Source organism: Aythya fuligula, chromosome 5 (genome assembly GCF_009819795.1).
Source record: "Aythya fuligula isolate bAytFul2 chromosome 5, bAytFul2.pri, whole genome shotgun sequence".
Classification (NCBI taxonomy): domain Eukaryota; kingdom Metazoa; phylum Chordata; class Aves; order Anseriformes; family Anatidae; genus Aythya; species Aythya fuligula.
Window position 1 is genome coordinate 55,138,287 of NC_045563.1, and position 144,179 is coordinate 55,282,465.

Below are 144,179 nucleotides of genomic sequence, written 5' to 3' on the forward strand. Positions count from 1 at the left end.
GAGCCATAAACCAGTTGCTGCTCCCCAAGGGTAACTGCCGAACGCCAAGAGATCATTGTGAGGGCACCTAACCCTGAAACCAAAAACCTTTGTTTCAGACAGAAGGGAATCTAGTTTTGCTAGGCAGGAAAAGGGAGAATATGTGGCTGTGCGGGAAAAGAAGACCTCCCGTGGAAGCAGCAGAAATGCTGTACTGTTGCCAGTACCTTCACTTCCTTCTAAGGGAAAACACTGAAAGACTGAGAAGAGGTAAGGATGTTCAGAGCTGGCTGGGAAGAGAATGATAAACAAACCTGAGTGCTGGAGGGAAGACTGATTAAAGCAGGAATTAAAGAAAGAGGGATATCAGAATCAAGTGGAAGGGGAAGAGATCTGGAGGTGGGAAAGAAGAGCTAGGTAGTACCAGAGGGACAAGATGAGAGAAGAGAGGTAGAGAATGAAACGGCACTGTGAAGCTTAGTTACTTGCCAGAGGAATCTTTGTTAAAAGAAAAAAAGAAAAAAAAAAAAAAAAGGAAAAAAAATAAGCTATGGCTTCACTGATATAAAACACTGTACACATGATACAGCAGTAAATCTGCATGAATTACTATTCAAATTACACATAATTTTCACTCTGTGTAGAAGTGTGAGATGTAACAGGAAAAGAACAAAATAAGAGCTGTGAAGTGTGAAACAAAGTAGAGAGGGGAGGACTTGTTTTCTCAGGTTATATTTTGTATATACAGAGCAAAACATTTTCACTCTGAAAAAATAAGAAAAGCAATTAAAAACAAAACAAAACAACAACAACACAAAGTACTCATTAAAAAGAGTACCTCAGTATTACCCTTGTCCATGTAGGAGCTGTAGAGTTTAATGGAGACTGAATACAGACTATAAACTACATTATACATGTGTGTCTCTCTCTACTTGTTAAATTTCTATTAGGAAGTACTTACACTGTTTGTAAGTGTTCACAAATGAGGTATGAATACTTCTTTTTAAATTGTATTTAGTTTTGATTTTGTAGAAAGAAGAGTATGTACTATACTTCCCACACAATTACAGAAGCCTGAGAAAAATGGGGGTGGGGGAACACATTGTGAAATATATTTTTGTGTATTTATGCTATGGAAAGGGAGTTTTATATTCCTTGAATTTGATGGGGAATTACAAACTGTGTCATAGGTTTGCTAGTGTTGTTGTTTTACCTAGGAACTGTTAGACTGAATGTGAAGTAATTCAGGTTTTTGGATAACCTAGATAGGTATGAGCTGGGAGAGATCAATACATGAACTTCAGTAGGAGTAAAGAACTAAGCTATAGTTAGGTTACTCTGGCAGGAGTTAAATACAACACCAGTATGGACCATAATGCCAAGGTAATTGTGAATCCCCTACCTCTTCACAATTCCTGCTGGTTACTTTGCATTTTGAAACAGCAAAATGGGGCTCCAGCCAAGCCATTTGTTTGGATTTGGCTCAGATATGTTTACGCCCCGCTGAACCAACTGATTTCACTGGCAAATTGATAGTAGCTTGAAACATATCACTGGGAATTATTTGTTGCACAAAGCTGAGCGCAGTTGGCCGAGTTCACAATAGGTGTAATAAAGCTAAAGAAAATCTATCATGTTTTTCATACAGCTCACACAGGACCCTATTTCCTGACATACCCCTTAACAGCTAGCTAAGCAACTTCTGAGATGTATAGTATAAAAACAAGAAACAGTGCTCCTGTTGTTAATAATTTTATCAATCAAACTGCAGTTGATAATCAACGGACTGTTTCTATAAAAGTAATGATCAGTAGTGACAAGGGGAACTGTTCTGGAACAGCAGCTGATGATATTGCTTATCCCATCACCGTCTAAGCCCATTTTTTTGTCCAAATTAAAACCAGCAGTGGAATGGTCAGCAATACCAATCCACACAGGGAAAATTTTAAATCTAGTTTCTCATATAGTATATAGTCACGGCGATCACATTCAATGTACCACGTAATCATGGTGGAGAACATGACTGTGTTTCAGTTTCTCATGAGAGAAAAGCAATAGAAAAAGTCACAGCCCACAGTCACAGTCCATGCCCCAGCTCTAAAAACATCAAATGACACCAACAAGAAAAAAAAAACAGGGAATATTTATGGAAGATATGCAAAATGGGTTTCTCAAAACAGAAAAGAAGGGCATGGAATAATGACAGTATTGAAGACTGCAATAAATTTTGGGAAAGAACTGTGCAAAAGTTGCTGGTCTTTGGAAAAGGAAGCTCGCTTGTATGAATTAGTAAACGTGCCGTAGTAAAGCAATATGAATAATCACTTCTCTACTATCAGATAACACTGCTAAAGAGATTAGTGTTCATAAGGCTTAATTAAAGCAAGTGCTATAGCTGATGTTGACCCTGACAACGTATGCAATTGTGCTGAATTAGAGAATATGATCACCAGTCTAGTGACAAAGCATGATCTTGAAAATGAATTCAAAACAAAGGTTACAAGATGTTTGGATAAAAATATTATAACAGAATAACAAGAGATTTTAAACATGTATCCTGGAGTATGCAGACAGAAAAATAATAATAGACTCTTATTCCATTAGCATTTCTTTAGGGCTATGGTATGGAGATACTAAATCATAAGTGGACAGACAGATTTTCTTAAAATTATTTTTAAATAGCACATATGCTCATAAGTGCAAGAAAAAAAATGCTTTGCCTGTTTCAGTTTTCATTTGAGTATGACAAGAAGAATGTGAGGAGGATATCAATTTTACAAACAGAAATGGAGGGATGAAGCTTAATAACATCATTACCTTGTGAAAGTACAAAGGAAATGAAGAAAAAAGCTGCTGCAGACCAAGGCAAAGTTAGCTAATACGCATAGAGCTTCATTGGATAATGATTGATAAGAGCAGTGATTACTGACAGTTTTTGAAATTGTCATTCTATTTTAATTCTTGAGATGTCAGACTCAGAAAAATTAAATCACATCAGAAACCACAGACTTATTACTAAAAGGCTGATTTTTATGAAACACAAGAATTTTAACAGATTAACTGAAGTCCACTCTATTAACTCAAGGCAGACAAGTTTTAGCAGAATGCCATGCAAAAATGGACCGAGAACAGTTGTATTTACAGTTACTGCACAAGGTCTTGATTCTAGTACTCAAGATCACTGAAAATTAAAGAGTAAATGACCTTGGCATTCATATTAGTATTACTATTCAAAACTTTTATCAAAACATGCAGAAGTGCTCTGAACTGAAAAATGAAGTAGCATCATTGACTTACTTAATGTAGGAGTGGATCAGGACAAGCCAGTGCTACCTCTCCTATTTAAAGTCACATTCATTTCTCTAATGCACGTTCTAATGCTCTAATTCTCTAATGAGGCAAGGCATGCGGCTTTCCACTATGGTATTTTCTTGCCTCTTTTCACATTTGAAGTATGAAACACAAGACCTTTTAAAATGAGGAGAAAAAGAAATGATAAATGAAATTCTTCCATATGTACTAAGTACTTGGAATGATTATCCAAGAGGACAGACTTAGAAGTCACAACTAGTTTGTCTTCTGATAAACAATATAATTCACAAGAACTGTATTACAGACAATAGCAGTAATCTCAAGAAAACAGATTTGACTTTTATTAGAGATGACAGAGCTCTTCTTATGAATTCAACACTTTAATAGGAAAGTAGAATTAACATTCTAAGAGACAGCGATAGAAAAAGTGTTCAAATATCAGATTTGCTGTACCGAAATTACTGAACTCTGCACTGGCCTATTTGTGTTACACTTCAGTATTCCCACTTGAAGCCAGAGCTAAACAGCATTAAAATATTTTATGGTTGGCCCTCATAGGCCTATTAGAAGCCAGAGGAAACACAGTAGCATCTTGCATTTTGAGAGCTTTCCTCCATTCCCCCGAAATTTAAAATACATTGTCTTCCCAGACAATGAAAGTTTCAATTTGATATCTTTCTTATTTATTGCTTTGACTTTTTTTTTTTTTTTCACTTTTCATCAGTCTCTGCTACTTCCTGCTTAGAACGTGTACATAAATTTTTAATTATATTGATTTCATCTTACTATTTATACTTCAAAGTAATGATTTTTAGATACATCTTCTCTACTTCACTTTGTCACTTTTCTTTTTGCCTGATCCTTCCTGTTACGTTTGAGGTGGCTGGGAGTACCCGTGTGTTGCGCCACTCCTGCTGCTCCTGGATGCTTATCATGTTCATGGAGTGCGTGTAACTCATCTATATGCTCAGCCTGTGCTGTGACTAGGATGGACAGGACAACTGGGGCAGCTCTGACAACTTTGCACAAGGGTTCCCCTGGGTGGGGAGATAAGTATTACATTTTTCAGACAGGATCTGGTGTAGAAATCAGCTAGGGCTAGAGACTGGGGAAAGGCTGGAAACATTTTACTGTGTATCTCACATAGTTGCACAGAAAAACTGTGAAAATGAGTACAAAAGAAAACTGAAAGGTTACAACAAACAAGAACTAGCAGCTCACTGCACAACTTTATTAGGGTGGAAATCTTCAGCCAAGTGACTAGAACTAAACTGTGGAGCATATCCAAGGAGATGGGCTGAAAAGAGAAGATGTAGTTTGATCCTTTGATGTAAGAGATTGTTCAAGTTGTTTTTAGGGTGTAAATCTGCCAAATATGCAGAATTTAAATATAATTTATAACAGCAAAAGTGAAACATTTTTTTAAAGCTTACACTGGAGCCTCTAATGTTCTTCACAAAGAATTTTGTAAACAGCAGAGAAGAACACATTCATTCAATACTGTCCATAGGATTAGACAATCACTTGTAGCATTATTTCTATTATTCTCAGCAGCCTGACAGCTAATAAGTTGTGCTTGAATATCCTGCCTTATTAATAAGCATATAGAAGGACTTATATTTTCCTAGTTTTTTGTTTTTGTTTTTGTTTTTTTTTTTTTCATGTAGCTGATAATCTCTTTATACATTTCTGTAAATTTGCAATAAAATAGGTAACTAAGAACAGTTAAAAATGGGCACATACGAGAGATGTACAAGTCATTAGAAGGTATGTTGAAAATTTTGTGTGAGACTACATTTTATCTCATACAAAACTGCAATGTTTTGCTCTCTTAATTTTATGGTACCTTTATAATTCAGTTCTGCTTTACTGTCTAATCTGATTAACGCACACTGAATTGAACTAAAGTTTCCAATATTTTTGCTAGAGCTACTTAGCTCCCTGCAACATTTCAATGCTTTGGTTTTCATACATCAGCCTCCTCATTTACTCCATCCACAACCCTCCGTGTTTAAAAAAAAAATATACATATACATAATTTCACCTAATTTTATCCATTTATCACCAAAGGGTAATCAACTGATGCAGAGAAAACTAAAAGGAAAAAGAAACAAAAACAAACCGAGGTGCCAGCATACCTAGTTTCACAGGAGAAAACACTATAACACTATTACCACGAGAGGGCACTAAACCCTGAGAAACTATCTATAATAGCGAGAGAGAAAATGGATGATTTCGCTAGAAAGCACGCAGGAACTTACTAAAATGTCCTTAAATTAACATTGTCATTTAAGTGCCAGAACTGATCAAGTAGCCTTATCCCAACTCTACTACATTCAATAATCCTTTCTACAAACGCACCTATCAGTGCACAACCGATCAGAATGAAATACTGATCTCCGCTCATCTATTTAGGAGCAGTTTAGTAAAATCAATGGAAGTATATCCTCAGAGACGCAACAAGAGCGAAGAATCACACCTCACACATACTTAATGAATAGATTTTTTGCATATTAGGGTATCCTTATAAAGTCTCTAGCAGCATGAAAGAGATGGATTCTCTCTACTCCCCGGTACCTAACAATGTAATTTTTTCCTTGTGGTCTTTTTTGTGGTTTCTTTGTGTTATTTCAAGAAGGCTTTGATAGCAGCTGTAAACCGGGGAATCCAGTTATTGGAATGCAACTGCAAAATGACAGAACTACATGTGCTTGTGTGTGAAATGGGATACGGGCTTCTGTTAAAACACCAAAATACAGCTTTCTGTTAAGATTACCTTGGTCTCTTGCAGCTCTTTCAAAACATCTGTTACTCATGCAAAGGACACAGAACTGTTGTTCCTGTTTCATGCTTTCCTCCTCCCGGAGCAGTCAGCACCCTGCAGAGATGTGGCTGGGCTTAGCTGGGACCACACCCATGTAGTTTCCTTGCCCTAGGGTAGAGAACAAACCAGGCAGTTGATTTTAGCTCTGCTATTGTAAGTTTGCAGTAAATCAGCTCAAGGAAAAAGTAGATTGTAGTCTGCAGAGATATCTGTTTGTTTAAGTATTATAGGTGTTATCCTTACCTGCGCCACTTAATACAAACAGCTGACTAACTGAAAAGTGTGAAGTTAGAGAAAATGCAGTGAGTAACTAAGTACATTTGCATACTATGTTAAACTTTCTTTGAGAACTGCTTACATTCTGCCACCTAATACCGGAACTGTTTAGAGCAGCCTCTTATCATTATCATTTCCTGATGATTTTTAGGGTTGCAAGGCAGCATGCAAATAAAATTAGCTGTCTTCGTATACAAATTCAAATGCCTGTTCCATCAGCAAGCATTGCTGTATTTCCTAGGTGCCTGACCCTGGGGTTTTCAGACAGCTGTGTTTAGCCTGAAGAACTGCATATGGTGCAAGGAGAGTCAGATATCAAACAGCCTCTGAGTAAAATGCAGGAAAAGTTTAGGGAACCCAGACTGAATCTCCAGACAGCAAAAATCTCCCTCAGGCTTTCTCTGAGATCAGGGGCTACTACATTCCTTTCTTTACTGTGGCAACTGTAAAAGAAGGGTGTGAGGTACTTCCCTCATCATCTCTAACACAGCCTACAGGTTGGTGGTGTGGCACTGCATTAGGAGAGGTCAAAATCCCCTTCAGTCACAGTAACTGGTCTGTGAGCTCCAGCATTCCAGGCAAGTGTTGAAGCTTTAACTGATGTTATCGCCTGAAAAAGAGATATCGTGCTTCCTTTCTGGCAGCATTAAAAAAAAAAAAAAAAAAAAAAAAAAGCCATGAAAGTTACAAGACTAAGTGGTAACCGGGTAACCGAATAGGAGTTTTGATTATTGTCATGTTGTGTTTGAGCATCTAACTTCCATCTGAGTTCAACTTTATCTTTCTAAACCTCTTTGATATCTAGTTCTACTGGTCTCTAGAGGATTAATTTATTTCCAAATTACACTATTATCTATATTCTCAAGGGCTAATTTAAAGACAGGGAAAGAAACTGGTTGGCTCTTGTAAAGCCTCAAAGACATTTAATTGCTTGAAGAAGTGGAGGGAGGTGGTAACATCGGCTTCTGGGATGCATTCTGTGTGAACTGAAACCTTACAGCAAAGCAATCCGCCATGGGTTGCAGACTGAAGAGACTGGCAAGGAGATACGATGCTTTACCTTTTCTTACTGTATCTGTTTCAAACTTGGGTTTTCTTACTCTATCTGTTTCAGATTTATGCTCACAGTCTGATGTGGGAACTTACTAAAACTGAATATATACAAAACTTTCCTAAAGAAAAGAAGTATGCACAATACACATTTTCAGTGGCAGAAAGTTATTGCACCTTCTGAGACTGTGACAGGGATATGTAAGTGGCAATCACCAACAATATGAAGTTTGACAAGAGCAAGTACTAGATTCTGTACCTGGAATGGGGCAGCCGTGGATATATGTACAGACTGGAGGATGAGAAGCTGGAGAGCAGCCCCGCAGAAAGGGATCTGGGGGTTCTGGTAGATGGCAAGCTGAATCTAAGTCACCAGTGTGCCAAAAGGGCTGACTATATCCTGAGGGACATCAGGCACAGCATGGCCAGCTGGTCGAGGGAAATGATGGTCCTTCTCTGCTCAGTGCTGGTGCAGCCTCATCTTGAGTACTGTGTGCACTTTTGGGCACCACAGTATAAAAAGAATATAAAAATATTGGAGAGTGTTCAAAGGAGGGCTACAAAGATGGTGAAGGGTCTAGAAAGTATGATGTATGAGGAGCAGCTTGGTTTGTTCAGCCTAGAAAAGAGGAGACTGAGAGGAAGCCTAGCTAGGCCTACAGGTCTAGGTCTCTGCAAAGGGAAGGCCTGCTTGGTCTTCACAAAGAGAGCAGAGGGGCAGGAGCTGATCTCTTCTCTCTGGTAACCAGTGGTAAGAACTGAGGGAATGGCATGAAGCTGTGAAAGGGGACGTTCAGGTTAGATATTAGGAAAAGTTCTTCACTGGGAGGGTGGTCAGGCACTGGAACAGGCTCCCTGGCGAAGTAGTCACTGCAGAAAGCCTGTTGGGAGTTCAAAAAGTGTTTGGACAATGCTCTCAGACATATGGTTTGATTTTGGGGTTGTCCTGTGAGAAACCAGAAGTTGGACTTGATGATCCTTGTGGGTCCCTTCCAACTCGGGATATACAGTCTTTCTATGATTTACAGATATAGAATCCTGAAAGCACATGGCATCTTAACAGCTTATAGATCCCCAAGTGGTTAAAACAAACAAACAAAATTGTTTATATTATATTCCTTCATGGTGGGTAAATAATAGAGAACATTTTTTTTTCAAAGCATCTAACTGCTATACATAAAAGCTTTATTTTCAACATGATTTAGGACCATATGTTTCAAAGATACTTCGGTGCCAAAACATTTAGTCCTCTAACATGACTTTTAAAAGCTAGGATCTCAGAATGAAAATTGTGCTTTTGAACAGATTATGGGGTACTTATCTAAGACAATGATGGAAGCAGGGATATCTTTGAAATCTGGCCCTCCAATCCTCCCAATGTTCTGCACTTAAATAAGTTAGAAAATATGATGGCTCCTAAACCAGTTTCATGCTTTTGAAAAAGCCTTTATAAGGGGTAAGAAAAAAAAAAAAGGCTACAGATTATCTGCTCTCCTTTAGTGCACATAGTTAAAGATTACATTTTGCTGCTGAACATCCCAAACGTAATCACTACTAGCAATTTCTGGCAATGCATACTAACTACATCTCAAGTCTACTATTTTTATTTTTTGTTTTATATATACACAGTATTAGAAACAGTGTTTGAATCCCAGACCACCAAAAGCAGAAATACGATGGCATTCCTGGTCGTCTTGATATTTAAGGAATAAAATAGTTCTGAAACTGAAAATAAAATAGTTCTGTGTGGTGCCCCATTTCTGTCTCTGTGTTAGCAGTACCTGTTGCTTGCAATGAGTCACAGAACTGAAAACCCACAAGGGAAAAAAAAAAAAAAAAAAAAAAAAAGATCAGCTTAACAGGTTAACCTGACTCACTGCCATACGAACAGCAGTGAAAATGTAAGGTAAGAGTGAAAAAGGCCTATGCCTTTGTAGGAAGTTTGGTCCTAGATCACTTTGGCATACTCTGAAGCCCCTGAGTAAGACAATGGCTGTTTAAACTCAGAATATCCAAGAAAGCTAAATGCTTTCATGTATTGCATGTACCTCCTGTGTGCCTGCCATGGACACAAGGCCTTTTGTACCTCCTGGGAGAGCAGATTTCTGTCCTGTCTCTGACATAAACCGCTGTGTAATTTACATAAATTCAGTGCTTCAAGAAACCATGTACCCGACCAATTACAGAGATCTGCAAAATCATCTCTGGAGTACTTACACAGCTTTAGATATGGTCAGCTTCACATGCACATGCTGGGTGGAGCTGGGAAGAGAAAGCATACAATTAGAAGGCAAAACCTAGCCATGGCCACTGAAATTGTTGCTGTTTCTGGCTCTTGTTAAATGGTGGAACTCTAATTGCATCTTCTACAGGCATAAAAGCATTTATCCTATATTTAAAGTTCTGATAAAATTAAGGGCTTAGAAAACACAGCCTTTAAACTGAACATTCTGGCCTAGTGAATTGTATGCTGTTACAAGTTGTTTAAATGCTTCTCACTTAGCAGGCCATTTCTGTAGGCTTTGTTCCCAGTACCCTGCATCTTGAGATTAAAAAAACAACTAAATGTTTCAGACTTTGGAAAGCAACCAGATATGTTTTTAGGTCTTGCCCCTGACTAAAAATATACTTCTTGAAGCAGTAATGCCATACAATAAAATAAAGGCCTAGTACCGGACGTAGACTGGAGTGCAGGCCCAGCACCTTAACTGAGGGACTTGCTTGACTTGATTAACTTCAGGATTGAGAAATTCTCCATGAAACTGATGTTGCATGCTAGTTGCTCAAGTAACAAAACCTGGTATGTTTGTTGCATACAATTGTTACATTGTCAATACACGCCAAATAAACAAAAAGGTTAATCGGTAAAAAGGCCTCAAGATCTGCCTTGAGGGAGTGCGAATTAATAAAAACTATGTGAAAACAGTGTACTGGACAAACAGTGGAGGACAAACTACTGAAGGAAGGAGAAGACTGGGCTCTTAGGGACATAAAAACGACAGCAGCCCCAGGGCAGCGTGCAGCAGCCGCCATCGGAGCCTTCTCTGAGGGCGCGGGGAGAGGCCTGGTTCCGAGCCCCTGAGGGAGGCCAAAGCAGGCTGGGCCAGACCAAGGGACCCGGACCAAGCTGGCGTTGCTTTTATCTCTTGATCCAACACCCAGAAGGAAAGGCTTGAGTTTCGTCTGCCACTTTCCATGCCCCGTTTTCCCTTCCTCAGGCTTTGTTCTTATTTCTGTCAGTTTCTCACCTACGACTTTGAAGACCCAAGGGCAGCTAGCCAAAACAATGCTTTATTAGCATTGCTGTGAATCTGCAGTCAGGACGGCTGACAGGGATAGCCTTTAGTGCCTGATCCAGCAGAGGCAGGACCAGGAGAGCCAGCCCATCTATCCCCAAGGAGGAAAAAAGAGAACCCCCTGAAGTGCACGCTACTCTATCGCACTTCCTTCAACTTCCCTCATAAAAGATCCGTTGTGATAAAAGACCCAGAAACAAAGACAGCCCCATCGCTGTATCTAAACCAGCAGGTCACTATCTGTCTCTTCAACCGTGAGGGGAAGGCGCTGGGCTGGTGACACCCTCAGCTACCACCCCCCCGTTCCCCGTCAGGGAGCCCCCGCCATGGAGCCCCGGCTTCCCGGGGCGGTGGCCGCCCCCCCCGTCCCGCCCCGCGGGCAGTGCGCATGCATGGCCGCCCGCCCGCCCCCTGACTCACCCCGTTCCCCACCGCCCCGCTGCGCTCCGGGAGGCGGCCAAGCGGCCGGGTGCGGGCGAGCAGGGGCCGGGAGGAGCGCGGGGAAGGCGTAGGCGCCATGAACCGCCTGGGCAGGAAGGCGAGCGAGACCCTCATCGAGATGGCCCCGTCTGCTGACGGTAGGTGCCCGCCGGGCTGGGCAGGGCTGGGTCGGGCCGGGCGGGACGCAGCCGCCTGCCCCGTTCCGCTGCTGCCGGGCGCTGAGGGGCCCCCCGGCTGGGGCTGGGAGCTGGCGGTGCGGTAATGCAGGAACAGCCCGAAAACCCACACGCCCCGAATAAACCCCGCGACCCTTTGGCCTAGGAGAAGTCGGTGGGAGCCGTGCTGTGGCAGCAGCCGCGGAGGTGCGGCCCCCTGCAGGAGGGAACCACCGCCTTGGGATCCGTGACGGGCTTGGCAGCTGCCTCCTCTCCTTCTTGTGCGTTTGTTTTAGGAAAAAATAAAACGTAATGCTGTTTTAAACAGCTTAAGCAACAGTGTATGCTCGCAGGTTTCAAAATACTTGACTGATCTGTTTCAGACAGCTGGCAGCAATGGATAAGTGCGAAACTCGCCCAGTTGTGGTGGCAGCAGCGGTGATGCCCCAGCTGTGCCAGCCCAGCCCAGACTTGGCCTTCCTCGAGGAAGGCTCCCGAGCTGGCAGTCTGGCTGCAGAGCTGGGGCAGGCGGGGTATGGCAGCCTCCCGGCCTGCCAGCTGCTCTCCCAGCCCTGCACCAAGGCCAGAGTCACGGCCCAGGAGTGCTCGACCTGGGCTGCGGTGCTGACCGGGGGCTGCTCGGCTGGCAGAGCTTGGGATGGAAAAAGAGTTACAGAATGTGTGGTAACCGTGTAGGGAGTGATGTTGGAAGTCTGGTATGTAAACTGAACGCTGTAGTGCTCATTTTTCCCATGAGCATCCTGTGGGGCTTTTTTTGGTTTGTGTTTAGTCATAAACACTGAATGTAAGGGGTTTCAGTGAACAAGGATGACTTATTAGCTTATACTTTACAGTAGCACATAACTGTGCATCCAGAATCATGTCCCAGTTTAATTCGCTTTTTAATCAAACGTTTTCCTAAAACAGAAAAAAGAATTTCATACGGGCTAAGAGAGTAGACTTCTACAAGTTTGTTAATTGGTTGTGCAAATAAAAATCTGGTTTAGAATAAATGAGGTCTTCTTTCAGTTATGGCCTACAAAAGCTAACAACATGTATATATCACCACTGGGACATCTCAAAGATCTAAACATATGCTTTGTGCTCTGAAGGAGAAGGTGGTCTCTTACAGAGGCTTCAAGCCATAGCTGCCTGATGTCCACTCACACACAGTAGGGTCTGTGTACATAAATAGGAACAAGGCAGAAGAAAAAAAAAGTGCTGTGTCTTTTCCTTAAAGACACATTAATATCTGTAATGCACGTGTGCATTTAGTTCTGGTTTACTACAGCGTTTCATTAAACTTGAATGCTGAAAAACAAGTCAGGGGAATGAAAAGCTACTTACCAACAGCAGTAAGTTGAGCATGCAATCTGTGTCTGGAGTTCACATGCCAAATCCTCTACCTTGAAGGAAGTTTTCTGGCTTCCTGTTGAATTACACCAGTATGAGGTAATAACTTCCACTTTCAAGTGCGTGATTTTGCTTTTTGTTGAAGCTGTGTGGAACCTACCTAAATATATAAAAACAAAAAAAAAAGTAAATAAGCAAATTGAACTTGGAACAATCACATACAAGTATCAAAGACCAGTCTGTTCTTAGGAATATTTCTTTGTCTATGCTGTTGTTCAGCATTGTTTTTTCTGCATGAGATGCTCATGCTACTGCATTTGTGTTGGGGAATACACCCCAAGACCACAGATGTTCTGGAAGCCCGCATTTGGCTCGGTGCCGTGTTTTGAGCTGTACTGCCTTCACTTGTGTGGTTCTACAAGAACGTGGAGCCTGTGTGGGGAGGCCAAACCAGGCTTGTCCTCTGCGAGGCAGAAGGATCATTCATGTCTCCCTTCAGTAGCAGGGGCGTGCACTGAAGCCATAGCTCATCTTTCTAAGATTTACCTGACTGTTCTAAATTGTAATGTGCTCTAAATTGTAATGCCCACTGAGGTGGTTGGTCATCTTGCCTGTGTTCCCTCTGAGAAAGGTACCGAAACACCAGGAGAAGCTGATGGCATGACTTCCAAAAAGTGCTTGTGACAGTGTTGACTTCTAGTAATGCATTGCTATTTGGGATCAAGTGTTACTATTGTTTAAGAGCACATTGCTTATTTAATTGAAGTTATGATTTATACTAGTAATTTAGAATCAAAACATAGGCTTATGTTCAAAACTACATCTGTCTTTAATTACTGAGGAAATGTGTGTAATAATTTCCACTCCATTTGTAGAAACAAAGATGGGTTATCATGCTCCCACGGGACTAAAATGGAAGATGTATTAATACAAAAAACTGTTTGAAAATGTATTTGCAGATAATGAAATAAAAGCTCCAAGAAATTTGGGCATAATTCAGAATGTAACAGGCAGGTGAGGCAATACTCCATTAGCCCCACCAACCAATGGGTAGCTCCGAAGTGGAATTTCTTTCCTGCCTGGGATGTGTCCCTGCAGTGGCACAGTTTAAGTATGTACTGGATATCCAAAAGGTAAACTTCGTTTTAGAAGAAAACTACAGTTTGTGGTAGGCAAGTTTCCTTTTTGGAACAGATCCCCATAGTTTGCACAATATTGCCTTATACCTGAGTGCACGCAAAAAGATAGTTTGCTGTGTTGCTTTTAATTAAAAGCTGAAAACTTTAACCACTGTAGAGGAGTGGGGTTGAAAAGGAATTTTACCCAGAGATTGTCAACTGGAAAAACAAAAAAAACAAGTTAGAATGATTTGCTCTTGGACTGGTGAATGAGACCTAAACGCTTTTCTTTTAGTTCATGACCCTGCGTATGAGAGTAAAGTCACTTCTGTCAACTTTTTCTGACTGGCAAAGTGGAGTAGCTCCAAAGGGAGCATTAAGTGCTCTCGCCTGCCTTCCTAACCCACTGGCAATTATGTGGGATGTTCAGGCCGCTTTTCTGAGAGCTGGGGAATACAGCTGAACTCTGTCAGCTAGAGGAGAAAACTGAGCTGGTTTTGCCATCTCAGGCCAATGCTTTTTAGCCTTTATATAAAGCAGGGTTACTGCTTCACCTTTGCAGGACTCATTGAAAAGCAGGTTTCCAATGCATAGGATTTTGCTTTGTGTCTGTCTTTTTTTAATAATAAAAAATAGGCTTTAGATTTGACTAAAATTCAAAATTATGAAAGTACATCTACAACTGGAGACTTAGTCTCTGCTGCTGGTCCATGAAATTTTATGACCTAAGTATGATATTGCATGCTGGAAAGTTTTTGTAGGTAGTTCTTTTCAAGTTATTAAACAAAATTCAAAGTTAGTTTGCTTTTCCAACTCCTATTGTACAGATAAATGTAATCTGCCTGGCATTACCAGCACCTGTACGAACAGAGAGCTTAGTTGAAATGCAAGGTTTTGTTGTTTGTGCTTGAGAGAAGTCTGTACTCCAGAGAAATGAGATAGCTGTCCTAAATTGGGCAAACACCTCAACAGCTATGTGCAAGTCATTAATAATTACTGAGACTCAAGGAAGAAACTAAGATAAGATGTAAGAGTTCTGCTGAAAATGGACACTTAAAATTAGGCTCAGAAAACTGTTGGCAGATATATCATCAAAATAAATTGTTCTGGCTTACTGTCTGTATATTAATTAGTGAGTTGTGCATGTATGCACATGGAGGAGATGTACAGGTCACCTAATACAAACATATTCCAAAAGTATTGGAAACATGATCTGGCACACAACACCTCTTGGCACCTTTTCATGTTACGTGGCAAGGTAGTAATGCAGTGAACTTTCCTGTGTGTTGTTTTATTGTTATCTGGAGGTGGAACTGAAGAGCAATATGATTGCAGGGGTTGTGCTTTGCTATCTAGCAGTACCTCTGTACTAGCAGTAGTTATGTTTGGGGGTAGTTTTTCCACGGGTGCACGTGTATAAATGCACCAAGGGGAAGAATGATCTTCGTGTCATATTGCTAGGGGTGCTTCTTGCCATTACAGTTCTGTAAAGAGTTTTGAGGTGTTAGCAATCTGCAGAAAGATGAATAACATGTCAGGAGTTGTTTTTGAGGACTAATACTTCTTGGAGGGGTGGGGTTGACTCCAGTCTGGGACGTGGCTACTTGGATTATACTGTAGACACAGACATTTTTCAATGATGAACCTCCTGTATGGACCTATGGCTGTTAACACGTGCTCCTTGCTTTAGCCAGATGCGTGCCAAGAAGAGGTGTGCTAGCAGACAAGTTGCTGCTGTAGGCCTGGAATAAGGCAGGTATTTGGAACCAGAGCTGAGAACTGGGTGCCCTGTGCAGCTGTGCTGAGCAGCGTGGTAATCTGTAATTACCTGTGCTAACGTAACCTAATACCATTCTGAATTCACCAATCTGGGCAGGGCGAGGGATGCAACATAAATATCTGCTTAAGGGTATTTCTCCAGAACGGCTGAGAAAATAGCTTAATTCTGTACCTAAGTTAATTCAGCATTGTGGTAATCCAGTAGAGGATTCAGAATCTATTTATATGTAGTTTGAATACGTCCGAGGGTGAGCTGGGATTACTCTTTTCACACTGCATCAGGAGGGAACTGTGGAGGATGGTTCTGACTGTATCAGAAGATCGAGGTGAAACAAACAGGATGATGACCAGGAGAGCTAATGAAGTTCCAAATGCATTTTTTGGGGAAGTGAGAGTATCTTAAGGTGAAGTGCAGTTTTCTAACTGGAAATCCCACGTGACCTTACTTAGCTGGCTCCCAAGGGTAAATATGAAATCTGAGGCCTTTGGCAAGGCAGCAGAATGCCAGCAAGCCATGTGGGTAGGGCTCACGATGCAGACCTTTAATTTTCTGCACTAACCCTGTATTAGAAAAGGCCCTGGGGTTTGTTATTCCAAAGGCTTTTCTTAATTATCAGGTAGGAAATCAGAGAGCCTATATTTGCCCAATTTACAGTGTGCTAGAAATATACCATGTGGAGAAGTAATGTCAAACAGATGTGGTTTTGAGGCTGCTGGCAAGTTAGTTGTCTTGGCTTATTTGGGTCCTGTTCATTAGCTGGTGCTTACATCAGAAAGTGCCAGCTAAGTGCCGGCAGCCCTGGTCTATTGCCCTGCACATTTTGTTGGTTGGTGGGAAATGGGATGGGGGAGCTGCCCAGTGAAATGAGACACTGAAATGAGGTGTCCAGGTCACAAGCAGCTGAGGAATCCTGCCAGCGGACAGCAAGGCCTGGTTTACCGTGGAGTGCTTTTTACTTGCTTAGTAAATACTGACTGAGTAAATACAAGTCATACATGTTCCTCACTTTTGCAAATCCAATCCCCACTCTGGTTTCCCACTATTGCCCCATTTTGAGCTCCCTGTTGACGTGTTGCTTTTCTCTTACAGTCTCTACAGAAGATTTCTCGTGCAAGGATGGGAACGTAATGCCCATCCATAGAGCAAGCAGTGTGTTGAGCCCCCTGCTGCTTCTAGTGCATGGCAAATGCTGGAAGAAATCAGAGATCGTGTTGCTTCTCTATTAAATCAATGATTTCAGTGAAAGTCGGAGCAGTGCATTAATGAATAATGCCGTGAGATTTTAAAGGGGCCTCTGGGAACAGTAGGAAAGCAAGTCTGTACATAGCACCTTTTGAAGTGCTTGCCACTCTTGGGCTGTGATGAAAAGCAATAGCGCAGTTCCCCTCTCTTCCTCTTCTCTGGAGCGAGAGGGGCACGCACCTGGCATTTCCATGTATGCGCACAGCAGTTGCTCGAGCTGTTTGTCCGCTTCTGCAGTCAATGAAAAATGGCCCTCGACATATAAATAGTCCAAGTGCAAACAGGCACGGCTGTAGTCCCTCTCAAGTTGCCAGGACTTCTGCAGGCTGGCATTTTTCTACCCTGCTTTTCTAAGGTTTAATTGCCATCCTATTCACCATCACTTCTATGCACCTAAATGTAACCCAATGTAAAAACACCTCACTTTATCCAACTATCGCTCGTCTGGGCTTTCTCTTTCAATTACATTTGAACCCATTAATCACTCGGCATGTGCCATTCTGCAAAATGATGGGTCCCAAAAGGTATAAATGCTACCTTGGGTGCTCAGAGCACATTTGATGAACTTACACAGACAGTACTTGCAATACAGTAGTGGTTATTGCCCTAACCACATGAAAGTGTCATTCAAGTTCTGTGTTACAACACTATGCTTGTGGTTTTTTGCTAAAACTGATTTACACAACTTTTAGTTTTTTAACCCAGTCCCTTCTAAGCAAAAGGGAAGGTTTTATGGTCTTTATAAAAGGAAGGCAGCTAGGAGTTAACCTGATGTTCTGATTTAAAATACACATTTACTGTACTAGAGATTAGAGGTAAGGACTGCATCTTTTCCAAATTGTTATTGTTAGCATAGATTTTTCTTCCATATATTCATCTGTTTAAAATGCTGCTGTTTTTTATTTTACTACCGATGTGTTGATAAATACTCGTTCTGTGCAATCACTCATTAATAATAAAACAAATATTGTAAATTAATATGGCCATGAAGCAGGTTATAATTGAACACATTTTTTTCTTCCAAGGGGATCATGAAGTTCTTTTAATATGTTCCTAGTAAATGATCGTGGGTTTATGGAAAATCGAACGTGTTCATTGTTAAGGAATAGTTTTAAATTTGAAGGAGCAGCCCTGAGTGGGCATAAAGTACTTGAAGCATAACCTTGAGATTGAATCTTTGGCTCAGGAGTGCAGTTGTTAATCTTCGGATGATGCCAGGTGAAGTAACAGTGTTTATTTAACTTGCTCAGGAGCCAGCAGACTAGGTGGGACCTCAGTTCCCCCAGGCAACGCAGTCATCGAGCTGGGGAGTCTAGTTGGGTCGTGCTGTGATTCCCCTCCAGCGTGTGATCCCAGGCGAGCAGGGTGCAGCGAGTCTTGCTTCACTGCACAGCTGGGCTGTGTCGTGTCAATAGGGTGGATTTGGTCAATATACGCATAAATTTAGTTAATAAGTTATTTTAAAGCCATGCTTTTCTGAGATATAGAATTTCTGAGAGATAGACTTAGAATAATCATTATAAAGCTTATGTGGAATAGATGATGTTACTTCAGAGCAGTATTCTTCAGTATGCATTTTTGTTAGTGATTCATTGCTGAATCAGACTCCCTGAGAGCAGAAATCAGTCAGAGTACGTCCTAGTCGACCATTACAGCACTAATCCCACAGCGATCTTGTGGGAGCACAGGACATGGTGCCATAAATAAGGTATTGATTTAGCAATATGTAATCATGTTTTTAAATTGATTCCTCTTGTCCCATCAGACAGGCAGACATATTGAATAATGGCAGGGCTTTATTAAGATGGTATCTTCAGGATATCCAGAAATAAAGTTTTCTTTCACTATTTGGTAAGGGTAAATAACTGTTTATTTTCCTTGGGGTCACATTAATTTTTAGTTTTATAAAATCGATATTAGCAGTATAATCAAAGAGAACTTCCCACATCCTATCATACGGTCGCAGAAGGTTAGGTCAGTTGAGCATCCAGTCTTTCATCCATTTGTCTGGTCTTAGACTTGCAGTTGTACTTGAACAGATTGCTTGCTTCCCTAATTTGTGGATACAGTGGTACCTTTGAGAAATTGTAAGCATGTCAGTGTCCAGACCATTAAGGCTTTTTTGTCCTTCATCACAGAATGAACAGACAAGTTTTGAAGGACAGCTTTTTGATTCCTAAATACTAATCATATTAAACTACTTTGTTTAACCGATAGGTTCAAATGCAGAATTAAATGGCTTTAATTATTTTCCCTAAAGTGCTGGGTTTGCTGTGTAGAGAAAAGGAAGTGATTCAGGCGCTGTGGACAAACTCGGACTATTCCAGAATGACTCACCCGTTCACTACACCCCGAGCCATTTTTTTCATGCTTGTGGAAATAATAAGATTGCATTAGTAAAAGTACTTTTCTGTGTGTGTGGAGCAGACTACAGTTATCCTAACAGGCCAAATCAGTCATGGTTGGATTCTCTGGTCTGTTCTCCAGTCTCCAGTTCAGAACGTTGACTTCTGTGAACTGTTTTGGATTACTGTTGATTATGCAGGTCTGTAATTGACGTAGACGTGGTCTATAATTGTTCAGGGTGGCATACTGAAAGTTTATAAGTAGATTCCCTTGTGGTCGGGTATAGTTCAGGATAGCATATGTTAATAATACTGCGAAATTACAGGCATAGGAAGCTCACTCATTTCCAGCCATGTCCAACTCCCAGGATGCATATGTTTAAGGAATTAGAAATAGCTGTGCGCGGAATTGTAGGGCTGCTGGAGACCAAAAATAACATAGGGAAGGCAGCATTTCCTTCAGATATGACGTGCACGCCCATGAAGGGCCAGTAATCTGAGTGAACATTGAAACTATTTTAATAGATCTTGATAATCATCGCGTGGTTCTCTGATAAATTTTGAACAAAAAAAAAAAATATGTGGGTCCTGACCACAATTCGTACGAGTAAATTTTGAAGGGCTGTGTATTTAGCAGATGTCATTCCTCTTGGTGTGCTGATGGCTTTCGATCTTTTTACATAAAGTAGAGCGTGGAGTGTCGAAGAACAAGGCAGTTCCCTTAAAGATGCTGGTTTTATTGGGGTTTTATCAGTATGTATCTTTATACTTCACCTTTAGATAGGAGGATGCAATTTTTTGATTGTGTTTTAAAGGCCTTTTCTTGGCTAGGGGAAGCTATTAATGCCCTCCCTGCTGACGATATGGGGAATTGACATCCTTGCTTCTGTTGCCCAATGAAGGGCCTGGACAAAAGGGCAGATGCAGAGGTTTCAAGAGGAGCCTGCTGTGTGCTTTCTGCCTAGGTCACAGGCCTTCTTCACTGCTTGGTTGGTTATTGGGCCCTTACTGTAAAGGGTGGAGGAGATATATTAAATGGATTCATGTTAGAAGTGGATTGTTCTTAAAAAGGCTTTTGGTTCTTACTGAAGTGTTTTTTCCTTTTAAAGATGACATTGCGGTTCTCACCAAGTTCAAGCTGTTGCAGTCAGAAGGTATTGTACTAGCCAGCGTCCCGCCTTCCTTCCTTTTGTTTGTGCCCTCTGTTGCTTTTTTTTGTTTTTAAAATTCCAAGAACCTCTTGGAAATCAGACTTCAGTTTGAGTCGCTGATATCATACACAGGCCATTTTAATTTTTTTTTGCAGTGGGATTTACAAGTCGGTTTTTACTTATCCTCTTGGCTAAGCGCTAGCCTGGCATCTGCATTCGTAGTGCTTGTTGCAGTTCTGGGTTGCGGCTCCCTTACACCTTCCTACATGACATGGACATGCATTTTCTTGTACTGCTGTCTAGGAACCTGCTTATATGTTGTTCAAGGAGCAAACATTTAAGTATGTTGTATTTCTTGGCTTATGTTTTGCATTCTCTTTCTGCCTTCTTGTGTGCTGCACCTGCATTAATTCAGTTTTATTCCCCTGGATTAGAGCTACCAAGAGGATTTCTTCTCACACCTTTATTAGCTATGCTACTAGAAGAGCATTTCCCAGGAAAGCTCATAATCGTGCTTGTTCCCATGGTTCAATTTTCACAGCTACAGAAATCATAATCCAGAAAATACAACTGCCAAAGCTGTTGTAGGCTGCAGAGTCAGTTCAAGCCCTCTCAGCATCACTGGCAAATTGAACGCCACTGCTCTGGGGATGAGGTGCCAGGCTCCTGCTGCCACAGAAAGTTGGGTGCTAAAACCCTTGGGCTGTCTGCCTCCGGGCCCTGGGCTTGCTACCTTCAGCCAAAGCTGCAGCAGGCAACCTGCTTTCCTGTGTGATGGGCAAAGCAGCCATCGGAGTGCCGTGGTGGTGCTGCTTTTCTCTTGTTTCAGCAGTTCTAGGCAGCTGCCAAGTTTGCATATGCTTACAGCCAGTCCTGTATCAAGGTAGAGCCTCTCTCCAGGGATATCCTTGCAGAAACAGTTTCTCAAGCAGCCTGTTCTGGATATTTTGACAGTGGCTGTCCTTTGAGTAAAGACTTTGGTATTCTTATTATGATATTCTCCCATTTTGTGCCTTGTGTTTCTCTTGTATTGAATGTATGTGCTGTTCGGGAGGTAACCTGAATTCAGTTCTGTGCTGAAGCTGTTTCTCAATGCCTTTTCTGCGTTTGGTGTTCCATCTTGGAGCATAGTCCCTTTAGCATTTATGATAAATTTGAGTAAGAAAAATGAGCCTAAATTAGTTAGTTCCACATGCTTAATGTTGGTCTCCACACTTCTGTCAGTATATACAAACACCTTTCTCCATTTGTCTAAATAAGATTTATATTTTCAAACTACAAGATACCTACAAACACAGATTGTGCAGGCATGTTTTCTATTAATGAAATAGCATGCAACAGCTGTAGGTTTAGTATAACTGAGATATTTCTGCTGTTATGTATCATTATACTCCATTGCCCAGTTTCTCATTGCATCAGATGTACGTGAAGTTATGAAGACCATTATTTCTAAGCAAGCTTCCATACAGCTTGAGAGCATTTTTTTTCCCTTTATCTCTGTAGTTTATTAAAAACTTTTGAAGAACTGATTTTTATTCTGCATAGATGTGATTTTTGACAGGAAGTATTTGCAGCCTCTTTTTTGTTGTTTTTAAATAAATAAAAAAAATGGGCTCCTGTTATCTGTAGGAGTAAAGTAACTGTAGTTGTCTGGAAGTGCTCTGGTGTAAGCTGTGGCATTCTGTCCAGTCCAAGCTATGCCCATTGATGGTTCCTTGCTCTTTGATGGAGAGAGGAGCATGATAAATCCTTTTCTGGAAGAAAGAGGCACCTTTATTAGATTCCTGCTGTAGGCTGTGATGAGCTGTTTACAAAACCACTTATCCTTTTCCATTGGCGGGGGAGTTATTTAAATGACTGCTCTGTCTGACCAGCAAAAAGATGGTTGTGTACAGAATCTGCTTAGAGCAGGAGCTGAGCTTATGGGCTCGGAATTGCTCTCCAGAGGAAACTGTTGACAGAGGAGGTTCAGAGCCACAAACCCAGCCAACCTCTCAATGTGATTTAGGTATTTAAAGATGCTCAGTGTAATTTCCCCTATCATGTTAACATTAAGTAGTAGTCTCCTTGGCAGACTGACTTTTCTGTGGGAAAGGCAGGGCTCAATGCTGCTGTTAAAATTAAGGAACTTTTTTAAGAAGGTTTGGTAACTTAAGTTGATATTCTTGATTCTATCATCATTATCTCCATTACGTGAGCATCTTTAATCATGAGCTTTACCATCATACCATTAATCCCTTAGAAGCAAAAAACAGTTTCTAGCAAACAACCCCAGAGATAACAGAACTTTGAGAAACAAAGCAGCAAAGCTCCAAGTGTTGGATCCTCTTTAGACAGTAACTCATAAGACATTTGAGGCGAGAAAGAATTTTATCCTCTCAAATACGTGATTCAGCTGGATGTCGCTTGTCACAGTTAGAACTGTTTGTGTGACTGTGAGGTTACAGCCAGTTGGTACAGGCTGAGTGTCTTGTGTCTCAGGGTGTTCTTTTTTCCTTCAAAAATCATTTGTGAAGGTTTTATGCAGCTGAATATCACTTTCCAACTGTTGCTTTTGCTTGTTCATAGCTCCGTGCCTTCAAGTTTCTCTTCGCTTTGAAATACAAGGTATTTTAAAAGGCATATACTTATGTGGATGTTTCTTTGAATATTTTTTAGGGGAAGAAAGCAATGGGCCGTTATGTGAAACACTTTCAACTGCAGGATCAGAGGTCCCAAGCAGCACAGAGGTAAGGTACAGTACAGGTAGCATTAACACTGCTGGTAAAAAGAGAGAGGAATAGTACTGTGAAAGATGAAATTAGTTGTGGAAAATAATACTGCTGTTAGATTCTCTCATATGTACATTTTTATCCGTGTACATGTTTTTTTTTTCCCTTTCTCCAGTGTTTTGAAGGAGCAAAAGCAAACAAGTAATGCTGCTACTCACTGAGTCTTGTAAGAGACTGCAACACAATACGACTAGCAGTAGTGGAACAGTCTGGGGCTTAACAGTGCTCCCAGTGTCAATCTTGAAAGAAGAATCACAAATTGCAGTGTTCTGATAATTGGAAAAACATAATACCTTTCCACAACCCCAACGCTTGGTTTTACATTATGTGCTATGCTTCTAGGAAATCAAGGCACTCTTACACTCCTGTGCTCTAGGTACTTCTTAAATAATGCAGTTGTTTATGAGACAGCCAATTAGAAGGGTTATAAGAATACCTCTTCCTTGCAAGATATGCAACCCAAAAGTTGGGTAATCCAAAAAGCATCAGCTGCTTGTTTTTCACAGTACCTCATTGCTTAATACATAAAGTATGCAGCATCTTACATACAGGTGTACGGATACTCTTCAGTTAAGAAATGGATCTAAAAAGAATAGTGAAAATACACGATCTTGAAATTAGTGTTTTAATTTCTGTTGTCTGATTTCTTCTTTATTATTGTATGTTTAAGGAACATATGAAGACTTTTAGTTAAGAATAGAAATAGCTGCTCTGTTGAAATGTGGTGTCTTATGTTTGCTAAAAGCATCCCCCAGAAATTATACTGTTGAATCAAGTGTTGACAAAACATAGTTCTGTTGAACAGCGAAAGCATAAAACATTTCCTCATATGCTTTTAAGAGGCAAATTTAGAGACAATCCTGTCAAGACAAAACTCTAAGTTCTTACATTACACGGATGTTTAGGTCTGCTAGCGCATGCAGCCCGATCATCCAGATGCTTTTATAAATCTACCAAGTACCATCTTAAAGGACTGTTAGAGTGTTCAGCCTGGTACCTCTCCATCTACTGTGTGATGGACATCTTTTTCTCCTGGAGAAGTTTTGAGCAGACAACATCAATTACTTTACTGAACCCAGGCTGACACTATCTCAGGTTACAGTGTATGAATCATCTTACTATGATAGGCAGCAGTTTGGGGCTGATTCTGGGTTCGTGTTGAGTGTCACTGTTTAGGTGAGGATGACGTATTTCACCAGGGCCTGAAAGAATTCACTTCATGACTTAGGATGTGGGAAAAGACAGGAAACATGGGAGGAAGGGTGTGAGAAGCATTATGTGTAGGGGCATGGGATTTGAACCTTTATGAAAGGTGGAACATTCATGATTCATAGGAAAGGAGGCTCTGGTCTTCAGGGTTTTCTTGTTCAGGAGGTAGTCTCCTTATGAAAAATGGGTCTGGTTATTGACTCAGAATCTCCTGTTGGTAAAATCATGACGCGTTTTTCTCTTTTTTTAGTTCCTTACACAATTACTTTTTCTTAATTTGTTCTTAAGTATCACAGAGAAGTGTCCTAGCATCTCAGCAGTTGACTTTAATTTTCTTCCACACTCCCCTTCTAAGAGGAGACAGCATACTTGGCTTTAGGTAGTTTGTTTCTTCAGGTCAGTTGGCCATCTGATGCTTGCTTACATTTAAGTTAGCGCTTTCTCTGTGTTTCACATCATCCTACCCGACGTCCCTTAACACGGTCTCATTTACCAAACTTTTGCTTTCTATGCACTGATGTGGCATAAAGTTACACAGTTGCTTTTAATCTTCTTGCCCAGTTTTATGCTCTTATCTGCCATGACAAGCTTAGTTCCTGATGATTTATGTCCTACATATCCAGGTGAAGTCTATCCTTAAAGTGTTTCCATGAATTGATTCCAACAGTAAGATAGCCTTGTTTTTTTTTTTTTTTTTTTTTTTTTCTTTTAATGCTAATCCTTTATCTTGATATGTCATCTCAACTTCACTTTTCTTCTCTACAGACTGGAAGAATTTCCTTTCCATCAGTTTGTTAATAGCCTGTCTTTGTCATCCTTAATGCATTCCAGTAGGAGTTGAGTAGGGTCATCAATCCTGGCCTGTGAGAAAACCCATGCTGTCTCCTCTTTCCACAAGGACCCCTTAGAGCTCAGGTGGATGTGCTCTGTTTTTGTTTCGGCCAATAGTGCATTTCTCTATTTTATAAATTTACTCTGGTGACAGATGAGTAAATGTCTTGTTACTTAACCATAGACTTCAATTTATATTCCTTTCAACTGGGAAGTATTAACACTTGAAGTCTTAAAATCACTGGAATTAAATCCTTTTAAAACGGAAACGGAATTGATTCATAAAAAGATTAATGGAGAAGATTTACCTGACATTACATTCTGGTCACAGCTAGAGTATGCTTGCATTGTCTTTTCTTTTGGAAGAGCAAAAATGTAACTTGAAATAACAGTATACTTCTGCTCAGCAGTTGGAAGAAAAAGCTAAGGCCTTGATGTTGGTTTAGCAGTGGAGAGGGCAAAAAGATACCTAGCTTCAAATATGGAAAAGAGAAAACATTCATAGTTCAGTGGCATATTTTTATCTGTTGCAGTTTGTACAGTAAAGTAATCTGTACATAAGGAATTATGCAAGTAAAACTTAAAAAGGGGAAAAACAGTCTGTTGTGAAACCTGCCAACGCATATAGAAAAGTCAGAAGAAGTTTAGGACTCAAAAAGCAGTCATGTCTCCAGTCAGCAATGCTTTTGGTCCTTCCTCATACCTTGGCATTTGTGCTTTAATCTGCTTTCCTAATTTTACTGCATGGTTGTGATTTTTTTTTTTCTTCATCTGCTTCTTGAGTCTCTTTTTTTCTGCTCTGCTCAATCTCCCACGAGGCCAAAAGAAGCAGGAGCACTTAAAGTTCAACAGTCTTCCATATTAGAAGTTTCACAGCATGAATCATTTCTAGATGCTTGGTCATGATGGGAGGCAAGGAGATTTCAGCAGACTGCAGAGGGGGAAAAAAGGGACATGATAGGGATGTTTTCATGTAGGCACTGCAAAGGAGACTGCTTCCAATTATGTCATTGTGAAATCAGTAACTCAGACAACCACTCCTGTTAGGGATAGATGACTGTCCTAATTTAATCTCTAAGTAGAATTTACTGAATTAGTCTTTATAGAGTTCCTGTTCAAGACATAAATGTCTCTTATAGTCCTTTCAGGCAAATTGGAAAATGAATGAAATCAAAACTGAGAATCTGTTTTTCCTCTGTACTTTATGAAGAGAGAGAGTATACTATGGGACAGTTCTGTTTAATAGCATGTTTTGTGGGAGATTGAATCACAAGATAGTTTGTAGTTTATTGAGATCTGTAAGAGGCGTTCACTGAAGATGATTTGTCTGCTGTTCCAACTCCCTAGTGTAAAGTCACTTAAAATATGTGCAGTGTATGCACGTGGACCTTGAGTTCCTCACCCTCACAGTTGGTTGCACTACTTTGCATGAAGCTGTAGGGCTGTGCCCCAGTCTGGCTGTAAGAAGTTAAAGTCCTTTGTTCACAGCTATATATTAAGTTTTCACCTTTTCTGTTAATTTCACACCAACAAAATGCTCACTAAAAATTCTGTTACTCAGTATTTTCTATATTGTAAGTTGATCATGAGAAGACCTGAGAACAAGCAGCTGTTATTCAAACCAGGTAGTTAGCAGAAGTAAATTGGCATAACTCCATCAAATGTATTAAAGGAATGTATTTTACCAAGATAAGTGGTATGACTCATGGATTATTTTTTTTTTTTTTTTCTTGAGAGCAGCAGGTACTACTGTACCTTCTCTAGTCTATTCAAAATGAGTTGATTTTTGTTCTGGAAAAATCCCACCATCTATGTACATTTCTGTCATTCTTGTTCAGTTTTCAATGCAGACCAGTGGATTTTTGAGTAGAGAGAAAAAAGAAGCACTATTATTAATATTGTGGAAACAGAACAAATTGGTTTCCAAGTCTAGTTGGATGTATGAAAAGGCTTCTTTCAAGTGTAACTACAAAACATATTCAGAGGAATATCTGAGAGAGAATATGCTAAAGCCTTCTGAGAGAGGATTGCGAAGTACGAAGGACCGGCTGAACACTGCTACCACTAGTGCCAAAGTGTTTTACTTATTGGCTTTCATCTGAACAAAGTTGGACTATGAGAGTTTCTGAAAGCACTGCTTAGCTCTCGTTCTGAGGGCTATATTTTATCAAGGTAGAAGCCCTGTTGTACAGTACATAAATGTTGGCATTTAACAGAAAAATGGTCTCTCTACACCAACTTGAATGCGTAAGAAAAGGTATGCTGACTGGCAGCAGTTTTCAAACACTTAACCCCCATGACTCCAGTTAATTCATTTCAGACAATTGTATTGACAGCGAGATGAGTTCCCTGGTTTAACAGAAAAGCAGTTGACAAAATGCACAGGAACATACAGAGGGTTTTTAGCTAGACTCTTCCAGCTCTGTTGGCACTTCAGTTTACCAAGACTTATCCTTGAGTAAAGCAGCATGGGCAGCTTAGGGCCAGTGGGTGGCTAAACCCTGAGCCTGCATCTGATCACACACAAGCTGGGAAGCTGTGAGTGGAGGGTGTGCAGGAAGGAGAAGTGAAAGAAAAGCAGAGGATGGGTGCTGGCTTGGACAGGGGCAGGTCGGGAGTCTCAGGGAGTCTCTCACTTTCACAACACAGTCCTTCTTTCCCTTTGCACCATTTACACCGGTCTGTTGTGATTTTTTTTTCAGAAGCAAATCAAAAGATCAGTGTGAGAACTTACTAACAGAATTAGACACTACAAACCATTATTCTTTCCAGTAGTGAAGCCTGATCTCAAAATCCCTTGCTCGAGCATTTATATAGCGGTGGGCCAGGAGCGCAGATAGCTCATGGCCATCTCTTTGTAGGATAATTGCTTTGTCAAGTCCTCTGTGGTGCTGGCAGTCCCATCATCCAACCCACGTGTGGAGCGTGGCCAGGGGACGTGGCAGCACCCGCAGGCCCCCAGGCAGGGAAAAAAGGAGCACACGGGTCTGGTACAGTGCAAGGCGGGGGGGGCTCGCCTGGCTGTGTATCAAAAGGAAGCTGGAAGTCCTCCCAGGTATAACTAGGGATAACCAGAACGGTTACTGATAGATGTTTGCCTTATCTACACTATGAGATTCATTATTTGTCTATTTGAATCCATTTTTGTTCAGTGTGTGCATGGTGTACAGTTTGTGTTGAAAGAATAAGTAGGCATCATATTTGTTCTGAATGCAATTGCAGAAGTCTGTTGTGTACATTTGGTCTGATGTTCAAATAAGTATTGCTAGAAGTTTTTGTTTATCAGTTTGTGAACTGCAGTCTGTGCCAAATTGTTTATGGACTTGAATTTTTATGATGGACATGATGAGGAATACTGTATAGCTTTTATTAAAAGTAATTCTTAATGTTTTAAAATCAATACTGGCCATGTAAAAGTCAATGGCAGTAGGCTAGAGGCCCTGTTGATCTGAGGAAGTAGAGATCTGCTTAAACTTTGAACAACTGGACTGAAAATCCAGCAGTCACACAGAACAGCTTTGCAGCAACCCAAAGCTACACAGTTTTTCCTGAAATAGCCTTTTATTTTAAAGCATCCTTTGCATCATTGCTAACAACGTTATGTTTTTCCCGTGATGCCACTGGCAGCAGGGTCTAAGCAGCACTGAGACTACTTTACTCATCCCTGATCGTCAAGTGGTAAGCAGTAAGAAACATTCATGCTTCCTTGCATGAATTTGTGTGGCGTCCTCTATTACCATATGCCAAGAAGTCCCTCACTAAAAAATTTTCCAGTTTCCAGGAAGCCATCCTTTGAAAAAGAATTGCTTTCCTAGCATGTGAAAATGAATGGGGCTTTTGAGCCTATTCCTAGGCAATGGCTCCATGAGCGCGTAATGTGATGGCTTAATTGAGAAATTCAAGGTAATTAAAAGGGTTCAAATGGTGAATAAGAAACAAAATTGAAAAGTTAATTATTGGTGGAGAAAACTGGAAAGTTTGCTTTTTTTTACTATTGTTTTGGGTTTATGGGATATAGGGTTTTCTGACTATGGTGTGACTAACAATGGGAGATCCCTTTTTATGATGATAATCTGCAGGGCTTTGAGTCAGCATGATACTTGAATGTGTTTTAACCAACACTGGCATCATTTGAAATGTTGAATATTTTTCTTATTGTAGTAAAAATAATAAGGAAAGGCCCATAATATCCTTTTATTGAAATTCTCAGAGATGATAATTGTAGAGATTATCAAATATGTCGGAAAACTTGAAATCTCCGCTATTTTATGGAGAAAAAAATTAACTCATTTAACATAACTGGAGAAGTACATGCTGAGGTGTATTCAGATTGCTTGCTTACATTGGGTTCTGGTGTCTTACATTAACACATGCTCTCTTGGCATACTTTTTATTTTTCTTCGTTCTATTCTTGTTTCATTTGTTCTTTTGTGCAGAAAGGCTTTTACTGCATATTCAGATTTCAGTGTAAACATCTCAAGTGTCTTAAACTGCTTTGAAATGCATGTTTTTGAGCCTTCAGGTTTTATTGTAGCTCAAAATTGAGAGACAAATGTGCCAAAGGTGCAAAAATAGCTCCCCGAAGTAGGCGGGGCTTTTTTGGCTTCTTTTGGTGGCAAAGGTTATGGTTTTGAATGAAGCTGTGTAGCCTGCACCAAGCATAACTGGAAATGGTGTTGAGCATGTTGTTAAGGCACTCCTTGGAAGTGGTGAGTGCTGCAGCTACCTCGATTCCTCCAAAGAAGAAGATGGAAGAGAACTTCATGCCGAGTGCCTCTCTGGTCTGACAGCAGCTGAGTTCACTGTGCACGAACTGCAGTGGAATTTGCTTTTTTTTTTTTTTTTTTTGATTTTCGCTAGAGTGCCTGTGTATTTGCATATGTCATGTAAATGCATTTACAGGAGCTTTTTTGCTCTTCAAAATGGACTTCTATCGAACAGGTATGTTTTGAACAGCAGGACGTTACTCAGGATGTTTCTCCTGGAGCTGTCAGCATGTTTGCTGCCATGGAAAGGGCTGTGGTACACGAATATTCAGCTTGCAGTAGGAATGAGCGTGTTAATTTTGTTTTTAAGCCACAGATTGTTGCTTGCCCTTCCAGGTCTAGAGCTTTTTATTGTATTTTGGTTCACATTTCATTCCCTTATGTTTTTGTGATTTTTTTTTCAGTATTCTGAATTTTTTTTCCTGCAGTGGGTTGTTAATTTATGAATTGCCTAATTGCTATATAATATAGTCATACTGGTTTGTTACGATGTCTGCAATAAAAACTGATTGTGTGCATGATTATATGAGGTTAAATATACATTTACTTTGTAAACTGAAGCTTGTAAGCAAGCAAAATATTGCTTGTTTTGGTTTTCCTTGTAATCTCAGGAAGCTTTCTTTGATAAAGTACAGTTATACAACTGCTAGCTGTGCTGATGGGGATATTATTGACATAATTGCTTAGAATGCCCATTACTCATAGCCAGAGATAGTTCATTGTGCTGCATGTCTTGGATTAATGCTGGTTACCACTTTATTACTGAAATGACTGCTCTAAATGATCTTTCAACTCTGAGATACAAAAAGCAGAAGGTGATGAAAGATGCTGACCCCTGAACCTCCAGCCCCAATGCTGCAGGGTTGGACCTTTATGAAATAGGAAACAGGAGATTGTTTGGGAAGTGCATTTCTCAGTGTACATGTAGGCCCCAAAGAAAGCTGCAGTTTTCTGACAGGTTAATCTCAACAGCATCGCTCTAAGCAGAGTTCCTCCATCTTTGAAGTACAGACAACAAGAGGGCTGGGATATTTAGTAGTGGGGCGTATTTGGAGGAAACTCCATAAAAGCAGAGAGTAAGCCTAGCAGTGTGTAAGGACATACATTTCTTATGTGGATGACCAGAAATAGAAATCCTTCCGAATCCTGTGTAAATACGTGGGATGAAATCATTCATGCCTGGTATAAAGGCACCTGAAAATACATTTGCTTTTCCAGCTACTATAAAAACATGAGAGTATTGAAGGAAAGATGACTGTATTAACCAAGGTCAGGTACCTATGTGTTTGGGTAGGTGAGTAAGGCTAAGGAAATATTTACTACAGTCTCTCACTCAGTTTCAATCCCAAGTTGTTTCTCTGAAGCACTTTCTGTTAAGGTTTCAGTGGCTGACGCCGCATCCAGCAGCTTGCTTCCCCCTCTGCTGTTAGTGGTGGCTGCCTTGTTTGCTTTGGACCTGCAGAAGACTATTTGAACCACCTGTGGGAGGGAGGTGGCCAAGGCTTATTCGTGAAGTATTTGGACAGTATTTAATATGTGCAGAAGTTTTAATGGATTTAAGTTCAGAGCATGACCACCTGCTGGCATTTATACACTCTACCCAAATCCATTTGGGCAGAAGTCAATGTGATATTTTTGTCTTGAGCTATGCTTTCTTTGTTTCCCTGCTGACGTTTTAATCTTTCCGGCAACCTCTCCTGTCTGAGTCAGGAGTTCCTGCTGCGGGGCTGCAGTTTGCCTAATGCCAGGACTGCAGTCCGGTTACGTGGGTGGTTGGTTGGTTAAACATGGTCCAACGCACCAACCGCGGACAGATGTCTAGATGGAAGTTAACAATTCTGGGAACAACTATTAATATTAATGTAATTCCATGTGTATCCAGTTAATTTGTACTTATGTAGTTATGTGAAAAGAAAATTAAGCTCTTCGTGCTAGACTGTTACAGTGTTCAATTAGTTGATCTCTCCAGATGCTCTGGAGACACTTAGCTCTTACAGAGATTATTAGACTATTAAAATTGAAAAGTTCCTACAGGAAAATGAGTAGTTCTTGTAAATCTGCTTTATTAATCTGGTTTTATTCATCTTCTGGAAGTACTGGTAAATGCTGGACACTGTCAGTAACGATTTCTAGAGTCAATGACTTAGGTTGGAAGGGAGCTCTGGAGGTCTCCTTGGCCAACCTCCCACTCAAGGCAAGGACTTGAAATTTGGATCGGGTTGCTCAGCTGGGGCCTTGCTTGGTCACGGTGTGCTATCGCTGAGGATGGAGATGACGCAGTCTCTTTGGGCAACCTGTTGTACTTGTTCCTGCTCAGCCACTCCCTCAAATCCAGTGGGAATTTTCCTTGTTGCAACTTGCGGCTGTTGCCTCTTGTGTTTTTCACCATATGCCTCTGAGAGGAGACTAGCTTCATTTTTTTTTTTTTCTGCAATTCCTCATTGGGTATTATTCAATTATTCAGAAGCTTCTGCTTGCTGTCTGTATTGCGCTGAGAACCATTCATTTTGCTACTGGTATTACAGAAGATGCACATCACAGACTATCAGCTATGATGAGGTATAACTTAATAACTGGAGGTTGTCCAAGATGACTTAGTTTGAACACAGCTCTGAAAAGAGCTGCTCAGAAGTAAGATGTAGTCATTCATAATGTTTTATGATTCACAAATACCTGAAATGCTGATAATATGCATTGGTTGTACTTCAGCCCTATAAGTGCACATTTATGCCCAGCATAGCACGAGCATATAAGACTGATCTTTTTTTCCTTGTGAAATCCAAATGTAGCAAAATGGAAAGGAATAATTTATGGGCTTAATAGGTAGGCTTGTCATTATCCATGATAAATAATTCTGTGTAAAGAAGGAGAGAACTGCTTAGTTGCTGTTCTCAAAGCAGATCCAAGGCTGACTACTGCACCTTCTGAAATGGCTAATGACCGAGCTGGGCTCTGATACATCTTGGAAAATAAGCAACATTTGAAGGCACTAAAGATAAAATATAACTCCAGTTTTGTGGAATGACCTAATTATAACTATGCTCCCCAAAGAATTTGAGACATTTATTTGGCAGGAGCTTTTTTGAAGCATATTATTTTTATTGATTTTATTTTAGCATATATGGCTTTGTTGTTTGCTAGGACAAAGTCTGTGTGAGCATCCCTCTGCCTTTATACATTGGTGGTTGAGGTAGCCTGATTATTATGATGATTCCCTTATACATCACTAGAATGTAGTTTAGGGTTCAGTAATATTGAATAATGGAAGTACTGGTAATACTGTTTAGGTTTCAGTGTGGCTTTATGCACTAATCAGGTTAATCTAAACAGCTGCAAGTTATAGTCACTTATTTTTTACAGACAAAAGTGTAAGCACACAACAGAAAATGCTGTTCTTTTATTGGATTCCGTGATTTTTGTGAGCATCTTAGTCTTGCATCATTGTGTGCTGCATTTGGAAGCAAAAGCATTTTCAGAGGTAGCTGTCCTGATTTCAGTTCTTAGGAAGTAGCCTGTCTTAATTGGTCTGCTGTAAATATTTCTCAAGGGGAAAAAAAAAAAAAAAAAGAGAAACAAACAAAAAACAACAGAAGAATTGCTAAAGAGAGAAAGTAGAGGATTGTGGCGTTTTCAAGAAATAATTTATTTTAGCTGTCTGTGTTACTCTGACTTGCAGTGAAGAGCTTCGTAGCTCCCAAAAGACTGGTATAGCGTCAGAAATACGTGAATTCTCCAGAATGCATTTTTGCTCCCAAATGCATCGTTGTAATAGCAACATGTGTGCTCCATTCATTAGCCGGAGCTTTTACCTTTGCATTACATTCAAATAAACTTTCTTACTGGTCTTTTAAAATATGCTTAAATGTCCAAATAATGGCAATTAGGATTTTCAGAATTACTACTTTGAAGCACTTGAGTTTGTTTTTGAAATGAATGCCAGCACAGTTCTCCCTTTAATAAAAATAAATAAATAAATAAATCCATGGCCATCCTGTTTGTGGGTGGTTGTGCTTTTTCTAGTACCTGGAGGCTTCTTCTGGCTTGCTCAAGGCCACAGCCTTCTCGCTAACTTGAGGCAGGGGGTACCGCTGGAAGCAGCTCCAGTTGGGGTCTTAGAGAGGAGTGATGTGCTTACTAACTACTTGTTGGTTATTCCAGCAGAGTGGAAGGAGATATAATCTGTTCCTGAAGCGACGTCTCAGGGTAAAACAGTGATGAATGATACTGCAAGTGGCTTGGATGGCTGCAGTAATAACATGCTTCACTGTGTGATGTCTTCTGTTAACTGGGAGTTCACAGTCGCAAATATTTTGTGCTTTTTCAGAGAACTTTTTCACATGCATCTTGATATGATTTAAGAAGGAGCAGACAGAGACATATTTCCCTGAATTACTCTTTTTGGCTCCTACTCAAATAAAATGAAAACCCAATTTGGTCCTTTATTACTAAATGTCGATTTGCTGATGGATGTGGTCTAACAACAAAAAAACAAAGCTTCTTTAGCATGAAGTCAAATTTAGTCCAGCATACTAGCTTCTAGAGCTTTGCTATATGAACCTCTAGAGAGAGACAATAGTCTTTATTTGCTTAATATTAATTGTTTTAGCTTACTCATCAGAAAAGATCATCTTCAGCCTGGAGAAGAGGAGGCTGAGGGGAGACCTCATCGCAGTCTACAACTTCCTCGTAAGGGGGTGTCAAGAGGCAGGAGACCTTTTCTCCATTAACACTAGTGACAGGACCCGCGGGAACGGGGTTAAGCTGAGGCAGGGGAAATTTAGGCTGGACGTCAGGAGGGGGTTCTTCACAGAGAGGGTGGTTGCACACTGGAACAGGCTCCCCAGGGAAGTGGTCACTGCACCGAGCCTGTCTGAATTTAAGAAGAGATTGGACTGTGAACTTAGGCACATGGTCTGAACTTTTGGGTAGACCTGTGCGGTGTCGAGAGTTGGACTTGATGATCCTTAAGGGTCCCTTCCAACTCAGGATATTCTATGATTCTATGATTCTATGATCTTATTAAACCAATATTCTGGCATGCTGATATGAATGAAAACATGAAGTTTAATTGATCTGTTAGAATATTAATTTTCCTGTTGCATTGATGCATTTTATTATCTTATTTTTTCCTCAGTTTTGAAATGTAACCCCTGTATTGTTTGTGTGCTAGTTTTGTATGTGATCCTTGCTGGGACATATTTCTCTGTGGCGGTTGACTTTTTGAATTGTGTTATGTAGAAGAAAATGCATGGAGCTTACTTTTTGCCACCTGCTTCAAGTTGATGAACTGTGCCCTAGGACACCCTGAACTAGGTTGCTTTGGTGTAGAGTGGTGTTCCTACTAACAGCAGAAGCAATTACTTGTCGTGATCATTTGTGACACTTCCTAAAAACTGTGAAAGAATAAACGATAGCAGCTCACTGGCTACACTAACATATACAATATTTATCCTTCAGACCAGTCATATACGTGCGGTATTTGTGGATACAGGCAGTTAATTTGGAAATGATTTTAGCTGCATATAGGCCTTGTTAAAACTTGACCGAGTGTACCTTGAGCTATGAAGAAACGGAAAAATGGAGGCAATTTGAGAAAACTACTTTGTCCTCTGTTATTTTAGAGCAACAGCAATACTTGATTTTTAATTATATACCTATATCTTCCACAGATTGATAAAAGACATCAAAGCAAAGATTCAATTTTCTTCAGGGATGGAGTCAGGAGAATTGATTTTGTTCTCTCCTATGTGGATGATCTTAATAAAGAATGGGAAAAAAAGCTGGTAAGTTTGCTTTTCTGAGATGTTCCTGATTCTTATCTATCCTAACCTGAGTATCACATTGCAAAGTTTTTCACATTAGTACACTCAGCTGGAATTGAACTTTGTAAAAACATTTTACAGAGGCCGAAAAAGCTGTTCTGTGTATAGAAATTTGTGCAAGTTACTGTTGTGCATTGAGACTCAACTTTACTAGATTTTTGGAGGCCTTATTTCCTGAATTGATCACTCACCATTGATTAAGGCTGCTCAGTATATCAAACAATCAGCTTAATGCCAAGTAACGCAAATGATTTTGCTTTCTTCATTTAAGTCTAATAAAAACTGAGGCTTTGGTGGAACTGTATCTGTAAACAATGTTAAATGAAGGGAAGTTTCTTCTTAATAAAGCATTATCCAAACGAGAAGTAATGATAACATTGTTTATATATTTTATACAAATGGGCTGTGTTTTGATTATTCACCCTTGCCTTCAGTTAACAGAAAACTAGGTCCATGTAAGTATCCGTGTAATTTTCCTTTTAAGAACTGAAATTTTTTTTTTTTGTTACTCTGTGTAAAACAAGTGCAGGATCTCCTCTTTGAGCTTTTGCCTGTGTTTGGTTTGTCTCTACATATATCCTCATTGCTTTAGTAAAATATTTGAAATGTCTTTCACAAGAGAGCTCCTGTGGAACAAAGCACAGCATAACCACCTTCTAAGTAACAAGCAAGTTTAGGCTCCCCTCTGAAGTTCCAATTAGTGATCATCCTTGAACTTGTCAGCAAGACCCAGTTGCCTGAATGGTAACAATTGCGTGGACGGAATCAATAAATGACGTGTTGGTTCCTTGCTCTCACTGACATTTGAGCAATACTTGAATTCAAGCTATTTAAAAATCCAGTACTACAAGATGCGGTCAGGACGAATAATAAACTTACATACAGCATAACATTAAAAAAAAAAAAAAAAAAGGCAGGGTTTTTAATGAGTTTGTTTCCTTGTTATTTGCTGCGGGTTTTCTGAGCCAGAAAGGGTTATGTTTGCACACTACTCTCTAATAGATGTTTCCAAAGTTTGCTCTAGAAAAGAAAGGGGGAGGGAAGCAAACCACAACCAAAAAGCCATTCTCACGTAATCGCATTATTCTGAAAGATAGGGCTTTCTGAAGAAAATAAATTATAGTAAAGCTTAGGACAGAATCAGAAGCAAAACTGAAGGTCTGTGAAGTAAAGAATGTTTTTCATCTATATCTTGTCATATTAAAGTGTTTCATAATTAAAAATGATAATTTCCTTTGAACAAAACGTGCAAGATTGGGCTGGTAATAAATAAATAAATAAATGCTTACTGCTTCCTTTATGGAGGAAATACTGCTTTCGTTCAAGACTTAGGCTGCCTGTACTTGTATGCAAATATGATCTAGTGTAGAACACAGCCCCTGCCTCTTACTCCTGTTACCGTGAAAAATCAAGAATCTCTGTCATCAGCTGTTTGATGCCTTTCCCTGCTTGGGCATCTCTGTCTGCCACCTTCAGTTACTTGTGTTGGGAGACTTGCCTGGGAGACCAGTGTTACATTATAGCTGTGGCATCCTAGGTTTATACAAAGGCGTGCTTTTTTTAAACTCACCCTGCTGCTTTATCAGGCTTTGTCGGGCTGTAATCCTAGCTAATTTATTTTTCTACCATAAAACAAAATGCATTTTAAAAAGAAGGGAGAGGAGGCCAGTCAGTGTAGAGAGGAAAAAGATATCCATGCAAAATATGTGAAAGCAATTCTTAAAATAAACATTTTCCATTAGTCATACTCCAATAAAACATGGGAAGAAATGGAGGCTATTTAGGTAATATTTCAAGTTGGAAGGAAAATGGAATCATAGCCAGACGAGAGACCATGTACCTGGGTGTCATTATTTACTGAAGGATTGACGTGGAGGGGGGAAAACCAAGATAACGTTGTGGTTCCTCTTGGACATAAAAATGCTTTTAGTTATGAAGAAGCATCTGTCTTGGAGGAGAGTAGAACACCTACATGAAGTTTTGTGAGATTTCATTCTGCATACATCTCTTACCAGCAGGAGTCGACAGCACCATGAAAGAAGGCCTTGGTTTTGTGGCTCTGCAGGTTAGCTCTGTGCTCCCAGACTGGGCAGGTGTGGAGACGTCGGTGTTACGGTATATCAGTTCTCATGTAGTTCTTGAGAATCTGCAGAGAAAGTGAAATTTACTCTATTTTTATGCTCAGCATAGGCCTTGATACAACGAATATGCCAGTAACTTAATACAGACATGTCAGCTCAGAAGTACTGTGCTGTTGTATTTGTTGGAACAAAATCCAAATATTGACGCAGTGCAGCCTTTGGAATTTGCTTGATACTGGACTTGTGGTTGTATGGTTGTTGCTGGAAAGAAACGTGCTTTTCTTCTACTGTAGTACAATGATACAGCAAAATCTAAGAGCTTAGAATAGAAATGTTTACAGGAAGAGAATAACAGTTGTGACAAAGGGTTTTGTTTCCTTGTCTCGAGGAAACAGCTTTATTCTGCGTTTCTAAGAGAGGAATGAAAAACTTCTTTGTGTGCTTCCCCATGGCTCTGATACAGATGTAAGAGGCGGTCTGTTCATCTTCTCCCTTAGCTTCATGCAGAACAAATGCATTAACTTATTTGATGTTCCCCAGAACCTCTCCAGCTTAAACTCTGTTTTGAATTTGCCTTCTGTAAGCTACAGGAATAAATCCTAAACGCAAGGTCTCTGTAAACAAAAATGAAGATTACATTTTTGTGAGACAGAAGTTGTATTTTCCTTAAAACCTCTAGGAGACAGCAGTATTGTATTTTATCTGTATATGAAATATATGAGAATATGGAAAAATGAATAATTTTTTAAAAACATGTTTAAGAAACTATTCAGGTAGGGCTAGGCGTGATCTTTATTGCCTATACGTGCATTTCTTCACACACACACACACAGACACACACACAAAAAAAAAAACAAAAAACAAACAAACAAACAAAAAAAAAAACCAAAAAACAAAGCACTGAGACTTTGGGATCTCTGGGCAGAGTAATTGTTGCTTTCTGTGTTTACTGGAAGCAAACTCCACCTGTCCCTATGGGACACGGAGACACAAAGAGACATTATCTAGACCTCTCCAGCTTTTCAGCATCTCTGGGAGAAAGCAGGAGCTGCTCTGACACCAGGTAGCCCAAAGCCAGGGAGCCAGCAGCTGCAGCAGGCTGAGGTGCGGGCTGCTCCCTATGCAGCCCGTTTGGGTGCGAGCTGGCAAAAGCCCGGTGGAACTGGGTGCAGAATTCGTGGGTGCTTTGCAGCATGTGGCTGTTCCTGCAGGTGGTAGTTGTTTCCCAGTGCCCTACGTGAGGCTGTGGTCAGAAGGCCGAGCATCCTGACATGCTTTTGTAAGGCTGGCGTTGCCTGCCTGAAGGGAGGGGAAGAGTAAGGAGGGAGGCAGGGGTTTGACTAAGTTGACTAAGCAATGTGTTGAATACTTTAAAAGGGTTATTTTTCTGTTTAGTGATTTATTTATTTTTTTTACTTGCAATAGCGGCATTGTTACCAAGGAACAGATCTGGAACAGTTGTCTACATATCTTGAGTAGCTAATTATCCAGTGATGCATCTGCACTGGGCATATTAATGCTGGTGGACTTCGGATCTTGCTTTGTTAATGTTATCAGGAGGGTTCATTCTGCTGAAGCATGCATTAAGGCAAAGTCATCCTGTAGCAGCCTGGGGGTTAGCCACAGTGCTGGGAGAGGTGAAGGCTGTATCCCCCACTATCCTTTGTGGGCCACAGTGGTCTCAGAAAATGTGGTTTCTGCCTTTTGCAGATGCTTCTGGGAGGTTTAAGAACTGTATTTAAACAAAACGTGGGGAGGGGAATGAGCCCACTATCAGTGGCCTAATCATGGGATTATCTTCCATCAACCCCCTGTGACAGCAGGGCAGGGTCTGTAGTGGAATCCCAAGAATGTGTCCCGAGTGTGGCTTTTTAGGGTTGAGGGAGCGGGCTTACGATTGTTTTGTGTATATATTAAAAACACAAAGTGGCACAGGGCCAAGAGTACATTTTGTCCAATGTAAGCCTTTCATAGCAATATGAAGAAACACAGCATTTGACAGGAAAGGGGAGTAATGTTTTAGTTTTGTTTGTTTTTCTAGCAGATTGATTTGCTTTTAAAGATGGCTGTTTCAAGTGGCTGCAAAGTACAGTATATTCACGTCTTTCAGAGAAGGTGGCTTATGAGAAGAGAGCAAGGTGGTAAAAAGCGTAATTTCTTTTGGAGCAGTTCAGTTTATCATCCTAAATAAATAGTAAGAAGAATTCAGTAATCAGGGCCGTACCCTTTGGCTCTGTCTATTGCTGGGCTGCACAGATCAAGGAGGAGCTGACTGGTGAGCATCTGGTAGCACAGAACCCCTGGGCTGACTTGCTTGGATCTCTCTCCTCCAACATATACCAGGGCAAGAATGCATGGCAGTGTGCTTTGTTTGGAGAAAATGTAAGCCAGGACAGCACATAGCTTTGGATACGAGGCTTGAATGTCAGCTTTTATATACCACTTCTGAATGTAATTATAAATCACTTGCTAGTTGTATTGTTTTCTCTTAGATCAGCAGGTCAGCAAACACGTTCTTTGGTGTTAATACAGGTACACATAGGCAGGTTTGTGGGATAGATTAATTAAAAGAAATACACGGAATTGTGTTTGCCTCAGTACGCCTCAGGATTCACCATGATTCCGGAGTTCATCTAGGTTAGTGTCTGATTTAATAACTAATGATATTTGGCAAAATCGGATGTTAGAGGTTAAAATGCAATGCCAGTAACACAGTAGATACAGCAACACATTTTAGCATAGATCTGAGGGCCATTAAACCTGTTCTTCAGTCTGTATTCATTAATCTGAATAGTTCATGCAAACTCTGATGTAACTAGGTCAGCTTGCTTCTCACAGAAACACAGCAACATAAAACGGCCTGAAGACTTTGTTTTTTTTCCTTCTTGGTGTGTGTTGTATAAGGCTATGGTAGAGAACGTGTCACACATCACTGCAGGTTTTAGCTAGAAATCAATTGGTTGTCTAGCTAGTGCTTTCTAATGAGGCTACAGCTCAATATTTAGTATGACTTGTGGTTGTTCTGGCAGTTCTTCAGCAAATGTTATGTAATTAAAAGGAAATTAATTCAGTCTCCCAATAGGAGCAAAAGTTCTGCAGAGAAGGAGGGGAAAGAGATCTTGCCTAAAGACGCTGCCTAGGGATTACTTGGCAAAGAAGCAGAGCTGAAGCAGGATACCTCGGCATCAGACTCACAGAGGTCATGCACCTATCACACACTGCCACAGGCAGGTTTCCTTATCTCTGCTTCAAGTCCATGCTGATTTTATACAGACTAAGCACATGTGGGCTTACACGTGGTGATTTTGTACTCTTATCTAGTTTTACAGCTAAATAGTTCATGAGGCATACTGCTTGAATGGTCTGCAATGGGTACCCGAACATCTGCACCGGGTAGGGTCATTAAACTGGTGACGAGATGTCACTGTAAACAATAATAGAGCAGTCTTCTCAAACACTTCGCAGATTTTTCTTTTTATCCAGTTTTTCCCATTCTCTTAGAAGTACTGCTGAATTGTCATAATAACCCTCCTAACAACTCAGAAATGCTCAGTGCTCCAGAATTGAATTGTCAGCTTTCCAGGGTGGCACAGCTTACGAGCCTATTCCTAACTAACACGTAAGTTTGGTGTAGTGGGTCAGCACAATTCCCCTTGTGCTGCTGAGAGTCTACTGGTGTGCTGCAGCTGGCTTGTGTCTGCTGGGCTGGTTGCTTTTACAGAGGTTGTGTAGAGTAAAGGGGTCTTTATCAGGATCCCTGGAAGGAGCTGAAGCCCGCAGTCACTGATCAGTTATGTTACAGACTTCATGGGTGAGTAATGTGCGTTTATTTCTCTGCAGGAAAGAAGAAAAGAATTTGAGAGCAATCTGCAGAAGGCTGGTTTAGAACTAGAAACAGAAGACAAGAAGGTAACAAATAAAAAGGCATCTCAAGAAAAATTTGTACTAAAGAAACCTGTAAATGACTAAACATAAAGCACTTTGCCTTGTTAGAAAAATGATGAGATTCTAGCAGATTTCATGGAGCGTGACTAGCTTAAGTGAAAAAAAGTACATGTGTCTATTGGAGTTATTTTTCCAGGCAGGCTCTTAAGTATTGTCTAAAGAAAGGTATTTTGTTTCAGGAAGAACTAAATGCTTTCGGTTTTATAACAAAAAGAAAGCAGTTTGAAAATAGCTGTGAATTCGCTTAAACCACGTAAATAGGAAGTATGTTCATAGCTAGGTTTAATCTCAGCTAACAACTTGGAATTCGGTGACTAGATTAACACATGCTCACTGGCTGTTGTAATTACACTGAGGATGCACCCTGGTTTAACAACATCAGGATGGTTGATTAGTGTCATTGTTTACTTTGTCAGTGGAGAACTGAGGGTGCTGACAGTCAGCACCTTTTTTTTTTCCTGCCAGAGACTGAGTGGAGCAAAATAACTTTTTGATGAAGTTTAGGCTCTGTGACATCCACAGATGGAGATTCATTGAGCAATATGTTAAAATATGATTGCTGTTATCTCCTCTGTGTGTGTGTGTGACATGCTGAGCAATGCTACAAGGACATGCGCTGTGGGGTGAGGCCCGCAATAAGATTATTCCTTATCATAGGTGTAAGGCTGTAACAGATACTGCAGCTCTTGATAGGATGTTGTTGCAAGTAGTCTTGTGTGATCTACTCTGCTCTATGAAAACTGCCCCCTCCAGGAAACAGAGCAGCTTTAAAATCTACCACGGTGGCCTGAAGGACAGCTGGATTGCCAAGTGGCCAGCCCTGCGCAGCAAACCCTTGCATTTTGTATGCACTCAGAATGTAATGAGTGTGTTCAAGCCTCAGAGTACAAGATAAATGTAGTCTGAAAAGCCTTTGTGAGCATTTAGGAGTGCACAGATTATTTGTGTCTTCAGTCAACCACCCAGATAGGCTATTCAGTGTTTAAAAAAAGAAAGTCCTAAAAAAGAAAATCTTTTTTTGAAAGCTTAGAAAAATATTTAAAAGGAAATAAATTGTGTATAACAAGTGTTCTGATAAATCTTTCAATAAAGCACAGTGTAGTCTGATGTCAGATTTAACTCTTCCGGGGCAGGAATCTGAAGATGGCAAGATTTATTTTGTTAAGATCCATGCCCCATGGGAGGTTCTGATCACATACGCAGAAGTGCTGAACATTAAAGTTCCCATCAAGGAAAATGATATTCCCTCGATGGTGGAGAACCCCTTGGACTGTATGCTTACACCATTCAGACTTCCCGAGAAGGTGATGCACCCTGAGCCGGATTATTTCACTGCACCATTCAGCAAGGAGAAGCAGGAGCTGTACCTCATTAACGATGAGAGCACTTTCTTCTCACCATCCATGAGAAACAGAATAGTACGTACATGAATTTGTCTACTTCCATTTACAAGTTGATTTGCACTGACCGTAGGAATATACATGCAAGGAAGGAGTATATAAAGTGTTATCTCTGTGGGTAAATACGAGGAAGCCACAATATCTGCTCATTTTTCTTAGAATGCTGAAATAATATTTGTGAGAGTGGATCTTCTAGACTTTACTGAGCAGGTTTGCCCTTCGCAGTCTCACAGGGTCAGGCCTTGTGAAGAAATACTTCTTCCTTCGTATATTCTTGCAGAGTATACACAGTGCACAGCCACTGTAGGGTTTTGTTAAGTAGCCTTAAAGCAGGAAAGGATTGAATTTAATGTGTTTAAATCTCAGGTTAATTATATTCTTACACGTTGTCCATATGGAACAGAAGAAGGAAAGAAAAAGTTTGGAATTAAAAGACTGCTAAATAATGGCACATATTCAGCTGCATATCCTCTTCATGATGTAAGTATTTTAGCTTTCAGCTCCCTCGAGCATTTCCCAATGTTTTAATCTTTTACCTACTGTGACATTGCCGTTTCCAGCAGAAATGAAAATGTACTCAAACCCTTCAGTTTGTCCTGGTAATTGATTCTGTTTTACAATTCACAAGAAATATCTGCCAGCCTCACCGTTTGGCTTTTATGTGCTGAAATGTTTCTACCTACAGATGAGTTTCTGGGGTGTAACTGAAAGTCAGTCACATAATTTGTAGCAAACTTAATGCACAGGAATATACTATAATGTTTATGATACAGATTATGCAGTAAAATGTTAGGAAGATCCCTTTTTAAAAAAGAAAAAAAGGATAAATGGACATTCTGTAGGTTTACAGGGGATAAGTTCAGCTGATGAGAGTGTAGGCTGTACTGCTGCTGGAAAGTACGTCATAGTGTTGGGAGTACCAAAAAGCAGGTAATAAAGAGTAGTTGTACAATTATCTTTTCTATATTCATACAATTAACCTTAAATTGTAAGACAAACTTCCTAAATCATGAGATAGCCTTACAAATCATTGACAAATTATTTAATACTTTAAAATAGTTTGAGAACGCAAAATTTGTGTTACTTATACTTCTTGATTTCTACTTAAAAACCAATTTGCATGCTTTTCTTGGTGATTAAGAAGCATTCAGAAAAAAAGGAAAAATAAGATCACAAACTGAACTGTCAAATGTTTCTAAACAGCTGAGTTCTACGGCATAAAATTAAAAGAGCTATGAGAAACTGTGGTAATTTTATGCCATTTAATTTCTAGGAAACTGACCAAGATCCTATGTTTCCTTGGTATTTGGCGGGTAGATACATGATAGTGATGACCACTACTGAAGTCAATTAGTGTCAGAATTTCATTTTGCTCCTCCTTGCATTACAACTTCAAAAAACACAGCAGTGAGTGCATTATAGTGCAATGTCTAGAGGCTGGAACCAGCTTTGATGTGTATCCCCCTAGGTTACAGCCCTCCGTGAAATGCTACTGCCAGTGGAATTTATATTGAAAGCCTGATTCTGAACTACAGAAAACAGGATTTAAATTTACATCATTTTTAGTGAAGCAGGAGTTAAACAGTGGTTTTCTATTTCAGAGAAATTTGAATTTCTGCAGCTCCATATGCTACGCCAATGTAAAGGAACGAACCATTTATTGCAGTAATCTACTGGAGCAAATGAGTCCACAGTGCCAGTGTTGTACTAGCGCAACATTGGTGTAAGAAAACATGAAGTGGCTACATAGTACAGGTCGACTTCATGTCAAAAATGCATATTATCTTAAAACATTACATATATGAAGAGGTTGCTATTTCAAGTACTGAAGCGATGTGTGATTGAGTGAATATTAGATTATCTTAACTGGCACAAAATTAAGAGGTTTACATCATTATTAATGCTCGCTTCTTTCAATTTAGTGTTTGAATCTGTCGATGAGCTGTTTTGCCTTTCCTCTGATTTGCTCACAGTGTCAGTACTGGAAAAAGGCAAGTGATCCAAACTGTGACAATGAGAGGTACACACTGTATATGGAGTGGGCCCGTTTCTTACGGTTCTACAAAGAGCAGCCTTTGGATCTCATCAGGTAAAATATCATATGGGTTTTATCATATTTATTTGGTGTTCACTGTAATACAAGCTCATACTGATTTGTAGATGTTTCCAGCTGGGAAATTCTTACCACTTGTAAGATGAAGATCTGATGAGAATTGGACACGTAATTGGGTTGTAGGACTTTGGAGGACGCAGCATATTTTTTTTTACTAGCAAATGGAAATGTGCTGTGCTGCATATTAAGCCTCATACAACCTAGCCAGCACTCCTGATAGATACCTTATAGATAGTTAGATGTAGATGAAGACATATAAAGAATATCTTGAATTTCATCATAAATATCTGCCACAATTTTTTAAAATGGGTTTGAAATTTGGAAATTTCAACATAGTTCTGAAAACATATAGATAAAATCAGTTTCTGAAGCTTGACTCTTAATTCAGCATTAAACCACAATTGAAACTAACCTTACCCAACATTTCTTGAATTCAACTCACATTTATATAACAACTGCATTGCTTTATTCATGGGTTACAGTTAGCACTTCCATTACACAACCAGTTTTGTCTCTGTGATAAATTACTCTTTAATTCTAACCATGTGATCAGTATAAAAAAAAAAAAAGTAAATCTTGCTTGCTTTATCCTATGGAAAGGATTTAAAGATAGTTTCCTGCTGGAGTGGGGTTTCAAAGGAGACCATGTTTTGTTCTTTCAACCTATATGACTTGCAACAGCTGGCTTTCAGTATAATATTTATGAGCGTATGTCCATGGATTTTCTTATTTTACCTGAGAATTTTGCCAACTGTTTCATATTGATTCTGGATAGTTTGTTCTACTGCAGTTTTAAACTGTGCTTTGTATCCCCTACTCAGTTGTGATGGTTGTGGTTTTGTTTCTTTGTTGTATTCAGGAAATACTACGGTGAGAAGATAGGAATCTATTTTGCCTGGCTCGGATTTTACACTGAGATGCTATTCCTTGCAGCAGTTGTCGGCGTAATCTGCTTTCTTTATGGCTTGTTTACAATGGATGAAAATATGAGCAGGTAAGTTTAATGTTGAAATCTCCTAGCCTTATAATGGTAAAAGTTAAGCAGTATGAAAATATCGTTCATGTAGAAAAATAACAAATTTTTATACTCAAAGCAGACAAATTTATTCTTCGGCTATCTGTATTGACCTAAACAGTGGTGGACGGCCTGTGTAGAACTGGTAACTATTAACTAGCAAGACTTGGCTTGCAGGTGAAAAGCAAAATTTTATTGCAGTTTGGCAACAACTTCTTATATAGGATTCCATGCAACACATAAGATCTACAGAATACCACTGACGTATCTCAATTTTTTTTTCCAAGTGTTAATTGTTGCCTTATGCTTTTATATTTGAATCTATCTTGCAGAGTAGTATATTGGCCTTTCTACGTAGGTTATCGTTTTTACTGACTACCAAAAGCATGAGTGTGGTACAGATCAGCAGTATTGTACTGTCAGAGATGGCTCAATGATCTCAGAAGCCAGAGTTTGCTTGTTTTAAAATAAATATTGTATTTGTTTCTTCAAGGATCCCAAGATTTACTACATTCAGGGATGTGGTGTGATATTTCATAGCTTACTGTTTTTTATAAGGATTTGAGAAAATGTTGAGTTTTAAGAGATTTAAAGAGATTTAAAACTATCTTTTACAGATAGTTTTATAAATTAAAATTCAGCAACAGGCATTTAACCTACATTTCTACACAGAATATCACTGCACCCATTCTATTGTATCATGCCATTTTGAGACTTACGTGTCTCAAGCATAACTTATGTTCAGAATTGACCTGTGAATACTGCTATACATGTTCAAGTATACGCAGGATCGTAAAATTCACTCAGTGTAGTCATTAAATTGAAATAACAAGTCACACTAAAGATATCCAAGTTGAGTTAACACCTCTCCTTTTAGAAAAGGTGTTACGAGCACATTACTAATTCGATGGAAAATAACGTGGCTTGTATGTCACCTGAAAGCAGTGCAAGTGCTGTACAGCTCCTTACACACCTGATTTTTTTTCAGTAACAAATCAGAAAGCCCATACCAAGCAAAGAGCTCGTTCTTTTTCTTGCAGCAGCTGCTTCAATGTGGCTTGCCCTGAATGACTACAAGTTAACACCACTGATAATGACGAGTCTTAGCATATTCTCTGTGAAGCTGCAAATACTGAACTTTGAACAAATCCAACTTGGACGCTTTTCTTTTTTGGGGAGTGACTTTTATGTAACAGCTCTTAAGATGCTACAAAAACACTGTGCAACTTTTTTGTCCTCAGCAAAGAAATCTGTGACCCAGCAATTGGAGGAGAAATCATTATGTGTCCTCTTTGTGACCGAGAGTGTGAGTACTGGAGACTAAACACCACCTGTGAGTCCTCAGAGGTTTGTATTGGGTTCTTCAGCCACTTCTCGGTTTTGATCATTTTTGATCAGCATTGTTTTGTTACTGAACTGTTCCTATGTGTTCTGTTGCAGTATTCCCATTTGTTTGACAACGTGGCGACTCTATTTTTTGCAATTTTCATGGGCATATGGGGTGAGTACATTTGCTAACAAGTTTTAAGTTAAGTAATAAATAGGTCTTGGCCAAACTGCTTGGGTACACTGGAGGTGTGAAGAAGAGAGGGTGAATGGCTTCGTTTTAACATTCTGCCTCCCATGCAAAAGTGGAAAAAAAAAAAAAAAAGACAAATACATATATGTGTGTGTGTATATATGCACATACACACACAAATAGATGAATATGAAATATACTTAAATGTTCAGTTGGGATACAGTGCTTTCAGTAATGCACACAGACACTTGTGCGAATGGAAGGTCAGTTCTTGTATGTGTTATCAAAGGATGGAACTACAAACCTTTTTCAAAGATATCTCAAAACAATTTTGAATAAGCTGATTTTGTATGGCTGTTTTCCTCAGCTTTTCTTGGTTTTAAGCATGGATTACTCATTCAGGAAGTACCATCAAAAGACTTTAGAATTGCACAAGATAAGGTTTCCTGTGATTGTATGAACCATAAAGTCTCTCCAGCTCAAATAAGAGCCGTCAGATTACCAAAGGTTTATATTTTGAAGTAGTTTATAAAAGGCCTTTTGAGCATCATATAATAGTATAAATTTTGTAGTTGTTTATATACGAAATCAGTTCTCTCTGATATTTAAAAACAAACTTAAGCTAAACTAATTCTTGACCATGAAAAGCATAAGACATTCCCTGTCTCTATAATGATCACAATATCAAACAATCATCAAAAAGCAAAACAAATCCTTCAAATGTACAGCTTGAAAACAATTCTGCTGATTTGTAGTAATTGTTCATGTGTTATACATCTATGTGCAAGCAGTTAGTTGAATTATCACAGTTCCTCTGTTAGTTGTGTATTGCTATTTGCATATGAGAATTAAAACTACTTGAACATGGTTGTCATAACCATGGAAATAGCCTTTTTCTGTCTTGGCACCTTCCTTTTCATCCATTTCTGGAATTAAATTAATCAACATAATTAATCTGTGTTATGGTCTTAGCTTTGAAATGCAATAGTCATTAAAAATAGATGGGTCACATCGTGAGAGTAAATAATAGACTGCAGAATAGGAGTCAATGTAGAACCAGGTTTAACTTGGTTCATAAAATTGTTTGCTTTTCTATTAAAACTATACTTTAACACTTCCAAATTGCAGTTACTCTTTTCTTGGAGTTTTGGAAGAGGCGGCAAGCTAGACTGAAATATGAGTGGGATTTGGTTGATTTTGAAGAGGAACAGCAACAACTCCAGCTGAGGCCAGAGTACGAGGCAAAATGCACCCAAAAGAAGAAGAATCCTGTGACTCAGGTAATGTAGCTTACTGGTAGTGTACATTGCCTGAGTGGACATGAATGCAAATTCAGTTATGTACCGAAAGATAATTTTGATAGTGCTTGAGTTCTGTATCTAATTGCTAGGTAAAAATTTGTGTGATATGTAAGCAGCCCTACTTCCTTACTGGAGTAGGGCAGGCCCTCAGCTACTAGATCTCCACACAACATTTGTCATGGCAATCAGCATGGCATACATTTGTAGAACATGATCCCAGCTACACCCTCTACAGCCTCACTGAACGCACTGAATACCAAAGCAGCATTTGGTAACACACTGTTTTCTCACTGAAGGCATTTGCTTGGTGACTACTGAGCTTTGCTGAAAGCAGCATAGCCTTGTTATCGTCAGTGAGTCCTGCAGCTGACAGCCCTGTGTTTCAGGGCACAGCACCATCGTAGTGTAGCTGCACTGCTTTCCTGTCTGAGGTTACCAGTAACTGCGGGTTCTCAGTACATCAGCCTCTTGCATGTGACAGGCACGTCCCGTTAGACCGTGGTTGTCTTCCTGCAGATGTCTTTGTTGTCTAGGTTTTTGACAGAGAGTAAATTAGAACTTTTTTTTTTTTGCTTCTGGGGTGTGTTTATAATCTTCATTAATTATTCTCTAATGATTTTAATTTCCACAGGAAATAGATATATTAAATCGGGAATACAGAGGTGGAGTTTACATCTTTCACCATCTGTATGGTGTTCTTCACACTTCAAGATATCAGGCTGAAATCTTCACACATTTAAAAGCATCCTTTCTCACTCCTTTGCAAGAGCAGTCTTATTAATCTAAAGATTTGCAAGCGTGGCTAGTTGTGTTTTTTTTCTTTTGGCACACAAACACGTTATTTGGCAAACACTAGAGAAATGAAAGTTGCTGAAGACTTTTGTCTGAAATCTAATAGAGATACAATTAACCGCATTATTGAACTCTTCTTAATTTACATTTAATTTAGGTAAGGAGATATTTGACAAATTTAGGGATTGGTTGCATTCCAATACAACATCTACCACCTTAATTTGAAGTATTTTGAAATCAACCTTGCTTTTCCTTGAGCTGTCTATAAATAATTTGCTTTCACTAGTCGTGAGTATAATAAGGTGACCCAGTCTTCAGAAAAGAAACAGAATCTTAGCCAGAGCATTGTTCTATAAGCAGTAGGCCTGTCTTTCAAGGCTGTCTACTTAATTATTAGGAGATACGAGAAGTAAAATTAGCATATACAAGTTTTTTTTCCTGTCTCTCCTTCTCCTTCTGCACATACAGTATTAATGCTGGTGTTCTTATACTAGCAACTCGTATGCTGTAGTCACGCAGATCTTAGAGGAGAAGCACTATGATTTTGAGCGCATCTCTGCCAAGGTGTTGTTTTCTGCAAACTCAGGAAAATTCCTTCAGGCAAACCCTAATTTTTGATGAGCTAGTTCAACTAATTGCAAACAGATAACTACCTGCTAGTTTGCAGATACTACTTGTTAGTTTGCCTCCCTGTGTATGCTTAGGTTGAAAACCTCCACTTTCTTACGTAACTGCACAGTAACAAAAACCAACTGAACCACAGTGGTTCAGCTGCAGTGGAAGGAAAGAGCAGAGGGAATCACAGAGGCAGTTCAGGGCCCTCGTGCTCTGAGATAACGTACTGCAGCGGTTGTGTGAGGACAAGGAAGTGATAGACTGTCTCGTGAGCAGTGGTTACATGTGGCAGGGTCCAAAACCTGTAATCTGATGAGGTGAATTGGCCGCAGCCGATGGCAGCCCAAGATGGCATGGGTTAGGTGCATTTGTGTAACTGTCTTGAGGGAAGAAACCATTTTCTCTATAAATTCATGCAGATCTTGCAGATGGCTTATTTGGAATTGATTTAGGAAAGAAATAGAAATTGGACCTTGATATATTTTTCTTATCTAAGACTGAGATAGTGCACTGTTCTGTTCTTTATAACTATGCATTAACAGCTGCCATAAAAATTCAGTGACTGCATAATCCTCTATTTTATGACATACACATTTATTACCTTGGTAGATTTTCAGAAGCTTTTGTGCAGCAGGGTTTAGCAATGATCTTTTATCAGTGCCCAGTTACAGCAGATCATACAGCTTAGCCACACCTTAGCATAATTCCGTTTCATTAGATAATAGGTAATACTGAACAGTAATTGAAAAAAAATTAATTCTGCAGACTGGGTAAGATGATATGGATACAGGTCACTGAGTTTCTTGCGTTCCAAGGCTAGCTTTGCTTCTACCAGAAAACTATTTCTAAATTACTCCTGGCCATGATTCAAGGTTCAAGGTGCACAGAAATAGAAATTTGCCATCTTCAGGATGGAATTAATATCTCGTTTGCTATTAAAATTGTATTGGTATCATCCTTACAGTGATGATGCCATCCTGAACTATTTAACTAGATCATAACTAAAATCTGCCTTTGCTGATTACAGTTGAATCTCTATTTAAATAAATAACATTCCATTCAAAATTCCTCAGTCATTGCATATTATTGCCTGTATTGTGTTCCAAAGCAGAAAACTGTTCAAGTAGCCTAGAATGCAAGATATTTGTTCCCTAGTATAGAACATAAATATTTATTAATGCATAATAGGTATAAGACATTATGAGCCTATTTAAAGTCACCTGATAGCTATGTTCATAACTTCTCTTCAGCTGTTTTTGTGGTTCTATTGATATAGCCTCAAACTTTTGCCATAATAAAAAAAAAAATTATATGTAATAATCAGAGGCTAAAGTATTTATTGATAAATGTGCTTAATAAGTATACTCTAGGCAGATACAGGCAGTATATTTTACTTTCTCATGAGAGTACAGCAAATTACACCTGTAACAGTCACATCTGTATCAACCTGATAATTAGCTAAAGAATATTGCCATCAAAAAGCAACAGTAGAACGATTGATATTGTGCTGGCCTGTAGCAATCCAAGTTCCTTCCTCCAAGAGGAAGAGGAAAAGTATGCTACAGTACCCTGGCCCAAAGATTTATCAAATTCAGATTACTTGCCGCTAATTTTTTTCTATTGGCATGGATTTTGAAATAATCATTTCTTAACATGTGATCTGGTATTTTAGGAATTAGAATTGGTTGCGAAAGAGAAAACTTTTCACGAACATGGCAAACTGTTCTTGTGCTATGTGGGAATACTCTTTTGGGTAAGACCTAGCTGCCTGATGCTGCAGCAACGATTGGCAATTAATGAATGCAGCCATTTCTTCAATACAAAAATAAGTATATTGAAGGAGTGGAAGAAAATGCTTTCTGGCTGTGTGGAAAAGCATGGTACATCCACTTAAATGATCATTAAGAAACCCTGACACAAATGATTTGTTAAAAACCAGTCCAGTTTTGAACTCAGTGCTGTATGGTAGCTGACCTAGCATTACAGTTCTGCCCTCTTCATGCAATGAAGCAGTTGGTCTTCTTCCTTCAGCTACTGACTGATTTTTGCAAAGGTTTAACCATTCTTTCCAGGTACTGTCTTGACTTCTAGCATTGTTACAGCCACTTTCGTCCTGATCTTTTTGGAATTTTTTTTGTTCAGCACATTCAAAATGATGTCATACCTGCCTTTGTAGAGAGAGGGGTTGTGAGTGGTTTTCCTTGGATGTGGTCACTTTCCCACAGCTATTGAGAGCTCTGTGTGCTGCTTGATGTTGGAATAAGTTTATGGATTTGTGAACTATGCTGTGCTTGCTTGACTGTTTCAGGAGATGGAGCCTTACTTGCCTCTAACTAGCCAGGCTGTGCGGTTCTGCATCTCAGGAACTACAGTGTTGTTCTGGGTGAGCATCTTCTTTAAATTATCCCATTAACACTTACCACAGTTACTGATCATCACTAATTATGGCATTAACACGTGCACTAATGTGTTAGCTTCCCTTGGATTATTGTCCTGCTGATTTCCCATGGTCATGCAAAATGCAGTTCACTTCAGTGGACAAAGATAAGAAACCTTGAAAATCTGTCATTAACTAGTAAATTGATGTGATGTTTTATCATAGGGCTTACTTGTTCTCTGGCTTATATGCCATTACCAAGCAACAGTGGAAAAAATGTGCAGTAAAGGTGAAAAAAATATATTATTCACTACAATGAAGTTACAACATATTTCTTTATAGAAATAACTGTAGAGTGAATTTCAGGGTGGACAATACAATCTAACCTGTCTGTTCCATCTCCATTTTTGAGTTTGTATCCTTCTGCACAATTTTTTTGAATGTCTGCTTTACTTCTGTTAACAAAAGAATTATCGTGGCCTTAATGTGTGTAATATAACCAAGTGTTTTACCTGTGATGTATTTTGCTTTCCAGTGCTGCTAAACTCATACCCTTAAGAATAAAATCTAGAGTATAAAGCATGTTGATGGACTTAATTCAAAAGGTGCATGAGTTATAGCTGTGCTGAGGTGTGTGTCTGACATCTCTGTCCTTTCCTTAGGTGTCTCTGATCATAGCTAGCATGATAGCTGTGATTGTGTATCGTCTTGCAGTGTATGCTGCCTTTGCCAGCCTCATGGAAAACGCTCAAACTCTGCAGCCCATCAGTGGATTACTGACCCCTCAGCTGGCAACTTCGGTCACAGCCTCTTGCCTGAACTTTGTCATCATCATGATACTGAATTTCATATATGAGAGAATAGCTATCTGGATTACTGATATGGGTAAGCAGTGTAAATGAAGACAGAACTCTGAAGGAGTGGCTAGACGTTGGAGCTATCTAGAAGAGAATTGCTTTGGTTGGAAGGGACCTGCAAAGACCATCGTGTCCAACTGTCTACGGGTTCTCAGTAATTTTGGACATGAATTTGTGGTTAGCAACAATGACTCAGTTGTATCCATGGCCATGCTAAACATTTTCCTTGCATTTGAATAGTTACCATAAACTTCTTTATCGTATTACAATGTTTGCATATATTAAAACTAGTCAGGCAGAGGTGATCACAGTTCAGAATATAATTAAAAATTCATTGTGCATTACATTAGAGTCACCAAACAGAGTTAAAAATGTCCTGACTTCCCAGTATTTCAATGAGAAATCCTGAGGATGTATTCTTAAGAAGAGATTGCAGCTTTTCAACAGACATTGTTTCTAGACAAAAGATGAAATAATCATGTTTGTTACTTTGGGGGAAGAAAGGAGAGTAGAAGAATGGGGGATAGGGCAGTGTAGATATTTCACTTTTTTTCTTTTTTTTAATACACCTCTTAGGTATGGGTTTACAATTTGGAATTAGATTCATGGCAGAGATGAAGTAGGTTGAGAAGCAGTTGGGCCGAGGATGTGTCATTGTGGATACAGCCATTGGCAACATTATTTTCAGAAGACTTGCTCCAGAGCTGGAGAAGCCTACTGGAAGGCAGATGCAGAAAGATCTCTTAGTTTTGTGGCAGGTTTTGTTCGACTGCTGCTTGCTTGGTGGATATGTCCTTCCCTAGGGACTTCACTATGTATTTTTTTGTTTGCCCTGAACGATTTATACATCCAAGGCCTTTTAGGTGCTTCACAAGAAGAAGCCATGCTCACAGAATATTCAGCAGGAATGGGGCATGTAGGGAGCTGAAAATTATTGGATATTTGCGGTATGTACCGCTGTCATAAAAACAGTTGGGTGATCTCTTCTAATGACATTTTACAAGTGGAATTAAGAATTGGAAAGTGTGTGTTGCAGAAACTTACTGGGATGTTATATTGGCTTCATTTTGATTAATTCTGGCCTATCTCATTTCAGATGTGTATTGCTTACCTCACTTGGCCTAATTAGACCAAGGAAAAACAGAACAAGTAATAAGTAAAATTGCCCCTAGCAAAAATAACAAATTTTTAGTAGTGTTTTTTTTTTTTTTTTTTTTCTTGAAAGGCACGATTTATGAGCATGAAGGCTGTTATGTTGTTTTCCTGCTTCGAAGCGTGGAGGATTGATTTCCCTACTGTCAGCCCTGTCAGCAGTTAGCCGATGCAGAGGGAAAGTCATTTATTTACTTCTGTGGAACTGCTGCCCTCCTACGGCAGCTTTAGGAGCCTGCAGTTAAGGTTTAGAGAAGTGGCAGAGGATAGGAATATGAAATGTTGACTACCTCCGTCAGGAATGTCTGTTCTAGCTCCCTTAACTCGTAAATTCTTGAAAAAAAGACTAGGCCAGATAATGCTTCTGGACAAACATGTACAACCTATCTCTTCTGTTCCGGACATTGAGTATCTGATGTAAGCATTTGAACAACCCACTGACAAGGAAAACATCTTCATGAGCTGCATCCTAGGAAGACCTCCTTACCTTTCTGACTACTGCATCCTCTACAGTGCCCTGCTTTTAGGATCCTAGTAAATACTGCCTGTTCTTCAGTCATGCAAACTTATGCCAAACTTGAAAACATTACTCAGATGTGAAATAACTGTACCATATGGCAGGTGAGGTCAACGTGTCTGCCAGATCCTGACCAATTCATAGGAATTTCAATTTTTGTGGTTTATTTTCTTCCCCTTTCTTCCAGCTTAAACTGGTTGCATGTTACCATTTTATAAATACTGTATTTAGGGCTCTCTGATACCTTAAAAAGATAAATGGAAAATGGAAAATGTGATTATGGAAGCAGCCAAATTTCAAGCCAAGTCTTAATGATGTTAACTGCTGCCAAGATGGCAGAATCATTTAGGTTTGAAAAGACGTTCAAGAACACAAAGTCCAACCATCAGCCTGACCTACTGAGTCCCATCAACTAAACCACATCCTCGCTTATTGCCACCTCCACACATCTCTTAAATACCTCTAAGGAAAGGGACTCTACTGTTTTCCTGGGCAGCCTGTATCCTCACCCCCACTATGAGCTTCATAATTTGGAGGCCTGATGTCAATTTAAGTTGCATACATACTACACATTGAAGAAGCAGTACTGTAACATACTCTTCTGCCACAATGCAAAAATATTCCTTATCTTGTGCATTGCCAACATTAGAATTATCATACTCTAGGAGCCCCTGCTAGTTGATGTTTGAGATGCAGCATCCCCAAATAGTTCATCTCAGAAACAGGCACAAGTGATAGCAGATAGTATCAAGAAGCCAATAAACATTTCAAGAAGGAATTCCGCCTGCCTGCCCACTCAGAACATTGCATTGTCATTAAGGGTAGGGTGTCTGAGGACAGATGCTTCATCTGCTGAACTACGTTTGGAGGGCTGTTTTTGTTTTACGTTTCTTCTGGGATGTAAAGGCACTGTGGGTGATAAGTATTTATGAAACTTTACCCTTTTAAGGGCATAAAGGAAAACAAAGTTACTGTTTTCTGGTTTCACAGAGATTCCCAGAACTCATATGGAGTATGAAAACAGGCTCACTATGAAAATGTTCCTGTTCCAGTTTGTCAACTACTATTCATCCTGCTTCTATGTGGCATTCTTCAAAGGGAAGTTTGTTGGTTACCCAGGTGCATACACATACATGTTCAATCGCTGGCGAAATGAAGAGGTAGGAGTTCTTGATCATGACATTTTAGCATGCACTTTATCAAGCATGTTGAGCATTTAATGTCCTTCTCTAACAGCCTTGGTGAAAAGGTTATTTTAACCGGCAGTCCAGGTGAAAATTAAGCATTGTCTTAATAATCTTTAAGAACTTCTCTCCTTTCGTTCACTTATAGAGCAGTAAGATGTATTTTATCTGGCTAATGTCAGTTATTCATGTCCATTAATCCTCCAATCTGTCTCTATCAGTGTGATCCTGCAGGCTGCTTGATTGAATTGACGACACAGCTCACCATAGTCATGGCTGGCAAGCAGATCTGGGGAAATATCCAAGAGGCCATTGTACCGTAAGTTCTCTTACACTGAGTACACTGAGATACCTGTGTTGTGGACAGAGGAAATTATTGGAAACTAGCGTTGGCTAGTGAGCATTTCCATATGACAAATTTATGAAAAATAGTCTATGCAAATTAACTGCATAGGAAGTAGACTGTTTTATAAAGGCTTTTGCCTCTTTTTTGAAAGCTATGTTTGTAAAAATGTATTGCAACAAGGAGTTTGCTTAAAAAAAGGGATCCTTGATCTACTTGTCTCATTATTAACTTATTCTGCATGTGCAGTTGGATTTGTAACTGGTGGGGACGACGGAAAGCCAGAAATAATCCAGAAAATTTGTATAGTCGCTGGGAGCAGGACCACGATCTGCAGACATTTGGAGCCTTGGGCCTATTCTATGAATATCTAGAAATGGGTAAGTGTAAAAATACACATTTGGAATGAGGACAAGGCACTTTGTATTGACACTTAGAAGAAAAGTTGTTGAAGGTTGATGGCACCATTTTCATATGGTAAACAGTAAGGGATTACTAGCTGGAAACGATAAAATAGGCCAGCCTAATTTGGAGAAGGAAAAAAAAAGGCTGTCTCTCTATCTTCAAATGCAGATAGAATTTCATAGAAACACTGTGAACACTGTTTCACTCATTCAAATGGTGAACATTATTCTTAGTACAGCCAGCTGTCTCAGTCTGTATCCCGTTCTTGTTCCCAAGCACATTATCAGCTGATGTCAGTGGAAATTCAAAGCATGGGATGAATGCCAAATATGCTGTGGGGTCTAATGCTGCGGATGTGAGATCTATCAACCAGATCAGAGAGAATCCATTTAGTTTTAGTTGCGCTATGCTGTGATACTGTCCAGTAGGCCAGCAGAGGGAGCGCAAGTAACAGAAAGCTTTTTTCAGGGGTAATGCAAACAGGATCAGCATATGAAATTAGTTTACAAACCCTGAGAAATTAGAAAAAGGAATTCAGAAAACTAAATCTAAAGGATACATTTTATATATATATATTTTTATATATATATAAATATATATATATACACACACACGCATACATACATACTTGTCTATTAGAAGGACAAAATTGGTTCAAAAGGGGTCCCTTGTAATTTTAAGTATTCTAGATTGACTACAATACTAGTGAAGCTATATTATTGTCATTTTGTACACATGGTGATGTTTCATGAAGGGCTGTGATCTCATGAAATTCATACTCAAAGAACAATCAATTTCATTAGTCATGCCTGTTAATTGATTTCTTTCATTTTGGTAACGACTAAAGTGATCATTTATGTATTTTATTTACAATTCTTAAACCAAGTTAAGACTCTCCAGTGGAAAATTGGCATTAATATTTTGTCGAAAGCATTAACAATAGGTGGAGGTAAGGTTGTGATAAAAATAGAAGTATTTCCTTATTCTTATTTAGAAGTCTAACTGATGGGAAACCCTTTAGGCTTTTACTTAATCTGCACAAACTGCAGGAAAAGAAAAAAAAAAATTTTTAACTCCTCTCATGATTCAGAAATTTGATGTGTGAGTATGTTCCCCTTCCCCTACAGCTAGTTGCCATTCATGAGAATAGAACTGCAGCACCATGAAAGCATGAGTATCCAGCACTGCTGGCAGCACCATTTTTCAGGACCCGAATCTCCCTTCCCTTTTGGTGCTGCAGCCTTAAGAGACCAGGCCTGGGACTGGGGCAGTTTGTCACTTCCCTTTGGGCAGGGCTAGAGGAAACTTGTTGTGCAGCCTGACAGAAGTTGGCCATTTGTCTGTAAGGGCCAAGTTGAATGTTTCGGTATCATCCCAAAGGTGCTCTACTAGGGGCAGGTGTTAGTGATTGTCTTTTCTGCCTTGCAGTCATTCAGTTTGGATTCATTACGCTCTTTGTGGCATCCTTTCCTCTGGCTCCGCTTCTTGCTCTGATGAATAATATCTTGGAGATTCGAGTAGACTCCTGGAAATTAACCACTCAGTACAGAAGACCTGTGGCTGCAAAAGCACATAGCATAGGAGTTTGGCAAGAAATCCTGAATGGAATGGCCATCTTGTCTGTTGTCACTAATGTAAGTAAGCTAACTGCACTAAGTCAGCTTTGACTTTTTTTATGGCAGATTTAAAAATCGCTTAATACTTTTTCTCCTTCATCAGCAGTATTCATTTTATCACATGCTACCCTATGGAGATAGGATACAACTGCGTGGGTGGTTTGGTTTGTGTGTTGATGACGTGCGTCCATGTTTCATTGGACCATAATCTTTCATTCGCATGAATTTTTTTTCAGCATTTTGTAATGGTATAACCTAGTTTGAATCTTAGTCCGATGAAGCACACTGATCATCCAGAGGGGACTATGAGGGACAAGAGAGGTGGATTGGGTCTGTTTACCAGATGACATTTCTCTCTCATCATTGTAAGGCCTGTTCTGTGGGAATGCTGCTAGTTCAGCTGTTCTTGGATGCCACTATAGGGGTGGTGGTTTAGGGTACTTCTTATACATTGGAAATAAAATGGTATTTCAGTATTTCATCTTGAATGTAATGTGAAGCAGACCGCTGGGCAAAAGAGTTGCTTCTTTATAATGTAGTGTATTCAGCTGTATCAGATCTGCAGATGTCTTAGGCAACAAAACCACCTGCAGCTATTGCTGAAGTATAGATTCAGAATGGCTCAGGTTGGAAGGGACCTTAAAGATCTCCAACACTCAAGTAGCAAGGTAGCATTTCAAGTATCTCATGCTTCCGAGCAAAATGTGCCAGAAGTCATTGTTAACTCTTTCAATACAGCTGGAGAAAATGGCTCCCTTTTTTTCATAGAATAACTTGGCTGATTCACTCACTGAATTCAAGTTTGTCTATTTCTTGGAGGAATTCTAACCTGCATCTCTTTTTTCACTAAGGAGTGTGGTAAATGCTGACAGAAGATGATTCAGTTGAGGGCTGATAAAGTATGGGAATCTGTCCTGCATTTCATAAAGCAGTTGATAAATTAGTAAACGAGAGGAAAGGGAAGAATGACTTTGAAGTCAGAATGCTCTTCTAGAGAAAAAGATATTTGGGATTTGGTGCCTGTTAGTGTCACCCTTGCTCAGTAGATCCTGGTTTACGCCACAGATGGTACCAAAAAGCCTTTATGAATCTGCTCACAATTTTTGTGTAGAACTTGCTTAATTTCTTGTCCAAATTATTTTTCAGGCTTTTATTGTTGCATTCACATCAGACATGATTCCTCGTTTAGTTTACTACTACGCTTATTCTGAAAGTGACGACTCACCGATGTCCGGATACATAAACAATAGTTTGTCAGTGTTTCTAATCTCTGATTTTCCTGAGAGAAACAAGCCTAAAACGAACCCAGAACATTTTGTCATATGCAGGTTGGTGGTGTTACAATGATAAATATTTTGTGCCTTTATTTAGAATATAGTAAGAAAAAAAAAGTTACTGCAGATCTAATTAACTTACTAGAAAGTAAATCATGTCTTCTCATCTTTCTGAAGTGTAAGACATAGCATTTAAGCTATTGAAAAGGCAGTGTTTGAGATGGTAAGAGATCATGCCCGTAATTAAAACGAAAAAATTTTTAAGAGACTCTTATGGCTAATGTGGTTTGCCTTTGTTTTTTTTTTTTTGTTGTTTTTTTTTTTTCTGGTTAATTAAGCTATTGGTGTTTTTTATTATTTTTCTGAGTGATGGAGGAGATTGATGTCCCTAAGGTTGCAACACCAAACTGAATTTTCAAGGTATTTAGGCTGCAATGCCTTAGTGGCCAAGGAAGCATCATTATGGGGCAGTTCAGACTCCAAAGCTGAAAATAAGATGCGGTCTTTGAAGTCAATTGTTGCCATACTAAATATCTCTGGAATTGCGGTCCATCCTACTTTCATTTATAAAAATAAAAATGAAAAGAGAAAACACTACCTTCTTACCATAAGAATTATCAGAAGCTTCTGGAAGAATTGGGGAAGAATTTCAGAGAAGTCTGTGGTAAAAGAGAAGCATTTCAATTTGATTTGGTGAAGGAAAAAAAAATCAAGTTGTTGCTACAGCTTTATGATGCTTCAGTTTTAAAGACGTGGGAGTTTTTATCCTACTTATACATGTGAGGAGTGTTAAAACACAAATTCCAGACAGTGCTTCCTTTAAGCCCTGCGTTATTTCAGTATGTAGTCTGTCAACATCTGTTGGATTTATTTAATATTTGTCAATTATTGTGTGATAAATCTCATCATTCCTGCATTATTTGATTATTGCTTGAAAAAAAGAGAAAGCTGTGTATAAAAATTTCACACATACTCATCTATATTCTGTTGCTGCGAGTGGGGATGTTTAAGCAAACGTAAGAGGCAAATGGAGAGGCAACCTTTTTCTGCAGAAGGAAGCAGACCATTTAAAACAAGATGAAAAGGTTCCTGAAGAGACAGCTGTATTTTGCTGTAAGTGTCACTGAGCTTGTAGTCTGTCTCAGACTGAATGACATTTCACCTTCGCATGTCTTTCTATTCAACAGGTACAGAGACTATCGATATCCTCCAGATCACGAGAAGAAATATTTACACACTATGCAGTTTTGGCACATTCTTGCTGCAAAACTGGCTTTTATAATTATTATGGAGGTATGTTACCTATGTTACTCCTTTCTGAAATTAATACCTTTATACATTTGCTAGGTAGCTACTAATGTTACAGAAAACAGAATTGCTGAGAGTACAAAAGAGTTTCTTCCTTAAGTAATCCCAAGTACCCTTCCTAAATGAATAGTCTAAGTAGGGCTTTTGACATCAGTAAGTCAACCTCAGAGTAAGAGCAGTAAAAACAGCTGATAAGGACACTATTGGATTTGATCCGTATTGAAAATCCTAAAAGCGTTTTGTGGTGATTTATGTAGGATAAAAAACAGCTAAAGAAGCACACATGGGTATTAGAAAGTGATGCTAGGAATTCAGAACCTGACACTTTGCTGTTGGCTGTGCTAATTCATAAATGGTTTGGAAGTAAACTTTGTGTGTAACAGGAAATGTTTTAATCTTTGTGCATATCTCATATACACAATATCATTTTTTGCAGCATGTTGTATTCATCGTTAAATTCTTTGTAGCATGGATGATTCCTGATGTCCCTGCAGATGTGAAAGCCAAAATAAAACGTGAAAAGTATTTAACACAGAAAATCCTACATGAGTATGAGCTTGAAAAACTGAAGGAGAGACTGTGTCAAGGTGATAAACGAGCCACAGAAAAAGAGTTCATTGCTACAGAAGGGAGAATGGAGTTATCCAGAGCAATGTAATTGAAAATACAACTGTTTGGGATTTAGCTCATTTTAGCTTCTTTATCTGTGATTTGCTCAGTATGCATCAACTTGAAAGCTATAGGACAGGTTCAACCCTTTGCTTTCAGCCCAAAGATTTTAGACTTTTCTTTAAAAGTTGTACTGAGCATCCTAGGTTTAGTAAATCTATTTAACTGTAAGACTTGGGCACTGCTCTCAATTTACCTATCACTTCAAATAGTCATGTAATCCTAGAACCTAGATTCCCAGTACAGGGAGTGTTATGCTAAAAGGGCTCACAGGATATCATACAGTCACCACCACCAAGCCCTTCCCGTACTGTTAAATGCAAACTTCGAGGCTGTATCCCAGCTGAACAAAAAGGATGTATCATAGAAGATTCCTGCTGTGGAAAATGCTGAGAAGGATGACTTCATGACATGATCATTTAAAATCAGACAGCTGATAAGTCCTGATAAAAGGTTTGGGTTGGGGTTTGGGGCTTTTTTGTATCAACTTGGTCTTACAAAACATTTGTTCCTGGCTTTGAACTTCTGTATGCTTTTTAGAAGGATTTTTTTGTTGTTGTTGTTGTTTTTAAGATATACTGGCTTAATTCCACTTGGAATTATTTTAGGGCACAGAATTCAGTTAATATCTATTACTGAAGGAAAAAAAACGCCATAGTTATATTCATTAAGATAACATCTGCCAAAGAGTTCGCTCTTTAAATGCAGATTTTGTGGAACCCTCTATTTAAAGTGTTTTCTAAAAGATGTATGCAATTTGGAGAAATGCTTATTTCTCCATCTCAAAAACTGCCATTGGAAGAATATGTTCGGCATAAGTGTTGGCCAAAACTGCTCCTTTGTTTACGTTCTTCCCATTTTTGTGAATGTTGACAAAAGGTGTGGTTTTAAAACCATACGTCTGTGCTTAATCCATGCCATAGAGTATGATTTCAGAGTGCAGTGGACTGGGGGCTGGACTGCCGCACTAACTGATCTATCTACAAGACTGTTCAGAGGTTAGGATTCATATTCAAAAGATTTTAAGAATACCATGTACTTTGTTTACATTGTTCCTGTCCTTATACATAGGAGTCTTTCTTTAATCTTCAGGAAGGAATTGTTTTCTGTTTTGTCATGGGATTTTTCTACAAAGTTATTAAGGTTATAAATAGATAAATACTTGTGCAAAGTAGCTACAATCTGTATATGAATGTGCCCTTGGTTTATACATTTAAGCAGTTATGCATTTTGATGATTTCGCTGTATATTTAAAACATATCAACACCTCCACGCTTAGTGCCTTGTTTATTTGCATTTGGCAAAATGTGAAGATGATCACTATGTGGAAATGTGCATTTCCTAAGTGTGCTTGCAGGCATCATGATACTGTGAACCTGCACATGTAACGATAGAGTTAGCCAACAATGCCTGCCTTGGCACACTTCTGTGTGTTAGTGCCACGCAGGCCATTCACAGGAAACAGTTCATACCTAGACTGCTTAGATAAACTAGCACCAGACTGTTGAGTTCTCTCATGCTGAAATACACTAGCTAGAGAGATTAAAGATGTTAATATTTGCACTTTGAAAGTTATACTTCGTTGCAAGTATACGAGAAAAAAAAATCAGATATATCATATTTGTATTTGATATCAGCCAAATTATGTACTGTTTACTAGATCCACAACCTATGGTTCCTATATTTCATTTTAGCAGTGTCTTGAAATATTTTGGCTAGTATTCTTAATATTGTAAGAGTTTTAAATTAGTGTCTTCAGTGGAACTGTTAATAACTAGCAAAAGTTCTAACATTGAAGTGCCTACCTCGAACAAACATCACATGGTTTGGCTGCCAGTCAAGGAGTTGAAGCAGTTGTACATTTCTTTACTTTTCTGTAAGTTATTCAGCTTTGTTCTGTAAGTTTGCTTGATAAATCACACATATTGGCAATTCATGTTTATGATGAACTGACCATGTTCTTAAATATTCATATACATTTGAAGAAATGGATATACTGCAGGAATGCATGTTTAAATAAGCTATCTCTGCTGCTTAATGTGTAAGCCAAAGAAGAATATCATTCACCATAATTACGTATGTGACACGAGGATTTATATAATGTTAGCACTTTCCTGCTTCTTACATCTATACAGTTAACTAAATTGCTTAATTTAGACTTTTTTTTTTTACCGTTAGCAATGCAAACAATTGTTTCAAATAGGAGATGCAAAATGACAGTTCTATGCAAAATGTACAGATCTGATTGAAGCTGAAAGCAGATCTGAAACAACTGGCATTAGATGTACTATTTCTGCATATGGAACATGAGTTTCTTCAGATCCTGTAATAGTGTCCTCATGTACTACACTTGAAAAGTTGTCAGCAAAATAGCTGCATTGTGAATGATTCTTGCTATCTAAAAGCAAGACGGAGGAAAACAGGGAAGCAATGTAGTTTGGGATACATGCAACAGAGAGATGCAGAAGTCCCATGTGAAGACCTTGAATTTGATTTCATGTTTGGGCCCCCACTCTTCGCTTCTTTCAAATTCGTTTTTTGATATCACTTCCTATTTGATGCTATTGAAACATGTTCTGGGTATTTTGTATCATGCAATAAGAAGTTAAAAAAAAAAAAAGGTATCTACTTATTTAAAATATATGTATCTAAAAATATATAATGACATTTCGTAACATAATTTGTTGGTGTAACAGAAACTGTTAAAGAGAAAATGTGTTGTCATATTAAGAGCTAATGTCAGAAAATCTAACACCTATTTCTGTCATCACTTGCCTTTACTTGTCATTAAGCAGTATTTTGACAAAAGATTATTAGCATGATTAGGATTATAATGGTCCATGTACTCATATTTCCTGAAGTGTTCTTGAAAAGTGACAAAATAAGAAAAAACGGTCTGGGCAGTTTTGGGATGCGCTTGTTCTTACTGTTAGAATATTTGGTTTTGATGTGTTTAAAATATGTATCTAAAAGTGTCCTTTAACCAAAGCAAAGCTACTTCTGTGTTGGAACTACTGTAGTTAAAGCTACAGTAGATTGCTTCATTAGAGTTAGCTAGAACATAAAATTGGCCTTTCAAGTGTAATACAATCAGGGATTTTTTTCTTCCAGTTCAAATTTAGTATTTTTACATTAGATTGTGTGGTATGATCTAAGCAAATGACTGCAAAATGAGTGCTACTACAAAACACTATACTGTTTATTTCTAGAAGATTTTGTTATGTTTTTACTTTTTTATGTAAGACTATCAGTTTGAGACAATGGAAAGAGTGAAAATATATGGACTTCAGTACTGTTCTGTGTGTACTACTTGTTTTAACTTGTACCGTCATGTAATCAGAGTGGCATTTCTGTCAAAGTATGTTGCCGATATATGATACACTAATGTTGGGATAATTTTTTAAACATTGCATTCAGCTAACTTATATATGTACATTTAATAAGATTTAAACCTTGCAAATAAAGCTGTGTTTATTTTTAATATGCTGTCAACTTGTGGGTGTTTTTGTTTTGTTTTGTTTTTAAATCAAGAATCCAGCAAGTTAAATGCCCTGAGAGCCTTCTGGAGAAAAGTATTCGTAAAGATTTGTTCAACTCATTGCAGGGTACTTGGATGCTGCGTACAGGTTTCCTGCAGTGGTCTGAGTTTAAAAAAAAAAAAAAAAAAAAAAAAAAAAAAAAGGTAAGAAAGCCTACATCTGGTTATCATCTTCCAACTGTACATTCTGTTAAGAAACTAATACCAAGGGAAATGTGTTCTAAGTTCTGCATATATTGTAAGCAGTGCACATCAGCTGAGATAGCATGCATATATGATAGCTACCTCATGAGTCATTTTAGCTTCCCAAATTCTTTGTTAGAAGGCCTCAATTCAGTGAACAAGATTGAATACTTGCATCTTCCTTAAGGTGTGGTACAAACAGCATGGTAACCTACACTCATTTTTCATCCAGGCTGCTTTTTCCTTTATTCTTTGGATACAGTTTTTATTTTTCTGGTATCAGGACATGAGGTGACCTCTCAAGCTCCCAGTCACGCACACATTTTTCACGCACAGCGTGAGTGGTTCACACGTGTGCTTAGATAGCTTGGAGGGTGTATACTGGAGAATACAATAGAGCTCAAGATTTGTTCAAGCGATTGGTCTTAATGTTCATAGATAATTCTACATGTTTTAAAACTTTAATTGTGGCACTGGTGTTGGACTTGGGGTTAAATCACAATGAATCACTTGCCATCACTAGTTAACACTGAAACTTGTTAACCACATTATCAAAACTGGCAACACCACCCTCCAGACATAGTTGCTTTCTTTTGAACTTTAAAATAATAATTTAAGATAATCACATGAAAGAAATGCATGAAATGAACGATTTCATATGCACTAAAAAAAAAAAAAAAGGCAAGGTGTAATTACGTATTATGCTATTGCCATTGTTTGTTACTGAGGTGGGATAAGTTACTTAATTAGGTATCAATAGGAATAATTAAGACAGATAGGAAAAGAAAACAGTGAATAGAAATAAAAAGATCAATGGAGGTGCTGTTGCTCTGCGGGACATAGGGGATATTCGTGCATTATAGAAATGTTAAAAGCTTTCAGGCAAATTCAAGATTTGCTCTTGGAGATGGGCTCTTTGCCCACACTGAAACCTGTGGCAAATGGGTAAGGACATTTAACTGGGACTATGATTTCATCCAGAAACAATTACATTTTATAAGAATGGCATGAAAATTTGTCAGATACCCACAAATCCTGTAACATACCTGTTTGTCTCTATGATCAAAAATTGTAGTTACCCTTATGAAGTCTTAACTTCATTTCTCTTGTACTAACAGCAGTGTTTGGTGGTTGGCAGCATTTAATTTGCTCAGTATTGTCAGCTACACATATTAAAGGGTATTTCTAAAAATAAGTCCCTATTTATGCTATGCAAAAAATGGTAGAGAGTACTGAAATGGAAGAAATGTTTTGAACACAGGCATTTGTCTATTTTGTACGCTGCATATTTCTGCTCTTGTAGGACTATATAAGTAACCCCCTTCACCAGTAGATTATTAGAAAAACAAACAGCCTGGGAAGAAATAGTATCCCAGAATTTGAAATCTGCACATTTCATGTCTGTTTCAAATGCATGGCCTTTGCAACACTTAAAATATCTTGTCTAACATGCCTCAGATTGTTCAAAAATTAAAAGAAAAACTACATTTCTGAAAATAATCTCTTAGATGTGACAGTGAAAATACCTTCAGGTCAGCATAACTCTACCACTGGCAACTCCTGCAAGCTGAAGTCCCAGATGTAACTAAAGCACACGTTAAAGAGGCTACTAAATGAAGCTGGGGCAGGGGGTGGGGGTCCCAAACCTCTGGTATGGCAAAGAGATAGGATTAAGAGGGCTAACGCAGCCTGAACAAAGGAGTAAAGCATCAAAACGCTTCCTTCCCTACTTCCCTATACAGAGTGGAAGCAGTAAAGGAGAAAAAATGATCGTAACTGTATCAATGATTCAAATATTCTGGAAATAACTTCGTAATGTAACGTCATTCAGTCACAGATAACGTTTCTTGTTTGTCCTTCTGCCTACTCAGGGTCGTCACAATTCTGCAGCAGTCTTTAAAGGCATCCTTAAAAAGGAAGAACTAAATTAAATCTTGTTCTGGTTTTAAATAATCACTTGTCCCTACCCAACACTTACATCATTCAGATGCAGCTCAGGAAGTTTTTTATGTGTTTTTTTTTTTTTTTTTTTTTTACATAAGCATGTGTACTGAGAAATCTGCTGGGAGCTGAGTAGGATGTGAAATTCAGCAGCCATATCAATTTTTGGAAGGCGCATATGCACATTCCCCTGCAGCAACCAGTGACTATGCTTTCTCAGTCAGAAATGAGTCAACCTAAAACATTTAGTAAGTGTATGACTCTTCCTTAATTCCTCAGCAATGCTGTTAACTAGTCAGAAACACGTTTGTGTTCGAACTGCTGCCTGACTGAGCTTTCTCATTTGATGGTCCAAAGGCCCACAGCTATTACTTAGCAATCCTGTGCATTAACTGAACGGTTGCTGCCAGAAATGAATAGAAACCTCAGTAATTCTGTGGTCAAATGTTGCGTATCTATCTAGCCTAAGTAGAAATAGAGAGATTTAAACTCAGGTGGCTTTTTAATATATTATGTAATTTAATCTGAATCGTTGTAGGCTGTAATGAAGGTATTAAACTAAAAGCACGGTGCTCTTGCTTAAATGGTAATGTTTGCCTGCATGATGGCTCTTTTCAGGACAATCATTGTTCTCTTGATATCAGGCTCTGATATAAATGTGTGTAGCCCAAAGGTTATGGCTGTAAAAGACCATGGAGTTACTTGAAATATCAACTTCTCTGAATGACACCTTTAGCCAGCCAGGTTTAAATCACTGTGTTTAAAGGCCAAACAACAAAAGGTGGGACAGTCAAGTTATAAAGCTGGTTTGCTATAGGAGCAGAGAAACTAAAGAATTAATTAGATCTACAAGTCCAATGATTACAAAACAAGCTGCAAATACATACAAGACCTGTTTCTACTTACATGCTACTGTAAGAATGGGTGAAGTCTATGAGAGCTACCACAGTATATGTTTTTTCCAGCCATCTGTATTAAGCTGTTTACACCCTAATGCCTACATGGCCCATGCTCCAGTGGTGCGCTGTGAGCCCTCGCTTTCCACAACACGGGCACTCTACCCCCACACCATAAACAAAACCCTGCCTTCTGGTGCTGTTCACATGGGTGCACATCTGAAGCAGCCTCAGTGAAACACCACTGTGGGTCACTCAGCTGGCTGTAACACTGAAGCATCGTTCCTCACTAGAGCTTTCCTTCTCCCGGAGCTCATTTACACAGCCTCAATGTGATGCATGGACAGACAATAGGAAGAGGGGGGGGGGAAAAAGTACAAGAACAAGAACAATATTGTCTTGCTGTGATTTTCAAATGTCCCTGCTCTGTTCCAGGTGTTCCTTCCAGCCTCCCACCATAACTGTCTGTAGGCATTGCAGCAGGAGCACTGCTTGCTAGAACACAGCAGTGCAAGAAGCAGCTGGTGTTCCCAGTGGCCTGCCATTTTACAGCCAGACAGAGAGGGAATTTAGCAGAGTGTTTTCAACCTGAATGTTGTAGGGGACAGCAGAACTACTTCTCTAGTCAAGAGACATTACGTAAACGAGCCTTTTAAACACTGCCACAGTGTTCTTTCAATGCCAGAGTGTATTTGAAATGCTTGATGTGGCTAGGAATCTGGACCATACCATCTCCTGCAATGAAAACCAACAGTGGAAAAGTTCTGTATCAGATTGCCCCTGGCCACATGCGTCCCTTGTGCTGATGGCTTTTACTAATTTGTCTCAAATAGTTCTTGCAGCAGTGTAACAGGAGGCCTATGTTCAAGAAGCATGGGCTGCATGCTAGGTGGCTCTTTTAACGTTTCCAGAGGAGGAATAGAAGTACTCCAAAGAGAACATTTTAGTATGAAAAACTGAAGGCTGGATTCTTTGCCTTGCTAGAGTCTCATCACAACAGATGTTCTTGCTCTTGGGTTCTCTCGAATAAACACTTCTGTTGACATTATCCTGTTAGCAGAGTGACAGCAAACAATCATGGTAAGGTTGAGCCTCTTTTCTGGTTGTGGTCCCTATATTATTTATTCTTCAGCTAAAATCCTGAGTCCATCTGTACTGATGAAAATTTTGCTACCATTTTCCAATATGGCCAAGAATTCAAAATTTCACTGTGAAATCCAGATTTAAAAAAGGAGCTGGAGTAGGTGGGCCAAGAGATTTACATAAATGCAGCTCACTATGTATATAATGGCAACTGTTATTTTTGTGACCACCAGCAGTACCAGCATTTCCATGCTGCAAGGTGTCTAGACTTTGTGCTGCTGTAAGCAAGCTACAAGTGAGTGTATTACAATCAGGAAGGATTCCCTGCTTTCCCCTTTCCCATAGCATTGCTTCTGTATCATGACAGCTTTTTTGGCTTCCTCAGAAGTGGCAGTACTAGCAGACACCGAATCCTAGGTGCCAGGTCACACTTCAATTCATCTGCTAACAGTCTTCCTTGCATGGGCTTCTGGCTCCCAAATAGAAATGCAATTCATGTGCCTCCAGAGCATCCTCCCAAGATGCTGTAGAGTGTGAGGTGTGCGTGTCAGGATCCCAAACTGCATGAACATTTCAAGAAATATCCCTTGTGTCTTGGCCAAGAACTCAAAGCACCCTTTGTTAATGATGTTTCCTGCCACTTCAATCCACTGGCGTGTGCAGGTTCAGACTAAAGGAACAATGACAGATGATCCTGCGGGGTGTGTCTGGGGTGTTCTCCTGGGAAAAAGCAAACCTTCCAGCACTCTCCTTTTTTTTTTTTTTTTTTTTTTTCTTTCATTTTTAATGGAACAGTCTGTTACACCATCATAAAGGGATTTTTCACAAAGATTTATAAATAGAAAAATCTCCTGCTCTGAGAGAGGGAACAACGAGATCCTGTGTGTTTCATGGTACAGCACTAAGCTGCTCAATGCTTTTTCATTACATTGTTGTTGGGCACTCGTCAAAATAGCAAATTATTCTGTGGCTACAACGAGCCTGTCATGATGACTCATGTTTTAATTAGAGGATGCCATAATGTGCCAAGCTGCCATGTATCAATGAACAACATTCAGCTTCTTCATCAAATGAGCATGCTCTCCCTGGTAAAATAATACGGTTAATGGGGTCACTACTCTGACTGGAGTTCAAGGAGGTGACACACATGGAGGAAATCAGCACAGGAAGAAACCTGCTTTTTACTTTTTCTGTAAATTCCAAGTGCTAAAGTTATCTGCTGAACTTTACAGGGAACTGATTTTAGCAAGGAACTATGAAGTCCCTATTAACAACCTTATTTTCAAATAGGGGAGGGTGAATAAATGGAGGTGTAATGGCTCAGCAACTGGAGAAGACAGAAAAACTGAGTCAAGAAACAGGCTTGAAGCCAGACCACGTAAAGAAACATGGACACTTGTTAATACTCAGATGTGTATAAGCCTTTAAATGTAAGTACTAGTCTGTCAGCAAGTCTCCCTTGCCTAGGAGAGCGGAGCCAATTTTATTAGCAGTTAAGACAGGAACTGAAATGGGGCATCCAAGAGGTTGATTCTGAGGGGGAGGGAAAAGTGGGCTTCCTTCTACTTTTGCAGCTGGAAGAAATTAAATGCAAAGAAAGCATTTGGAGCATTTGCTTCACTTCCAGTGCAAGGGTAAACTCTGCTTCAGACATCCATCCAGCGTAACCCCACACCTCCCTGTGCAAAGAGCAGCCCCCCTTCTCCTGGATACACCACCGCTCACCAGTGATTTACTCATGCATCCCTTGTTTCCAGGGACCTGACTCATTCCTGGGCACAAAGACAGCCACAGGAGTAAGCACTTTTGTGAAAGAGCTTAGTGTGTATGATGAGGATGGGGCAAATGCTGAGCTAGGTACTCTCAGTTTCATTTGTGGAAGGAACAATTACAACTTCCTAGAAGGTTATCATGGTGAGTTTCTTAACTCCAAAATAAATGCCAGTTATTTGTGCACAAATGCACAAAATTCTCAGTCATTCAGAAGCTTTATAATTAAGCCTGTAACCTGGAAAAGGGTTGACATTATTTAGCACAGGAAAAGCAAATGCTACAGGATCAATGTCTTCAAAGAAAACATTCTGTGTTACTTTTTTAGAGTGCTGAAGTGGTCCCAGCGTTTCTCTGGCAGGACCAATCCAAAGGCAAGGCCAATCCAAAGACATAGACAGGAGTTTTTCTGTTGATTTTAATGCCTTTGATCAGACCATCGTGATTTGCCAGTGAAATGTCAAACACCTAACAGAAATGAAGACAGGCCTACCAGAAGTCTGTTCTCAAAACTAGCAATACAGATACAACCAGCCATGGCATGCTCATGCTAGCTGCAATGCAGAGAGCAGACTTCTGTCAGGTGAAGTGGAATCAGCGTGCTTTATGTCTCTGCATTTGGACAGAAAAAGAGACAGATTTTGTTGAAATGCAGATGCCACCTTGGATACTGTTCACAGGACTCGTCTCCATGGGGTTTGCCTCTCCATATGGACAATGGCTAGCCGTGCCGATCAGTGCACCAGTTGCTCAGACATCTCCAAACAGCAGAAATATTTGCTCCATCTATGCAGTTTCCAGCTTCGCCTCTCTCACACTCCTCCTTTCCTGCGCAGTTTCTGGCTGCCTACTGCTCTTTGCTACTGTTAACTGCATGTTAACTGCAGCAGCATCAGTACGCTGACAAATGGAGCCCTCCTTTCCTTTTCTTAAGAGGAAAAAACTCACCAGGCTTAGGTTCTCCTCTCTGATTGTTTTTGTCTTTATTTCCTTATTTCCTTTAACACTTGTGCAGAAAGACTTGCTTCCTTTCGAGAGCACGTTGGCATCCACCGAGGGGGTGGATGTTTTCCCAGGATGGCAGTGCACAGCCTCAATGCTTGCATCAATCCTTTCTTCTGCTTCTTGGCTGGGGGGCATTTTGGAGAACAGCTTGCCATCAGAGCGGCCTCCTCTTTTTGGAAAAGCACAATTCAGAAAAGCCAGATACTAAGGACGTATGTATATTCATTACATCTCCATCCTCCTGCAGCATTAGCTGAAGAGATGAAAACTTTTGTGCCATTGAAATCAACGGCAAAACCTGATTGCCTTTCGAGATGGGATTACACCAGAAACTGACACCAACGCTTATATTCTAAAGTCTATTGATTCAGGCAATCCCAAGGATCACATAAAATGACTGCAGGTGATAAAACTGTCCATCTCCAACCCTGAATATTCTTTAATGTTGAATACTGTGAAGTAGGCAATGAACAGAGCTAGCAGAAAAACTAAGCCCTTGAAAAATCCCATGCTTTCACAGTTTTCTTTTGAAGACTCTCAACTGATTTCTTCATCAAGATGTATTCATTTGTTTCTGTTGCTTCTTTCAAACATCACATGTACTATTAAAAACGACAGTGAAATGAATTAGAACATTTTGAACCCCCATTTTTGACAACTGAAATGATTCCTTTGGCTTTCTTTCCAGATTTTTTACCCTATTTTTCTAAGATAGAATATTTCAAAAAAAAAAAAAAAAATCTATGTTGACAGTTTTTAAACTAAAAAAAGCTTTAAATCATATAAGATTTTCTTTATGCATGATTAAGTGTGCCTTGGGGAATATTTAAAAAAAAATAATAACAGAAGTTTTCACTATTTTAATATCATCAAAGGCAACAAGTTTTCTGCTTCTTGAGATTCTCAATCTTCCGTCTTGTTCTGCAAGACTGAGTTGCCAGTTCCAACACTCAGGTCACGCATGCTTAGTTTACTCAGTCCTCCCTCTTGATGCACAGGGAACAAAGAATTTCTGAACCTGATTCCTCTTGGAGTAGTGAATCACAGGAAAACTGCTGAAGTTAAACTTTGTTTAAGTATTTGTTACAAGTATCAGAATAGGCCTAAATGTTTAGCAACATGATCAAAAGTTCATAATTATTTCAATTTTGAATGTGATCTTTTTCTATTTATGTCCCTCTGGTCTTTGGCAAAATAAAGAGGTCTAAATTAATAAAAAGCTTGGAGAAGAATTTCCTACTACAGGGAAATGGGAACTAGATGGGAAAATGAGGCATAGAGCATTTTGGAAAAAGAGGAAATGTATGTGACACAGACACCCGCTTTGCCCCCCACAACAGGCCTAGTCATAGTATGTTTTCAGGCTGATAACCTGCCTGTGGTGTGGGAAAGCAATTCCAGAACTTGCGTCATTGTAGAGATTTCCTGCAAAAATGCTAGAACTTGTGAGAAAGTCCTACTGTATTTAAGATCATGTTCCTTGAAAGTAAGTTTTAGTAGAGAAACCTGGGCTCTTTTTTTACACAGTCTGACCTTCTCTGTACCCCACATGGGCTCTAGAGAGAATCCTGCTCTCTCTTTCCCTCACTAGTCATATTTTCCCATTTCCTTCAGGCTGTATAACTGGTCACCCAACCTTTTAGTGAAGCCAGATTAATGAGGATCATTTTGAAGTCTATTAAAAGTGCTGCAGAGTATAGGGCAGCTTTTGAAAGACAAGTAATCGATTTATGAAGCCTTTTGGAAAACACTAGTCAAGGTACAAGACATGAGTGAAGGAAAGATGCCCGTGTAGACTGGGACAGCAATGTGCTGCATGAAGTCCTTAGGTGTAATGTTAACCAGATGCAAAAGTACCTCTCAGTGATTTATGATGTGCACTGATGATGAAGCACGCACCATTCAGAGGGTGATTAATATGCTTGTCATAAATGGAAAGAAGGTGGCAGCTTGCCAAGAAAACTTGTCTGTGCGAGCAGACCAGCTCAATTGGCCGAGAGTGACGCAGTAATGTGAGACTGATTCAACTCACTGGAGATTTTTATTAAAGATAAGCACCTCCAGGGAAAGGTGTTTCCATGAGCCATGGGGCCTCGCAGCACATGGAAATGTGGAAGAGAAAAAGATGTGACTGACAGAATGGATTTTTAGAGACTAATCCTTTCCCAGCCATTCAGTTTGGGGATCCGTAGTTATTCTAGATCTTTGATTATTACATTATTATTTATAATAGAAAGTCCAAAAACCATGAACCCTGTCATTCCGTAGGCCACAAAAGGTAGACACTGTAATGATTCTGATGCATTCAGCCCTTCAGAAAACATTGAAAAAGAAAGGAATACATACCAAGATATAGGTGTGAATGAATTGGCAGTCCCAGACTAACTTTGAATGGATGTATACATCACTCCAAAATAAATAAATGCATAAAACAAAACAAAAACAAACTAAAATTAAACCACCAGCATTCTACACAAAGGAAATCATTAACTACTCCACCTGCTACTCCTGATTCCAGTCTGGGAAGCTGAATCTGCAATAGAGAAGCTGAAGACTGAAGGTACACAAAACCTGGTCAAATCTAGTCCTAAAGGTGACTTTTTGCATTGGACCTGCAGATGGTGGGGAAGTGGGGTGGGAGAAGCATTGTCCTGAGCATAGTACTGCTGACTGTCCAGTCCCTTTCATTGGCAAATACAGAAAGACAGACATAATAGATAGAGCCTCCAGTTCTGTACAGCTTACACCTTCCTTACCAAAAGAGTTAGAAGTCTATCATGATAAAGGGAAAAAATTAATCTGTGTAGAAAACACATGCCATGATTCAGATCAGTGCAAGTGAATTTAGATTTTTATTTATTTATTTATTTTTATTTTTTTTTTTTTTTTTTCTGGAAATAACCCTGGTTATTTTATTGGAGTTTTTATATAAAGCAAGACCTACAGTTTGGAACTGAAGGAAAATATTAAGTGAGAGAGAACATGAAAACAAACAGCTAAATTTAACAAGTTATGTGTTGCAGAAATTAATTACCTAGCTGCAACCCCCAGGGTGTGATCTCAGGACATCTGGCAAACAGCAATAGAACTGTGCTCATATTCTTTCATATTTATACACAACTCAGTCTTGATCTTTGCTTGGCTGTAGCGTAATGCACATTTTTCATTAGTAAAGCAGGCTTAGTGTCTAAGAAATACGTATTCCTCTGCAGGGCTTTTAGAACAACCAAATGGTGAGAGGACTTTTGAGGAACTAGCATCACTTCTGCAAGGAGACTGTAGAGGATGTGAAACTGTCTGGGGGGCTTAGCTAAAGATAGCCTGCTGGTAAAATGCAACATGCACTTTAAAGTTAGTTCCAAGCAGAAAGCCTAATCCTGAATTCCCTTTTTGATACTCCACAGAGACATGCCTCCTGCTGACTTATGGAGGGGTATAGCCCAAGCAGAGACTTTGATATTTGTCTCTTTTCTCCTTTAAATTGTTATTTTCTAATGTATTGAGAAGTATCTGTAGCACTAAAACAAAATAGCTAGCACTGTCTCATAAGATCTTTCTATCCACACTCCAGTATTGGCTTTGACAAACAGAGTGGGATCAATTGCTAATACACCATAGCATGCAGAGGCAGCATTAATGGTAAAACTGATCACTTCTACAGCTGTGAAAAAATAGGGCATTTAAAAACTGCTCATTGGATGGTGGAAGCAGACAGAAAGTCTTTATCACAGGAGTAGCCAGGAAGTTCCTCAGCTACAGAACATGAGTTGTAAAAATCAAATGTGATGCAGCAAAAGTCCATGGTGATAGACCCATATGTGTCTGCTGCTGAGGTGTGGACTGCTGGGCTGAAAACCAAATGGCAGAGAAGTGTGTTATGGCTTTCAGAATTAAAATGCCAATTTAAGAGACGGATAAGCAAATCTTGGGCCTGCAAAGGGCAGAAGGTTTATATATATGTAAAGTAAGATGTAAAATAAGGGTCCAGAAGAACAACGCTCATTTCAACTTACACCTGTAGAGCCTCCTCCTGCCAGAGCTATGCCACTGTAATATAGCTGTCAAAGCTAGAATCACCCCATGGCATTATGCAGCACACTTGGAGCTGCAGCTTCCTCCAGTGGCATCAAGTAGTTAATCCATCAGATGTGTGATGACTTATTTATAACAAACAATAAGAAAAAAAAAGACATGAAATATTTACACTGAAATGACAGATTATAAAATGAAATGAAATGAAATGAAATGAAATGCATATGAAGTCTAAACTTGAAGGTGTTCCCTCTGACATTTAGAAAAGGGATCTGAATTGAGAAGTTGATATTTTAGTTACATTTAGAGATCACAGATGTTTTGAAATGGATTGGTAGAGTGCTTTGGCATAAAGCTAGCTATGTGATACACTGATCTTCCCCTCATCCCGTGGAACATAGTGTAATCACCATTGAGCTCATTAGCAGTGCCCTAAAATAAAGCACAGGTTTTCCTGTCATCTTGAATTATGTACTGCTCTAATGTTTTGGAGGGAGGAGAAACATCTTAGGTACTCAACACAGCAACAGGAATAGCCTCTCTGTGCTCACATTACCTCAACAGTTTTTACAATCTTTGGTTTTCCTTTTTATCTTGTGGTAAGAAGAAGGACACTTAGACTTTTATGCTTTCAGATGCATAGGCATATTGTCCTAAGAAGGTATCTAGTATTTATCTTTTAAAATATTTATTGTATAAAACAGGTGAGACCTTTGTGATTTATACAAAGCAAAGGATCTGTTTCTCAAAAGTATTATCAAGGACACCTTCCACTCTTACTGAGACCTGAGATCAACAAAAGCAACAACATCAAGAGCATGTTGTTTCAGTTTAGCTTTCTAATGAAATGAGGCTTGCACAATTCACTATGTCAGTTTCCCTTTGTCAACACTTTGAACCTACTTCAGTCAAATAGGCCAGAAACATTGAAGCCTCAGAGTTAAGAGTTTCCTACAAGTTCCAGAAAAATATTTTACCCAAAGCATTTTTGTATAGGAGAATAAATGAAACACAATAAGGGAGAGGAAAGGGCATGCCGGTGACATTACAGGAACTAAGGATGCTGACAGGAAAGCATTAGGGAACATGCAGGGGAGGACTGGAGTTCACATATGTCCTGAATAGGTCCTGCTGTGAGGAGGAAGTAGGAGAAAGCTAGGATTGCTGAAGACAGGTAAATGGAACCTCAGAAAATTGGACATATTCACTCTGATGTTCATATTTGATTTTATATTCTAAATAAAATTATGAGAGTTCTTTGACGAAAATACTAGTTACTTGAGGATATGCTGGCATTGCTATCTTGGATTAGTGTGATTTAATGCAGATGTGAATATAAGATATAAGAACCCCATCAGATTCCTTAATTTACCTATTTTGGATACAGATTAGAGATGACTATATGGGGCTGATTCCACAGGAACTAAAGAGATGAAATATGATCACATTCAGTCTTGAACTCACGTGATGGTTGTCAGCTTGTCATGAAATGAAACAAGAAGGAAATACAGGACAAATGGAAGTTGCTCTCTGTGAAAAACCTGGTTCCTGAGAAGGCAAGAGAATCACTGGTACCTTTCCACAAGACTCCACTGACCCCAAATATAAACTAAAAACATATGCTTCCTCCTTATTATTATTATTATTGCTACAGTTATGCACTGTTTCAATATCCTTTTACATAGAAGAGCGATGACATAGCAGCTGAAAATACACAAGTGCCCTTAGATCACTGGAACTTGTTCTGGCACAGCCTAGTGGTGATGATGAAATATGTTGCTTGTCTGTATCACCAGCAAATTATGCTTTGTGGATGTAGTTTACTAATTACAGTTTTACATATGAGTTTCTCCATGGACAAATATCTTTACATGTAATAGAAATTCCATACATTTTTCTCATGCAGCATTTCATATACATTGATTTAATTAAGTCTATGGATAAATCAATATTTGTCCCAAAGAAGGATTGTTCACCATCCTTCACATGCAAGAAATTGAGGCATGGAAAAACTGACTGGCAAATTCAGGCAGTGAGATCAGTCCCAGACCCAGCACTATAGTCCATGAGTCAGCCCACAAACTCAGATGTCAGTTCCCCGTTATACTAAACACAACTCTTTTACAAATATCTCTAAGAGCTGTTTCATTTATTTATTTATTTATTTATTTATTTAATTTTGTCTGTTCTTCCACCAGGAATAGTTTCCTGATCAAATGATGTATGTGAAGTTCCTTTGGTATCTCTTTAAATGGTTAGCCTATTGAATGACTGTCTATAATAGATTTGAGCCCTGTTCACATTTGCGTACCTTGTGATCTGAATCAACAGCAATTCCTCCACAAAAGTTCTCTTAATATGTTTTAAAATAATGCTAAGAGACATGTCAACAGAAAAGAGAGGACTACTGCAGCCTTAGAAAAGATGGTTCTGATTTTCTAATTCTAGCAATAAAAGGCCCCATAATCCATTCTTCAGTTTGTACATTTGCCCCAAGGTTTTAAAATAATGAAAACAGACCTGACTATAACTTCTGTGTAAAAGCCTTGCCTATGCTGTTAAACAGTCTAATGGTGGACAAGACGGAACAATAAAATAATGATAGATTAATGATATAAAAGATCGTTAAGCATCATATTAATAAAAGATAGGATAATATGCTTCAATGCTTGGCTTGGTTTCATTGTGGGTAATTGCATCCCACTCACCAAGTGTTGCATAGCTTTCCTGAGTACTGAGAGAATTGTTACTCCGTTTCACCCCCCGAGGTAGGTGCCTTTCTGTCTGCGTAACATGACAGATGGCTTGATGTCCTTAGGGATCCTTTGCATTTAACTCATGGAGCAGTACAGGAATTCAAAGGAACAGATGTTCCTATAATGTCTGGTAAAAAGATAAGCATCTACATCTACTTTTAAGATTAATTATATCCTACACTGTCAAATTTCTCCACAGACGTATGAAAAATAAATAAATAAATAAATAAACGTTAAAAAAATAATACCAATACCATTGCTTTGGCAATTTAAAGGGGATTTACTATCAGATGAAAGCTTACTAGATTTTTTATTTCAAATCTAGTTGTTATATTAAAAAACAAATGAGGTTTTAAACAGGAATAGGAGAAGAGAGGAAATAAATAAATCTTGATGTAAAGTAACCGAAAATTTTCCTACCATGGAATAGTTATACATGAGAACTTAATATCACCCAGTGCTTTAGAGGTTTTTACCACTAGAGGGCTGAAGCAAAAGCCTCAATATGACAATGAAAGCTGCTCTTGCTACACAAGAGCCTAACACACCCTGGATTATGTGAAATGTAGGTATTGCCATTAGAGTTAACACTAATATTTTATATGCTTAAAACAATGAATATCTTGACTGAATATTTATTTTCAATGAATAGTTTATGTAAAAATTGTTTATGGGGAAAAGAAAAAAAAAAAAAAAAGAAGAAACCACCACCAACAAACGAAGAAGCTGTTCCTTGTGGCCTGACAAGCAAGATCATTATTTTGGCATTGCTTTGGGCTTTTGTAGTTCCATGGTCCCAAAGAAAGTAAGAAATTTATTTGAAGGTGACATCAAATTCCATCAGATTCAATGGATAACTGTCATAAGCAGAAGCAGGAGTTAAATCATGACTTTTGAGGCATATTTATGCTACCTCAGTCCCAAGCGACTTAACATTACAGACATACATTTAACGGCATAACTAAGATTTCTCAATCATAATTTATTTCCAAAGTCAAGACTATATCAATAAGAACAGTACTGTGTTGCCTTTTAGTTGATAGGGAAAACAAAATCTCTTAGCTTGAATGTGTGTAATCATAAGAGTTTAAAGTGATAAGCATATGATTATTTTTAAAAAATGGATCACAAAATACATATACATTTGGAACCTCTGTGTGTCTGACACCTAGGAAAGAGAAAATTCATACCATAGTGTATCAGCAGCAAAGGTAAGGTCAAAAATGGAATTGAAAATTGCATTTTTAAATTACCGGAATGTATAACTGATGAAAATTTTAGCTTTGGGTGTAGTTTGCTTCAGCAAAACTAAATCTTAGGGAAGAGAAATGTATATTGGTGTGTAGATTTTGTAGTCTTCTAAATGGATTATGCTATATTTAGAACCTATTCAGAGGGTTATTATAGAAAAAAAATGAGATTAGATATGGGGTAATATAAAAAACTGAGCAAACAACCACAGTTATAATTTTTCATCTCTTTTTGCTTAATTTGTTGAAATAACCCAGTCAGAAACTTGTATAAAGGGACTATTTCTAGAAACAAAGGGGCAGGTAACGACTCAGTCCTTTGGCCCTCAGACAAGCAAAAGAAAAAGAAAATCTTATCAAATAGAATTTTATCTAATTACAAGATTTCACGATTAAACAATCAGCTTTCTGCCCCATGTGAAAAACTAAAGGCATCTGCAGCATTCTGCTGGATCTACTTTATATTATATTATATTTGTTATATTTATTACATCATACCTTATTATATTATATTATATTATATTATATTATATTATATTAATTACATTACATTATATGAATATCCCACAGACAGTCTTAGTGCTTTCTCAGGAAAGTGTGTTTTTTTACTGGGTGGCTTTTGACTGAATTTCTTTGCTTCTGGGTAATTGGTGACCATTTAGCAGTGACAGCCAGACTAGAATTTTCTGCATGATGAATCTTCTTCCATTTTACCTGCCCCTGATGCCAGTGGAAAGAACTCACAATGATTTCAATTGAGTTTGATTTCGGCCTTTTGTGAGAGGATTGTGTATGTGACAGGTATTCATTATAGAAATAATTATTGCTAACAATATTGATAACATGTATTGTTATGCATTGTTTCATCTAGAAATAGCTTATTCTACCAAAATTAAATAACTAATAAATAATGATTAAAAAGTTGACATCTGCACATCTTCTACAACACTACTGACATTCACTTTCTACTTTTCTCATTAGTCCTGATCTGAAACCAGAACAGCTGACTTGGATCAGGATGTGACTCAGTAATATCTGGATATAGTATGTAATAGTCATAAAATTCCTGCTTCAAATGGCTATAGCAGCAGCCTATTCACAACAGCATTTTACTATCCCAAGGTTATTTGCTATTCTGCATGTTTCATACAAGTAAAGACTCATTCTCCTCCATTAAGTGTCTATAAACAGGAATGTTTTATCCGGCCTTTAAACCCATTTGCATTTGATATGACAGATTATTTCTCTTTTCCAGATCAGTCATAATTTACCTATTAAATGTTATTATTTTAATAATAATTACTGCTGCTACATTGAGCCATGGCACCAATGTCAGAGCTGAGCTTTCTAAAGGAGAGCCAGAGCTCTTTCTTGTATGTAGCGTGTAAAGAAATGAAACACCCTTGCTCTGCAGACTTTACGATCTCAAATTCCAGCTGAAAAAAAAAGTGCTCAGTAGTTTTCTGAAAGGCTTGCATTATGGAATCCAAACCCGTCTCACCCCTACTAATGTACACAGGTTTCCTTTGAGCATCTGCAATGGCACACTGGAGCCACAAAACACTGGGAAGACTTGCTTATGTAACTGTCTAGGTTTGCATGTACTGGGAAAAAAAAATCCTTTCAGCAGTGCAATGGTAATAACGATTCCATACAGAAAACTATGCTGAAAACCACATTCAGTAACTACCATGATGTAGAAAACAGCGCTATGTTATGATGCTAATTAGCAGCTTTTCAATTACATATATTTTTAAGATATTTGCTACTGTATTATTTTGTGGTTCTTTTACAACTCTGAAATGCTGAAATTCTACAGAGATTAGTCATTATGGAAATTTCAGTATTAAAATAATTGGCCTTTTATGTATAAACGTGCTTTGCTGCTGTAAAATTTCATTAACCCTCCACCAGAGGGCAACATTAGAAAAAAATATTTATATAAATCCAAAGAGCAGTTGCTTTTAGGATACTGCAGCTACAACACACATTTTCCTCGGGGAGTCTTACTTTGAAAATATGTTGTTTACAATTTGTCAAATTTAGGCAAGTGAAGGAGCTTAATAATTTTAGGAAAAAAAAAAAATGTTTAGAACACAAGTTAAACTTTTTTTTTTTTTTTTTTTTTTTTTTTGTAATTTACAAATGTACCGAAACCTTAAGATTAGTATGAAATATAACATATATGAGTTAGAAAGAAATAATCTGCTTTGCTTCTACAATCTAGTGTAAAATGATTAAAGTCAGAAAATTACTGTTAGATTCTGGAAAGAAAACTGTGTTGTCAGAATATGCCACACTCACACCAGTGCTGAAAATACCACATATCAAGTCTAGATGTTGTATTGGCCTATTCCAACGCAGAAATGCAGAGGATACAAAAGATATGAAAATAGTACGTGCTTAAGAGAAAGTGGCCACTATGGAATGCCTAATGTGATATAAAATAAGCTGCACAAGCGAATATGGATATAGAGATAAATACACCTTCCAAATGGACGTTACCCATTTATAGCAAGAGCAATACTACTTGCAGCTAACGCCCTGCTCCCCAGAAGCGTGGAGGACTGCACGAAGGCCATGTCCTTCACACGCTCGGTGGAACAGCGATGCTCGCCCTGTCTCACCCCAAGTCCCGGGGCGAAGGGGGGGTCCCCACGAGGCCCGTCCGGGGCCCCCCGTGCTCGGGGGGCGGGCGGAGGCGGGGGCGCGGAGTGGGCGCGGTGCTGTCCGCGGTGCTGAAGGGGCGCGGCGCTGTCCGCGGTGCTGCCGGGCGCTGTCTGCGGTGCTGAAGGCGCTGTCCGTGGTGAAGGACGGGGCGCAGCGCCCTGGGGGTGCCTCTCGGCCGCCGCCGCCTCGGGGCGCGACCCGCGGGTGGGCGGTGGGGCGGGAGCAGCGCACGGGCCGGCGCTCCGCGCCCTCCGGCGGCTGTAGCCAAGGGGGAATTTCGGGCTGCCTGCCTGCCTACCGCGGCCAACAGCACCCCTCCCCCTCTGGCTTTACAGCCGGGGAAAACGCCAGCGTCAAACGGAGATTTCTTGGAAACGCTCCCGCGAGGGGGGCTCCGTCCCCTCCCAGCCGGGCATGGCACGCCGCGAGCCCGCCACCTCTGAAGCCCGCGGGGCCGAGGAGACTTTCTGACCGTGCCTCGCAACTCCGCGCTGCCGGGAGAGCCAGGAGCTGCCTGCGGCGCTCTCAGCCTCCCGCTCGCTGCCGCACACACGCGCGCTCCCTCGCCCTCGCCCTCTCCCCCCCCGGCTCCGCACGCCGTCTCTCCCTCTCCCTCTCTCTCTCACACACGCGCGCACGCTTTCTCTCCCTCTCCCTTTACCCGGAGGTGCACTGATAGCCATTTCATGAGGGGGGGAAAGTTACGAGATTAAACCAATATGAACCACCGTTGCTCGTAGCGGTGCCCTATCCAGAGCAGAGCAGAATCCAGCGAGCACCCCTGCAGGAATGGAGTCGGTAAAACAAAGGATTTTGACCCCTGGCAAGGAGGGATTGAAGAATTTTGCTGGAAAATCGCTTGGTCAACTCTACAGGTAAGACTGAGATCTATTATAGGAGCTTATTTGCTAGAAATAATCGGAAGCTTTTCTTAACCGTCAGCTGCTGAAGGAGGACGAAGAGGTATGCTTTGGGGAGGTTAGTGGCGGAGGGGCTGGGAGCTGTTTAGATAGCGCTGATATAATCTGGATCCTGGAAACTAGTGCTGAAGCTTCTCAATATGGCACCCTCGTAACTTGTCTATCTGATTCGTAGATGGTGTCAGTAAATATGTAGCCAAGGATTACCCCATCTTTCTCGCACAAAAACAGGACCCTATTTCAAATCATAATCAGCAGACAGCAGCTCCCCGTATTTTTGTTTTGTGTTAATTTTGCAATGTAGTCGCAGGATCTCTATCGCTGCCCTTACGAATCATTAAAAAATAATAATAATAATCTTTCTGAGTTTCGATTAGTCTTGTCCCTTGTGTAATTTGTCGTCAGAGGAAGATAAACACGGAGATGTATAAATAATTGATACCCGAACGATTTTTTTTTTCTTCTGAAGCTGAAACATATAGATGGATGTGTTTAATTATTTATCCATCTGCATTGAGAAGCATCCACTTGTCTTACAAGTAATGCACAACTGCAATTGCTAAACTCATAAACATCACAGTGTGTTTCTGTGTGTACACGTTTCTACCATCTTTAAGGTCTGTATACACAGATAAACAGACACAAATCCGCGCATCCCTAAAAGGGGTATGTACTAAAGTTGACACATCGTACCCCATCCAATCTAGTGACTTCAGTGACCTCCAGGACGTTTGAGAATAGCCTGTGAAAACCCAATATATTTTCGATCGCCACCTGTGCCAGAAATTACCCCAAAGTTTTCTCAAATTACAGATTAAAGCTAACTGCGGATTTATCTGCCTATTGTAGGTCACGTAAAAGTCTTTTTTCCATACCTATGCGGCAGTATTGGGCACAAGCACAAGGCTGGCCCACAGCATGAGTCACAACTTCTGCTGCCATTTTCAGGGAAGGGAAAATATCAGCAAAGTGATAAGACAAAATTAAAATTTTCATTTTAGCAGGAAAGGTACAATTTTGAAAAGCCGAAAGAACAACTAAACCCAAAAACAACATAGTGAAAACCCTACATGTCATCATCCTATTTAAACCATCTTCAGTAATCAAAAAAAAAAAAAAAACAAAAAGGAATAACAGGTAATCAGAGAAGCTGATTAAAAATATCATTAAGGAAACAAACTTTTTTTTCCCCCCTAAAAGACTGTACAAAATATAAATGAAGCAAACGAACATGAGTACTGTTTTTATATCGTACAGTGAATAATGGAAAAAGGATTTGTATTTTGCAGCAAAATTCCGTTTGAACTACCCCGTTAATAAATAAATACACCATTTGCTATTTTTTTTTTCAAGGCACAGGACTGAACTATTTTTTTTTCCTATTCTGAAAATTAAAATAGCTTTCACGTCCCTTACACCTTAGCGTCTTGCCGCAGATAAGTCCTTTCGGTGAGAAAGATACTTTTACATCATTCCTTATTCACACAAACGAATTTTTTAACTTAAAAGCACTGTGCTGCATTTTATTTACAACTTTAAGACAGTAAAAATAAGATGCGGTCTTAAAGCATGGAAATAATTCTCCCAGCAAAGAGAAAATCGTCAGGATTTCAAATGAGTAGCTATTAGCGAAAATCTCTGCATTTGCTCCAAAACACATGAGTAGCTATTAGCGAAAATCTCTGCATTTGCTCCAAAACACAGAGAACCTTTTGAGCCTGATTCTGCTAATTCTTGCTGCCCCATTAGCCGGATAAGTTAACCTCAAAAAGAAGCTCCTCTGAGGAGAACCTCTGAGGTGAGAAAACACTTCTTAAAGCGGGGTTAGGGCAGTGCCAGGGGAGTGCCGAGTGTCGGGAAATGATCACGTACTCTCTCCTCAAGAGGATGGAGCTGGGATGGAAGTGGTTAGTGTTTCTGTCCTTTAAACATCTCAGTGACTGCAAAAGAAGACTAAGAGATTCAGCACGGGGTACCTGCTTGATAAACCCGATCTTTCGTATTATCCACACAATGTTTTTAAAGCTTTTCCACCAAAGAAGAGGCGCAATGTTCTAAGTTACCTTTCGTGAATGACAGGGTTGGTGGTTTATTTAATTTTTTTATTATTATTATTATTTTTTCTCTCGGTATTTTTCTGTTGATCGGAAATGGCTGCAAACAACCGGTTCCCTTCAGATTCCTGCACATTGATTTCTCGGAGATAGGATTCCGTGTAAAAACAAGGAAGTGGGAGCGATGAGGTCGAGGTTAGAGCTGAGCGGGAAAGGTGAAACCTGCCCAGCGATCACACACCCGCAACGTGTCGCTGAGCAGATGCGATCTTTTGCAAAGACTTCTCCGGAGATGTCAGTTCTCCAAAGACAGTCATGTTTTCTTTCACTGCATGTGACAGCCATTTTGCAAATCTAAAATAAGTAGCAATATCGCCCTCCCCTACCCCTTCTGTTACTATTTCTTTTGTTCCGAGACCAGAAACAAAATGCACACCAAGCCCATTTCCCTTGGTGTTTCTAGTACAGCAACGAGAGAATAAAAGCTTCTCCAGAAGACTGCTTTAGTTTCCAGCCTATGCCTCTTGGGCTACCCAACATGGCGCCTCTGCAGTGGTTACAGATGATGTCTTCTTAATGCGCCCTACATATTTAAGCAGAAGTCTTTAATGATAGATGAGCAATTCTCAGCTAGAGCTCCTCCCTGGGTTTCTGCGGCGGGGCGGCGGGGGGAGCTGGGGATGACTAATCGTGACTCCCACAGGTCACAGCTGAAGAACGGCTGAAGGTGAACGGAAAACAAGGAGTAAACACTCAAATCGAACCAAAGCCAGCCAAAGGGGCGGGGGGAGCGGTGAACTTAAGCCTCCGGCTGCCCGAGGTAGCCGTGCATTCAGGCAGGGCGGCAGGGCTGGAGCCGGGGCTTGACTTTCCCTTCTTGTGTCGGGCAGAGTCCTAGAGAAGAGGCAGAAGCCTGGGGACACCATCGAGCTGACGGAAGATGGGAAACCCATGGAAGTGCCCGAGAAGAAAGCCCCGCTCTGCGACTGTACCTGCTTCGGGCTGCCCCGGAGGTACATCATTGCCATCATGAGTGGACTGGGATTCTGCATTTCCTTCGGGATCCGATGTAACTTGGGAGTGGCCATCGTGGACATGGTCAATAACAGCACCATACACCGAGGAGGAAAAATTATTAAAGAGGTGGGAACCCTTCCCTCGTAACTCCTCTGGCCTCTCGGTACAATTCCCAGCCCCAGGTCAGGCACTCGAGCGCAGCCGAGCCGGGCTCCGCCGCTCTCGGGGCGCTTCCCCCGCCTCGGGCCCGGCCCCGCGGCGCTCCCCGGCCCCCCCGCGGCTCTGCCCGGCCCCGCCGCCGCCCTTCGCATCCCGCTGCTGCAGGGGAAGTGCTTTTTACCGACTGTTCCTATTTTTCCCTTTCAGTTCCCAGCCCAAAGCCCTTTTGCGGTACAATTTACGGGCGGATTTTTTTTCCCCTTGTCGCACACAACCTCGAAAAGCGCAGCTATCTCGTAAAATAACTATAGGGGAGGGGGAAGGAGGACAGCGAACAACCGACCGCAAGCAGATGTAAGGGAGCCGGGGAGGTTGTGCAGGAATGTTTGAAAACACTGGGATGAAAGGATTTGCGTGGAAAAGGCGTCAAATGCCGAGGCTCGCTTTGAAGCGGCTCGGAGCAAGGGGGGCAGAAGGAGGCGCTGGGAGCTTGGGGTCAGGAGGAAGCGCAGGGAATTTGGGGGGCAAGAGGAGTGTTTGCGGTGGGGAGAGGGTCGCATCCCGGGCCGAAGCTGCCGCGGGTGCGCGCGTTATCCCGGCCCGATGACAGCCTCCCTCTGCTGTTTCTCTCCTTCTCTCCCCGTCCCTTGCGCTGGAAGAAAGCGAAGTTCAATTGGGATCCCGAAACAGTCGGCATGATCCACGGCTCTTTTTTCTGGGGATACATAATCACCCAAATCCCCGGCGGGTATATCTCGTCCCGACTGGCAGCGAACAGGTAACAGCCGGCCCCGTCCCGATGGCAGGCGCTGTGCAGGAGCAGGGAGGCCGGGGGGGGGCGGACTGGCGGGGTGCTCTGTTCGGGCATGGGGCGCCCGCCTCTGAGCTACCTGCCGGAGCGGGCCGGGGGGGAGCGCGGAGCTGCTTCTCCCGGTAAAGAAGTTGGCAGGGGAGGTTGTGGAGACGCCAGTCAAAGACCCGCATTCAGAGGCAAGCCCGGAGGTTCGTTATTGCTTCAAAGCTTGAGAGATTTATTTTTTTTTCCATTACCGAATGAAAGAATTTTATGATTTTTTTTTCCTATGAAAAGGAAAAGCATCGGCAGGAATTTTCCATTAACGCAAATGAATTTCGAATGGTCAAAAAACATGTTTCAATGAGACCTACACAATGAAAGGAAAGTGCAGATGGTGCGGGGACTTAAGGACTCGTTTCTATGGTGTCTGGCAATTTTTCAAGCACCCAGGGTGCGATTCTACCTGTTAATTAGATCCGCTGAGTATTCAAGACACATGAGGCTTTCACATCCACACTTAATGCCATAGGCTCCACGTTCGGAGAAACAGCAAAGGTCCTAGTGCCACTCTTCAAAACAATTACAAACTAAGTGCAAATGGATACTAAAATCAGCAATATATACCTTTAACTCTTCTCAGGAGTGTGCAACATCAAAGGTAGGATAGATTGCCTGGGGAGAAAGCTGGCTTGTATTTGCTGGCGAAAGAGGGGAGCTATGGCAAAAGACTCTCAAACGTAAATACCTTTTAGACAGATGCCTACATGAACAATGATGAGCATTTACTAATGGGCAGATCCTCCAGAACTTGGAAAACACTAACACAACCAGAACACAACATTTATTAAACTGGCGCGATCACTGTCTGTCAGTTTACGAGTGCCAGCTTTTTGACAATGGTTCGCAAAAGTAAAAGGTAATTGCAAAAAAAAAAAAAAAAAAAAAAAAAAAAAAACCAATTAACAGCTCGCTAGAGGGCTCCTCCTCTGAGCGTTTTTGCATCTTTGCACAGTCTGTAACTCTTGAAGATTAACAGGAGTTTTGCTTAAAACTGCAGGATTTTACTCAGAGAAACAAAAGTCTGTCCTCGTTTGCCCTAGCAATGTCCTTAATTTACATCAGTCCGGATGTAAAGTGATGTTAACTACAACGATTTGCAAGACAAAGGCTTGGACATCCCCAGGAAAACTCGGTAGTATAAACACATGACCTGGCACAGGTGAATCAAACTTTTCTCCTCTTCATGAACATTTACATTTACACCAGTGAATGCAGACCAGTTCCAGTTGTTAACCTGGATGTACTTTAACTCAGCAACTTTCATAGATGAATGGTTCATTATTAGCACCGTGGAAGCCTAAGAGACACTTCCCACAAAAGGCAAATGACCATGTAAACCACAGATTTAAGTATGGAACTACCTGTGACATGCCAGCCAGTATCCGCAAATAGTCAAACATGGATAGTGGCTGTGATTTGTATCTAGTCTGTAGATAAAAAAATGGCATAGAATGAAGAGATGGGTTGTGGTTCGAATAAGCACTGAGGAGGCCAAACCCCAAGTTAGTTCCTGAATGCCACAATCAGATTTTGACATCTACTTGTTCAACTTGAAATGAACAGAATGACTGGAGGGTTAACTGGCACCTAAAATGTGGTGGAAAGCTTGGTGTCCATACCTTCCATACCTTTCCCAAGAAAGTCTGCATCAGAACAAGTCATAGAAGTGGGTATATAGGCTTAGAGGCCCACAGTACCATTAGAATATGAGCTACTGTAAAAGCCTCTGTTGGTTTACACGTGCTACAGCCTCAGCTGGTCCCTTCATGCTGTGGTGGACGACAGCCAAGTAACATTTTTTTGTTTGTTCATTTTGTTTTAATCCTCACTGAATATCTTTGTGCCATCAGTGCTTTCCTTTACATTCAGAGCAAGTCTGAATTCATATGGAAAAACTAACTTCAGGTGTCCTTCACATTAAAAAAAATATAAAAGAATGGCCTCTAGACTAGCATAACCAGATTCAAGACAATCCATGAGAAACAGCCTTGAGCTGAAGAAAAATGGAGACTTTCAACAGGGAGAATGATTCATTCCCTGGGAGTGAAGGAGATAATGATTACATTGGAAAGATAGCATGAACGAAAGAAAAACTGCCTCCCGACTGCCAAATGTCATGGAAGGAAATTGGGAAGAGGGTCAAGGTCTGTTTTGTGAGCTTAATTTGCTGTTGACAGGGAGTTGCAGAGTGTACAGGACAGAGTTTGCTTGACATAAAGATTCAGTCTAGCAACCAATTATAGAGATGGGGTTGACATAGCTTGAATGTGTCACTAAGGTATAACACGTGGAAGAAATGACCCTCCTGTGGTATCAAGTAAACCTTTCTACACACAATGCATTAGTTCCAAGCTGGGCAGGATCCCTTTAACTTGATCCTGTCCCTGTTTAAAAATGCTTGTTGCCATTAAAGAATTAGCAAGTCTGCGTTGCTGGGAACTCTCTAACATTTTTTTTTCCCCAATAACAGCCTGTCATTGGGTAGCATTTTACTGACATCCTTTGATAATTGTACAACTCAAGGCTTCTGCTGCATAGTTATTCTGCTCTGCCTTGACCCATTGATCTTGTCACACACAGCTCTCCATTGCTTCTGGCATATCAGATTTAGTGATTTACAGATTTACAAGTAGTAAATGGACTTTCTCAGGAATTTGCACTAGCTAGTTTGGGTCTCACTTTTTCTCATTTTTTTATAACTGATAATTTTGTTATAGTCTTTTCAGCCCAACTCTAAGAAAAATGCTTTATTTAAAAGAGATATGTTTATACTGCTATAGTACCAACAAGATCAAACAAAAATGCCTTTCAAAATTGCAGAGAACATTCAGAAATACCTGTCCTGTACACTTACCTCTCAGGTGATCAGGACAAGTTGGGTTAGTGCATTGCAGAGGTTGGTGCTCCTGAACACTTCCAACCTCTGTTGACTTCTATAGCAATAGGGGACATTCGGCACATTGCAAAACAACATAATTTTTCAAAAGATATGGGTTGGGCCTCAGGTGCACCCTCATTTGCAATCAGTGAAGCTTTGAACTTGCCTCCTTTGAGACGTGTGTGAAAATAGCAAAGATTTTCCTGTTGCTACAAGGCTGGAGACCTCTCCTCCCAGAGGAGGACCTGTCTCTGGAAGGTGCTGGTACAAAATCACTACACAGGCAACCACACTAGGCTGGAGGAACAAAGGAAGTCCAACGTGAAGTCCCATGGGTAGGGTTTATCACAGCTATACCTTTTCTCTGGGTTAAGTTCTCAATGAACAATTAACTTTGTCATCAATAAAACATTATACAATGAGCAGAATACTGAGGCTTGTTCTAGTAGTTTAGAGAAGGCATTTTGTCACATGAATATCCAAGTTTGCAACTAATCTAGGTTATTTCTCATACCTGAACTTATGTAGAACTTTATACTATAAGCAATGCCCTTCTCTCCTGCGCAGGGAGCAGAGATGTTTCTCTATCTTTATCAGGAGTAAATTAGCCATGATTCAGAGGTGTTGAGACCATAGGGGCAAGAACATATGAACAGATTCCAGATACAATTCCAACATTATATACGTGTTTATTGGGTACACCCCACTCTGGTTAGTAATAGCAGAGATTTCTCACAGAAGAGTGAATAAATAGTGAAACTATTTTTTTTTTTTTTTGAAATTGCTGGGGATTCAACGCACTGTTTTTCACTAAAGTTACAATGGATTTTCACTACTGTGAGTGGGATTTTCATGAAGAGGGAACTGAGTTGCTTTTGCATTGTTTATAAGTATTTTTCTTTGAAAAAATCAAGAAAACATGAAAACTCAAGTGTGATGTACTAATACCATGTATCCAGACTATTTAATCAGCTGAGCTATTACTCATAATGGCAGTTAATGCCATTTAAGAGCACAAAGAACATCTCATTTGAATGCTTTTAAACTACAGGTTTGAATGTCAGCATTAGAGTGGCTCCCACCAGAGGGGCTATCATTATACAATTACCATGAGATGTGAGCAGAAACAGTAAGAAATGCCGACAGTCTTCTAACCCAACCGAGTCTTAATTTCTATTTAGGTCATGAAAAGAACTTTAGCTGGAGCTGATTGGACATCACCTTATCTTGACAAATTCAGAATAAATATACAACCAAAAAACTAACAACAATCATTCTCATATACTGAAATTACATTAAAAAAAGAAAAAGAAATTTGTGGTTTGGTGATTCTTCAACTATCTTTCCAAATTTGATTTAAGTGGAATGTGAAGGCCAAGATATTTAAATGTTTTGAAACAATTCAAGGAATGCAATATTCTGATATGAAATTCAGAAACGACATTTTAAAATTACATTATTTTGTAGTCTTTTAATGATTATGTTGTAAGCAGGTTTGGATGTTTTGACACTTTGAAATCACTGTCAGCATACAGTCTGGACACTGGTGCAGGTTTTCTTGCCTTTGAGCTCCTCCAGGAGGATCTATACTGCTTAATGAAGCAAGCAACTTAGGAAGCACTTAAAACCTCGAGTGTATTTTATCATTCCCAAAATATGCTTGTCTCTGCCTGTATACTGTATACAGATTACCCAGATTACTTGGACTGTTTGCCTAAGCCACCATGTGGTGTGATAGAGCCCCTTTTCTTTGAGTTTTGCACAACTAAGTGGGTAATTTTGCACAACCAAGTGGTGTAATTGGAAAAGTGATTTATTTCATGCTGGTAGACTATAAAGATTATGTGCTAGTGTTTATGAACACTTCAAGGATTTAGCCACTATTATGATAGTGCTGAGTAGTCCTTAAGCAAGGTCTATGGAGATGTTGACATTTCTTCAGCCATTTCAGGCGTATGTATAAATTTGTGGGTGCAAAATGGACCAGACAACCAGAAGATATATTTAAGATCACTTAGTAAGCTGGGTTCTCTTCAAAATAATACACATGAGGCTTAAGTGCAAGTAACATCGAGGAGTGGCAAACCACCCTGGGAAGCTGTAACACTGAGTGGTTTCCTAAGCCATTCTGTTCCAGAAACCTGTCATGAGTTTCCAACAAGATGCTCTAGTAGGGGAGCCAATATAATCCTGGGATATGTATATTTCTGTATTTAGAGCAGTCAGTGTATTTAGGTCAACGGAAATGACAATGGATTGTTGCAGGTAATTTGAGTACATGTGTATTAGGATTAAAAATCACAGATGGGATATGGAAGGGTCACAAAATTACATGAAAAATAGAATATAATGTCATATAGTAAAAAAAAATAGAAAGAACAATGTATTCAGTGTATCAATATATCTAAAACAATACTTGCAGGTAATTTGTTTCTAAAATACATAATTAACGGCTCTGGAAAAAAAATCCTAGGTATTAATGTGTTTTTTAGAAAGATATAGAAAGTAGAAAGATATAACTAGAATCAGTAAGTAAAAGCTAGATTAAAAAACAAAAACAAAAACAAACAAACAAAAAAACCCACAAAGCATAAATGTTAGTAATAACAGCTAGCACTGGGAAATTATATGCTGAAGTCTTCTCCTTTGGGTGTTAGATTCCTATTTTGAAAATTGTATTTTAGCTACTACAAATAAATGCTTTCAGTACAGGGATAATTAGGTGAAATATAAGAGATAATTAAACAAAATATAAGGTCCAATGTCACAGAGGATGACAGGCTAGATGAACTAATATTTTCTTGGGCTTAGCATTATTCATTTGTTCTGTCATTAACCTGGAAAAACAATAATTTTATTTACATTAATATTTCCTATTCCACATTTGTGCAATGAAAAGCTGCAACTGTCTGAATAAACCTCCTGCTGTGCTGTCACATGCATATGGAAAGGTACCAAGCTAGGCTGTTTTTCACCACCTCATCTCAGGGTACTTGAAATACAGTTATATTTTAACTTCTGACTCATCCTTTTTAAATTCTTTAAAAAACACACTGGAGAAGTGTAATAAATCCATTGTCCTATCAGAAGCAGTACCAAAATGCCATGGCAGGATTTCCTCACTGATCACAGTTAGGATGTTAACAGGTTAAATACTTAACATAAATCATCAAAGATTCTCTGAAATTAATGGGTCACTGTTAATGGGTCATACAGGCTTTTCTTTCCAAGAAAATAGATTTAAAATACAAATGCAGTTTTTGACTGTACATGCCAAACACTGTTTCAAAACCAGATCTGTAATAGTCACAGACTCTTTTTTTGTAAAACAAAGCTGGCTATTTTAGCTCATCTGTGTATCCTTAAGCATTAGAACTCTCACACATAAAGACCTACAGAAAGCAGAATAGAATGACAACTTAAAAAAATGTATAAGTCACATTGTAATTCTATGATAATGACTTATATTTCTCATTATCTATTAAACCACAAATCCTTGCACTATTCACATTAAGGATCATCCTTACAGAATTACTCTGAATTTCTCTGCCACCTAATTATCTCTCATCTCTGTTAACTGTTCATCATTGTCACATTCTAACCTGATTGAAAATATATAAATCAACCTTTCATTTCAAATTCTTTTTTGTTTTTAAAGTGCCATTCATCTTGTTATTAAGGGCTAAATCCTTGTACCCAGCAAGTAATCCGATAGGATTATTTCCATGAATAACCTGAATGATATTTCAGACAACTATATGTCAGAGCATTTCATCTCAGAGACCCAAAGATTTTCACAGAAAGTGTGTCGTTTGTGTGTCACTGAAATTATAATACCTTTCTCCTTAATTCAGTCAGTCCTAATGACAACGAGCATGAAATACATAAGCTAAGTATTGGTTTAGAAATAGAAGTACAAATATTTCCTGGAACTTAACATCTTTACATTTTCCTGTAGGTAGAGATATTGTGTGAGGTTTATTTCTTTTGTGAACTATATATAGCTCACAGCACAACCAGGGAATGATTAGACAAGAGCCAGTTTCTGAACCTCTGAAGACAGAAGCTGACCTCGCACTGTATGAGAGAACCCCTGCTGTCGTACTTGCCAGTTCCACCTTTCACATCCAGTTCAAAACCCTGCAGATTAAACTGGGCTATGAACCCAGGCACTGCCATTGGGTTCGTCTGTTTCCAGGCAAAGGAGCCAATACTGCACAAAAAAAGCAAGACGATTTTGTCACCTTGCTGCATTGCAGGGTGTTGTAAGCACCAGTCACTGCAAGGAGGGGACTGGGGAGACATCTATGGGCGGCTGGTCCTGCTGCTCCCTCTGCCATATGGCTCGGGGTCCTTCCATTTTTCTGTCATGAATGATGAAGCTGTTTTCACAATTTAATGATGCAACAAGGGATTTGGATAGGGGTTTTGGTTGATAAAAGGGGGCCTCAGATGTGTGACAAAAATTAATAATGTATCCAAGCCCTTATTATACTAGATTAGATGGCGGGAGGTCGGCTTTTACATATTAATGCTTCATGAAGGGCTTATAATAGGATTTAGTATGAAGGGCACATATACACATCCCCCTCCTCCCTTGTACACATATGAATGAAAATAACCTGTTTTATCACATTTCTAAAAAGACAAATAAAGCTGCTATACTATGGCTTCTGGCCACAGACTATTATGAGAGAGGATTAGTTTTATGCAATTCTCTCATAAAGCACGTTCAGCCTAAGACTGGCACTTGGGAATAAGTGTACCTCTCTAATGTCAAAGGTATCTTATTCTATCTGTTTTGCTGGGCAGCTGAGTTCATTAACCACTCCGATATTCATGGCATAGCCCCAGCTTTGTTAGCCCTGTGCCATTTTACACAAACTGAGGGCCCGATTCAGAAGAAAGAAAAAAAAAAAAACAGAACACTACATCCTGTCTATCATTCATGAAGCCATAAGCTGTCAGGGTGAGCATTTCAAATGAATGTGCCTACTGTATGAGGGTCAACAGAGTCAACAGAAAATTAGTCTATACTATAGAAAAGTCAGAGTGATGATATAATGTCACAGAATAGCTAAATATCGTCTCCTTGTAGGGGGTTCAATTCCTCCTAGTCCGTTTCAAATAAGAAAACAGAAATAGGAAATATCCCAAGAAGGATAATCAGCATGATTACAAAGTGAAAAGACAGTAAGAGTAAAATAAACATTATCAGGATTATTTAGCTTACAAAAGACATGAATGAGTGACATGACAGGGACATAGTTAATAAACATGAGTATAAGTAATGTAAATATTGCAAATGAGTGGCTACTTACAGTTTGCAGTCAAGAAGGCAACTACTGAAGCAGCGGGAAACAGCTGGAAAAATGCAAACAATTGTCACAATATAATACAGAGGAAAAATGATCTTTTCAGAAGTCAGTAAGAGCACTGCTTACATTAGCATAAATTGAAAGAAAGTAAACCACCATTAAGGATGTTAAATATGGAGGTTCCAAGCAAACCTCAAGCAGTAACATTATAGGTGAAAATATTATGTTCTCTGGTGCTGTGAAGCACCTGTGTTACACAAGGTGGATTTTTGGAACTGTTGGGATATAGCATGGCAGTGATCGTAGATGATCGTATTCTCAAGATACTAAATCCAGGAGTAATTTGGGGACAAACCATAACAATTTCAGAATTTGACTCTGCTTGTTCAGATACAGCTAACAAGAGACGGGTTACATCTGAAATTGGGACTTATTTTTGTATTCCCTCCTCCATTAATCTAAATCCTTTGATCTCATGTTTCTGATGAAATCTGAAAATTTGCCATCTGTAGAAAAGTTGCCACACAGTTGAGATACAATTACACCAGATGAATTCAGAGCAAGCTTATAAAGAAAGCTTATTTATTGAGATAATATCATCCAGATATGTCAATACTGTCAAAAAACTTTGCTCCCAGTTTTCTCCCAGGTCTTGAGCCTCCAGAATCCTTACTGCATGTATGATACCTCAAAACCAGGGTCCTGTTCACTGGGGAATATCTAATCCCCTCTGAAACAAAATCCATGTACGTTTCTGGCAGAGTTAACTCCAGACACTTATTACAACAGACTTTCTTAATCACCTCTACCTGCTTTGGTACTCCACCCCAATACACTACATACACTGGATTTCATGCTACAAAATGCTGTTTAGGCTGTCTGCATAAAAATGTTAACATCACCATCACTTTGTTCTGAAGGAATCCACATTTAACCTGAGCAGTAGGGATGCAGATATCCATAACATGTAGTCTGTATGTCACAAAACACTCCACAAAGCAGTACAGATAAAGCCTCTGAGTCCAGCACATAGCAATTATCATCCCAGCCAGATCCACAAAATATTTTAAAGCTGATTTATTTTATAGGTGTATTATATATCTCTAAATCAACAGAGACAGTTATGAATCACAGCCTAAGACCTGGAACTCGGTTAGGTAATTTGAATGAGATGGTCTTGATTTGAAACACGATCTAGCAGATTACATATTTAAAGAGCAAGCCAACCCAAAGCTAATGAGCTAGAAGGAATGAGTCTGAGTTTTGTCCAGACATCTATGGATATAATGAGCTGTAAAATGAAACCACAGGTCTGAGAGATTCCCCAGAAGAATTCAAACAGGAGAGAGAGAGGGTTAGTAGGGTGATCAAATGAATGAAGAATAAGGAAGATGAGATGGAGAGGGCCCAGCTTGCCTAGTGATGCAAAAGAAAGAAGACAGGATTTCTGCTGGGGTAAAATGCAAATATTAAAACTGCTAAAATAGACAGCATGAGTGCAATATATCTATTGGATGTAGGAAGTCACAAGCTGGAAAGGCTTCCAAAATAAGTAGGGCAAATGCTAATTACTTCTGAGATGGAACAAGGTCTGCTTATGAAAGGGTGATGTAATGCACTTGCTGATAAAAGCAATGATCAGAATTTAATGACCCAGGAGTCTTTTACATTCAGCATCAACTGCTGTGATGCTGTCATCTAACAAGCCCAAAGTTCTTCAAAAAACACACACTGTATCAAAAATAAGTCTGTGAATGGAAGGCATAGCCTGAGAACTGTTTGGGGCTTGGTTTGACCTGTATAAGTCAGTGGCATTAATGGGGCTCAGAGAAGGCAGAAGGTGAAAGGGACCTTATTACTGGTACACTTTGACTTCTGCATGGCATTTTGCTCTGGTGCTTGGACCAGTCCTAGTAAGGTCTATTCTACTAAAAGGCTTGGGTATATTTTGGTATTTATCTTCAAACCTGGCAGATCAAACTCAGGTTCTCAAAATGTCCATGTTCTCTGTTAAAGTATTAGAAGACCCTAGTACAGGTGGAGAGACACTTTGTAGGAAGGGAAGTGCTAATCAGCAGCTAAAAACCTGAAATTTCTATATATTCAGTCACTGTACAGCTGAAAGAAAAAAATTAAGTTAAAAAAAATGGTCACAATTTGGCATTGCTAGCAACATCTGCAGAAGAAAGGATTCTGAAAAGACTCTGCATGCCTACAGGCATTCAAGCTAGCTTCTGTCCTGTTTCTGCTTAGACATTATGCTTTACTCAAAAAAAAATTAAGCATTTAATCCAGCATTCAGCTTTGAGTTCTTCTCAGACAAGAAATTCTTTTGGTTGTAGAAAAAAAAAAAAAAGCATCATTGATTCTATGTTGTGTTGCTGATCTTTTGCAGGAGAAGGTATGTCAAAGATAAATGATAGTCAGTGGAGTCAGAACAGAAGATAACAAATTTTAGCAATCTTCAGCTGATAGAATAATCCACAAAGTCACTCTGCATGACACTGCCCAAAGCTGCTCCTGCTTTGGGACTCTCCCAAACAATCATGGTTCAAGAAAGAACATCTAAGGCTAGCAAAGATCTAGTTTATTTTTACATATGTTTCATAAAATAAGTCTTTGCTCTTTAACATATTTTATGCATTTTCTGTAAGGAAGAGAAAAGTCAATAACATGCCAGCTGTTTCTCCTGCTTGACAACTTGAATCCAAATAATTTTTTTTTAATTTTTTATTTTATTTTATTTATTTTTTAGAATTTTCATCTTCAGACTAGGTCGGGAAAGCTTTGCAAGGAAAATTCATGTTTTCACTCCTTTTTAATTTGTACCCTTACTTAACAAAAGAAACTCATGTAAGACTAGAAAAAATGTTTTACGTTTGTTTATGGCAAAATATTCCCTGTTCATTTTGTATGAAGATCTTCCTATAAGCAAGACTTGTGCTCAGTTACAATTAGCTTAGATGATGTAGGACTGTGAGAAAAAACATGGAAAAGCATTTGCATCAGTGAAGAGTCACTAAATATTTGTGTTCAAACTAGCTTGTGCACAAGGATGGCACCATCCTGTGAATACCTGTGCAGAAAATCATTCACAAGTTGGCAAAAGCAATCGATTGAATAGTTAAAAAAAGTTTAGACAGTTCATTAAAAGAGAGAAGATGGTATTTTATATAAAATGTACAATGCAAATACATTAGCAAATGAAAATAAAGGCATTATAATGTGATCAGCATTACTATAAAACTGTCAAGTACGGAGGTTGGATGTCCCAGAAATTACTATGGGCTACATTTTCCATAGGTTCCTGTTTAATGTCAGAGTAATAATCCCAGTAGTATTACGATTTAATTTGCTCTAACAGTATGGAATGCTGTGCTTTTTCCTCATGATTCCCGTGGAAATTATGACAAAACAAAATTATGAAGCTTTCTTATTCCACAGATAGGTCTTCAATGAAATGATGATAGGAAGCTTTTTGGAGGTGAAAAATATTCAGTTACAGTCCTGAATGAATTTCCTGCTGAAGTAACTTAAAACTTGTTTAGGTTATCATGAAAAGCGATGTGAAACCTTTTATGCCTTCATAGCTCTCAATGTAATTCCATTAAAATATACATTCCAAGTTGTTTTGTAGTTGTCAGTGAACATTTACTGTTTTTAAATTATTTTTGGATTTTAATGAAGTGTCATTCATAGTTCATTAATACGGTATATACATGTATTTAAGCATCTTAAACCTCAAACATTTTCTCTTTGAAATTAATAGCTAAAATTGCCATTTTCAACATACACATTACTTTTTTAAGGACAGACTTCAGTTAAGGTAATTCATATGCTTTTGATTTGACATATAACTTAATTTCTGTAACAGTTTCTTTTTAATAAAAATGGACTGCAATTATCTGTAAAGAGGCACATAACTGTAGACATTGTCAATGATATTAAAGAATGACATCAATAAAAATGTGCTGGATTCTGACAACTGGAGAATTGAGTCCTACCATGCACATATGAAAGGAGGTTTAGCTTTATGCAGTCATTTTAGTAATTTTCATTCCCAGTCCTTGGGGTAAGGGGATGCTTCCAACCAGGACTCCTTATTTTCAGATATCATATGTGCAACCCAATATGTCACCCATCTGGCATTCAGCATTTGGCACGCATCTGTATTCCCACTGTTCTCAGTTCACTTTTGAGCTGGCACTTTTTCCAACAAAGTAACAAAATCTATAATGCAACTCCAAGCAGAATGCTCATGTAATACGAATTGCCTGGAAAAGGTGGATGAGAATGGTGGGGATGCATAGATATGTAGAAATTAGAAATCCAGAGATGAAAATAAATACATTTCTTTTCTCTTTAGTTGGTCCCAAAAGATAAAAATGAGCCAACTAGCTTGAAACCCCAAAAGATTAATTCTTCCTGCAACTTCATTCCATTCTAAGCATTTTTCCTGACATGTCAGAGTCATTTCCTTCCTCTGTTCCCATCCCAAAAGTCTCTTAGTCAAATATGATTTTGCTATTATTACTACTTGTATTACAGGAGGACTAAGGCACAGCTCATGACCTTCATATAATGCCAATGTCAGTAAAGCACTGAGGATCAATGTTAGATTCTGTCTTCTGGGACTGAGTCTACTGAGTCTAGAAATAGAAATAGATAAGCAAAGCATAATTCTTTGTTTCAGGGCTTCTGGTTTAGGATTTACCTTTTTTTTTTTTTTTTTTTTTTTTTTTTTTTCCCTCCTCGACAAGCTACTACTGTTGTTACTCATTTGTCTTCTTCTGTATATGGTTATTTTCTATATGGGTACAGTTGTTGCTGTTTTGGGGTCACAAAGGAATTTTCCCCCACATCTACGGACTGCTGAAGGCTATCGTAGCACTTAAATTCCCTCCTAATGCCAAGACCAAGAATGATGGCATTGTCATTAGCCTCTCCTGTTCTGTCTCTGTGGCATACTGTACTTTTCCCAGAGTCTACCTTCAGTCTGCTAAAGCTCTTCAATGTGTACCATGGAATTAAGATATGTTTTGTGGGGTTTGGAATGCACCCACTATGAAATAAATGTTCAGTTAATGTTGTAGCCAAATTGGGCAAATAAGAACTGAAACTCAAGAGTACAATGGATCATAAAATCAGTAATTTAATACATGTAACAAAATGCTAAGCACTAAAAAAGTACAACATAATTTGGGGGACTGATATGTAGGTCAGTAAAATACCCCAGAAATGCACTGTATTTAGATCTAAATCATAAATGTAGTTAGCTAAGGTATTTCAAACAATAGAACAGGAAGTTTGTACAAAAAACAGAACTATACCACAATAATTCATTAGTAAGAAGACTTTAGTGATAGTGGGGATGAACTAAATATAACAACATAAAAGAGCATGAAAGAGAAATACAGTGATATTTATGGATGCGTGTTGAGAAATGCAAAGCAAATGTAAGAAGCTGTATTTGCTCCTGACTGAGAGTTATAGAGGAAACTGGGTCACTACAATAGACATACACTGAAATCATGGTATTTCATTTAATTTGGATTAAAAAAAAAAAAAAAAAAAAAAAAAAAAAAAAAGGAACAGAAAGGACATTTCTGACAAGAATAATAATTTAACTTTGTAATGTATTCTATTCTTAACTCCATAGATACTTGGAAAAAAAATGAGTTTGTTTTTGAGAAAGCTGCTTTGATAAAGCATAGCCCTGAGAGAACTCTGACTTACAAGTGACATTGTGGAATTGTTTTATCATATGGTCCTCAACATAACTGAACCTTCACTAGTAGCTGTGTGTCTGAATACAGACAAGATTTTCATTTTGAAGACGCATGTCTTGAATCATTCTCTAAAATGCATTTTACTTTCTTTTCTAGAAAGAACAAATTTAAAAAAACAGCTTCTCTTTAGCGAACATGAGAACAAGGCAATTCTGGGAAATACAGCCTTCAATTGTGGCAAACAGAAGCTGATTTCAGAGGCAGAATTGAAAAATTAGACTAAATTTCCTTGATGAAATAGCAATATACCACAACTATTTTGTAGATCTCATCCCTATAAAGACATGGTAAATTCCTAATATTTCTGCAGGACCTGAAGAAGAACTGTGATTTAGAAAGTGTTTTGCTGATTCACACTAGCTAAGAATCTGCTCCCGCAAGTCTACACACCGATTCACAAACTTCAGAATATATCACTGCATTAGGAACCTAGTTAAATATCTATTCAGAAAAGAAATAGAAATAGCTACAAACCAAGCAGTGCTTTCTTCTTGCTCACAAAGAAATGATATTCTCAGCGAATCTTTAAAACAGTTACAGTCCATTTTTCTTCAGAAATTGGTAACAGGAACATCTTACTTTTAAAAAGAATTCATAAAAATCACAAGCAAAGCTCCCTTGAGTTCCACACTGTTCTCATTAATAAATATAGAAAAAAAGCAAATGAAAACCAAGACACCATTATATTTTATGTGAACGTATCAGGGATATTAAAATGTAAGGAAATGAACTGCACTCACTTTTGATGTGATTCACAAAGCTACGAAGAGAAACTTACATGTATAGAAATTAGGAGTAAAGACAGAATTCAGTCCAAGACAGTTCACTCAACGAGACACAAACACACGCACCAGTCAGTCCCAGTGAATGTACTGAACATGCTGCCAAGTGAAGGCAGAATTGTGCTGCACAGCAAGCCAGATGTTCTCTGAGACAAGATGGGGACACCAGGAACACAGTGAAGAGACCAGGGTTAGAGCTATTTAACAAAGCCTCCTTTAAGTGCCAGAAGTGTTGTTTTTTTTTTTTTTTTTTTTTTTTTTTTTAGCTGCCATTTAATATTTGTCAGACTTTAGCAGTGGAATATGTTCAATTTGCTATTTAAAGTATTTTTATCAGGATGTAACTCTAAGCAGACGATTTGAAAAATAGATGTATTCAGGAAGAAATTTCCTCTTGAAATTTATCACAGCTTCTTCCTTCCTTAGCCTAAGGTCTGTTTCTCACTAACTTATGGCACCGTACCAATTTCTAAAGAACACATGCTAAGGTTAAAGGTTTCTGTCAAATCAGTTCCACATCAGATACCATGATGTCATATGTTAAGATATCTCCAGGATTTATCTTAGCATTACATAATTTTGTATAAAGAAAGAGGCCAATCAATGCCACTGGGTACATCACTTTGCATAGTTGAATGAACAGAAAAAAAAGAATAGTACTGGAGAAAAGGCTTGCTACCACAAGGGGTTCACATTCATTAAATTAAATTAAAATTTAGTCAAAACTATAATAATAGTTTTGAATATGAATTATTATTTCACACGTGTATTTAGACCTTATAATGTACTTGATTTAAAGCAATTGCTAGGATGTTGTTGGAGGCAAAATTATTAATATTCACTGAGCAGCCACTAAAAAAATAAACAACAGAAAGAATGATCTCTGCTTTGGGCATGTGCTTGACTTAACACACATTGACTTGCTTTTGTAGCTAAGAAAATGCTGGCTCTGTTTGAAATTCTTCCTTCTGCTTTGGCATATATAAATGTGGATTCTCTTCTGCTTTAAAAGTAGAGAATCTATGTTGCCACTTTCTTATATTAAAGCATTCATACAAATTTCTCTTTTTCCCAGCCACCTGGTTTAGCAAAACTTTTGGAGATTTAATTTCTAATTTCTCTAGATGTTGGAGGATAGAATCAGAGTTGGTTGAAATAAAGGTGAAAATTAAGAAAAGGAAAGAGTGGGGATATATAAAGTGAATAAGATATAGACATGTGATCGTACAAAATGTATTTCCCTAGGAAACAATGCTAAATATGTCCATGTGGGTCTTATCACACAGGTTATTACCCTAGATGAAAGCAGACACTAACCCAGTCCAGCAGTTAGTATATTCCCTACATAAATATCATACACTGAAATTTATTGATATGGGTATATGAACATATGTGGAATATGTGCACTGGAACAATACTGAAGTTGCTTCCTCTACTTGTTTCCACTCTTGCAGAGTGTTTGGTGCTGCTATACTGCTGACATCCTCCCTCAACATGCTAATACCATCTGCAGCCAGGGTGCATTACGGGTGTGTCATCTTTGTTAGGATCTTGCAGGGCCTTGTAGAGGTATGGAAAAATCGTAACATAACCAGTAAAAGTGATGCATGTTTATTAGCTTTTAAGCAGAAACTGTCACTTTTTTTTGATAAAAAATAAAAATTGTTTTTAATTTACTCCTGATTTTTAGTGTAATGGGTTACACTGTAAGAATTATAGATTTTCTTTCACCTATGAAATTATGTAGTGAAGTTTTCCCTTGCTGAGAAGTGAGTAATATAAACATTTAATAGTGCAGTTCTACTGAAATCCTGTCTAACGCAGGGCTTACATTGGTGTTATTCTCAACAGTTATTTGCTGTCCAGTATCACAGACTAAATCTATAATAATGAATTAAGCTTCTCTCACAGCTTCCCTGGCCATGCGAATGAATGAGAGGTTTACAGTGACTGAGGAGATAAAAATATTGAGCCTGCCTTCTAGATATGTTTTTTTCAGATTTTAGACATGTGATCACTGCTCCTTTCTTCCCAAGCACCATGCACTTCTGTTGCGTGACCTGAATTTATTTCATGCACTTTATTATTTACAAAGGCTCAAAAAGAAGGCGTAGAAAGTTAGGTAACTGGCAATTAAGTTCTTGAAATATACATGTGTAAACATAGATCCACTCCTGAAGAGTGCTTTGCATGGACACAGGTGTGCATGACCACAAAGAGGAGAGGAATAGAAGCAAGTGGTTAATTACAAAATAAAATAGCTCTTTCATCACTCATTTCTGTGATACTGTTTTAAGGGATGGGAAATATAAAACATCTCAAGCAGTGCTCTCTGAAGAAGGTTTACAATAAATCATGGCAATCTTAAAATTACATCATATTATTCGGGGGGGAAGTTAATAAAGTTAACAAAAAAAAAAAACGTGAAATGAACATTAAATTGGTTATAAAACCTCTTTGAATACAAAACAATGTATTTTACAAGCTTTTTGTGTATTCAGAGGGATAATCACAACATTTGCAAGAAGCTATTCATTTTTTGTACTTTTTGCAAAGGAAATAAAACATCAAATTAAGAGAAAAATGGCTACATATAACTATGCATACATCATAACAATTCTTATACTTGAATTTTGTGAAAAAGTACAGCACATTTCATATTAGATTTTCTAAAATTTCAGCACTGCAAGAGAGACCCAACCTAAAATGTAACTGGTTTAAAATCAAACCAACTGAGATCATCCAGTTCTTTGCTTAAGTGCTCAAAAAGGTTCATTAAAGACTAAGATATAAGATTATATTTTATTTATAGATTTATTTATTTATAGATTATATAAGATTATATATTTAAGCTCTTATTGATCTTATTTTATATTTTTAGAGTAATGGAAAAGGAAACTGTATTTCCTAAATTATATTTGAACTGCTAGAAGGTCATCAAAAAATGTTAGAAGGCCACCAAAACTGTGGGTTGCAGAAAAGAGCCCAGCAGTAGAAAGATCCTGAAGGATCCATGTTTTCATCCCTCCTTTGACTCTGATACTTGTGCATTAAGATTCCTTCTTTTTAATTCTTCACTGTTCTCTCCTGGAAGGAGGAAGGCAGAGCAAAAGGGAATAATCATGTTTTGTATCTGCTCTGTAAAGCTTCTGAAATGATTGGGAGTGATGAAAAAAACTCAGTCAAACTTCACCAGACTGATTTACCAGAAATTGAAGTTTTTCTATGGCTGTGCTCAGACTTTGCTATAAAAATATAAAGTGTTCTCAGCTTCCTGTTTGTAGCAGTGTTAAAACAGAAATTCATGCACAATGACCTGACCAACTGCTCAGCATTAGCTGACCTGTGGCACACTCGTTCCCCAGGGAGTCACCTACCCTGCCTGCCACGGCATCTGGAGCAAGTGGGCCCCCCCATTAGAGAGAAGTAGGTTAGCAACCACTTCCTTTTGTGGTAAGTAAATTTCCATTTAGGTCTTTCATTCCTTTGTAATATAAAAGCATTTTGAGATTGAATTTTTCTCTTTTTTTTTTCAACTACACACACCTTGTTTTGCAGGTTCCTATGCAGGAGCTGTTATTGCAATGCCTTTAGCTGGGATCCTAGTGCAATATACGGGGTGGTCTTCGGTGTTCTATGTGTATGGTATGCACTTCTGCTCATCTCACTCCAATATCACATCACCTTAATCTACACCATCTAAACACGTAAAAGCTACAGTTAAGAGTGTCCCCCCACCAAAAACAAACAAACAAACAATTGTTTCCATACAGTCTTGAGAAATAGAAAATAAAAGAACAGAATTTAAAGGAAATGAATATTATTAAACAAGAATGGTGAAACCTTCATCACTTCTAGTGCAAGCAGTGCAACCTGCTATCTGAATCCATAGAATCCCATTATCAGAGGTAACATCTCTCTCTCATTTTACAACTGTAAGTTAAGAGTACCTCTCCTGAATAAAATGTCTTGATTTTTATCTGAATAGCTACATAACTTTATTCACACTAGTTGTGTGAATACACTGCTGGAAGAAAAATGTCCCAAAGGCCCAAAGGCAAATTTTACACATTTTGTAATGTAAAATTGATGTGAATCAAGGGGAACCCTTTCAGAAACTTAATAAACTACTCAAGAATCCTGTTGTTATGTTGAAAACAGCACCACAATCTTGTGTTTTGCAGGTAAAAAAATTAGTGCAGTAATCAAACAACAATGGCTTAAAGCAGAATGGATCATTTACAACTTGGTAAAATGAAATGGGAGCTGTTTCATTGCACTGCATTGTAGAAATTGATGTTGAATATCAGTGACCCTTCACTTAGAGTGAAGGCACTCTGTAAATGGAACCAAGACTTCATGGTGGTACAGCTCTGCATGTATTCTGCACAAATATTGTTTGCAGGATCTGGCTCTCAGTAACAACATTTGCCATTTAAATTGATTACAATTATCTACGTGTTTTTTTTTTTTTTCTTCTTTTTTTTTTTTTTCTTGCTTGCTCCTTTACTGTGCATTTTTTTTTAAAGTTTTTATTTCCATTCCAAAGGGAGCTTTGGTATAGTCTGGTATATGTTCTGGCTTTTGGTTTCATATGAGAGCCCTGCAAAGCATCCTACGATCACAGATGAAGAAAGAAGATACATAGAAGAAAGCATTGGAGAGAGTGCCAACCTCCTAGGTGCAATGGAAGTAAGAATATTACTCATACAATTATTTCCTATGAGATAGGAACAATGAAAATAACAAGCAAAAAAAAAAAAAAAAAAAAAAAAGAAACAAAAATGAACAAAAAATCCAATGTGCTACTTCTTTAAGACAGAAAAGCACATTTTGAACAATTTAACTTTTTTTTTCGGGTGGCGACAGGGGGAGATCTGAAATATGCTGATGGGTGGATATTGCTTCCTTGTGAAGAGAATACAGGTTTCAGAGGATCGCTCATAGAATTTATGCCTGGTCTTTCTCTCTTCCTACTCCAAAATATACAAAAGAGCTAGAGGTAAATCTAGAACTACATCTGTAATTGCAGATTTATTGAGACTTTTATACTACCCTGAGTTCAAATGGTTCATTTCCTTCCTATTTATCCCTTCTGAAGTGTTTTCATCTTCCTAGAAGTAAACTAGAGGAATAGCAGTACTTGGTGTTTACCGAGGTCCTCAGAACACCACAAAAACCAAACCTTTTCTACTGTACGTGTCATTCGCAAGAAAGACTGTAAGCTGCATTAGAGCATGCTAGTAGAGCCATAAGTACATCCCCCATTACAGTGCTGGAAGCATGCTATCAAGCCGCAGGAATATACCTCCATCCTCTTAGTCAAAACCTTTGATCCAGATTGAATAGGGAACTGGAAATATTACAGTCTTTTCTTTTTCTTGATAGCTGACATTTTTAAGTGTTCTTGAAGTAGTTTCTGGGTTGATAGTTAATAGGATTCAACAGTGGTCCCATTTGTACACCCATAAATGCTTTTGAAAATCTTATGTGAAACAAGTTATTCCAGTGAATGTTGGTGTAATTTTAGCAGGCCTTGGATATTTCTGTTTATTTTTTATTCTTGCTTTTAATTAAACATTTCTGGAAGTGATTAGTTTGTGTCATTAGTTGCTTCTAAAATACATAAACTGAAATTCTTTCTCAGCTTTCAACTGAGTGCAATTTGATAGGCATACAAAGTGTGGCATATATTTATCTACCGGGCCAGACTTCTTTGAATAAAAACCACTATTCAAGCAGTTTTCAGACACTCATCAGGGTCTGGATCCTGCACTTGTATCAACACAGATGGGCAGAACCCTGGGCTCACAGAGAGGTGCTGGGACTCAGCAGGATTGTAGTTCTGCCCATCTGTCATCTTTTCTCATTACCCAATTCATTTAAACATATAATAAAACAAAGCAAAAATACATTGACCAAACAGCTTCTGAGACCTGGTAAAAAAAAAAAAATATATATATATATCAGAATTCTGGGATTAAGATCTAGATGCTAAAATACATCCTTAAAATAAATGTGGATGAAATTCTGTACCGACAGTGTAAAACTGACTGCTGACTGCTGCAGCAACATTCTCTTTTAGAGACATAATTTTGTACTTTGTATCTTCATGTTACATGACTGATCTAACAGCACTTGTACATTTGTTTTGTGATATAGCTAAGTATCACTGAATTTCTCCACTTGTGTATTTCATAGTATTTTTTCCTCACTTATGTTTTTATATTATTTATGTGGATGCATGTAATTTAAGACAATTAAAGTCACTAGAATTCAATGAGTACATAAAGTCATGTGTATATGAACTTGTTGGAGTATAGGTAAAAATAACAAAGAGGAAAAGGGAGGATAGATATTTGGTAATGATCAAAATGCTGACTGGATCCCCTTTTTATATTTCAGAAATACAAAACTCCTTGGAGAAAATTTTTTACATCTATGCCAGTCTATGCAATAATTGTTGCAAACTTCTGTAGGAGCTGGACTTTTTACTTGCTGCTTATTAGTCAGCCTGCTTACTTTGAGGAAGTGTTTGGATTTGAAATAAGCAAGGTATGTAAGAATAATGTAAAAAAAAAAAAATTTATCGTAGCTAAGCAAATATCTGAGCAATATTTGTACTATTTATTGGGAAATGGAAAGGTAAGTGTTCTGCATCTTTACCACAGGCTTATAGGTCTCAAAAATGATCGCTCCAAGTTACTGTTCCCCTTACCAGCAGCTATGAGTGAATAACAGCAATGGCAAAGTACTGGATAGCGGAAGGTGAAGGCAGGATGGTGTTATTTAGAACCAACCCCCCCCCCCCCCTTGGGTCCTTACCCTTGCAATAAGCCCTTCAGTTGGGTTCTTGCAGCCAGATCAGGCAAGGTGTTCAAAGGTATAGAAAGACCCGGTGCACTTCTGTCTCTGACACTCCAGGGTTTGCAAGAAAGCTGTACAGAAATCTGTCCAAGTGCTTATGGTCTTCCAAGTGCACTTTGCAAAGCAGGGCCACTTAGTTTTAGGAAGGACAATGCACTCTATCACTGTTCAATGTCTCCCTTTAATGTGGTGAGAGCCACACCTGTGGTTTTTTTGTTTGTTTGTTTTTGTTTTTAATTAAGAGAAATAGATGATGCCAAATATGAGACCTAAACATGGTGCAATGTTCCCCATAATTCATATGCATTTTCAGTCAGCCCCTTCCTATGAATATGGACACATGCAAGCAAGCCTCAGAGGATACAGTAAGCTTTCTGCAAATGCTGATTTCCCTCTTCTGAAAGAGATGGTGGCTTGTGCTTTTGAGACACCCATATTCTTTTCATAGTCTTCTAGGAGGTATTGAGCCATGCTAAATTGTGATATGAGTGACAATTATAGCATTCTAGTAGCTACCAAAATGTTGCAGCAATACGGGGTATTGTCAAAATTATGTAATGCCATCCTGCATTTAAAGATGGGCTACAGATACAAAATTAATTTCTGGAAATCCAGCTCTCAGAGCTAAGTGTATGAGCCCATTCTAGCATGTTAAAACACACAAACAAAAACAAAAATCAATCAATCAAACAAAACCCAACACCTTTAAAATGAGGCTCAAATTTGGTAATATCCCATCTTCAAAAACCAGAGTTGGACTGAACAGGTGTGCTGATTTAAGACCATTTTCTATATATAGCATAGCACCTGAGCATCAAAACCAAAGTGTAAATGATTCATAATTCCATTATGATGGGCAGTAAAATTTCAATTTCAGTATATTAATATTAATATTTCAGTCCAAAATTGTTACATTCTTATGTTTAATGATAAACATAACTTGATCTGCTATGCATGCAGTAAGAATGGTCACATGCTATCAATCTGGTCATTTTGTTCCACGAGATTTTTCTTAGAGTGTATTCAAAGAAATATGGAGCTTTGTAAATAACAGCAGCAAAGCCAATTTTCATCTTTCCATCTGCTGTGGACATGGATGCTGATAAATGAACAGTTATCATTTGCTCGGGAACACCCCACAGCAGCTAATTGCAATGCCATAGTTGCCTTGTAGTTATTATTTGGTTTACTGGGGGAAACACCTATTAAGATGAAGCTAGCTACCACCACACAGCCACCACGTATGTAAACTGCACTGAGATACACTATGTCACCACTTCAGTGGGAAAGCAAAGACCAGTTGTACTCTCTGTGTTCTCGTGAAGTCTGTCTGCTCTGCACACTGACGTAACTCAAGTCAGCCATCGGGCCTGACTGACACACTGTTCAGAAAGGAAACACGCAAAAGCCCTGGGTGTAAGCACATTTCCAGATATAGGCAGTAATCAGAATTCACCAGCAGAACAAAATGTCACGCCTCCAGAAGCAAACCATCTGCAAGGCAGTTCTGTTGACAGGAGATAGCAGGTGGCAGCTCGAGCTAGGCACTGCTTGGAAGGAATGGTCCTCAAATATATTCTTACAGCTTGGGACAGTCATCGCAGAATTGCTGTGTCTTAATTTGCTAATAAGCATAGCATTTTGTATATTGCCAATGGATATTTAGTGTATTATCATTTGCTATATACAGAATTTCTCAGACATGTCCTGTGCTCGTGTGGAATTTGCAGCTTATGGGCTGCTCAGAAATCAAAGGCAAACGGGCACTGCATGTGTGAGGGTGATCTACAGGGAATCTTTTGCAGACCTCACACGTCTGGACGTGTTAGATTTGCTGGGCAATTGCTGTGCCAAACCCATCACCAACAGAAATGTAGCAATTCAGCGAGACACATTTGGTCATAAATTTCCTGAAAAGGGAGGGCAGACAAGCTATAAGTTAGGGAAAAAATAAATAAAGCTATTAGTTTAAATCTAAACTATGAAAACAATCTATAACAATATAATCTATAATGAAGTGTCATGGCACCAAAGATTCTTAAAAAGTCCGACTGCCTTTTGGAAAATACAGAGGCAACATAAAATCAACAGTTTTATTCACTTCATAAACCAAGTCAAGATTCTTAGTTTGAACACATTGTCTGAAATTGAAGAGAAACAATTAGGTAATTGCTGAATGCTTCTGAAAATGAAAAATTGGTATTTTCTTGCAGTTTTTACTCTGCTATTTCCTATTATTATTTTAGGTGGGTATCTTATCAGCTGTGCCGCATTTAGTGATGACAATTATTGTTCCCATTGGGGGACAAATTGCAGACTTTTTAAGAAGCAAACAGATTCTTTCAACCACTACTGTGAGAAAGATAATGAACTGCGGAGGTAAGCTTTCCTATTTGATTAGAAAAGTTTCTTGTACAGATGTAATATCTATAAAGTAGACTGTATACAGTAAACAAACTGCATGGTTTTATGTACATATGACATAATCCTTTGTATAGTTTTTGTGTGTTACAGACGTGGTTACTAAATAAAAACAAACACATTTGTTTCTCTATTTAATTTCAAAACAGATTTTTGATACTTAAAAAAGCATTTTGACTGTTAAAGGGGTAGATGAGCTCTTTTGGGGTAATTTGCTTACAAGCAGCTTCTTAAAGTGTCTTAGCTCCTCATTTGGACACCCTCTGACAATGAGCTGGGATCACCCATCTGACTTCTCAGAGGTTAACCTTACGAGAGCTGAATTGTGCCTCTGATGAGAACTTAAACATTCATAAGCAGGTTGAGTGCTCCCATTAGTGCCAACCCAATTACGGTATTTGATTTGAGCTTAAAACTGGCAGGAAGCAATGATAAGCAAACAAACAACAAAATATGGATTACCTGACATAGCAAGAACATGTGTCTTTTAGGGAGGAAAGAAATGCCTGATTATATTGCACTCTGGGGTAACGTTTTGCCTCTGTCTTCCTTTGAAATATTGTGATATCCTAAAGTCTGCAATATTTGAGGAGGAATTAAATCTGATGCCTGGTTTTCTTTACAATTTCTCAAGGTTTTGGTATGGAAGCAACTCTTCTTCTTGTGGTGGGATATTCTCACAGTAAAGGAGTGGCTATTTCATTTTTAGTACTTGCTGTAGGCTTTAGTGGATTCGCCATATCTGGTAAGATTATACTACTGTCATTAATTAATTAGATTATTTTAAGAAATAAAACACCTCATTTGTTTTTTTATTCATTGACAATAGTTTAAAACAAACCTCAGAATTCCAAATATTACTTATGAACATTACAAAGAAAAGACCAATATCACACCTTATAGATTGGTTATTTTTGTTCAATTACTCAATCTTTTTCATATTCAGGGCAGCAAATTGAGCTTCCTTTTCAGTGAGGTGCTAATGTACACCATCGTTTTTTCTTAAAACTAAATGTGTACCACAAATGGATTCTTACTGTATGCTGATACCTAAATATATGTCTTTGTTTAGATATAGACCTTTACCCTTTTTTCACTGTCTATTATTTAATGTTTTGTTAGTACTGTAATTTTTTTACTATATTGGGGCCTAATTATTCACAAGTTTGTTTCTGATGTTAAAATCAGTTACTCCCATTTCCTGCTGCTATCTCACCCTTTTGCCTTTGCCTTTCCCAAATGCAAGTGAGCTGGCCTTCCTTTGTTTTCCCGCTGTGATCTTAGTATCCTCTCCCATGCTGGTTCCTTATGTCTAAACCAGACTCTCTTTTCTTTTGTGCCAAACATCTAAACTCTCCTTAACCAAATCTGTCCCTAGTACCACATACCAGATCTGAAAGGTATCATGACTTTTCCATAGAACTTGATAAGTATGGTATTTTCTAACAGCTATCCATGTCTAAATGCCTGCCTTTTCTCTTTTATTTATGTTTTGATATCCAAAGATCTGGCTTCTGCTTTCACTTATTTAAGTGCTTATTTGAGGGATAATCAGTTTGGACACTTCATATAGAAGCAGATGTTTTTCCTAAGATAATTTGAATAGTTACTGCATAAATCTGAAGGGAATTAAGCTGTTGGAAATGCAAGGAAACAAATATTATAAGGATAATTAATAAATCATTTATAGATAGTCCCTTTTTTTCTCCTCTCATCTTACCACTCAAGAACAGAAGGGAACTAACTCCCTTCTGCTAGTTTGTGTGAAAGAAAAATGTGGCAACAGGAAATGAAAGTGGCACAAGCTAGAAGAAGAAATAACGTGTTATTTACACCACGAAAAGGTCATGAACAACAGTATGACAATATGAACCTTATCCCTGTCTAAATACATTCTGGGTTCTCTAAACAATCACTACTGGGATATTTTTAAAACCTCCAGTTTGGGGAACGAAATACATTTAGTATCCTTCTGTAACATTTTTTTTTTTTCAAAGACAAAAAAAAAATAGATGTTTAAGCATTGTAAAGCTTCTAGAGAAAAATAAATGCAATTAAACAGCTGAAATATGTCATATTACAATTTTCACGTGATAGCATTACTTTTCAGAACCAAAGTATTACTCTGGTTATGGTATGAACGTTTGCTGACTTTTGCTTTGCAGGATTCAATGTCAACCATTTAGACATTGCCCCAAGGTATGCCAGCATATTAATGGGGATTTCTAATGGAGTCGGGACCTTGTCTGGAATGGTATGCCCTATAATTGTTGGAGCAATGACAAAGAACAAGGTAAGTGGCAATACAGTTTTCAAATCTTCCAGTTCAATACTGTTAGCTTCAATAAAAAGACCTTTCCATAATACAACTTGCCAGAATATCTGAATTGCAGTCTGGGACCTCTAGGGGATAGCATCCTGGAACTTGCAAATTTGAAACATGCTGCACTCACTATATGCTCACAAGGTCAGTGCTTTTGTAGGCTGATGAATAGTGATTTTCAGGGTGAGACAGATGTAAGTAATTGGAAACTGGACACTTACATGTTTTAGTTTTGCTGACAATCACAACCTCAATCCCTAATTTAAGTCTCTTAGCTCAGAAGAGTTGGGTAAGCATAGGTCTGATTTAGCAACTTTCTTCTTTACAGACACGTGAAGAGTGGCAGTATGTCTTCCTCATTGCTGCTTTAGTTCATTACGGAGGTGTTATATTCTATGGCATATTTGCTTCAGGAGAGAAACAACCCTGGGCAGACCCCGAACAGACAAGTGAAGAGAAATGTGGCTTTATTCATGAAGATGAACTAGCTGAAGAGACAGGGGACATTACTCAGAATTATGTAAATTATGGTACCACCAAGTCCTATGGTGCTACAACCCAGGTCAACGGTGGCTGGCCTAATGGTTGGGAGAAAAAAGAGGAATTTGTACAACAGGAAGTACAAGACTCATACAACTACAAGGAAGGAGATTATTCATAACAACCCTAAATACTGGGTATATTTTGTAGTGTTTGTGATTAAATTCATTGTGATTGTTTGCACACAGAACTAAAATGTGGTATAAACATGTAAACACATATCAAACAGGAAGGTCTTACTGTAAAAAAAAAATCCATTAAAGTGCAATCTGTATGAGTTGTGACATGTCATCACTTTCATTAGGTTATATTTGTTCGATAAACATTAGAGTTTTAAGGGTTTACTGGTCAAAACTATAGGGGCAATTAGATACTTACAGTATACAAGAGCTAAAACTCATAACTAAGGATTAAAGCACAACTAAGCAACCAAGTTGGCACATCTAATGCTCTTTTTAGAAAGCCAAAATTACTTGATCATTAAAAATGCACTTATATATTTGTTACACTGTATTGAAAGAGATTGTGTTAAATACACGTTTACTAAGTGCAATGTAGGAATTGTGTGTTTAGTCTAAGACAAGAGCTTTCTTAAAGGAGAAAGGCTGAGTCCTAGGCATTTACAGGGGCTTGATCCAGTTCCTTTAAGTGTAATTGTATCAAGCCTAACAGAACAAATAGGGCATATTGTATGTTTATCGTGATTACATGCTGCAGGCTACTCTGTGATGAATAATGGAATTATTTAGGAGTTTTATACTGAATGTTCGGGCACAAGTTCTTATTTCTATTCTGCACAGATTCTTATGAAATTATAGGCCTTGTCATGTTCTTCCCTGCATTTATCAACTAATAAAAAAAATGCAACATTAAGTCTGAACTTTCATGCAGACTTGTCAAATCCCTTTATCAAAAATAAGCTTTATTATTCTTTTCTTTGCAGTATATTCCAACTTTGTACTGGTGTCTTTAGAGAGAAAAAAATAACACAATATAAAGTAGAAAAAGATATAGTCTTATAGAAAATTCCAAAGAGAAATTTACTATGAGCAAGTAGCCCTATGAAAAAGGATGTATTTGTTTTGCAGAATATTTTGAAGCCAATAGAAGAAACAGAGAATAATTTAACCTTTATTCTTCCCTTAATAGCATTCATATTTTTACACATCGTGCCACAGTTATATACATAGATATAAGTTTATTGAAGATACTGTAATTATAGAAAATGTTGCTATTTTAGAAATCCCTGAAATAAATAAAAAAAATGTATTTGTCTTTCAATTAAACCTAATAATAATGGACACTGAATATAAACTCACAAACCAAAGTGGCAAATAACTAGTGTTGGGTTGAAAGAAGCCAACAAGCATCACGCTTGTCTTTTTAGCATAACTCAACGGTGACTGCAACATTAGTGTACCAAGCAATAAGTGCAATGCATTATGAAGTGCATAATCTTCTAGTCTATATATTAACCTTCATTTAGCTTGTTGTATATATTTGGGGTTGTTGGGATTAAACCAAACCGAACCAAACTGAAGTTAGCAGCACCAGACCACTTCTTAATACTCTAAAATGACAACAACGATCCATTTCTTAATTCAATCAAATGATTATTATTGTATGTAATAATCCATTCTGGATTCTTGGTCTGTTCATTGTATCGTGCTAGTGATTGGAAACCCTGCTACCGCAATATACAACTTGAGGATTGTTTCTTCTCCTTTTTCTTTTTTTTTTTTTTAATGCAAATCATACCTTGACCTTAAGAAAAAAATATTTTGCTTTGTGCCTCAAAGTGATGTAAAATGTGATCATAGCTTTTGCTGTGTTTAATGAAAAAGATGTGGACTGTGTCACTTTTGTTGCTGCAAAAAGTGTTAATAAAATGCTCTATTTATCCTTTTATATAAAAAGGACCGTTGTAGTTCCTTGTGATTTTTTTTAGATGTTCTCTAATACCAATGACTAAAATTATATTCACTGAAGAACAAATTCTGCTATCAACACAGAGACACTACCTTACACCTCAGCTAGGCATGATGCTGGATACCCAGTGCCCTGCACTGCCTGCTCTCTCCTCCACCTGCGCACAGATACACAGTGGGAGAGGCACCTGATGCCGGCTCCCATTCCTCCCCCCTAAGGATGGCTGCAGCAGGTGTGAAGGAGAAAAGAGCAGGAGGATCAGTGAGCCAGGCAATGCCACGCAACTGGGAAAAAAAGACTGCTCCATGTTAGCTGGAGGGCTGCCGTGGGTCAGCGCTCTCTGAAGCAAATGGGGGGCTAACACGGACTGCTGATTTGGAGTTTGCTTCCTCTCCTCCCCCTGCAACAAGGCTTCTTAACTGAAACATAACGTTGCTTTCTGTCCACCTTACAGAACTTGGTGAAATTCAACAAATGCTACATTAAATCTTCTAATGACATTTTCACTGTTCAGTAATTCTCCTGCACCCAGCAGAAGAATGTAGAAGCATCAACCTGCACAGAAGGCTGCAAACACCAGCTAGAGCAGAGGTGGGCCGAGTGCTTTGCACTGGTAGGCGAGTTGTCACGAGACGCAGGCCAGGTAATCCCAGCGTTACCGCTAATTGTTCAGATGGACTGCTGTGATGTTGTCATGGCAACATCCCGAAAGAGTCCAAAGTGGGATAAATAGGGGCTGCAGAAGTACTCTTGTGCTTATTGCACCAAGCGGACAGCTCAGAAAATGAAAACTAATTAACAAAATTAAAATAAATTTGTCTTAATTTTTGGTCTAATCTTACAGGCTCTCTGTCTTTTAGAATTGTCTCAACAGGTTCCTTTCATTAAGAACAGGCAATTTTTCTTCTTATTAGCTTGACACCTTTTAATTATGTCGAGCCAAGGAAAGACTTTAGTCAGGCACTACACCCTGCACTGTTCTGCCATGCACACTTCCGTGGGAACTCAACAACTGCTTTACCTAATAGAACTGAGAGGTTGAGGGCAAATTTTGATTGAAATACTCAGATTTTTTTTTTTTTTTATATATTAATGAAAGAAAGTGTTTTGCAATCCTTTTTAGAAAGTTTTCATGAAAAATATTTGTGATGTTGATCTACTTGAAGTTTAGCCACTTGGCTCTTCTGTCTTCTGAAAACGCATCCTCTCTCATGGTTTGTTTTCTTCTTCCCTTTATTTTAAATGCTACACCCCTTCTAAGATTCTCCACATTCTCTTTCTAGCTCTCTGCTTCTGCTCTGACTCTTTTACTTCCTCTATAAAGAGAAGACACAAAGACATGGAGCATGCCAGATTTTAAGGTTTTTACTTCACAGATTTCCACTCATGGAAAAATACAGGAATCAATCATCTGGAACATGACTGTGAAAGAAAGCAGGGAAATGGAGAAACTATTGTATTTCTCACAAAGGATGATTAAGTGAAGACAAGGAACAACAGTTAGGGATGGGTTAGGGAAAAGGAGAATTGAGTAGATATGATCCTTTGTCTTAACTCCTGAATTTCTTCTCAGTAAATACTCCTATGCTTCTCCTTTACTACTTCCTATTTATAGAGTAGCATTACTAAAAAATAACTCTTAAGCCTCTTCTGATCTGTGCCCTTTCTGCCCAGAGGCTTCTCTTCTACACTCAAGTTCAAAGACTAGCTCTGCAGATGCACTGCACATGTAAGAGGCAGTGTCCCTCTTTTGGAACTCTTTCTAGGTCAAATCACCCGTGTTTATCAGGGATCCATGTAAGATCAGGGTTCACAGTCACTTTTTTGTCTCATCCTGTCATTTGTTTCTGTTCTGTTCCGCTCTCTGGTACCTTGTACTTATTATGTTGAAAAAAAAAAAAAAAAAAAAAAAAAAAAAAGGGCAAAGTAATCTGTACTCACGTTTCTCACATTTTTATCAGTCAGTTATCTTCTCTAAGTGAAGAACCATAACTTAAAGGAAGGACAGAATCCTGGCTCCATTAAAATCATTAGAAAATCTGTGTTTAGATGGGTTAGAATATCACCTCAAATGTTCACCTTTATGTCCTCAAAACATTTCAGGTAGACATTATCACTTAACTAGAGACAATATTTTAAATATCTGAATCCACGTTGGTCAGATCCCTTCTGTTAACATATACTCTCTCTCACAGAGATAAAGCTATCATAAAATGCTCTTTGCTTTCAGAAGTGATCATGAAATTCAATGGACCCAATTTCATAAAAACACTTTTCTATGGGGAAAAAGAAAGCCTCAAGGTAAAGGTTGAATAACAGTGACAAAAGAATATCTGCAAATTTGAATGAAGTCCTCTTTCAGCATGAAGCTAGGAATAGGAATGAATGTGGAAGTCAGAATAAATGTCACAGTTCAAAGCTGTACTGTTTGAAAGATAACATCACAGTCTTAGTTGCTGTCTCTGAAAGATAAAATGTTTTGTTCCTTTCAGGATAAGCTGTGAAAGAGTTTGAAGGCTAGTCTAAGTCTTAAGCACTTAACAGCAGATGCTTTTGTTCTTATTTTGATTTTGTCTACTTTTTTTTTGGTAGAATAATTTTCATTGCACTGGGAGATTTAAGAGTAAATAATCAAAGGACCTAGAACTAAAATGAGATATTTTAATTTTAGTTGGATATCTATGTATATCCCCTCTGATCTAATTAAAGTGCCTGATTTTGCTATTCTAGCTTTGCTTAACACTTTTTCACGCTATAATCCAAAGCATGGCAAAGAACAAAATGTGTTAGATGGGTGCATATGTACAAATACTGAAGCCTATGCAATCAGTTATATTGAGGTCAAGCCCTCTGACAGTATCTTCCATGTTTGAGAACTGATGGTACAAATGGTTGTTGAGAAATGAATCTTTGGTAAAGCTTTTAATATTAGAAACACAGAATCCTCACAATTTTGGCTTTGGATGAAGCTGCATTCTCTCAATTGCTGTGAGACATTAGAGAGCAACACAAAATAAGATTTTGAGCAACCAACCTCTGGCAGGCTTTTGTCTATAAGAAAGTAAGTAGAAGACAAGTATGAAAGAGACACCATGTCTCTATTTTTCAATGAGAAAAACACTAAGACATGCAGATGTGATATCAGGCACGAAATTTAAAGGTAAATTAGAAATTAAAGGAAATAAAATGTTCTAGGAACTTAAAGGAAGGCTTATAGAAGAGCTTCCAGAATTCCTAGCTTTTACTTATGACAATAGTAAGAAGAAAAACCTGAAGAAGAAGTCCTAAATATCTAGGGAAGTCCACACTAACCTCCATTGCAGATATGATCAAAACTTGTCTCAGAAGCTGGTTACCACCATGTCCTGACTGCACCTTATGTTGTCCTAACATTGTTTCTAACACATAGCAGGACCTTGAAGGCACTTAAGAGGCCTTTATTGTCTTCAGCAGCCACTTCTGGGACCCCCAGGAGCTCCGACCTGGACTTCCCTGTCTGTAGTATGTCTCCTCAATAACAGCTGGATCTCTGCTGTGCTCTGGTCTCCAGTCCTGCTTCTGGTCCCCCTCCTGCTGCTGCTGAGAGGGCTCTGTGGAGGGACTCTGGGCCTGACTACTTCCTTGCTGCCTCTGGGACTGTCAGTAGAGCTTATTACTACCATCCTGCTCAGGTCCACTGGGACTGCATTCCGGTCAGCAATGGCACAGCCAGCACCTGGCTCACTGCCCTGCTGAGCTCCCTTCCTGCTCCCACTGCTCCATGTTGGACTCTTCCATGCTGCACCAGCCTTACACTGAGGAGACCTGCTAAGCCTCGCCTTAGGAAAGTGTGCGTGGTCAATTCACTAATTAAGCACCTTTGCCAGTCCATGAAGAGGTAGAATTGTGGATTACGACCCCATTATTTTCCTAAAATACACCAAATGTACTGACGTGTCAGGCAGGAGATATGACTTGTTAGATACCACAGCATACTGCCTCAGAAGTAGAGGGTCTGGCATTCCTACTTAAAATCTCTCTCATGGATGTACTCTCCCATCATGGGTATACTTGTGGTATTAGGTTCCTTTTCCAGGAGGAGCTGCGTTTCATTTGTCAGCAAGTCTTTAGGGGACTGAATCAAGTTATCATCCTCGAACCCACTGCAGGCTTCCTTAGCTGCATGCAGGAAGCTGCTATTATGTGTGTGTGTGTGATTACTATCCTCAGTCCTTCTGCTAGAGAGGACCAGCATTTACTTGTACCAAACTAACTTTTCAAAACTGGTGTACCTTTACACCACTTCTGGCTGGGCATCGTTGCACAAGGGCATAGGGTCTGTTCACAAATCTATGCAAGCAAATGATGCTCTTGATCTTTGCACTACCAGGGTCAGCAGCTAAAATCGGTGGTTTGCAAAACTGGCGATTGAGGCATTATGAAGAGTAACTGCTACCTTGTACTACTGACAAGGAGTTGATGACAAGGTGTTGTTTGTACCCTGAAGATCAAATGGCAGGTTCTGTGCACAAGGAATAGCGAATGAGATGAGTATTTGACATGGGCAAGCAGTACAGCTATATTTGGCTTAGCAAGATCCCACTTCATAGTAAGCAGTATGAATTCACTCACATCTGCTCTGACTGTGACACTGTGAACTCTCAATTCACATACATTCAAATTTATTTCCTATAATACTTTTCTTTCAGAAAATACAGAGATTACCTATCTCATCAGCAATCTAACAAAATAAATCTGTTAACCTAATCAGCAACAGAAAGAAATTTACTTCAAACAGCAAACATTTTATATGAGAAAGATAGCAGCAATCAAAAAAAATAAAATAAAAATGTGATTGTAAAACTTAGGTTAAAATTTAAACTACCTTACAATATTCTTCTAGGTTTATATACACATGCATGTACATATATGTACATATGTGTATCTATATTAGTACACACAAAGATTTTAGTTCTCTTTTGACTTGATCAAAATCCTAACATATCCTCAGCAAATTCAAGTGCACTGAGTAAGGCTCCGCTCAGCTCTCCTGTAATCTACCATGAATGAGGGCATCAGCAACAAGTGGCAAGAAACTGAGTCATACATAAGAAGCTTAGCTGTATTTGTTGTCTCTGAGAAGACTTTCAAGTCTGTTAGTCTGTGTCAGAACTTCAGATCAACAATCTAACCTTTAGGGATCTGTAAAACTGGATGGTATTAGCAGGAACCACTTTGTGTTGTATTGCTTATCTTGAACCTCCTTGAACACTGAAGCCTCCACCGCTACATTTTCCAGGTCACAAATGTAGAAGAAACATTTATTTACCCCATAACAGGAACATGGTGCTTGGCATTATCTTAAGTTGATATAATTAAAGCTCATAACATTTCTAGAGGTATGAATAGCCTAAAACTATTCCCTAGTTTCAGGGATGTCCTTGAACTAACATACTTTTTCAGAAGTTATATTAGTTCTTTGCTGAAACAGAAATATGAAGAAGAGCTTTCCCTGAAGACTGGAATTTCTTTTACTTTATATAGTGAATAGAATAGAATAGAATAGAATAGAATAGAATAGAATAGAATAGAATAGAATAGAATAGGAGAGTTTATCTGGAAGGGCCACCATTCCAACTGCCTGAGCACTTCAGGACCAAACAGAAATTCAAGCATATTACTGAGGGCATTACCCAAATGCCTCCTGAACCCTGACAGGACTGGGGCATCAGCCACCTCTGTAGGAAGCCTGTTCTAGTGTTTGAGTCAACATTTCCATGACATGAGGATAAATAGCATACACACTATAGAAATGTGGTAAGGTCCACACAAACCATGTCTGGTTTAAATTGCTGTTCAGAAAATACAAGTGGGTGGTTGGATATCCAAGGATCAAGAGGAACACAAGAAGTCCTTATATCTTGAAAGATACTTCTTTGTGATACATAGGAGGCACATCTAGAAGAATCCGGATACATGCACGATGGCCCTACTCATTTATTTCCCTCCACCCTTCTGTAGCATCTGGGGTGGCCAGCAAATTAAAGAGAAAGGTCACTATACTGCCAAAACCAGATGGAAATAAAAGCAAAAATGATGTCTGCAAGGAGAAAATGAACCACATAAAAGAGCATTCCAACAATAAAAGATAGCACTGTTAAAACTGGAAGGCTGCCATTTAATTACAGTTTGTCTTGTATAATCAATTTAATGTGTCAACATTGTATAATTGCCATAGATGGGCATGAACTAAATAAATTTATGAGGAGGGCATGATAATTTTCTTCAAGGTAAGCATCAGAACAAACAACAGAACAGCTTTCAGTTTTCACCTGGAAAGTGACAAGGTTATTTTCTTTTTTGTGGATGTTGTTTTGTGGAATTAAAATGTATCAAACACTGACAAGGTCAAACAAACCTCAACTTTTTCCTCTGCTGTGTTTTCCTATACAGTTATGTCTGACCATAGGATCAATAAAGCACAAAAACAAAGGGAATGCCTTGAAAAAAAAAAAAAACAAAAAAAAACAAACAACAACAACAACAAAAAACACCACTACTTTCTAATTCATGTATTTTCATGTCTTAAAATATCTTTATTAGCCTAGAAACTTATTCATATACTGACAGGTTTATTGCAACCATTATTAGCTGTTTACATTGCTAAATGTAATTACTTCATGTTTTATTTAGAATAAAATCCTCTGGGCCATGAGTGGTTTATTTGTTCTTGTGCATTCATTTGATGTGAGAGGACACAAAAAGTGCTTAGTAGAAAACATACAATCTAAAATAATCGCTGTGAAGTTGGAATACCAGTGATATTCACCAAATCCCATTAATGTTTAGCAATCAGCACTTATTTAAGATCTATTCCCTAACTGACGCCTTGATGCACAGAACGTGAAACTTCAGAGAACTCAGATCTACTGTCTGTCTAAATGGCCAGTTGGGCTCCCTACAGAGGCAGTGGGATTTGAAGACATGGACTTCAGCACAAGGAAGAGACACCAGGTTTTCTAAGATGTCCACTCTGCTACCCACTAAGCACTGATGTTCTGCTCTGGAAGCTCCGTCTCCAGACAGGAGGTTATCTCCAGTGGTTGCTCTCACTAGATTTCAGCCTATATCCACATTTAACAGAATGGAAGAACTGAAACAGAGAAAACTCTACGTGTATTTCCCTCAGAATCCAAGTTTCTGGCATACCTTAGTTCTCTGTCAGAATGAAAGCTTTATCTTCACAGGACTTCACAAGAAAAGCAGAGCAGCTCTAGAATTCTTGGCAATGGCTGCTGTTGAACCAGTGTCAAATATAAGCTTCTCATATCCTAGGCAAATGTTCAAATCCTTCACTCACTGAATTGATCTTATGCAGTCTCCTGATCTCTGCTGTTTGCTTAGTGTGAGTTGGGTAGAGTATCTGAAGCACAGAGAAATGACATCTTTATGACACAGAGTAGAACTTGGAAAGGGAAGGGTCCCGATCACCGTGTACCCGTAGCTGCGTGGCAGTGCGTCTGGACAAGGGATGTTCCTGACATTCTGCTTCTAGGATCAGGTAGGCAATACATCTCAAAACACACCTCAATTTCTGTCTCCAGTGACAATGGTGTCACACAAGAAAGACAATCCCATAAAATAATAAATGAAACATGACCTAATGACATTAAGTCATCAGAAAAAACATCTGACTAATAGGTGAACCTGAAGGCACCACTTGGAAATGCTTATTGTATTTATTTATTTATTGTTATTGATTTCTTTAGTCTCATCAATCTATCACTTTCAATTGTGGTATAAAAATGAAGTAATGAATCATATGTAAGTTGATTAATGCCAACATCTTGGTAGTATGAGTTAATCATTCTTTGTGGGATTACTATCTCTTTTCTTGTGCCTTTTGATTCAAGCAACATTGGCTTTCTTTTTCTGCAATGAAAGCACAAATTCATGAGATTACTTCTGGAAGAATCTCATAAAAATAATTAAAAAGGCAAAGAAAAAAGTGAAAATGAAAGTGTTGGAAACAATGAGACAGAAAAGGATCTTCCAACTGAATGATGGGAATTTAAAGGTTACCATCAAAACATGCAAACCAATCATCAGAAAAGACAAAATCAATTTGCAAAATTGTATTGCTGATGTATGAAAGTTAATCTCTTAACAACAGGGTATAGAAATGTTATGTATACAAACACTGCTAGGAAATTTCAATCACTTCCAAAATAAAATAGTCTGGGTAATTTTAATTAGGAATTAAAGTTTCTCTTAAAAACTTTTTTGATGTGAAAATGTTAGAGATTATATGGACAAAAAATGGTTATGGATTAACTTGAAACCTGACATCCCATTAAGCATGGTTTTGTTTCTGTTGCCTGAATAAACAGCGTAGGACCCTCTGAGACTCTGTGTCATCTGTATGAAATGGTGCTGACATCCCAGGGAAAACTGCTGGAGTCAGTCTTTTCATTTGTTGTGTGTGGCCATTAATTTAATTTGTGATTACTAGCAAAGTACAGGAAGATATATATAGATGAATTATTGATCTGCTTTGGGGCACTAATTAGAACAAGTATACAGTTCATCTCTGTAGCACTCTTTATCTTGTATGCAATAAAAATAAAAACAAATTTAATTTGTCCTCTGTCTGTTCTTGTGATTAATTGAATGTATGAAAACAAATCAACATTACATCTCTAACAAGCCATTTGCAAATCCACGTTTCAGTTTGCTGACACTGTTCTCCACATATACACATAGAAACAACAGAGATTGTCAGTACCAACTCCAACAGAAAGCAGGACTTGTAAATTTTGCTACTTGATTTGCAGCAGATAAAATTCTTCCCAAAGAAAATAGAGCAAAAATTAAACACTTTATAACACTTTATAAAGTGGTCATTTATTATGGGCTTACATACTGACAATGCCTGTCTCATTTTCCTTTCTTCTCCCTCGCCTTTCTGAGCCCAGACAAATGCGAAACTCCATGGGAAGCTGCCCCTGCACTGGGGCTGGGCTCGGGGCACTGCTGATGTGGGGCTCCCTTTTCCAGCTTCAGAGGCAGCAGCTTCAAACAGCTTGGGGCTGATGCACCTTCAGGTAAGGGGTCTGTTCGCCCCTGCTGTCAGCACAAATTTCACATCATTCTTGATCATTAGGATTTGATCTCAAGTTTTGAGTGGCCCATAGTGGTGCCGCACCACCAGGTTAGCAAAAGCATGCTGATCGCTGTATTGCCTTTCAAGTCAATGTCTTAAGCTGATCCTACACTCTGACATGGCACATAATAGTGATGTAATTTATGTGTTGATTGGGAGAAATGAAGAAGTCTGCATGAAATAACAGTTCTAATTCATTCATCTTCGTTACTTTTAAAACTCTATTAATGCTAATTAAATTCACATTATGACTTTTGCATTAGCAGTTTACAATTGCCTCACTAATAAGTGTTATTAGATTTATTATACCTTAAACAACAGAAAATCAGAAAATCATCTCTCTGTTTTGTTTTGAGGCTTAATAGCAGGTTTAAGGCCACAGACAGAAGAAACACTTCTTGCAACTCCTCCTATCTTCTGTCCCTGCCAAAGGATACTCAGACATCACTCCCAGTGTGGGCAACAAATTCTAGTTGCTACACTGCATGTATTGTGCCTATATTTATCTATGTGTCTGTATACAGATTTAAGATTGTGAAGACAAGACTTCACTGTTAGGAGGCATTAGAATTAAATTTGCATGTACAACTGAAATTGTCTCCTTTTCCACATCTATTCTGAAGCAATGCATGATAACTAATGCATTTTTCTGCAAGACCCCTGTGTCACTCAGCACACAAATAACACACTAATGAGTAGCTATTGGGTGCGTTGTTTTATCTTCCTTGTTCAATGCTATCACCCCATTTAAATCCTGATGGGGAGACAGAATGATTAATTTCCTTATTTACTCTCCAATACTCATCACTACAATGTCCTAGTGCTTCAGACATTGATTTACATTTCTTCAGCACACATGTAGTAAGAGAGCATTGACTGCATATTTAGGTAAAGAACTATGCCAAAAAATGAAAATTATAACTATTTTAGGGTACTGATTTGAGACATTTACATCCTGATTTTGCAGAATAATTGGCAATAAATAAAATTATCTAGGTTTATAACATAGTCTCCTATATCAGCTGCACTTAAAGTGCTCAGATGCCAGCAGATCAGACTGCATCATCATACACTGTCCTCCCCAAAATAAGAAATACAATTATTGAATATCTAGGAGAAGCTTTGTTTGTTTTGTTTAATAACCTGTTTAGCAACAATCTAGGATTTTTGGAATAAGAAAAAAAGAAATCAGTTTATTGGGATGGCATTCAAGAGTCTTGAATAAAACATCATCCTCTTTTGCTCACAGTCCTCTGACTCAGTCACCACACATTTTTCAACTTAAGCAAGTTGCTTTTCTTCATACATGGAAATTTTCTGTGCAATGAGTTTGTTGATCATATGAGATGATGATCTTATGTGCAATCCCCTGCCTCTGTTCCTTTTCTTGTTCACTGGTCCAGACCTGCAAACTGTAGTTCTCAGCCCCTTTCTATAATCTCAATTTCTTGTCCCGTCTCCAGCCCCTAGGTTTGTCCTCCTCATCTGCTGTCTTCTCCCAGCCCAGCCTCCAGGCCTCTCCTGTCTCCAGCTCCCATTCTGCCTTGCTTCCCAATACTCTTTGCCAAAGCAGCTCTCTCATGCCCGGGATGAATCAATCTTGGTGAGAAAGCAAAGAAGAGAAGAGACAGACCTTCTGTTCTAAAATAGGCACTAGTTACTGATCCTGAATACCCCTTGTAATACTGAAGAGAAATTTGGCATAAGTGGCTATTGCACAAGCCTCTTCACCAGTCACAGGGAAAAGAAGGAAAGTAACCAAAATGCTGGAGTCAGAAAATTCAAAGAGACAAGTAATTTAAATCCATGACTTTTTGCTGTTGTCTCTGATTCTTTTTTCTTAGTTCTCCCTTAAATTAGTGGTATTTTCACAGTCACCACAGAAAATAGCTCACTCCTTCAGTAGTATTTCTGGGATTCACAGTTTCACTACGCAGATATTGGCTGCATCTACGTATTTAAGATAGCTTAGTGGGATGGGAGCAAAGGCAGTTTCATTTGCATAGCAAAGATCTCATCTATCTGTATTCAAACCTTTCATGTGGCTGTAAGAGCAGCCATAACAGACTGCATCACCCGAAGAACCTTTTTCATGGGGATTCTCCACTGGCTGGAGCTGGATGAGTCCATCCCAGTGCAAGCTGATAAACATTTGTGCATTTGAATGCAATGAGGTGGTGCATCTTTTGCTAAATTTCAGTGGACAAATATGATAACTGTAAATGCCACTCTAGAGCTGAAAGCAGTGCTTTTACTTTAATTTTCTAAGTAATTATCAGTTTCTGGAAGGTCTGCTTCTTGCCATGTGCAACTGTGTTTTGTTGTTTGTTTTTTTTTTTTTTTTTTTTTTTTTTACATGTATTGCAGAAATGGCAGAAGTGGATTGGCTATGTATGGTAGCAGAGCTCTCCTGTCTTCAGATGACTCAGGCCAGTTTGAGAAGGATAAGAATGTGTCCCATCCATCTGCCATTTAAATTTCGGAGGAATTCAGTATGTGCATTTTTGTATGAGTTAATGCACACTGAAGAAAAGTCAGGCAAAATTCCAAGAAACAAATCAGTTCGAAATTGAAAATTAATAGAACATAGCTCTGAACTCCACTATGAAGGAATCCCATCTTTAGATATCTGGGTTATTTTTCATAGCTATTTACTTGAGAATCAAAAACTGTATGCAGATTTGCAAAAAGCAAATGTAGAAAAAAAAAACACGTTCAGCAACCAATGAATCGTGTGCAGGCATTCAGTCTAAAAAAGGCAACTCCACAAGGAGCCACTAGAGTATAAGAAATTTCACTTATTTGTAAATTCATGAGAAATATAGTTAGTCAAATCCAGGCAATGAATTATGAATGGTTTTCAGCAAAGGGGAGAAATTGTACATACCGTACAGCTGACAAAAAACATTTTGGCATCCAAATACTGAGCAAAATACTGAATATAAAATAAACAGTAACTGGCAATATGAAAACATTTGTCTATCTCAAAGCTGCCAATCTAGTGGCAAAATATACATTTTGAGGATGTTGTCCTTTTTTTTTTTTTTTTTTTTTTTTTTTTTTACATAAAGAATGAAATGCTGGCGGCAGGAATTATGTCATCTATCCCTATCTGGTATTTTTCAATTGCCTCACCATGTTTTTGTTATTATTATCTGTTTTTCTAAACTGCTATTTTGAAAGAGAAAAACCTGTCATTAGCTACACGTTTTGAGTACCTAAAAATCAGCTATTATATTAGATAAAATAGCACAAAAGAGCTGGCAACACGATGTGCTAAAGGTCAAACTCTCTGTATTTCTAGCTACTCCTACTTTAGCAAGTCCTAGAGCTGAGATAGGAATCTGGGTCTTGCACCATTCAGCTCTGATCCCTGGGCACTGCTGGGCCACTCCCTCTCTGAGTCGATGAGATGTTGCATCATATACACTACGGACAGGAGTTTGACATGACAACTGAATTCCTTTCAGCAACATTTCAGATAGACTGATAGTTATGAAGAGAAATAATGCTTGAACTAAAGTTTTTACACAGTTCAACACAAGATATGGCAAATGTCCTGAATTTTACTTGCATTCTCTCAGCAGCGCACTTTTCCCTATATCCAAATAGCTTATTAAGCCAAACCTTTTTGCCTTTTCTCTGTTTCAAAATGCTACTGTCAGAACTCTGGCATAAAGGATCTTGCAAATCCATGGCAACCTGATTTTTGCTATGCATCACCAAAAATAAGTGTGCATACGTGGCATCCTCCCCCTCCCCGGTCATATGCTTTGCTGACAAATTCGGCAGGTGGACAGGAAGGGGTTAGTCACTGGAGCAGCGAGGGAGAGCAAAGGATTCCTCGCAAAGGAATGTGCCTTAAATCCACGTGTCTGTTACTCATCACTCCCTCCACATGAGAATTCCAAACTACTTGCTGTGTTTTATGGCAAGTGGCCTTTTTAAGAATAAAATGATGATAACGGGACCTCTCTGACAGCTGCTCTGTGGTGTGGAATATGAACCTCGCCCCACTGGAGGCAGAACAGGGGGCAGTGAGCAGAAGAGATGGAGAGAGGTAAAGGACCATTAGCCCAAGACATGTGTCTCCAAAACATATCCTTCAGAGCCTCGCCATGTAGCTATGCCACTGCATGTACATCACCTTGTTAGTTTTGAATGTGTGATTTTTAAAACAGAACATGTAAAAATATAGATTACGTAGCCATTATACACATAATAGATCCAAAATAGCACTGAGGAATCTAGAAAACTTTATGAATATTCTATATTTTAATTGGGCAGTGTGTTAATTACATGTGGAGGAAAACCCTTGGATCATTTTTTTTTTTCTTTTGTAGGTAAATTATCCTCACATTTACCCAAAGCATGCACCGTTACCAAATCCTCCTATTTTTGTTGTAAGGCTTGCTATTCAGGAACAACTACTGCCAGCTAACAGTAATAATCAGCCAACTCATTTCTCTACATGGACAGCCGAGGACTGGATACACTCTGTAGTCCCAGCAGCATTAGCAACTGTACAAAGAACATGTGGAAACTGCTGGCAGCAGCTAAAAAGAATGGGAAACAGGATATGCTATGAGATCAGTAAGAAACATTTCTGTTGTGTCACCCTCTGATGCAGCACACCTGCAGAGTGCAGCCTCTCACCTGGCCGAGCAGAACACCCTCAGCTCCTTTGCTAAGAGGAGAAGAGAGCTGAGCACCACTCTGGCCAGGCTGAGTGCTTTTCAGGATGGTGACAGACAACATGGGCTACCGTGGAATTTTTAGTGGCACCTATGTCCTGCCTAAGGGCTCACACCCCAGTGACATGACAGAATGAGAAGTCTGATAAAACCTTTCATGATAGAAATCAGCTTTACTTTTTCCTGTTCAAGTTAGCTGATACAGAGTAGATATATACAAAATGCTTCTTAAAAGAACATCTTAACTAAGCACTGACATCTAGGACACACAGTTAGGAGTTATAGCTGCCTCTGAAATGTGCATTTGTCCATCTTTGTGTTCATGCATGATACCATTCTTCAAGGAGCATGTGATAAACATTGCACTTATTCTGCACACATAATGTGCAGATGGAGAATTCCAGGAAGAGCTCTAAAGCTATATTAAGCTTTATTTTTTTGAATATTTGAAGTCCTAAATTATTTGCAACTTAAAAAGCATTTTTAATGTGCTTTTGCATACATTTTTGCAATATTTTATATTGATATTCAATAAAAGCTTTTCCATCCAGAGAAGCATGAACCTGAGGATAGTCAACGAATGATCAGTAGAAAATGTCAAACACACTTAGGGCCCTTTTTCTCCTTAAAGCACATACCATATGTAACTTGATGCTCAAAAACTTCCCATCGTGCCATGACCCCTGCCAATCCAGTGTCATACCTGGCAGCTTTCAAAAGTTACACAAAAAGTCATGTGAGCAGGAGAAGATAACTATTAGTAGATTAATAGTAATATATTTTTCTCTAAGTAAAATGCAATTCAAGTTTGGAAAAAGAAATATATGCTGGTAAGTAATAAGACACGTGAGTGGAGCCAGTTAGAGTGTACAGCAGGCACTGTCGATGTAACTAATTTAATCACTGGAACTAACTCAAGAAAAAACTCAGTTAATTGTGATCTTATATAAGGAGTGACGCCAGCCCATGTCTCTGTGCTGGGAACTAATGTAGCCTTGTGGGGGTTTTAAATCTGGCAGCTGGCAGACTGTGATGTTGACAAGGAGAAAGACTAGAAGCAGGAGCTATTTTAATTTTAAGTCAGAACTCCCCATTCAAAGTAGGGAGAGATTTAATATTTATTCCTTTATCTTTTCTTTGCCCTCTGCCAAGTTGGAATTTACACCAAGGCAACTGTTGTAGGTTAAGGAGTGGCAACTTAACGGGCTGGAGCCTGGGCCATTTAATTTTTGCTTTATCATTTATATTGTTCAAGTTGCATCGTGATTATCCTGATACAAAACACCAACAGAAGTACAAAATCACTCACTGTTCCTTAGGGATCTTTCCCATTGCAGAGGTCGTGCCAATATGTGAAGTGGCCACCACTTGGCACACCCTGTGGAGACAAGGTTCAGAGTATGCCAGGCTGACGGACCAGCAGAGGTGGTGGTCCAGCATTTCATCGTGCTGTCTCACTTCTGCAGACACACAGAATGGTCAACTCACTCGTCTGGGCCCAGGATGGTGGGAAAGGAGCAGCCAGCAAAGGAGAAGGGTGTGGATACTCTACAAGCAAACCAATATTTTGGTTTGTGAAGAGGGTAACAAAGCTTCTGATTGTTTAAATGCTTCCTGAGTGATCTCAAAGAGATTTTCACAGAGAAATGAAGGCATTATGCTCTCTTACAGGTAGGAAAATCCAAGTACAGCAAACTGAAAGGACCAGGACATACCTGGCCAGTAGGCTACTGGTAGAGCTGGGTACAGCACCAGTTTCCAGCTCTAATGTACCATTGAAGTCAGCTACCTTTCTGGTGAAAAAGAAAAAAAAAAACACAAAAAAACAAAAAAACACACTACATGCATAACTAGATTAATTGGATTAGACTTGGATTAATTAAGCACAATATCATTCTTGATCCCAGCAGAGCACTGACTCATCAGAGTCTGAACACTGTGGTTGAACGGCTGGGAATGTCACCTGATTCTTCATTCATTTGCATAAACAGGACTCGGTAACATCGGGCTGTGGGCACTGAAGACATTCGGCATCCCACGGAACTGAGAACTAAACCATCACACCGAGATCTAAATAATTTGATGGGGAAAAATATTGCTCTGTCTCCTTTTTAAGGCTGTCTTCAAGGGCACAGGTGTGTTTTTCCTCTTATAAAAATTATATTGTTCTCCTTTAAGTGATGAATTACTAGAAACAAAATATTACTGGGCACTCCAATAAACCTGTTTGAGCTGCTTGGCTTTGCGGACACGGAGTGAATGAATAAAAAGAGCTCCTTGAAGAATCAGAGCAATTGCCAGTGAATGAGATTACATGCCACATCCTGCTGCTGCTGGCCTGAACTCCACTCACACATAGGAGCTCTAGAGAAAGATATTAGAAATATTGTAAACGTTGGAGGAATATTACTGGGGCATAAACAATTCTAAATGCAACTATGATCTGCTAATAAACAACATGTGTGTTTCAGGCTCTACACCGCTTGAAATGTAACACCACAAAGAAAAATGTATGCCCAAGCATGGTAATCCTATGAGAGGAAATGACATTTTACTGCATTTTCTTCATTCATATTTCTGAAGAAGCTTAAATGCTGTTTATGATTTTTCTCGAGGAATATCACTCTGCGAATTCCTTTCCTTGAGAAATGCATCCCGTTTCTGCACAAATTTTACAGATGAATATAGAATGCCTAATACTTTATCACTGAAATAAATGAGCAGAAAAGTCCGCTTCTTTCTCATTCCTAAGTGTCAGCAAGTATATTTCTCCGTGCCATAAATCACAAATACGTAAGAAATGCAGCCAATTAGTTAATAAAATATGCCTCCTTCAGACCTAATGTCTACCATATAAGCATTCTATCTAAGGCACTGACAACACTTTTATCACAAGGAGCGATGGAGCTACGCAAAACAAGGGGAGCTGCAACTTGCCTTGCCAACACCTTCCACAGCTTTTCTTACCCTCTCATTGTGCTGCTCAGAAAGATGCACATAGGTAGTTACCATGGTAATTCCCACATCACATGGTAATCTTAGGCTGCTGTAGAGATATATAGAGGATCTTCTTAAGGAAGCACATGCAAATGCAGAGAGATTACAGCTGATATGTTTTAGGCAAACTTCCTTGTTGAGTACAGTTTAAACTAGATCAGATTTGACAGCAGTAGTACGGAAAAGACCATGTCTAGATCTCCCCAGCTGGGCAACTGTAACAGTGAAAACACATTTGCTTGTAACTAGCTCAGTAGGCAGAAATGATTTATCAGATTTTAAAGCTCTGAGACAAAAGTCGTATTAATTTCTTGTACAGTGCAAACAGCATCACGTATACTTTGTGACTAACAGTAACAACAATAACTGACTGGTTTCTCTGTAACAGGGCCCTGGAAGCACTTGTTAGATAGGCTAAGAAGGTGTCTGTTTGCATTAAGTAAACTCATACAGTCACATGCAAACAACAGAATTATTCTGATTTCGAAATTCTGGGGCTTTTTCAAAAATGGAAATAACAACTTTCATTGGCAAGGCATGGGTTTTAGGTCCTTTTGGTCACAACCTGAACACAATGCCTGAAGAGAGTATCCCAGTTTGCTCAAACAGAGGGAAAAAGAAAAAAAGAAAAAAAGAAAAAAAAAAAAAAAAAGCATTTCAAGCTTAGGAGTATGACCTTGGCTTAGCTTCTGCATCTGAGAATCTGAGAACAAACAGAGCTTTTTTCTTTTCTTTTCTTTTCTTTTCTTTTCTTTTCTTTTCTTTTCTTTTCTTTTCTTTTCTTTTCTTTTCTTTTGGTTTTGAAGCAGCTTGTCTTTAACTGCAAAGCAATCTCTCAGCAGAAAACTCTTCACTAAAATTCTCATTTAGGTTGATCTAAAGCAGTGCCTATTATGTGACTAAGGAAGGACGTGAAAGAATGGAAGAAATATAAAAACACTTCATTAAAGGATGTTTGCTTACATACATGGGTTAGAAAAAAGAGGAGGTAGCGTGTGTATCACATCACTTTTCCTGTTCCTCTGATGCAAACACTGAGTTTTTATGTGGCTCACAACACAAGAGCCACATAAAGAGATGCTGATCTGCTCTGCACAAGAAGGCAAACAAAAGTTTTTCTTTTCCAATTTCACATCACTTACAGACATCGCTTACAAACTGCCACACTGATTTTTCACAGAATCTTTCTGCACAATGGGCCAGGCACACTAAATAGAGTAGAAAGACTTGTTGCTACAAACACCTGATGTCTTTTCCCTTACCAGCAAAATGGAAACAATTCAGCACAAAAAAGGGAGGTGATATTGCCTGTCTGCCATCAGGATTTGTCACAAATTTTAAAGTAATAAAAATCAAATTAATCTGGGGGATTTCTCCTGGTGATCCAGTGGCTGCCTTTTAATCCCCAAAACACTGTCTCCTCAGACAAATTAACTAAATGTACCTCATGTCTTTATATCGGATGTTTCAGTCTCTGAAAATCTCTATCTTAGACCTCTTTAGGTCTACCAGAAATTTTGAATGTATATTAAAAGGAAAATTATTACAATATTAAAACATGTACTACACTTCTGCAGTCAGTTACATGCCATACACTGCATTTGTGCATCCCAAGTGGATCTAGTGCTACTGGCTGTACTTATCCCACACCACCTAGTGAAGAGCAATAGTGATGACATTCTGTCACCATAAAAGCTTACAAAAACTTTATTTTTTGCTCCAAGTGGAACCTGTATTACATAAGTGGCCTATTAGACACCCTGCTTTTGACTGTTCGTGGCCACGTAAATGAAAATGAAAACTGGATTTAAGCCAGTGTGTGTGATGAGCAAAGGTGTAACAGAGTTAGTGTGAAAACATTGCTGAGTTTTCAAAAAAGTGACACTTTTTTCACTTTTCTCCAGTTTCTAGTGATTTTTTAAGGAAAACAAAACAAAAAACAACAAGAAAACACAACAAAACACATCCAAAACTCATTGTAGAGAGAGTGCTGAAGCTCAGCTGAGAGAGGGTAATTTTACCTTGAAAGCCAAGCCTGGCATTCTTTCTCAAGTGAAGGTAGAGAGAGGAAAAATGAAACATAGCTGTAATCAGGGACGGAAATTAGTAACCTTCAATTCTGCGTATAAGGAACTCTGGAAGAAATGTAGTACTTCAGCTTATACCAGCATCCGAAGAGAAGGAGGGGCTATAAGCACTTAGAAATGATTTTTCCAACTTTAGAAAGCTTGTGTTCCCCTCCCCCCCCCCATGTTTTCTTTGTCTATTTTCCATACCAGAGCAGAACCCATTTCCCCTGTTCATTACCATAAGCTACTTACAGTTAACAAAACTTAGTCTCAGGAAAATGTCAAATATAATGAAAAAGAAAGATGAAAAGTTATAAAAGAGAGAGAAAGTTGGCAACAAGTTCTCCTGTGGGTCACATTCTCACAGGTTCTGCAAGTTCTTCTGTTTCATCCACTAAAAAACCTGCTACCACCTCAGCTGCTTCTGCTGCTGCCATTGCTGCTCTGGTTTGTGTCACCAGGGCATTGTCCATAAAAAGAACACCTCCTAAAGCACTGCATAATGTCAGTGGTGGTTGACAAGGTGGAAAAACAGCTTTACTCTTTAAAAACACCAAAAATGAACCACTGGGAGTTTGCCTCTTTTCTTTCTTTACCATGAAGCAGACTCTGAAAGAAACAAAGGAGGATAATGACGCAGATGAAGAAAGAATATACTATTTATTACTGTAATGCGACATTCAAGGATCATTTTGAGAATTATTAGAACATACAATGGATCCAAAACCTCAGCAGAATCTAGAAAAGAAGGTTTTGAGGTCCTGTACTGGGAAACCCAACACTAGGAACCACGAAGAAAGAGGAAATGGCACTGGATTGTCAGTCTGATATAATCAGCACAATGCTCTTTGTTCTAGCTCTTGGAAAGATAAAGAAAGTCACAATTTATAAGAACAAGAATGAAAGTTGAGACTAAACTAGGAGCTAGTGAGCAAGTGATAAAAAATAATAAACAGACAAAGAGAAGGTATGTCAGAAAGTTTACAATATTTTTTGTTAAGTTTCCTGTCGATTCTTTGTGCTGACAGCACTCGGTTTATACGTAGAGTGAAACTCATTCTTAGAAGAATGGAAAAATCACCTATCAACCAGACGCCTACACAGATATCTGAAAATCCCCATTGAGACCCCAAAGACACCTTAGATAATAACTATTTTACTGAGACCTTAAAATGTTCCACAGTGAACATGAAAAACATACTAACACACAACATAACCTAATTGAACATACTAATAACTGCAGGGAGAAAGTGATGAAAGACTTCTGTTAAAAACAAGGGTCCATCACTTACTGGTGTTTATGAATATAAAACATCTGACCAATGAGATCCTGGAAGAGCTTTCTGCAAGGATGTTGTGGACAACAAAACTAAGTACTTTTAAGATGAAACTCGATCATTTTATAGAAGATGTATCTGATGTGGTTACATATGAGGACTCACAAATTTATCTCTAGTCCCTGCAACATGTAGGATTATTTTTTAAAGGACCTAAAGTAGCCATGTAAAATATTATTAAGGCAGGCATCCAAACATCACATCCACTCTCGTGGAAAATTAATAAATGTCTAGTCTTCAGAAAACATGATGTGATTTTTTATTTTTTTTAATGTGAGCTGGATTCTTTGGTTTTGTTTTACATTGAATTCCTGAGGCAGAATTGCGATGAACTAATCATGGGCTCCATAAATGTTGCTCCACATGTTACTGACCAAGTGGTTACTATAACACTATTAACTGTACCGACTATTACTTTGGAGCTAACATGTATGTCTCTATTTGGCTTTTAGGTTTACACCTCCAAAGTGTGGCTGTACCACTCGGTTTTCCATAATTGCTGCTTCAGACTGATAGGTACAACATTATCTGTTCTCTTCTTTTTCAGTATGTTTTCTGGTTGTGAAAAAAAAAACACAACACATTATTCTCTAAATAACCAAATACATCCTCTAAGTTTCAAGAATATCAGAAAGTCTGTGAGGATCAAGATGAATCACTTGACACATGCATATTTCAGTGAGCATGTGGGTAGATGCCAAAATGTTTTACCCTTACTGCTATTAACTTTCAGGCTACACTCCTGTATCAAATTTATGTCATTGATTCCACAGAACCTTCACTAACAACATCTGTCAGGTGATGACTAAAGAATTAGCCTGAGATTTGGAAGATTTAGATTCAGCTCCGTGTTAGGACGTAGGTTTCCTGTGTGGTCTGGTGCATGCTCCTAAGGTCATTCAAACAGGATGCAGAAAATCTATGTTCTCTCCCTTGTACAAGGGGATTTGTTTCCAGTTCTTTCTGAACAGTTGTCCAGTAATCAGCGAATAATGGTTTGGGTTGGCAACAATCTTTTGACCCATCTTTGCTGCTGAATCACTTCCATACTGCAAGGAAGGATTAAAGAAGCCAATAACAGCCGTACTTGTTCAGCCCCCATAGCCTATTGCTTTGACTCCCACAATAAACAAAAGTGTGCACCTATGGAAGAGGTGCACACAAGGCAGGCATATGTGATATCTCCCCTGTTGATAGTCTCTCAGCCTCTGGCTGGAAAATTTCCAAAACCCACTGCTATGTGTCCACTAAGTAATCCTCTTTGAATCTCTCTTCCACATTGTTATCTCATCTCCTCTTCACAAAACGTATTTTGTCATCTAAAATGTCCTAAAGCAGGTCTAATACAATTTCCTTCCTGATTTTTTTTCTTCTCATTGACCGGTCCCTAAAGTGATGTTCCTGATTTTTGTTGTTGTTGTTGAAAATGACAAGGGAAACCTCACTGTGCTACTTATGACTTCAGGCTTCTGCCTTGATTGAGTTGTCTTCATTTCCACGGTGAAGATTGCTAGCCTATGCAGTCATTCTCTGTGTGGAAGCCATTTCATTCTTTTGAATTCCCTCTCATAAACTTCTCCAGTTCTAGTATATTTTGAGGTCAGAAGACCAAAACTGTCTACAGTATTTATGGTGTCAACAAACCACAGATTTGTTCAATGGCTTACTGCATTCTCTTTTCCTACTCTAGCCATTCCTAGTGTTTGATTTTCTTTCTGATCTTGCTAAGCACTGAGCACAGCATGGCTCTCTATATTATCACTCCAACATTTTGTTCTTAAATGCTAATGGTCATCTCAGAGCCAACATATCACTTAGTATATGTATTATATGAAGGTAGGACAAATTTTCTGATGTACAAAATTTTACAGACAAATACACACAAATTCTAATACATAGTTTATATATAAATAATTTAGTCCAGAAATGAGAGCCAGGAGTAGTAACACAATCAGTGTCACATGGAAAATGGTGATCAGATTCCTAATTCCTACTCTGCTAAATAATTAATTTTCTATATTACTTATTGATTGGAAATCAGAAGTATATCTCACCCTTCCTATTTTATTGCTAGCACTAGGCTGCAGGCTCTCTCCTGTGTTTCAAACATGCATTCTCTTCCTTGCAGACCTCCATAAATATTTAATTGCTCAACTCAGTGTGGGTCAGCTTCAGGCAGAAGGGACAGACACCACGTTATTCCACTGACTAAAACCAGAAAGAAGGGAGGAAGGGAGAAACAGAAGATAGAGGAGAGAATAAAAGGGGAAGGAGGAAGAGAGGGAAGAGCAAGAGAAAGGAGAGAGAGAAAAGGAGGGAAGGAAGAAGTTAATGTTGTTAGACAATACAGGGAGCTGAACTCATAGGCTACCTTAGTCCTTGTACTACTGAGGTAGTGGATAACTTGTGGAGTACCTCTTTCTGCTCCATCTTGAAAAAAATATTGGCCTCACCTCAGAAAAAAAATAAAAAAATAATAAAAAAATAAAAAAATAAAGCTGAACTGCTTTATTCCAAGGGAGACTTCAGGATCAAACTGAGAAAAGTAACTCTGATCAGAACATAGATGCCTTTTAATTCCTGGAGATGAGAATAGGAAATGAGCACAAGCTATGGCCTTCTCAGTGGTTTCCTGTTGGCATTTTGCGGTTCCTCAGCCCATATTCTCATTTTTGCACAGCCCATTATTGCTAAGTCTGACTCTTCACAGTTTGAGCTGGGCCTGAGGAACTTTGCCAGGGGATTGCATGTGGTGGCAAAGCTGCCCCCTTGCTGCTGGAGTCTCTAAGTCTGACTGAAAACCAAATGGGTTTCAGATCAACAGAGTCTGAAGAGCGATCTTGAAAGTCATTAGACTTCTATTAAATAAAAATAAAACTGCTAATTATATCTGACGATTTCGGTGTAAGTAATTCTTTTAAATGACAAATTGCTAAAAGAACTACATACTGAAACAAAGGATGAAGCCATAATAAGGTATTGTTGATGGACAGGATCTTAAGAGCTACCTCATTAGTTCATTCAGTTTCCCACAAGTACGGCTATTATAGCAATGTTTTCATTCATGCCTTATTTCTATGTGGATTCTATGCTTTTGGGACAATATGGATTATTTTCTACTGTACGTACAACAACTAATCTAGTGGGGTCCTAATCACAGTGATGGGCTCTGGCAATATAGTGCTCATCTATTTCAGTTATATATGATTTTGTTAATTAATTTTTTTTTTTTTGTCACCACTATCTACTTTTATGATGTCTTTCTTATGGAAAGAAAAAAAAAAATATCTTAAAGCAGTGGTATTTGTGGACACCACTGCCAGCATACTCATTTAAAATATTCAGTTCCCAATATGTAAAGAAGAAACCTGAATAAAATCAGCAGTCCTTTACAGTGCCTTGAAAATCCAGGCCTATGGGATTTATGTGTTCATTTCCCATTGAAATAAAAAGTAAATAGTCAAATACCCTGTGCAGCTCTGAAAACCATACCTGAAGATTTATGGCAATGTCTAAAAAGCTAAAAAGACAATTCTTTCTTCAGCAAGCAAATATATTATTGATGTCCATATTTAGCTTTATTTTCATTCTCCAGTAAAGAAGAAAACATTGGTAAGCCTACCAATTTTATTTCTTAATACAATGCAGAATTGTTTTCATTAGTAGCAAAATTACTTGTGTTCAGCTATGTACTATGCATTCTCTGCTAAGCTATAATACAAGCCAAAAGCTTTTATTGGGTATGTAAATAGTTTATTATTACTAACAGTTACACGCAGCCAAGTTTAGCTAAAAAAACATGGCTGGATTTAAAGGGCACAAACCCTCCAAATAATCAATTCTTTAGGGGGTTCTGGAGCTTTTAAGTATGTTTCTGCAGAGCAGAAATCTGATGCAGATTATAAAAAGAAAACAGTACCCTAATAGCTTATAGTATTATTTTACATCACAAAATCGTACAATTCCATGTTTACGCTGCATAACACAGGGCCAAAATCTGCCCTTCCATGTGTCCCTGTTGGATTTAACATGACTTAAAGTGTTCAAAACAGAAAGAAAGTTATTGTAAGAAAAATTCGGCTGTAACATTACTGTATTGGGATGCACGGTATTAGCATATTCTGTGCAACACTGCAGAGTTTTCACTTGGACCAAGTCTACCTCTGCCTCCAAAGGAGGAGAGGCCTCCTGGCAGGCAATTCTTCTAACTGAGGAATTAGTACATGTGAGCACATTCCCCACCAAATTAAGGGATCGGATCGTTACATTTTAGTCCATCAACTGAGCATATGGAATCTGAGGACCCAGAACTTAATACCTGATCTTTAATCAGGCCTTAAAACATAAGGGTTTAGGGGAAAAAATTGGAATTTTAATGAGTTAAAATTTAGTTCCTTAGCTGTTCTCTGGTGCTGTTTTTTTTTTTTTTTTTTTTTTTTTAGCTCTTTGTATAATAAAAATGTCATTACACTGCACTGCCTGGTTTTCTACCATATGTAGAAGGACTAGGAATCAGCTTTTTCAAGAAAATGGAAGCTTGTGGTTCTCATGAAAATGGCTGAATTGGAGACCCATTCTTGAACAAAACCTCTAAGCATGGTTACACTTCTGCTAAAACGATGAGGGTTGAATTAAAGCTAGTTATCTCAATAGTGCCTTCTACAGTTTCCTAGAGAGGATGTGCTCAGGCTGTGCAGGCATCAGGGTTCCTCCTCTTCTCAGCCACCTTGAGAACAGAAGTGAACCCCATCCACTTCAGTTGCTCACAGAGCTGAGTCTAAAACCAATTATTATTAATACCCTGTCTTTGCCACCAGTGTGGATGTCTGACACACTGTAATCTGCAGAGATGCTAGGATTGGAAAAACTTTTTTTACACAGATTTTCAATATTTACAAAGAATTATGCACAGACCCTGCAGGGCTATGGCTTTGTATATGTAGAGAAGCAGAAGCAATACAGAGAAATTAATACTGTCCATCCAAGACACCTGCCATGGAGTCTGAGCCAAAGGTTTTTCAGTGTGCTTCCAATAGCCGAGTACTGATATTAAAGAGAAGTGAATTTCTGGCAAGCACAACTCAACTACATAAAAATGAAGCTGTTGTTTAGGAAACATTTAATTGAAGGATATTGCATAACAATGCACTCCTCTGTCAAAAGCTGAAATGTTCTGATTTCACTGAAATAATGTTCAGCTGAAAAATATAAAAGGTTTTAAGAAAAAAGCATTTTGTTTTGGCACTTCTGAACTGAAAGTTTATTTTTTTCTTATACACAGAGTAGAAGCAAAATAAAATGTTTCAGACTTCCCCCCCTCCCCCCCCCCCAAAATTCTCATATTATAAATCCAAAGTTTAGATGTTTTTCACCTAACTGGAATAGAATCAACTACTGGAACCTCAGGTTCTCCACAGGCCAAATTTGTCTTCTATGTAGCATTTTCCACCCTGTCAGAAAAGAATAACCAGCTCTTGTGTGTCTTCAGCTTGTTCCCATAATTACAGGCAGGTGGCATAAAGTCAGGAAAGAAAATCTTTTTCCTCAATGTGCGAAGAAAATCCTGATTACATACACATTTATTAAATCAGCTTGTTTGACCACACCTATGAGTTCACACTACTTGCTACAGATGGTAAGCATACCTAATGAAAATAAAGATGTGTAGATGTGCACACAGCACAGTCATACAGTAAATAAAAAGAAATCTGTGGTTAAACATCATTGCCTCATGTTTTAAAAAAAGAATGCAAATTATTCTACAACCGGGTTCCACCAATCCATAACTAACTGCAGATTTGCCACCAATCATATATCCCTTTGTAGGTAAGCTGTTTTCTAACTGTGATAATGCTAGCATATGATGGCAAATGAGTATTAAACAACATTTATGTGGAAAATGTAAAAAAGTAGCTTTTTTTTTTTTTTTTTTTTTCCCCCCCCCGTTAGGTAGTGAGATTTTAGCAACAATTACTGTTTCTGTCATGACAGGGTAGGCACAATGTACTGAAGCCCTTAGCTTTTGCCCATCTAACTCGATTCAGGGATGCTGGCAAGGTTTGCTCATTTATCAGAGCACACTTTGCTCTGCTTGGTTTCACGGTAGCTGTGAAACTGGGCTCCAAAGCCGATGCACACCACAGATATTTATGCATATAAAGGGATGGAAGCAAGAGAAAGCTTTCAAAGAGAGGGCCGGCTGCTCCCATCTGGAGCTGTAAATGAGAAGCTTTAGCCTCACGCTGCCCCACAGGGGACATGCAGACCAGTGCAATAAGGTTTCCTATACATCTTGTTAAGCCAGCATTAGATTGAAAAATGCCAGTTTTCATCCACACGCCACCATCTCCTGAGCCCTCAAGCTTGTCCTCAGGTCTCATAAAATACTTGCTTCCACCTGTTTCCACCAGTATCCCCTAGAGTTTACCATGAATTTAATTGCCTGCCAGTTTTTATGTCTGCTTAAACTACAAGACCTTTAAATAATTTATATCCTAATTACTGTTCATCATTTTTTAACTAGAAGGCTCAATTCCATTCACACAAAAGAAAATTCATGGGATTCGTTCTGAAGAAATACTTTCAAGGAGCCATATAAAAATAGTAAGTGTGATCATGGTTTTGAAGAATGAACTTAAACTTACTTTAATAAAATGTCATAAAAAATATCAATCATTCCCTCCTGATATGGATCATAGTCATTTTAGCACTGTTTCTATTAAATAAGTTCATAGTTCATGTGAAATGTAATACCTTAGA

The 144,179-nt window shown here is 38.7% G+C and overlaps 2 protein-coding genes across 5 annotated transcripts; both read left to right on the forward strand.

The window, feature by feature from the left end:
* The first annotated feature begins 11,145 nt into the window (after positions 1–11,145).
* On the forward strand, positions 11,146–62,323 carry ANO5 (anoctamin 5). 4 transcript variants are annotated; one of them, XM_032187740.1, is made up of 22 exons: positions 11,146–11,315; positions 22,981–23,051; positions 28,764–28,811; positions 34,058–34,102; positions 35,569–35,682; positions 41,643–41,711; positions 42,881–43,165; positions 43,514–43,627; positions 45,121–45,236; positions 46,120–46,254; positions 47,517–47,622; positions 47,716–47,776; positions 48,923–49,074; positions 52,811–52,885; positions 53,542–53,764; positions 56,396–56,565; positions 56,811–56,908; positions 57,182–57,312; positions 58,766–58,971; positions 60,100–60,281; positions 61,415–61,520; positions 61,972–62,323. In XM_032187740.1, exons 1-22 carry the CDS (start codon positions 11,255–11,257, stop codon positions 62,191–62,193), a joined length of 2,790 nt encoding a protein of 929 aa, XP_032043631.1. In that variant the 5' UTR covers positions 11,146–11,254; the 3' UTR covers positions 62,194–62,323. The 4 variants fall into 4 exon arrangements, with proteins under 4 accessions (XP_032043631.1, XP_032043627.1, XP_032043629.1 ...); XM_032187736.1 differs by lacking the exon at positions 34,058–34,102 and having other exon boundaries at positions 28,761–28,811; XM_032187738.1 differs by lacking the exon at positions 34,058–34,102.
* A 21,147-nt stretch (positions 62,324–83,470) lies between these two features.
* SLC17A6 (solute carrier family 17 member 6) lies at positions 83,471–117,171 on the forward strand. Its single transcript, XM_032189423.1, has 12 exons — positions 83,471–84,203; positions 87,193–87,445; positions 88,138–88,256; positions 104,556–104,670; positions 106,467–106,554; positions 106,660–106,746; positions 107,651–107,793; positions 109,507–109,656; positions 112,215–112,347; positions 113,024–113,134; positions 114,555–114,682; positions 115,041–117,171. Exons 1-12 carry the CDS (start codon positions 84,118–84,120, stop codon positions 115,371–115,373), a joined length of 1,746 nt encoding a protein of 581 aa, XP_032045314.1. The 5' UTR covers positions 83,471–84,117; the 3' UTR covers positions 115,374–117,171.
* The last annotated feature ends 27,008 nt before the right edge of the window (positions 117,172–144,179 follow it).

Bases quoted from the DNA above. Each gene is read 5' to 3' on its own strand.
- ANO5 (XM_032187740.1), top strand. From the start codon at position 11,255: ATGAACCGCCTGGGCAGGAAGGCGAGCGAGACCCTCATCGAGATGGCC. The intron at 47,777-48,922 runs GTGAGTACATTT...TCCAAATTGCAG, and splicing joins AATTTTCATGGGCATATGGG to TTACTCTTTTCTTGGAGTTT. The intron at 60,282-61,414 runs GTTGGTGGTGTT...TCTATTCAACAG, and splicing joins GAACATTTTGTCATATGCAG to GTACAGAGACTATCGATATC.
- SLC17A6 (XM_032189423.1), top strand. From the start codon at position 84,118: ATGGAGTCGGTAAAACAAAGGATTTTGACCCCTGGCAAGGAGGGATTG. The intron at 106,747-107,650 runs GTATGCACTTCT...TCCATTCCAAAG, and splicing joins TTCGGTGTTCTATGTGTATG to GGAGCTTTGGTATAGTCTGG. The intron at 112,348-113,023 runs GTAAGCTTTCCT...CAATTTCTCAAG, and splicing joins AAAGATAATGAACTGCGGAG to GTTTTGGTATGGAAGCAACT.